Here is a 131,630-nt window from a genome sequence, read left to right on the forward strand (position 1 = left end):
AAGGGCTGGGGTATGAACGTTTGGACAGTATTTATTTTGGGACAATAGAGCACATCAGACATATCGAATTGCATTCTGAATATGAAGAATGTCATTCTGATATCAAATAATTTTGATTTTTTGAAATTCGCAATTTAATACACATTTTATGGCAAATCATTAAAATTGATATTTTTGATATTTAACAGTACTTGAAGTAAACTTTATAAATCTGATGATTTATACTTAAAGTGTATGTAGGTGGGATGAAAAGCCCACGATCAATTGAAAATTTTGACCTTTCGTATTGAAGATATGGATTTTTTTCCCAAAACACCCAAAAAAATAGGTCTTTTTGGGGAAAAAATCCATATCTTCAATATGAAAGGTCAAAATTTTCAATTGACCGTCGGCTTTTCCTCCCTGCTACATACACTTTAAGAATATATCATTAGATTTAAATAATTTACTTCGAGGACTGTTATATATCAAAAATTTGAAAAATATCAAATTTTTATAATTTGTCATAAAATTTGTATTATATTGTGATTTTAAAAAAATGAAAATTATTTGATATCAGAAAGACATGCTTCGTATTCAGAATGCAATTCGATAGGTCTGAGGTGCTCTCATGTCCCACAAAAAATACTGTCGAAACGCAATAAACGCTCATATTTTTGGATCCCTTAAAATGAATATAAAATTTTAGGAAAATGATTTTTGATGTCTAATAGTAGCCTTGAATGTTCTTTAACTATTATAACCAAATATAAATATATTATTTTTTAATTTGAAAAAGAAAGTCATCTTAGTTTATGTAAGAAATAGGTGCTATTATTTGTGTCGACAGCCTGACCCTGCATGCACACGGCATAAAACCGATCCACTATTAATGCTTCCAAATCTGGGTGTTTGATATACCTAGATATGGACGGATGATGTTTGATATACCTAGATATGGACGGATGACATGTTTGAATGCTGAACATGTTTGAGTATATTGAGGGATAGTGTTTATAGACAAAAACATGCTAAAAAGACAAAGCAATGTTTTGTTAAAATGTGGAATAAAATTAAAAGAAAGTTACTGAAAGAGAGAAAGAAATATATTATATTTTTTGATTTGAAAAAGAAAGTCATCTTACTTTATGTAAGAAATAGGTGCTATTATTTGTGTCGACAGCCTGACCATGCACACGGCATAAAACCGATCCACTATTAATGCTTCCAAATCTGGGTGTTTGATATACCTAGATATGGACGGATGATGTTTGATATACCTAGATATGGACGGATGACATGTTTGAATGCTGAACATGTTTGAGTATATGAGGATAGTGTTTATAGACAAAAACATGCTAAAAAGACAAAGCAATGTTTTGTTAAAATGTGGAATAAAATTAAAAGAAAGTTACTGAAAGAGAGAAAGAAATATATTATATTTTTTAATTTGAAAAAGAAAGTCATCTTACTTTATGTAAGAAATAGGTGCTATTATTTGTGTCGACAGCCTGACCATGCACACGGCATAAAACCGATCCACTATTAATGCTTCCAAATCTGGGTGTTTGATATACCTAGATATGGACGGATGATGTTTGATATACCTAGATATGGACGGATGACATGTTTGAATGCTGAACATGTTTGAGTATATTGAGGGATAGTGTTTATAGACAAAAACATGCTAAAAAGACAAAGCAATGTTTTGTTAAAATGTGGAATAAAATTAAAAGAAAGTTACTGAAAGAGAGAAAGAAATATATTATATTTTTTAATTTGAAAAAGAAAGTCATCTTACTTTATGTAAGAAATAGGTGCTATTATTTCTGTCGACAGCCTGACCATGCACACGGCATAAAACCGATCCACTATTAATGCTTCCAAATCTGGGTGTTTGATATACCTAGATATGGACGGATGATGTTTGATATACCTAGATATGGACGGATGACATGTTTGAATTTGAATGCTGAACATGCTTGAGTATAGTGAGGGATAGTGTTTATAGACAAAAACATGCTAAAAAGACAAAGCAATATTTTGTTAAAATGTGGAATAACATTTAAAAAAGTTACTGAAAGAGAGAAAGAAATATATTATATTTTTTTATTTGAAAAGAAAGTCATCTTACTTTATGTAAGAAATAGGTGCTATTATTTGTGTCGACAGCCTGACCATGCACACGGCATAAAACCGATCCACTATTAATGCTTCCAAATCTGGGTGTTTGATATACCTAGATATGGACGGATGATGTTTGATATACCTAGATATGGACGGATGACATGTTTGAATGCTGAACATGTTTGAGTATATTGAGGGATAGTGTTTATAGACAACAACATGCTAAAAAGACAAAGCAATGTTTTGTTAAAATGTGGAATAAAATTAAAAGAAAGTTACTGAAAGAGAGAAAGAAATATATTATATTTTTTAATTTGAAAAAGAAAGTCATCTTACTTTATGTAAGAAATAGGTGCTATTATTTGTGTCGACAGCCTGACCATGCACACGGCATAAAACCGATCCACTATTAATGCTTCCAAATCTGGGTGTTTGATATACCTAGATATGGACGGATGATGTTTGATATAGAGGTTATCCGTGTTCTATAAGCTGCATATCCTATCAACGACTGCTATACCTTGTTTACAACTTTCAAAAGAAGTACCTGCATGTGCAACCATGACTGTTTCAAAATAGCCCGCCAAGAGTCATGCAGGTAACTCCGAGGTCATGAATTGATTTGTTTTGAATAAGGAATACTACGGGAATCGGCGCCTTTTGTTAGAAGTCACACATGCATGAGTGAAGTGGATAACCTCTATACCTAGATATGGACGGATGACATGTTTGAATGCTGAACATGTTTGAGTATATTGAGGGATAGTGTTTATAGACAAAAACATGCTAAAAAGACAAAGCAATGTTTTGTTTATGTTAAAATGTGGAATAAAATTAAAAGAAAGTTACTGAAAGTGAGAAAGAAATATATTATATTTTTTAATTTGAAAAAGAAAGTCATCTTACTTTATTTAAGAAATAGGTGCTATTATTTGTGTCGACAGCCTGACCATGCACACGGCATAAAACCGATCCACTATTAATGCTTCCAAATCTGGGTGTTTGATATACCTAGATATGGACGGATGATGCTCTTTCACCCGAAGACCCTTATTTTTCCATTTGATCTGTCACCCAAAGACCCTTGCCAGTTCAATTTGAACAGCAACTTGGTTTATCACTGATTTTGCTGCTTATTTTGAAAAATGAAGACATTTGAAGCCATTTAGAACTAGAAATTCGATTCATTTCGAGGTTTCTGTGGCGCTGTTTCGGTTCTCACCCAAAGATTCCATTTAAAAAAAGGTTATGTTCTCACCCAATGACCCCGATGATATTTTTTACATTTTGCTCTCACTGGCGAATGCTTAAAACCATGCTCTCACCCAATGACCCCATATTTTTTACATTTTGCTCTCACCAAATGCCCCTTAGTGCGGAAGTGCCTACCCATCCATTTCAAATTGAAGTGAATCCCCAGGATTCTTCCACTCCAATGCATGTTCAGCTGAATTATGACTATAAGTCGATCAGAGTCAATTGTTTCAGCTCACCCTATGACCGTTAAAGATAGTCAAGATCCTAAAATGGGTTCAGTATAGGGTCAGATGCTAAATATTTGGTCTTTTGGAGCAGAGTGTTGTAACAGTAGGGTATTGGGTGCAAAAATATGCATTTTTGGGAGGAATGACAAGGCATTATGGGGTCGGGGATTGCATGAATCTCATAATATTAGAGCATTAATTGCCTTTTTGGAGGAGAACAAGAAAAATATGGTGCTGGTGAATCTTGGGAAGGCACTAGTAAAATATGAGGTCTCATACGGTGGGGTAAACGGGCCAAAAACAAAAAACATAGGCCTACATACAAAAAAAAAAACAAAACAAAAACAGGGGGTTTAGGGTGCGCATGTAAGCCTATTTATTGTGGTACAATAATGGGCTAAAATTATCAATTTGTCATTACAATGACATTCTGAAAAAGAAAGAAACAAATACAGAACAAAGAAAGAGATCCGATCTATTTCTTGTGTCTATTTAAGTGCAAAGAGAACAAATATCTAGCTCATTTGACAAAGATTGTTTGCTCGTCCATCATGTCATTTTGTTTTCTCAAAAGTGCGGCATACCCGCCAGCATACCAACTTCGGTCTGCAAAGGACAGAGGCGCGATCTGATGACGCTTCAGTGTTAACAATGCACTATTTTGTTTGTACATACTTCTCAAATTCAGAAATCAAATATTTGGAGTTATATTATGCAGAAGAATGAAACTTGAAAGAGTGAAAGTCCGAAAATCTACATGCGAATTCCAAAACGACTGCAACGGAAGTCTATGAACAAATTAGGCAACTCGGTATTAAGGACATAGGCACGATCTGACGCCTCAATTCTGGTTAACAATGCATTATTTTGTTTGTATAAACTCCTTTCTTAAATTTCTCAAATTCGGAAATCAAATATTTCATCAAGGGTGGAATGACAAAAGACCGAAAAACCACATGCGAATTCCAAAACGACTGCAACGGAAGTCTATGGAAAAAAATAATTATGATAAAAATGGTCTTTTTTTGTGTCTTTTTTGGGTTTTTTTTGTATGTTATTTTTGCATGTGTATAGGCTTATACAACACGGTGTCATGCTTCACCGATCCTGACCCGTTTTGAGATAGCTCCACGTTCTATCCTCATATCCATCGTCGATTATCAGTGGTCTGGCTGGATTGAGGATATTCGACCAAAATGCAAACTGGTGAAATGGTGATTGTGCTTATCAGTTTGAAATGTCCGAATATGTTTTATTTTGGGATTGCATCACATAATGATGAAGTTGAAAAAAAAAAAAGCTGTTGCAGAAGTGCAAGATGCACTCATCAGCTGGGAATCTCCATGGTTTGGTCTCAACAATAAACAACAACATAATAGGTTAAAATATAACTTGAACAATATTCAACTTTAAAACAAAACTTGTAAAACGAAACACTGACCAGGGATGTATCCATTCTTTAATACATGCATAAAGTTACATTTACTGAAAATTGATGATCCAGCAATATGAAATGCATGTTAAATAAAATAAAATAATTGGCATATGATTAGTGCAACATGAAGCAGAAGAAATCTAGCTAAGTAACAACAACAAAAAGGGCAACTATGACAGTGTTAACAACTTGACCAACGAAAAATTATGAACAAAATTGCTTGTAGTAATCATAAAAACGAGAAGAAGAAGAAAAACATTGCAACATGAACTGCATCATCAGTAAATAATTATGTAAGCTTCCATCCCATGGCATTGGCATTGCCGTACATTGATTGCTTTGCGGGGACACTCAAAATCAAATGTCGATACAGGCCAAATATAATGAACATGTTAACAATACGGTCTCGAATTCAACTCTTCTGTTGATTTTTCATTAAAAACATTTAATTTTATGTCAAATAATAGCCTGTACAAGCATAGATTTAGCGAGAAAATCCACGCAATTTGCGTCGCGCTTGTCGATTCATGATTGTAAACAAAGTCTCAAGTTGACCTCTGCTCGTAAAGTAACCAATCAAATTGCGCGAAACACCTCCAGAATTCCGATCGGTTTCATGGTTGACCTTTACGGACTTCGAGTCAAAATAGGGTGGCTCCCAGTTATATAAGAAAAAAATTCATAAATATCTCTCAATATTTGAGGAATATAACAATATAAGATTTGACAATGTGAATTTCAGGTATGTTCTTGATATAATTCATGTTGAATTTGAGCACAATGTAGATGTCGTCTCGTTGTAAAAATTTGCCAAATTTGCTTGGATTTATATATTCGAAAACTGCTTTAAAAAATTTTTATTTTTCACATTTAGATAGCAGAGGACCAAGAATATATTCTTTTTAAAGCATCTGCGTGAATTATTTCAGAAATTAATTTATTATAAGCGTTTGCGAGAATTTTTTTTCCGACCATGTGCAATCTCATTAATTATGCATAACGTTCGGGGGACAGCGAGTGCATGCATAATTTGCCTGTACACACAAGCCGCGCTGTGCTCGTTGCCGACTGCCTGACAATGCTTCCAACATTCAATGTTTGAAATTAGATGCAATAAATGTTCTTAATGCCTACCGGTATTATTTATACTATAAGCCTCTCCCTAATAATATAATTATTTTCTAATAAATACACGCCGGCAATGATACCAGTATTTATTTTTATGATAGGCCGATATCGTAAACACCAAAGAAAGCTTGGTCAAATCACACGTGCGAAATTTTAAACGACTACAACAGAAGTCTTATTGAACAAAAATTCAAATTAAAGTATCTTAAAGTTGAACTGAAAAATGCTCTGAAAACCATGAAAACTGTGCACCTAATTATTTTGAAATTTAATGTTTAGGCCTACTCGCGAGTCGCGATATGCTTTATTTAATGGGCTATTCCAGAAAATAAGTGCACACCCCCTATAGAGGAGTGAATTTGAAATGAGAGAAAAACTCGGATTTCCAAGCTTATCACTCTACAAAAGTCTGGATTTCCGGTCACAAATAATCAAAGAAAAAACCCGGATTTCCATATTCTTCATTAAAAAGTGAAAATAACCCGGAAATTTTAATGGAAGTTTCGGAATTCCAACTTCATATTGTACAGAAGGGTATAGAGGAGTGGCATTAAATATGAGGAAAAATCCGGATTTTTTAGTGACAAGTGGGTAAAAGTCCGGATTTCCAAGGGGTATAGAGGAGTGACATCAAATAATGTTGAAAAATCCGGATTTCCAAGGGGTATAGAGGAGTGACATCAAATATGTTGAAAAAATCCGGATTTTTTAGTGCAAATGTCAAAAAGTCCGGATTTCCAAGGGGTATAGAGGAATGACATTAAATATGTTGAAAAAGTCCGGATTTTTAATGACAAATGTCAAAATTCGGATTTCAAGGAGTATAATGGATGGCCTTAGATACAATGAAATGTCCTGATTTTTAGCAACAAGTATAGGAAATGTTCAGATTTCCAAGGGTTGTAGAGGAGTGGCATTCAATTTGATCAATAGTCTATTAGAAAAAAAATATTTTGAGGTGATAGACATTAATTATGATAAAAGCAACAAAAATTAAAAAATTAAAAATTTTTGACTGTGAGTGTATGGGGGAACAATTTGAATATAGTATTTGTATTTTTTAGCCACAGCCTACATGGTTGATTTTTTACTGGTTTAAAAGTTTAGGACTTATAATTTCTCTTTTATATTTTTACATATTAAATAAATGTCATTTTTATTTTTAACATGATTGTGAATTTCATATAAGCTGTACAAATGTGTATGTTGTTTATTATTGAAGTTAATGGGCTAAAAGTACTATTGAAAACTTTTTAAATTCCTTTCTTTTCCAAGACATATAAACCAACTGCATGATTTTTGAATCACACTTCTGATAGTAATCTGATATGCGTGTATTAAACTATGCTTTATCACAGACACAGGCAGAGCAGGGTTGTATATCTGATCTTTAACCTTGAGCCAACCACTATTTAACCTCTAGCTCTTTGATACTGTATGTAGCGGGGAAATTTGATTTTTTAAGGTGGAGTATTTGCACTGATATACAAATTGCATGTAGGCTATATTAAGTATACTAGTACATGTACTTTTTATGGCATTGGCATTATGCTTTTGGCATTTTGCATATATATATACTTATTTACAATATGTCATATAATTAAATACACAAATTTGTTTGTAACAATTTCCAAAGGGGTTTATGGAAGTTCCCGAGGGAAGTTCATTGCTTGAAGGATAGGAGTCATAGGACTACTTCCAATTCCAGAATTTGGGATCATATTATCCTGTTTTGCCAACTTGCTAGTAACACAAACTATTATACTGAAAAGTCATATTTAAATAATTTAATGTTTTATTGGTTATAGGTCTATATACCAAAAACATGTTTTATAGGGTGTTTTTGTATGCTGTGACAATCAACCCTATAGTAAATTGTACATATTCAGTAAATACCAGTCTATCATGAATCATGATATCAACATGTGACCAGCACTGACAAAACAAGGATGAAGAAGCATTTTTGACATTTCATAATTTGAATAAAAATGTAAACACAAGACAATAAGCTTTAAAATGATACCAAAATTATATAAATAGCATCAATACTTTTCAAGATGAATAATTTTGTAAATGATACCTTGATATTTTGTCAAATTGCTATTCTGAGTAATGGGCCAATTAGTTTCATAGCATCAATACTTTTCAAGATATGGATAATTTTGTAAATGATACCTTGATATTTTTGCCAAATTGCAATTCTGGGTAATGGGCTAATTAGCTTTCTGCCTGCTATTGAATAGGGATTATCATATTTCAACTGTTATTTATTGATTAAATAAACCTCTTTTTAATAAGTACTTTCAATGATTTGAAAGTCCACTTAGTCCCACAGGTTTATACCATGAAATTAAGAATTCCACAATTTAATTTCTTTATGGGAATGTAATCTTTAAAGGCCTATAACTCAAAAAAACATGTCTGGCGACTTGTTCCGGGTTTTGTTGGAGCTGGTCACATATGCAAAGGAGTGTTCAGAAATGGGGGTTTGAAAATAATATTTTGTAATGAGTCGAAATGGAACGTAATGGAAATGGGTCCAACTATTTACCAATAATGGAAATAGGTCCAAAATGACCCAAAATAATAATATTAATAATAATTATGATGATGATGATGATGATTAAGTTTTGTAACCTTAGGCCAAGTAAAATTGTTCATTTGTGGTAGGTAGGCCCCTCTAATGATCACAAAACCTTCCAAAAGTGTTTCTTATATAAAGCATTTCAACTTCCTAGACATCTTTCAAAAAAGGTTATAACTCAATTTCAAAAACTTTGAAATTGAAGTTACCTCAAAAAAAGGAAGCGTAGGGGATGAGAAACATGTTTTTTTTACTTGGCCTTATACCGGTACTGACTGGTATAAAATGAACATTTTATTTTAAAAGTTGATTAGTTGAATATGAACCGACCACAGAGAAAAGTTCCATTGTCTACCCCGGGCGCTCCGGGGAGAGGGGGCACTCCCACTTTCGAGGTGACTTTTTGCATGCTTTGCGCGCATTTTGGACTATTTTCATATTTTTAGCTTAAAGTTATTTTTCAGGGTCACTGACAGCCAATTTTTTGCACATGTGCATAATGAACCCAATTTTCTTGGTGCCCTTTTTTTCGACAAAAACTTCCATAGACCCCTAGTGTTGTAAGGCACAGGTCACTTTCATATTCGAGTCCCCCCGGCTAAATCCTAGTCAAATTTCAATAGTTTTGCAATTTGAGGAAAATTAGCTAAAACATGCAATTTTGCATGATTTCTTACAATTGCAGTCACAATATTCATGTATTCAAAATTTTGAGTATAGGCTATGAGTTTGTTCATAAATTTAATATTTTATGTTAATTTTGAAAATTGAGAATAAAAGATATAATTTTTATTTAGAAATTGTGCTTTCTGAAAATTAGAATCCATAACCTGAAATTGGTTTTAGTACAAGGCTGGTCTTGATTGTCACGGCCAGGAGTTAGCCAAACCTATATTTCATTTGCCAAAACAGGATAATATTTATTTTATTACAAAAAATTAGTATTGTACTTTTTTCTGGAGCCGGAGTAGTGTGAGCATCGGTATTATTGGGATTTTAGATGCAAAATTTAACATGGACTGCGAAAAGGTCTAGTGTATGACAATTAAAGCCACAAGACGTTCTGAGAATTACTTGGGCAAAAAATGCAAATTTAAATGAATATAAACGGACTTATATAGTATTGGGACTCGCCATAAGTACAGGTACGGGTTTTGGACCATGAGTACGGGTACGGGTCCCAGGCCATGGGTACGGGTATGGGTCCCAGTTCATGAGTACAGATACGGGTCCAAAGTCAAAATAGGGCATGAGTACGGTACGTGCTCGAGCCGTGGTACGCAGTGCACGGGTGCGGGTACAGAAATTGGGACTTGAGTATGGGTACGGCTCCCAATATGGGTACGGGTACGGGCCATGGGTACAGGTGATGTAGCTTTCGAGTGTGGACTCGGACTCAAGTTCACTTTTTGCTGGACTTGGTGGATTCTGCAAAAAGTACTTGGGTTCAAGTCGACCCCAGTCCGATTCCAGTCCAATCAATCCATGTACAATGTGGAAAAATTATTTATCACAAAACATCAATTGGAATTACATTAATTGTCCACAATTTTCCAAGTAAGTGGAATCATTCATGCAGTTGACATGCACATCTACATCCTCCAGATTATCCATTAGCTTAATCATATAATTATTATCATTAATTATGCACATCCAGTTTATTATATCCGTGTTTTATTAATACCGGTATTTAAAACCCCCTATAAATCTCCTATTAATCCCAAATTTCTGTATATGGTAAGGACCTCTGTATTCATTGACTCAGATCACAGACCCTCCTTCTAGGGTCTGTGCTCAGATGCACTAGTCCAAGCCTGGGCACAATGTGATGTGGCTGGCAGAAAATCTCACACCAGTCACATTATAGTTCCACATGTGTGCAGCATACAAGTAGTGGAGTGTATTTGGATGGGGAATATCAAAATGATTAATAAACATAAAAGCTATATAATAATGATATTTTAACATGATAATTTGAAATTCCCCACAAAAGAACAAATCTTTTTGCTGGTTTTTTTCTGTATTAATTGATCAGTCATTGTGTGAATGAGACATGTAGCATACGATACATGAATATGGGTGGCCCGATGGGTGGCAATGTGCACAGGCTGTTACAGTGTAGCAGCATTCCCCGGGCAGCATTCATGATCATTTTGTGGAGCCAGGGCTGGGTTTATCTTTTTCAGGGCCATGGACCAAGCTTAAAGGCCCATATAAAATTAACAGATGTGGAAATAGGAGGATAAACTGACCAGTAGATACAAGTTGTAGTCCTCCCTAGCAGAAATTCTATACAGCAAGAAGTGTATCAAAGTGTATTAAAACTGTATCAAACAGCAATTTAATACAGTTTTGATATACAAAGGGTGTATTGAAAATGTATCAACTGAAAATATAGGGTATCAAAACTGTATCAAATACCACCTAACTGTATCAAAAATGTATCAAAAGTGTATCAAATTTGAACTTAGTTAATTTTGGCCAGGCTTGTGGTGTATCAAAAGTGTATCAAATTGAACTTTGCAGTTTTTCAGTGTATGTAAAGTGTATCAAAGTGAACTTTTTGGTGCTAGATGTATATCAAAAGTGTATCAAATTGGACTTAGTCAAATTCTGGCTGCATACAGTGTATCAAAAGTGTATTAAATTGGACCTTTCCATGTTTTTTAGTGTATGTAAAGTGTATCAAATTGAACTTAGTTAATTTTTGGTGTCTAGAGGTATATCAAAAGTGTATCAAATTGGACTTAGTCAAATTCTGGCTGCATACAGTGTATCAAAAGTGTATTAAATTGGACTTTGCCTGTTTTTTAGTGTATCAAAAGCGTATTAAATTGGACTTAGTTTATTTTGGGTGGCTAGAGGTATATCAAAAGTGTATCAAATTGGGCTTTCATAAACTGACCTTTTGTAGTGTATCAAAACTGTATCAATAACTGATCACATGTCTAGATAATGACTCATCATTTTCAAATTTGCCCATGTGGCATGTATGCAGTTAACACCAGGATTTGCATTTGGAAATGTACTGTATTTTAGAGCAAATTATGGTGTTTTATTTATCATGATGACGATACAAACATGCTTGTAGACTGCACATTAGGTTACAATGTAGTTGTAATCAGGGACTGTGATTAAAGAGGAAATATCTGACTTTGTTCTGATAAGGTAAGCTTACTATATATTATATATAGGGCCTCAATGTATATGTATTAAGCATGAATATAGCACATGCCTGTATAGTAGATGTTATTGGTAGCCTTTTTGTCTCTTTATTGAGGGTAACAACTTCAGTGACAAGCACTGCATTCCAAGCAGGCCTTCTGATGTATGTATGTTCCATTTTGGTTGGGTTTTGCTTCTTTTTTGCAAGACTTTCTCACACATTTATCCTATTGCGTTGTAATTTTGAACGTTGATAGGGAAAGTGCATTGAGCTGCTCCGTGATGGGGGAAAGTGCTAGAGGTCAGCATTAGCAGTAGAGGGCAGTGTTGAATTTGAGCTTGATTAGACTAATTTCAAAATTTGACCTTTGACCCCTTCACTTTGGGGTCATTAATGTTTGCAAATATGTTTAGATCATGTACGGATAATTCTTGTTGAATTTGAGCTTGATTGGACCAATTTTGACTCTGAATTTGAAAAACTGTATCAAAAGTGTATAAAAAACTATCAAAAGTGTATCAAAACTGTATCAAAAGTGTATAAAAAACTGTATCAAAAGTGTATCAAAAAACTATCAAAAGTGTATCAAAAAAACTATCAAAAGTGTATCAAAAACTGTATCAAAAGTGTATCAAAAAACTATATCAAAGGTGTATCAAATGGCATGTATCAAAAATAGGGGCGTCCAGCTGGCCAGCATTAGAATTGGAACGCTGATTTGATACAGTGACATATTTGATACACTTTTGATATAATTATGTATAAAATGTGTATAAAATGAAAGGATAAGAATTTCAATGCTAATTTGATACAGTTTAAATTGGCACACTGATTTGATACAGTGACATATTTGATACACTTTTGATATAATTATGTATGAAATGTGTATGAAATGAAAGGATCAAAATTTCAACGCTAATTTGATACAGTTTAAATTGGAACCCTGATTTGATACAGTTACATATTTCATACACTTTTGATATTATTATGTATGAAATGTGTATGAAATGAAAGGATAAAATTTGAACGTTAATTTGATACAGTTTAAATTGGAACGCTGATTTGATACAGTTACATATTTCATACACTTTTGATATAATTATGTATGAAATGTGTATGAAATGAAAGGATAAAAATTTCAACGCTAATTTGATACAGTTTAAATTGGAACCCTCATTTGATACAGTAACATATTCGATACACTTTTGATATAAATTATGTATGAAATGTGTATGAAATGAAAGGATAAAAATTTGAACGCTAATTTGATACAGTTTAAATTGGAACCCTGATTTGATACAGTTACATATTTCATACACTTTTGATATAATTATGTATGAAATGTGTATGAAATGAAAGGATAAAATTTGAACGCTAATTTGATACAGTTTAAATTGGAACGCTGATTTGATACAGTTACATATTTCATACACTTTTGATATAATTATGTTTGAAATATGTATGAAATATGTATGAAATGAAAGGATAAAAATTTGAACATAAATTTGATACAGTTTAAATTGGAACCCTCATTTGATACAGTAACATATTCGATACACTTTTGATATAAATTATGTATGAAATGTGTATGAAATGAAAGGATAAAAATTTGAACGCAAATTTGATACAGTTTAAATTGGAACCCTCATTTGATACAGTAACATATTCGATACACTTTTGATATAAATGATGTATGAAATTTGTATGAAATGAAAGGATAAAAATTTGAACGCAAATTTGATACAGTTTAAATTGGAACCCTCATTTGATACAGTAACATATTCGATACACTTTTGATATAAATTATGTATGAAATGTGTATGAAATGAAAGGATAAAAATTTGAACGCTAATTTGATACAGTTTAAATTGGAACCCTGATTTGATACAGTAACATATTCGATACACTTTTGATATAAATTATGTATGAAATGTGTATGAAATGAAAGGATAAAAATTTCAACGCTAATTTGATACAGTTTAAATTGGAACCCTGATTTGATACAGTTACATATTTCATACACTTTTGATATAATTATGTATGAAATGAAAGGATAAAATTTGAACGCTAATTTGATACAGTTTAAATTGGAACGCTGATTTGATACAGTTACATATTTCATACACTTTTGATATAATTATGTATGAAATATGTATGAAATGAAAGGATAAAAATTTGAACGCAAATTTGATACAGTTTAAATTGGAACCCTCATTTGATACAGTAACATATTCGATACACTTTTGATATAAATTATGTATGAAATGTGTATGAAATGAAAGGATAAAAATTTGAACATAAATTTGATACAGTTTAAATTGGAACCCTCATTTGATACAGTAACATATTCGATACACTTTTGATATAAATGATGTATGAAATGTGTATGAAATGAAAGGATAAAAATTTGAACATAAATTTGATACAGTTTAAATTGGAACCCTGATTTGATACAGTAACATATTCGATACACTTTTGATATAAATTATGTATGAAATGTGTATGAAATGAAAGGATAAAAATTTCAACGCTAATTTGATACAGTTTAAATTGGAACCCTGATTTGATACAGTTACATATTTCATACACTTTTGATATAATTATGTATGAAATGAAAGGATAAAATTTGAACGCTAATTTGATACAGTTTAAATTGGAACGCTGATTTGATACAGTTACATATTTCATACACTTTTGATATAATTATGTATGAAATATGTATGAAATGAAAGGATAAAATTTGAACGCAAATTTGATACAGTTTAAATTGGAACCCTCATTTGATACAGTAACATATTCGATACACTTTTGATATAAATTATGTATGAAATGTGTATGAAATGAAAGGATAAAAATTTGAACGCAAATTTGATACAGTTTAAATTGGAACCCTCATTTGATACAGTAACATATTCGATACACTTTTGATATAAATGATATATGAAATGTGTATGAAATGAAAGGATAAAAATTTGAACGCAAATTTGATACAGTTTAAATTGGAACCCTGATTTGATACAGTAACATATTCGATACACTTTTGATATAAATTATGTATGAAATGTGTATGAAATGAAAGGATAAAAATTTGAACGCAAATTTGATACAGTTTAAATTGGAACCCTCATTTGATACAGTAACATATTCGATACACTTTTGATATAAATTATGTATGAAATGTGTATGAATGAAAGGATAAAAATTTGAACGCAAATTTGATACAGTTTAAATTGGAACCCTCATTTGATACAGTAACATATTCGATACACTTTTGATATAAATTATGTATGAAATGTGTATGAAATGAAAGGATAAAAATTTGAACGCTAATTTGATACAGTTTAAATTGGAACCCTGATTTGATACAGTTACTTATTTGATACACTTTTGATATAATTATGTATCAAATATGTATGAAATGAAAGGATACATTTCATTTGATACTTTTTGATACATTATCTTGGCATTTGATACACTTTTGATATGTATAAAATGTGTATGCAATGTTAATTTGATACAGTTTTGATACATAAAAGTGTATGAAATGAGGGTTCCAATTCAAAGCCTTTTATTTCATACATTTTTCATACGTATCAAAAGTGGTGTATCAAAAGTGTATCAAATTTCAGCCAGGGGCTACTAATTCATGGCATATTGGATGGCCTAGGGGAAAGTTAGCCCATATTAGCAAGACTATCCTTGCCTTCAAGGTGAAACAAACCTACTCATGTTACCCTCTGGCCATGGGCTGGGCTGGTATCAGATCTTACCCAGGGAAAGATGACATTCCAATATATGCCTTTAAATAAAATTACTAAGGGCACTTGCTAGCTTTCTATCTGGATCCATGTGTTACTCACCACCCAACACTGACACTCCTAGTCAGGACTTATGTCTGGCCTTGGAGGAATCTGCTTGTTTTTCACCCGGGGTTTTTCACCTGCCATGGTGTGAATTCACATACATTTGCACCAAAACTACATGATTTGGATGCATTTCTGTAATATTAAGTTCACAATTACACCCACTTGGCACCACCAAGGGACTAAACTCTGTAATTGTAACTAATTATTATAATGTCAGTTTTACCAATACATATACCGTATTCGCTCCAATAAGCGCCCGTGTCCTAATAAGCGCCCACCCAGGAAATTTCCAATTTGCTATTGGGTACCATCAATGTTGAAGTGACAAATAGACGTCGACACGGTGACATGGCTGGAGGACTACAAGTCCTGTGTAAACTTGCAATACATTTTCTACATCAGAAAAGCTACTAGAACGCCTCAGGACTCTTTTAAAACATAAGTAAATTTGTCTTTATTCAACACCCCTTACGAAAAAATTATGTAAACTAGGTAAAAAATAAGCGCCCACCCAAATGACTTTGTTAAGCGCCACGCTTATTGGAATGAATACGGTAGGTCCTATTGAAATTCAATTACAAAATTTGACCAAGCTGTAGTACATTTCAATACTAGGCCTACATGCAGTAAGTTACACGGCAAATGAAATAAAGTGTCCAGCTTGTCCGAGTCCGAGCCGAGTCCTTTGAGTCCGAGTCTAGACTCGAGTCCAACTCGATCCGGGGTGCCGAGTCCGAGCCAAGTCCGAGTCCAACAAAAATAAGACCGAGTCCGTGGACTCAGTCAGAGTCCATGCCGGGGTTTGGTGTTGGGAGTCATGTAACTTTATGTGACAGGTATCTGTCTACTGGCATTGCTTAGTAGGGGCCTATTTGTATAAAATGATGCTCTAAAAGGGGTCACAGGGTATAACAAAATGAAAAAGGAGTAATTTGGTATAACATCTTGAAAAAATGGATCATTTGGTAGAACATTTCCAAAAAATGGAGAAAAATTCTAGATTTTGCTGAAATAAGAGAATTTGAAAGTTTCTCTTTATATTTTATGGCATTTTGAAAATTATAGAAAGATAGCCAACCTCAAATGCCCGGCTCAAATGGAGCCTATAGTGACAGACTCATAGTAGGGGAGACCGGGCAAGTCCGCCTCGGGCAAGTCCGCCCCCACCCCATGTTTCTGATCTCGTGACTGCTGGAAAAGTACAATGATGATGTAATAAGCTGGCACACGCGTCATAGCTAAGTACCCAAGAAAACCAAGACAGTCCGACACATTTCACCAGAGTAATATTATTATTATCGTCAAAAAACATTTTTGAGTCGAGGAAGTTAGTACATTTTAAAAATTAGTAATATTGCAATAATCTCAAGACCTTACAGAGACGGTTTGGGTTTTAAATTTAGTTGGAAGGTGAACGTCTTGCCAACATATTATGCAATTAAAAGATCAACATATTGTGTTTAGTCATGTTAGTAGGCATAACACAAGGTAAAGAAAAAAAAAAGAATCCGCTTAGGCGGACTCCGGGCGGATTCGCCCCATCGGGCGATATGCAAAATACTGATAATAATACCTTTAAGAATGGTAAAACTACATGCAAGCATATTTTTAAAGTTAAGTGGTATCAGTATTACTCATACCACCGCTTATGCTCTAAAACCATAAATGTCGAAGTTGTAAATAAAGGTTTGTTCATTTTGGTCCCCTACATTTATTAGCTTACATTATACCCCTCCATTAAATTTAGTAGACTCTTTGGAAGAGAGTGAGCGCCTAATATACCCTTTACTAAACGTTTGCATTAAATTTATAATTGTTTTGCAATATTATTTCTTTTATCGGACTTGCCCCAGCACGGGCAAGTCCGCCCTGTCATCATGATTTTTATTTACCCTTCTCCTGCCGTTACTGAAAGCTGAATGTTCTTACAAATGTGGTAGTATTTAGCTATAGTATACAGCTTAAAAATGTAAAAACTATAGCCTTCTAACATGAGAATTGCTCTAGGCGAGATTGAAGAAAATAGGGCAGACACGCCCCGGTCTCCCCTACCTGTCACTTGTAAAGTTGAGTGCCCCCTGCCAAATCCATGTCGAATATTAAGTTATAATGTTATAATTTTATAGCAATTTAAAGATTCCAATAGAGAATTTTGAACCAATTCCATAAATATACATGTACACTGTCACTGTAAACAATAGAGAATTAAGATTAATCAAGCTGCTGCACAGTAATGCTGTGGTCAGACTCTTCTCTGTTCTTTTACAATGAGACAACTAAACCTCCCCACACCTCTTCCCTATACACACCCACTGTCAAACCCCACCCCACGCAAGTGTCACAGTCATTTCCATACCCTAGGTAACTCCGAAGGTAAAAACTACATGTATCACATGTCAACAGTCCGCTGTAGGGGTATTTGTGTGTGTGACCAAAGTATTCTAGTGTGACACACACTATATGTGACGTGTCATGTCAAAAGGAGACACTTTTGGGCATGATTGTAAATGGAGAAATAGCCAAAAATCTGCCCGAGGTGATTTTTTTCACAATTTGGGTTTGTTGTGAATTTGTGATGTTATTAATGTTAAAAATATTGTCTGGTAGTTTCAGACTGGAATATAACTGGTATCTTTTATTTTTCGAGACATTTTTCAAGGTAATTCCTACTCTCAACATTGTCAATAATATTTTTAAAGGCCGATATCTCAATTTCCAATTTTATAATACCATAACTTACGAACTCAATATCTTCGCTTAGGAATATCCAATTTCATTGGGGAAAATGGCGTTGTGGAGCAAAATATCTCTATATTGAAGATATGTAAAACCTTAAAATTGATAACCTGCCCAAAAGTGTCTCCTTTTGACATGAGATGTCACATATGTAAGTGGCCAGGTACTAGAGAAGTGTCACTAGGTTGCATGTGCAGCATACATTGTCATCATCATCATCATCTTCATAATAATATTAATACTTATAGAAATTCACCATTTCAGAAATAATGTTTTGTGTGATATTAATCAATTATTCTAAACATCTTTTTTAAAATTCTTAAATTGGATAAATATCCCAGACAAATGTTCAGTGACTGCCCGTAAGTAGTGAACACAAACACTAGCCCTATGGATGGGGTGTACATGTCTGTGTGCATGTTTTCTCTCTTTCAAGAGTTTAGCTCCATGAAAGAAGTTTTTGATATATTTATACAGTCAAAATGTTTATTAAATTCTGTATAATTATCAATTATTTCATTAAAGATAACAGTATTGATTCTGGGAAGTGACAGATAAATCTAAATAATTTGGTGGATATGTAGGATATTATGACAGATCACAGATTTGACAGCCCCAATTAATTAGGAAAATGGGCAAAAGTGAAGTCAACAATTTTGAATCAAATTTGAGATCTATTTTGACATTTTTAGATAATCATTTCACATTTTACATGGATTTAATTGGACATTTTGTGTCCAAGTTTGAGCCGAGCCGAGTCTGTTTTTGTCCGAGTCCAACAAAAAGTGGACTCGAGTCCGGACTTAGAAGTAGATTTCGCAACTCATTCATTTTACACTATTCAATATGCAAGCTACATTATGTTGAGAAAGGACTGGCATAAGGCAAAAAAAATTGTTGGGTGGCCATCAACTGCCCGACCCTAAATCCTGAAAAATCAGGGTCGGCATTTTTTTTTTTTTGAATGATGATTTTTACAGATTTGTTCAAAAAATCAATGTTTTTCACTTAAAATTAATATTTTATTGAAAGACTAGTCTTCAGTTGATGTCTAACAGGTATCCAGAAGTCAAAATTGACAAATGTCCCTAATTGAAGAAGCATTATTTAATATTTGAGGGAATTAAAAAAAAACTCAACACAACAATTTTTTTTTTGCCTAACTTCACTGTGTACCGGGGCTGTGTTTCACACAGTATCAACAGGTATATTGAGAAGTTGATGCATATTTACAATTTAAGAGACTGAAAATTAATAAATCAGCCGCTTGATAGCTTGATAAATGAAGAAATTAAACTTATTTGATTTTTTATATTCTGTATGATTTGTTTAACGCGGCTGTGTACTCAAGACATTGTTTCTTTCATGAAATTGAGCTTTTTTGAAATGTATTTACTTTGTTATGTTTTTTATAAATACAAGGAAAGAAAATCCATATTTGTTATCTCCAACTGCTCTATTAATGGATTTTATTTCACTATTTCACTTTCTTCCGCAATTTAAAAGGAAAGAAAATCTTTGTTGTACCATCGAGTATACACGCAACAACAACGCATCGCGTTTTGTAGACACGCAATTTGTTAACGCACAGATACGCTACGCATACGCAACGCTTAGCTGCATGCGCCGCGCATCTTTTGGAAGCACCGCGGAAGCACTGATTTCATAAAAACCTAGCGGTCAAATGGCTCCGTTTTAGCTGATAAAATGTGAATTTTTTCAAGTTCTTTCCCCCGATTTAAACATCAAGATATGAATAGATTTCGCCAAAACTTCTCAAAGGGCTGTGGATTTACCCGATGTTCACGTAATGTAAGGTAGAAAACGAGAACTGCCGCATTCTCCTGTGAGCTTCGATCAAAGTGCAAAATATGACCACTTTAAACTTCAACGGCCTTTATTTCAATGTTCATTTTCTCGGTAAAATGACGATTTAGGTACACGATAACTCAATAAATACAGCATCTATAGGTAAGCAATTATGCTCATCATAAAAAGCATGATCGACTTAAGAAACGGTTTTCTCATTTTTTATATTTTGGTCTATTTCCGATTTTAGGCATCATTTTGTGCAAATAGGCGCTTGTGAATTTTAAAAGTTCATTTTGATGCCTTATATGGTCAATATCTCAAAAAATAAGGCCAATATCAAAAACTAAAAAACCGTTTTGGAATGGTGTCTCAAGATTAAGAAAAAATAAAACAAAACTTTTTGGAAAGAATGTTTTTTTGTTATGATGTACCGAACAAAAATTGCCAAAAACTCACTTTTTTGTGATTTTCTTCATAATTGTTGTTTTTACACCAAATTTGTATTTATATTAAGATTCATTGATGTCTTGCCTTTATAAAAATGTATACTTTTATATGTCTTGTGTTAATAATTACAAAGTGATGCCTAAAATCGGAAATAGACCAAAATATAAAAAAATGAGAAAACCGTTTCTTAAGTCGATCATGCTTTTTATGATGAGCATAATTGCTTACCTATAGATGCTGTATTTATAGAGGAGTTCGGATATCCAGACTTTTTCTATCCATCCAAGCTCCGGAAATCCGGACTTTTCAAACATTTTCCCTACATAGTACAGTTTTCTTCATAATTGTTGTTTTTACACCAAATTTGTATTTATATTAAGATTCATTGATGTCTTGCCTTTATAAAAATGTATACTTTTATATGTCTTGTGTTAATAATTACAAAGTTATGGCACTTTTACTACATGCATGTCTGAGAGTACACAGCTGCCTTAAATTACAACCTCTTTACAAAAGAAATTTTGAACTCAATGATTTAAATTCATTAAAAGTAGCATTTCATCCAACCCTAAATTGTCAATCAATTTACAGCCGTTTTAGCCTAATTATATAAAAAAAATTGAATTAATAATTTTGACCCCAAGTTTCCAAACCTGCCAACTTGATGCAAAAAATTGTAACTTTAATCAATATCACATGTGGTTTGTTCAGGGACCTGTGGTATTGAAGTACACATACTAAAGCTGGAGCATCAGAGCTGCTGGGCTGGAGCACAGGGTGGCAGTTTGAACCAAAATCTGTGTACACTGCATGTGAAACAAATAATATTGTATTAAAACAAGTAAAATACCCCGTGGGGGGTTCTACCTGGTTGAAGGTATGTGGGGATATGCCATGATTTTGGGGTCCTTTTCAACGATTTTGGTATTCAGTGGAGACCAATATTTGGGGGAAGTGCCAAATTAGGGTAAATTTGGGTGCTTTTGTGAAAACTTGGAATACTCATAGCCGAGTGGCGAAAAGCAGCAAGAAGTAGGCACAATTTTTCAGCCTGATGTGTCAGCAGGCCCGTGACACAGGGGGGTATACAAAAGTATACAAAAGTCCCAAAATTTCAGAATCTACGAGCAAAAAATAGGTTTTTTACGCTTTTTTGGTCAAAAGGTCCAAATTTGGGGAAGAAAGTCCACTTTTCACAAAATTGCCCCCCTTGTAAAAAAAAAAAAGTCCACTTTTTCAAAATCAGCGCCCCCCAAAAAATCCTGCGTACGGGCGCCTGTGTGTCAGTGACGTAATGCGTTGAAGCAGCTGATCCATGCGTGCATCTATTGCGCGTCTTTAATCACGTGTGTGCGTATGCCAGCACTTTAAGCGTCCACCAGCTACATAAATAAATAAATAAAGCTGTGTAGCTGTGAAGCACATGAAGCTGTGTAATGAAATGCACACTGACATCACTGCTATATCAGGGTCAAAAATGGTTTAGAGAAATGCGTGGCACATCCCTGTTATCAAAATTACACCCCCTCCTCTGCGGGAATGCCTTTTCTTGTTTGGTTGGCGTTAATGTGTGTGTGTGTGGGGGGGGGGTCATATGATTTTCATGTAGCTCAGAGGGGGGGTCATATGGTTTTTATTATCGGAGAAGGGGGGTCATATAGTTTTCGGCAGTGACTTTCTGTCTGCTCCCCCCCTCCCAGTAGAAATAATGAACGGTCCCTAAACTTTGTGAGAAGTTGAATGTTGAAGTGGGATATATCTAGGCAAAATATGTATTATGATTATAAATAAATATTCTGTTATTAATTGATAATATTATTACGATTCAACTATTGTGACAGATAAATCTAAATATAGACCCCTTGGCAAATAAGTGAAGCCAACCAATTTAGGATCAAATGATCAAATGACTCGGCTCCAAGTTAGTCATAATTTTGGGTGGTGGTGGGGGAGGGGAGGTGGTCATCTCCTATTTCATAAAAAAAGGGATATATATTTATGATCTTCTGGCCACTAGAAGATCATGGCCACTATTTTTATAATCTTCCGCTTTGAGACCCACCCCTGCAGATACCAGACATTTGTACGACCTTTCCAATTCACAGACACAAATACCCAGATATCTGTATTATTTTGTACATGTACATTGATTAAAAATTGTCTTCTTGATGGTAGTAAAAATCAGTCACCCACTGACCCCCTCCCCTTTCCGAAGAAAATGACTGCCCCCTTGTGTCCGAGTGTGAGTATAGCCAAGTCTGTTTGTGTCGGAGTCCGAATCCGACAAAAAAAGTCCGAGTCCAGACTCAAAAGATGAAAATCTGGATTTCGGAGCTTGGATGAATAGAAAAAGTCTGGATATCCAAACTCCTCTATAGGTCAAGCGTATGGCTATGTCTGAAAAGTCCGGATTTCCGGAGCAGCTTGTATGCATAGAAAAAGTCTGGATATCCGAACTCCTCTATAGGTCGAGCGTATGGCTATGAGGGGAAAATGTCTGAAAAGTCCGGATTTCGGAGCTTGTATGCATAAAAAAGACTGGATATCCGAACTCCTCTATAGGTCGAAAGCGCGGTACTATGTAGGGAAAATGTTTGAAAAGTCCGGTTTCGGAGCTTGGATGGATAGAAAAGTCTGGATATCCGAACTCCTCTATATGAAAAGTCCGGATATCCGGAGCTTGGATGGATAGAAAAAGTCCGGATATCCGAACTCCTCTATAGGGGGTGTGCGCTTATTTTCTGGAATAGCCCAATACAGACCATTGATGGGGGCCATATCCGGGAGCAACGATCCGTTCGTGCACTTCCTCCTCTAAAATCAATAACCCATTGAATCTGCAATACTCTCATATCGATGATTTAGCCGATTTGAGAGACTCTCAAATCGATGATTTAGCCGATTTGAGAGACTCTCAGATCGATGTTTTAGCGCATCTGAGAGACTCTCAAATCAATGATTTGGCCTATTTGTGTGCTCTCCTCTTTACTCTCAGATCGTGGAATTCTACCTCGTTAGCTACCTGAAATATATTGCAGTTCCCCATGCGGACATGCGAACAAAAACAGCTTTTGCCATAAGCGTAGATCCCGGGGGATGAGGGGCTAAGGCTAAACCCCCTAATATTTTGCCAGGGTTCCATACAACCCCCCCCCCCCATGTTGACGCCTGTACGACCCCTGTTAGGTTTATCTTAATTTAGCTATTTTAGATCCGAGACGAAAATACCTATTTCGTCTCAGTTTTAGATAGCTTTAGATGTCCTTTTCGTAAACATCAAAAAACACTTCTCTGATCTCGCCGCTACTATTCATGGGCATCGTTTGATATCTGCGTAAATTGATCCACTTGAGAAATGTCCCGCTTGGACAGCTTCTAACATGAATAAAATGCACACAATGTCAAGTTTATTACAATGGCCACTAAATAGATTCATCACAATAGCCACTTATCATTAAGCGACGTGTGTGCGATAATATTTTTAATATAATAAAATACTATAGACTTTAAAGTTTATAACACTTTCTTTTAATTACAGCAAATGAAGCAAAACTCACAATAGTCAAAGTAAAACGATAGTAATATTAAAGAAATTTATATATGCATGTGATAATATTTTCTACGCCGCAGGGCCTACACATAAAAAACAAAACAAATAAAACCAAAAACAAACAACAACAACTACAACGACAAAAACCTTTTCGCCGCCGCACACGCGGAACTGTAGGGCATACAACTCGTCTTGCATTCCCTCCCCGGATTCTCTCATGAGGACATGCGAAAAAACATGTTCACCCCACATGCAGGGCTGCACGAAATATATTGCATTTCCGCACGCGGACATTCGAACAAAAACCGTTCATTATGCGGAACTACACCAAAATGTTGCAGTACCCCATGCGGAAATACACCAAAAATATTGCAGTTCCCCATGCGGATAATACACCAAAAATATTGCACATCCCCTAACGGAAATGCACCAAAAATATTGCAGTTCCCCATGCAGAAAAACACCAGAAATATTGCACATCCCCATGCGGATAAACACCAAAAATATTGCACATCCCCTATACGGAAATGCACCAAAAATATTGCAGTTCCCCATGCGGAAAAAACCCAAAATATTGCACATCCCCTAACGGAAATGCACCAAAAATATTGCAGTTCCCCATGCGGGACTGCACATCCCGACCTGCATCACCGCATGCGGTACTGCACATCCCGACCTGCATCACCGCATGCGGGAATGCACGTCGGGATGTGCAGTCCCGCATGCGGAAGTGCGTGACGGAAGGTGCAGTTCCGCATGCGGGACTGTGAGCGGAAGTGTGCAGTACCGCACGCGGTACTGCACAGATAGCAGTCGCTTTCAATACCTGACTCCACACCACTCCACGCCATACATAAATTCTCCCAGTCACATTTCCCCAATATGAAATTTAAAAAAAAATTAAATTTTAATTTTAATTCTTTTAAAGTTTGGCAGAGGCGGGGTTCGAACTCACGGCGCATCACGCCGCTTTGGATATGCTCTATGAGCCTAGCGCCTTAGACCACTCGGCCACTTGTCTTGATGGACTCCATTTGACTCTTATTTGAAGATATAATCGCAACTTCAATATAAGCCTACCACGTGACAAGCAAAAGCAGAAAACGTACCATATTTTGGAATTTTATTTCCCTAAAAACATTAATGTGTATTAATAGCGCTCAATTGTTGTTAATCCGACATTAAACATAATAAATGCGCGTCTATATGGATAATACATTATATCGATTTTGACATGTGCTCGCACGGTGTCAGTACATTTCCATGGTCAGTAAAATACTATAGAGGAACCTATCATTTTTCTTGTATGTCGTTCGATGTTTTTATCAATTACATAAAAAATCCATTTTAGACCCTAAATGTTTCTTCGGGAAATAAAAGATTAGATTACCATAAAAACGAAACAGTAATCTTTTGCCGGGTCTAATGTTATTTATACATAGATTTTTAACGTTTTTCTATCCTTATTCTTGCTCAATTAAAAAATATTTTGGCGTATATAAAATTGAAATAAAATTCTCTGCCTCATAAACGACCTCAAATGTGCCACAATTGGGTATCACGAATCGTTATATATGATGTGCAGTTAATATTCATATTTTCTTTTATACAGAGGATGCTTCAGTTTTGACAGGAAAAATATTTTCTTGAAAACCCTCTCACTCGGTTATTTCAAAACGGTAACCACGCTTCCCTAGAATGTGCAATAATTTAGCATTAAAATTTTTCTTATTCTAACAGCAAACGTTTCTAGAATGAATTATGACGAAATGTGGTGTAACCTGACTCTGTGCAATGAAATACCGCCCTCAATAAATTGATCCTCGATTGATTGACGCATGCGCAATTGTATCCGTAGCAACATCGTCCATTTGCAAGTTGTGAAGACCAATCCAGAGAAAAATATGGTAAGAAAAAGAGCGAAAAAACACGTTGAACGTTATTAATTTTTTGTAAAATTTTGATATATTATTCTGGATAGTATATTCCTCTTAGCAGTATCAAATAATTGCATTCTGTTCATTGGAAGGTGTAAAACTGAGTTCAATGATATCACCGGACGTAAATCGAAATGTATGTACAAAATCATGAAATGTTTACATTCATGACATTTGGAAACATGACAAACAGGGGTAGCGCTAGGTTGATTTTTGGGGTCCCGGACCCACCAAAATAGAGTCCGGACCCCCTGTTTTTAAATTTCCTGAAAGTTCAGGGGTCCCTGCAGACCCCCAGTTTTTCAATCTAGCGCTATTGGCATTGCAGACGCTGCATTTGTGCAACTCGGACTCGCCAAACTCTACTCCGGACCCCCTACTTTTTAATTTTCTGCAAGTTCGGGGGTCCTGACCTTGCGGACACTGGAGTGTTTAGTTCTAGCGCTACCCCTGATGACAAACATTGACATTGAAATTTTCAGGATTTGTATTCTGTATTGCCCTTGGACAGTCCATATGCTACACTATTTTGCAAAGATCTTTCGTACTGGCCGACTGATTTTGTAAAAAAAGACTGACTAGTTCACACACGCTTGCGTCACGGGATGCTACGCAGTCGCAGATTGTTCGGCGAAAGAGGAACGAGGGGCTGTGCAATAATTATGAGCCAAAAGGGGGGGCAAGACATTTTTTGGCAGGGGGGACGCAAGCAATTTTTGGCACACATTCATGGGCGCCTAGTTTTATTTAATTTAAAAATAAATAAAACGCTCTAAAATCTATAAAAAGGCTGAGCCTTGGAAAAACAGCATGGAAATGCTTTAATCCACATCCATTGCCATCACATCCAGACTTATGGACTCTGCCAATTACCGAAGTAGAAGAAGTAGAAGTAATATGTAACTTTTCCTGCTCGCAACATTTGAACATTTGCAATTAGGCATATACCGGTATTAAAGTCATGAAAGTGAGTCACTGAGTCTGTGTAACGGGGGGCAATTTTAGCAGGCCGAGAGGGGGGGGCCAGGCAATTTTTGGTAGGCTGAGCAGTGAGTGGGGGAGCGATTTTGGCAGGCTGTTCAGAAATTGCAAATTTGAGCCCTTGTCCTTCCCAGCATGCATCAGTTTTGCTTATTGTCACTATCGGCAAATTATAATGAGGTGTTGATTCAATTCATGGATGATGGATTTAAGATCGGTGTTGGTGAACTGATCGACAGCCTCATCATGCCAGATGCAGTTCCCACTTTTTCCTACATGTATCAGAATGGAGATTTGGGCATCAGATGAAAAAACTCATGAATATTTTCTCATAATCCTGGTGAAATTGTACTTTTTAGGCATTAAATATGTTCCGTTTCAACCCCAATTGTGGTATACATACAACGCATACAGTTCTGCTGTTGTTTTTACTTAAATTATTAATATCACGACCACTTACGGTACGGTACCTCAAAACTGATAAAGAATTGGATTATTTTAGTACAGACCTCAATACAATTAATTACACAAATCTGACTACCTTCCTTCATCAATCAAGGATTCAATCAAAAGCTGCCCTCGCGAAATAAACCATTATAAAGATGCTTGTAACGTTCCACAAAAGTTGTGTAACTGTTGTGGTCATGACCATCATGGTAGGTAGGTAACACATTTCTTTGTGTTGAATGTCATTCACCAAGTGTTCTGCCAGTCAGCCACTCATGAAGAAGTATGGAGGATTGATTACCATTTTTAACTGGAGCATACATACGGCAGACAATCTGTTGACAGTTTCACTGGCAGATATCATTATTTTCTTTAAATCTTCCCGAGTACCTGGTACCATTTGAATTTTAGGATATATAGAACTGGATCAGCCTTTCATTCTCACACCAGAAGCTGAAGATTATTATTATTTGTTTTTTATTATTATTTTCAGTCTGCAGAAGTAGAAGAAACGTTGAAGAGAATTCAGTCCCACAAGGGAGTTCTTGGAATTATTGTAGTCAACCAAGAAGGTAAGATTTTGTTTGTTTTGTTTGTTGAACACCTTTGTCATATCAATTGTGATTCTTACAGCTTTGCAAGGGAACTGAGCCTAAGTTTGTTTGTTGTTTATTTATAGATCATTAATCAGGTTATAACAATTCAATCAATTGGGGATTATTTAGTAGTATCTGGATTTTTTTGACAAAATCTAAGACAAAGTAATGCATTCTTGGACCCATCCACTTTCTGCTTTTTTCTACTTCCTTATTAGTGCATATGTATGAGTATCATCGCGCTGCGTACAAACAAGCTGTACTTATTTTTTACTCTGGAACCTAGAGAAGATGAGTGTATTTTTGAAGTACAGTCAACAGTACCGGGATATGATCCCTGCTCTTTTCAAATAGCCTGTGACATTCTTTAACGTGCACACTGCGTTAATGTCAGAAATACATGTACACACTACAGGACCTACGGCTTAAAGTGCCCTCTGAAGCACTAAGCAAGTGGAGTGAAGTGCTTTGCTCAAGGACACAAAGAGACAGCCGAACTCAAGCTGACCTACTCAGATTTCGAACCCGCGACCCTGGTACAGGATTCACAGTCCAACGCCTTAACCCCTCGGCCTCGCTCTCCTCAAATGTGTTTTGAGAGCAATCTGTTACACACTCAAATTAGCTGGACTAATCCTTTTAATAATTATGAACCACATAATTCTAGTAATTATAAATTGCTCATTGTACTTGTTACTTGTCTGCAGGTATACCAATTAGGACTACACTAGATAACTCTACCACAGTCCAATATGCTGGGCTAATACACTCAGTAACACAGAAGGCAAGGAGCTGTGTAAGAGACTTGGACCCACAAAATGAACTGACATTCCTAAGACTGAGATCAAAGAAAAATGAAATCATGATTGCACCAGGTGAGTTGTCAAAGAATTATAGAAAAAATAAATATGCAAATAAGCTACTTGAGTAGCATATTTTGTACCGAAAATCTAATCGGGTTGAGAACCTCTGGTCCTGCAGGCTGCTACCCCCTACTATTTATTTATTTATTTATTTATTTAAACTTTCTTTACCCAAGCTATGTCACTGAATACGGATCTCCAGATCAGGGTTGTAGCTAGGCCAATTTCTATGCCAGGTGGCAAATTATTGCGAATCGGAATGCGTGGAGCTCTGGCGCTTACGGCCGGCGGTCCAGGGGCCCGCTTAAGGGGTATCACCCCCTAAAAAAGATTTTTTTTGTTCTTCTTATGATGAAAAAATCATTTATTTTAACAACAACAAAATTTTAATTTTTTTTTGTGTCGGGCAGGGCCACCCGGCGTAGCTACAACCCTGGTCCAGATATTGGGTAAAAAGAATGTTCAATTATTATTATCTCTTTATTCGATTAAAGAATCACTTTGTAATATTCATTATTCTATCTTTGTTTTCTTTTTCTCATTTCAGACAGGGAGTATTTACTGATTGTGATACAGAACCCATCAGAATGAGCTTCTTGTATATTTCCTGTCATGCTTGCAGCTTTGTACAGATAGAACACAACCATCATTTCTTGCAATATTTATGAAATAATAATTATGTGCTATGCGGTGGAATTTTGAGGCACCTTCTGTTGATTAAAAGAACATGCATGAAACAAAACTACAATGTCAAATTTAACTTGTTTTACCATTTTCTTCTTACTGAACCTTACGTTGTGGAAACTTGTAGAAATTTTTACCAGATTATTTGCAATAGGTTATCAATAGTAAGAAATCAATAGAAGGTGCCTCAGTTGTTTGACCAAAGTACCATCCTGAATGGTGATGGTAAGCTTTCTGGATGGAAGTTATCAAGCATGCTGTATATATTTTGTGTCTATATTAAATATCATCTTGTGTGTCAATGAATTTCCTTAATTAAATGATTTATTATTATTTATATTTGGTAGTTGAATTATTTTCAAAGAGGTTAGTCTTGGAGATTCTGGACACCTTAATAATGTTTATGCGTTGCTCAGCTCACGGAGGGGAGATATTTGTGTACCTCTTCATTATTTTGCCATGTGTATAGCCAATTTCAATTTTGTGTGTGCACCTGTTTGAAATATGGGAGTAATTTGGACTCAGATCATCATTCAATTTCTAGCATTTTCTGAAGACGAAAATGCTTCACCATTTTGGTTACCATGAATAACAATCCAATATAAGGTATCAAAATTACCCATTCATTTGCTGTTTTCAGCTACGTTTTGACAATTCAGGCCAAATGCCCCCCACCCACTTTTCTTCCGATTGACACCACTGGGATTTCCAATAGTCTATAGATTTTCTGTGTCCAGACTTTCCCAGTCTAACCTTGAGAATTAGTCAATTCAATTCATTAGTCATTTTTTACATAATCTGACTTATCTATAAACCCACATAAGTAGCACAATTTCTACATTCTATGGTGTCAGGACAAAAGGAGGTAACAGGTGTAACCAACACTGGGTCCTCTCTCATGAACATGAAGCAAGTCACAGTCATTCTATTTAATATCATATCAAGGTTTATACTTTAGGCCTTGTCTTTGGCACAGGGTTCCCACGGTCCTTGAAAGTCCTTGAATTTGAAAACACCTTTTCAAGGCCTTGAAAGTCCTGGACATTTGCACAAGGTCCTTGAAAGTCCTTGAAAATTGGAATTTTACCTAAAGTATAATTTTGACCAAATTTGGGGAGTCTGTCACTTCCATTAATACGCAGCTTTTTGTGTTGTGGTAAGTCCTTGAAAATCATGCTTTGGACCTTGAAAGTCCTTGAAAAGTCTTGAATTTTAAAGGCTTCAAGGTGTGGGAACCCTGTTGGCATAATAAAATTCTGATTACCTGCTGTATGAAAGAAGGGAAAAGTGTTGCTTACTTACATACCTTCATCCAGACACCTTGCAATGGCTCTGATTGTCAGTTCGGAAAGGGAAGCATGTTTTATCAACATTTGCAGCTTTGCAATTTACAGGGTTATACCTATTATCATTAAGTGTAAATATTATTTTATCTTGTATAAATGAAAAGTTTAGAAATTAGGGAATTAAATAAGTGGGAACAAAGACGGGACCTGGCACTGGCAGTTTAAGAAGTTGGTAGCAGTGTCTGTAAAGATATGGAAGTCCTGTACCGTATCTATTGCTAAGTCATACAGCCTACATCATCTGGTTTTCCTTGCACTATTTTAAGATTTTGAAATACATGTAGTAACAATGAATATCCAAATTACTGTAAATGATAGTTTGTAACATATGTTTGTGACTCAATTTAAGGTTTCAGGTTTGTTTTTTTGCAATTCTTTATTCATCATTGTTAAGGTGGTCAGTATTCGCCAGCGAAGTGGTTACATAACTCCTTGGTAACTGGATCACGCACCTTTTGAAATTGGTATTACATGTCATAGAATTTGTGTTGCGATCATTTCGATCGTGGTGCAGAACGCAAAAGCGTGATCCAGTTGACATGGTGATAATCGGATTACATGTAACGCTTCGCTGGCGAATTCTCTATAATCGACATTTATCATCAACTTTGGTTTTACACACAGCAAGGTAGTTTAGCTCCAATGCAAAGCTCATACATCATAAAACCCAATTACTCCAATGTACATTGGATTCCAATGGAATCGCTACATGCTATAATAGTGCTAAATTTCAAGGAGCAAGTAATGTTCTCATTATGTAATTGTTAGTGTTCATGCCACAGTTATCCTACTTTGTGCCTAAGACAATCTTAGAAAGACCTAACAACACCCAGTGACAAGTTGTATAAATCAGAACAGATTATTTGATTCAACTTACAGTGCATTATTGCATAATGTAAATCAGACTTTGATGTGTTAGAAACAGCTGCATCTTTGGAGCAACCATTGCAGAAAAAAAATAAAGTTTGAATCTTAAGAACAACTGAGTAGACAAAAATTGGAAATTGGCTTTCATATTGTTATGAATTATTCATGATCTTTGTGTACAAGAAGCTTTTGTTAGTAATAAAACACATTCTCTAAACTATCTGAATATATTGTGAGCTATTTTGCTTGTGTGTTAGAATAATTCAATTTAAAGCAATCCCCGTAACAACAAATAATATTTGCTACAGTTGCACTTAAAGGGGAACGCTTATCTCCAGATACACAGGAATAAGTTGGGGAAAAGTGTATGGGGACTTATAGACCCTATTGAATACTACGCCACTCGTCCTCATTTAAATAAAATTCTGTCCACCTAAGGTGCCACAGGGCAATTCGCATAAAAATACAATAAAAATGTGATAGGTGTGAATGTTAATGGTTGTGGAATCAAACTAGAGACCTGTACGGCGGTCAAGGGTCCCTTTTCCAGTCAGGCTCTCCAGCAGTTCCTTACGAACAACATTTGCATCATGCTCCAGTTCATTGATCCTCAAACTTTTGTGAATTTTTTAGGTCCAATGCCTATAGTTTGGTCCACTTTTAGTTCACAGAGCTCACAAAAATTTCAAAATATGATATTTTGTAAATAATGGCAACATCTGTTCAGGATAGTATGTAAAATCATTGATTTCAGTGTTGCTTTTCTGTGTCAAGTCAGATCAATAGTTTTCACAAGTACTGTATTGGATAGGCAGGTCTAAACTAAAAATATTCATTGGGGAAGTGAATTACAACACAATATACATGTATACACAGTGGCATGGGGAAGGCAATATTAAGGGGGTGGGGTAGGATATATTTTAGCATCTTCCGCAAAAGACCCCAATTTTATTCATTGTTAGTTTTGCGCTCGAAATGCCCCTATTTTTACATAATCAAGCTATGCCTTGAGCTACATTGAAAGTTATGGCACAGCATGATGTTGGCGGAGCAACTGTGGGTCAACTGCAGCCCTTTTTGTTCCCCTTGAGAATTGATTTGCCCCGAGTCCTTTGAAATATACTGGCTACCTACCACTGAGCTGGGGGTCCCAGCACATGTGAGGTCTCTTTCCGGGAGGGGGCACTCACCGATGCAATGGCCCCATTTTGTAAAGGTCATACCTGATGACCCCCTTTTTAAAGTTCCGGCTACCCAATGACCTCCCTTTTGAATCACCAATATGCCTCAAAATAAATGCAAAAACTTTCTGGGGGGACTCTCAACTTTTGAAGTGACAGTATGTGCCTGTCAATACCCTTTTTGAAGTTGAATATACCTGATGACCCCCTTTTTGTAAAAGTCATACCCGATGACCTCCTTTTATAGGTCCGGCAAGGTACCCAATGACCCTTTTCTTTTTTAAAATTGTATCATCAAAATGCCACAAAATATATTTTATACCAAATGACCCCCTTTTTTCACTATATTATACCCAATGACCCCCTTTTTCATTTTGTTTGTACTAAAAAAAACCTTCGTGTTATCCAGTCAAAGTTAAATGTCCCCTTAGCCTACCTGTCACTTTTTTTAGTTCTAAAGTTGAGTGCCCCACCCTTCCCCCGTCTCTGTACTCCCGGGAAAAAGTTTTGAAAGGGAAATTCCCGAACTAATTTTATGGGAAAATAACTTCTAGAAATACTTTTTTGAATAGCCTAGGTCGCCTAGGCGTAGGGCTCTAGCGCGTGCTTTCATGGTACTTGTGCGTAAGTCAGGACTTTTGTGACTGAGTTTACTTTTAATTGCGCAACAATTTCACGAGAGATGCGGTTGCCGAATTTTGCACTGTAATTATTAGCAGGAATAAAGCCGATCATGTGCCAAGTAACAGATGGCGATGTCGAACAATTGACGAAGAAGCCCGATTTGAGGTGAGTAGTACTGTGTTTCTTTCAAGCATTTTTGTCAAGGTCGTGGATTTTTATGTTAAATTTGATTGAGTAAGCTTAAATTTTTTGTAAGCTTACCTCTTAGACTAAATTTAGAGTCTTGACTTAGTACTTTACTCAGTTTTGATGTAGAAAAACTGTAGTTCACCACGTAAACTTGTATGGCTCAAAATTCGGACCGCTGGACAGATAGTATCAGTTTGTGAATAAGGACATCGTATAAGTTCCTTGTACTAGAAAAACTGTTTGGCATCGTAGTCTAGAATTACATACAACAAACTAAGACAGGGTCAGGGAGAGCTATTGTCCAGAACCCAGGCCAGGGCACAGCGTCATCATCCCTATAATACATGTATCTTTGGGAAAATTACTGTGATCGGACTGTACATCACTACATGGATAGGGCGAATCCCAGGTAAATAGTTCCAATAAAAAATAATTGTAACTCCCGGCTCCAACCAGGAGTTCCAACAGATGCTGTGTATGTGTTTAATGTGCATTCTCATACACACTTAGCCGTTGGTACGAAGAAATCGTTGCTCCATAAATGATTGAAAAGTACACATTTGTATTAATCATTTTTCACCACAAAATATGAAAACACAGCCTCTGACAGGTGAGCAATGTTTGAATATATATATGGAGAGGTCAAACAGGTTGTTTTAAAATTATTGTCAATATTATTATTAATATTTTGTGACATTTATAATCATAATGAAAACAATTACCGTATTGGTCCGAGTATAGTCCCATGTTCGAGTATAATCCCACCCCACATTTTTCGAAAAATTTCAGAAATTGTAAAAAAAAAAAAAAAAAAAAAAAAAAAAATTTTTTAAAGTGTTTTTTTTTATTCGGTTTTGAGTGTCCCTGGACCTAGACCTAGATGCTAGGATCATTCATGGTTGACCTAAAAAAAAAAAAAAAAAAAAAAATTTCAAGATATTTTGTATTTTTAATATGATAATTTGTATTCATGTCATACTCTATTAATGATTTCAAAATGCATTGAATTTGAATGCATTTTGAAATCATTAATAGAGTATGACATGAAAAAAAGTATCAATTTTCATATTAAAAATACAAAATATCTTGAAATTTTTTTTTTTTTTTTTTTTTTAGGTCAACCATGAATGATCCTAGCATCTAGGTCTAGGTCCAGGACACTCCAAACCGAAAAAAAATAAACTTACAAAAAAAAAAAAAAAAAAAAAATTTTTGAAATTGAGTATAATCCCACCCCCAATTGTGAAAAAATGTTCACATAAAAAGCGGGTGGGACTATACTCGGACCATTACGGTAACACTGGAGACACCCGTTGGCACCTGCTACATCTTGAGAACATGTCATCAAACATTCGAAATTTGTAGTTACTACAACTGGTCTGGGGGAATCCACAAATTGAGTTCTTCAACAGCCACTCATGGTGATTTTGTTCGATATAGGCCGAGCGACTCAGGCTAAGGGGCTGTGCAATAATTATGAGCCCTGGGGGAGGGTAAAATTGGGGGGGGCAAGAAATTTTTGGCGACTTTTGGCAAGCCGAGAGGGGGGGCAAGCGATTTTTGGCACACATTCATGGGGTGCCTTTTAAATAAAACGCGCTAAAAAGGCTTAGGAAAACGGTACAGAAACGCTTAAATATATGCAAATTTTCCTGCTCATTAGACATTACCCTCTTTAATTTGATTTGTCAGTTTTTGTTTCAAAGCACAGACTGATCACGATGGGCTATTGCATCAAAAATGTTGTTAAACTTGGACTTCAACAAAAGTTTGGACACGACTCATCAAAATATTCATCATTTCCATACATAATTACATACGGTACATCAAAATCAGACAATAACTTCCATCCAAATGTGGACATTAACAGATTAACATCCGTTGCAAATAATGTCACCGCTGACCGACTGAAAAATGATAGCAACGTACTCTAGCATCGAATGTGTAACTATAGCGTGCAAATTTAAAGAGTTTTCAAATAATCTGTGCACTCCCAAAGACCCCCATATTTTTTTTGCCCATTTTCCCACCAAGACCTCATGTTAATTTTGAAGTTTTCCCCAAAGAATCCTTGACCCCATAATTTTCCTTTTCGCCCCAGTGTTGTTTCTGTATATCGCATATTTCAAACTACAACTATAATATTTACAGTAATTTCTTGGCCAAACTGGAACATGCGCGTTGCGTCCATGTAGCGTACTAAGCGTACGCAATGTAAGGCGCGTGTATGCTTTCTTCTGTACCGCGTTATATTCGCGCCTGTTTAACGCGGAGCCACTAGCGTTAACTTTATAGTGTTCCAGTTTGGCCATGAAATTACTGTAAATATTATAGAATGCACGACTTTGGATACAGTAATTAAATTATAAACCAATCATAAGTGAGTTGGATTCACCTCCGCGTTTACACACACACAGTCGCTGTTGCTCCTCCACCAAATTCTACTTTATTTGATATATCAATTCATGACATGACCTTATATGTTTGTTTGTTTATTTATTTATTTTTGCTTCAGAGGTGGAAGAGATTGCATGAAGTGTGGAGAGAAGGCGGTAGTTGTTGCTCGTATCAATGATCCACTATGCAGGTAAGGCATTGCAAACTGATTAAATTAGTTCATGTGTAAAAATAGAGGATTGTGGGACTGAGGAGCTGAGAGGGTTGCCTACATAGATTGCTTTTCTATACTTGTTTGGACTCAAAATTAAAGGAAGGTGACCTGATATATTTGGAAAATCAAATTCATTAAAACTTATGTATAACTTTAAATGTCATCCCTTTCATCGACTCATGCAAAAAGAACATGTAAATGTTTTTTTGTAAATGTGACTAATTCCTAATGGAATTACCGACATTTATACAGCATGTGAAATTGGTAGTCTACAGTTTTTATTAATGATAATCATCATGATCATGTAATGTATTGATTTCAAGCAAAAAGCCCTATTTTTCTCATAAACATATTGAAATTAGAAGTTCCAACTCAGTGTATTTCCAAAGATATCACCAAAAAACTGTTTAATTGATAACTGACTAATTCGATAGTTTTTTGATGATTTCTTAGGAAATATACCGATTTGGAACGCCACATTTCAATATGTTTCATCTGATACCAAAATCATCATTTTGATGAGGTAAAGTGGGGGGATGAGATCCCGGGGGGGCACATCAAATATTTTTGGTGGGTATGCTCCCCCGGAATTTTGAGGTGGTGGGTCTTTGGGAGCTGATGGCATACCGGTAACAGGGTCTTTCGGAGCTGCGAACCGGCTGTGAACAAGTAAAATGGGGTCTTTGAGCTGCGAAAAGTCAAAATCAAGGGTCTTTCTTGGCTTTTTGGTTGAAAATCGCCTGAAAAAACAAGAAATATGAGGAATGAGCAATTTTGGGTCTTTTAGAGCTGAAATTATCAAAATCAAGGGTCTTTGGAGCTTTATTTTGGTCAAATATAGGGGTCTTTCGAGACTGCGAAACCCAAAAGGGGGTCTTTCGGGGAGCATACCTGTATGGTCATTTGTGTTAAGTGCCCCCCCGGGGATGAGATTGTCAATCAGGTTACCCACCTTTAACACACACCTTTTCTAACAGTTATACGCTGGCGAAGTTACGTAATAATCGGATTAACTACCATAGCAATAGGTGAAAACAATTTTTGAATATACCGCACGGCACTGATACGTTCACACGGTACCAGGGTTTTCTTTAAGCATTTTGCTGAAGGGGTATTTTCAAATTTCTTTGACCCTTTCAATTGTGACTTTTTCCTCTGAAGGAGTCAAAAACATTGCCCAAGGGGTATTTTTAAAATATTATTTTTGAAGACATTTTTAACAATATGTGTGTTTTTGGAGCCATAGGCGTGAATCTGGGAGGAGGTGGGGAATCTCCCAATATTTTGCCATGGGGATTTTATGCGCATTGGACTTTGGGATTATGGATTATTTTGAAGGAGTCAGAAAAGTGCCCGAACGCGTAAATACGCGTGTTTTGTGCGTTAAAGAAAACCCTGCACGGTACCTCTTCATTGAACCATATCATGCCGATTACTTGCACCTGTAAGATTAGTATCTTTGAAAAGACCAGTATTCAATCTATGATTGCAGACATACACAGGTGATGAGTGTAACCTGTTTGTAGAGCAGCGCGATATGTTCAAAATTGTTTTCACCTATTGCTATGGTAATTAATCCGATTAATTACGTAACTTCACCAGCGTATTGCTAATACTATTTCCGCATTTTGAGTAAAGAATAACAAAATTAAAATTGCATGGAAATTGTACAATTTTACAGCACCGCAGTGAGGCGTACTCCTTGTTCTCTTTGTAAATGGTATACTGTTGTTGTTTTTCAGGGAATGCTTTGTGACTTATTTCACTCATAGATTCAGGGCTACCATAGGCAAGTCAAGGCTCATCAGGGATGGAGATAAGGTATGTATGCTTTGTGACTTATTTCACTCATAGATTCAGGGCTACCATAGGCAAGTCAAGGCTCATCAGGGATGGAGATAAGGTATGTATGCTTAGTGACTTATTTCACTCATAGATTCAGGGCTACCATAGGCAAGTCAAGGCTCATCAGGGATGGAGATAAGGTAGGTATGCTTTGTGACTTATTTCACTCATACAGGGCTACCATAGGCAAGTCAAGGCTCATCAGGGATGGAGATAAGGTATGTATGCTTTGTGACTTATTTCACTCATAGATTCAGGGCTACCATAGGCAAGTCAAGGCTCATCAGGGATGGAGATAAGGTATGTATGCTTTGTGACTTATTTCACTCATAGATTCAGGGCTACCATAGGCAAGTCAAGGCTCATCAGGGATGGAGATAAGGTATGTATGCTTTGTGACTTATTTCACTCATAGATTCAGGGCTACCATAGGCAAGTCAAGGCTCATCAGGGATGGAGATAAGGTATGTATGCAAAGGAAAACAAAAATGTATATATAAAAAAAAACCACAATTGCTAAGCATCTTTCTTGGCTTGGTGACTTATTTGCCAACATGATGCTTGTTTTGTGGGAGCAGGTTACATAAATGTTTATTACTATTTCCTATCATATAATTGTAAAATAATGTGATAAACGAAAAGCAGGTGATGTCCAATATTTTCAGTAGTGGATGCCGACGCAACTACGATAACATTGGACCTGCCTGTTCAGGTCAGGGGCGTAACCAGTATTTTGGACCTGCCTGTCGATATTGGACCTGCCTGTCCTCTATCACACAGTAGAGGATAGTAAAACAAAAATTCATATATTGTTTATTCTCATTCTTAGTCAGTAAAATATTATTTCAAGAACTAAACAGTTTTATTTAATATGTTACTGTCATGAAAACTCCCCTCATTCTGATATGAACAAAACTTGTCAGCAAATTCAGTTGTGCGTACTGCAAGGCGTGTTACGCATTACCCTTACAACACGCTACATACGCGCAGCTAGTGCGCACTTCGACAAGCATGTTCTGTGATACAGACACTGAGTGATAGACGACTTGCAGGACCCAATGAAATTCAGCACTTAAAGGCCGCTCCAAATATCTGGAAAACACATTAAATTAGGAGCTGTGTCAACTTTGTTGGTATAGAGGTGAACAATAACTGAACATTGACTTGATTATATTTTAAGCCTACTTAATTAGGTTGCCCTTGGAAGTTTGTCTGGTCAACTGGATTGACCTTTATCCTCTGCCACTGACTAATAATTCTTACTTGTTTTATTTAAGGTTCTTGTTGCTGTGTCTGGAGGACAGAATTCATGTGCTATGCTCAACCTTATTAAAAAGGTATGTAGGAGAGATGAGAGGTATTCTGAAATCAACATGGCTCTTGAATGGCTACAGATTTAGCTTATAAATACACTGTTATTTTACAGGGATGTGAGAGTTCCTCCTCCAGTTGATTACCTCTTTCTTGTTGCCCAAATTTATGTGTTTTCTTTTCTTGTTAGCCCATATTTGGCAATTTTGCCCCAGGTTTACACTATATTTCAACTTTTTTTGGGAGTAATTTTCCATATTTTTGGTCTGTGGCCTCTCACTCAGGAAAAATGCCAGTATTTACATGGGGGTTTTATTGTCGCAAATTTCGCAAGTGGATGTGCAGACTGCGAAAATATAATAATGATTAACACAAAATATAGTTTTTTATATAAAGCTACTTTGCACTTCAAAATCCATGAAATAAACAAGTCACACAATTTCCAAAAATCACAAAATTGCAACAAATTCTGTATGCAAAAATAATAATATATTTTAAGTAGTTTTATTGTTATTGTAAACAAAAATGAGTGCCCACCAAAAATGCCGGCTAATCCAAGGGTACTTAATGCAATAAATATTGTAGACCCTCCCTCGGGTCCATGGATAACGACTGGTACTGTAGATTATATAACATTAAAAATCAACCCAATACATGGACCCTCCCAATCTGTAGGCAATACGCCTTCCAGTTCCCAGTTCTTTGTGGGAATTCACTTTTACCGATCCTGGGTCACACGATCTTTCTATATACCACGTCCATGTTCTCACTGCATTAACGTTTGTGTAAGCGACTAAAATAACAGTATGGTATCCGACCAATCAATGCAGCTTGGCAGCGCAGGGATATTTGAAGAGGCTTCCCTAGATAAATAATGTGCAAACATTTGCAAACCGCACACGGCAATATACGCAATATGGACAATAGGCCAAAGTCCGAGTCGAGTGGTTGCCTTTTATATTGCGCGTATGGGTTTATCAGACGCATGCCAGTTGAGCTCAATACCTCTCAGTTGTTGACAAGTGTCCCATCCCAATCTTGCGTCACATCCCGCGGCATAGCTTTGCGCTACCATATTTGAATTGAAACTGGGGCAGGGCTTTCGTAATTGACATCGGAATCACCGGGCTTCGTTGAACGATTATTTGGAAGGGAGATCTCAAACAGATTGGTTCAGTCGAGGAAACGGCGCTCACTGGACTTTCGCGTTCACTAATAATACGAGTATATTTCTATATTGCTGCATGGTTTGACTGTGTGTGTAATCAGTGGCGTCGATTTGTGGATGAAGAGGAATGGGTTTTTGGTTTTGAGAAAACTAAAGGTGGGGGGGGGGTTACAGGACTTTGGCATTTTTTTCATAGGGCATTATGTAATATTTATTGTTGCATTATCCAGAGATGCAACTGAACCGAGACTGTGGGTCAGTCTATAAATACTGCAGTGCTAATGTGCAGTGCTCAGGATCCTGTACATAATTAGGCATGATTTAGAAGGGTTTAGAAATGCCTAGAAAAGGAGCTGGTATTTGTTAGAGTCTAATGAAGCTTTATAAATAAAACTAGTGTCACTACAAAGTAACAAAACCAGATGTGGGTTAAATGAACATGAATGTTTAGTAATGTAATCAGTAATATTAACCTTCTGTTTTTGTTGTTGTAACAGGGCCTGAGTGTTGCCGCGCAAAAGAAATTACGTTTTGTACCAACCCTGGTCTATATTGATGGTAAGTGTGTTATGATTAAAAATATAGTATTGTGGGGATTGTGTTATTCTTTTCTGATTGGTTTTTACAGATTCTAAGTGTTTGTACAATAATGTGGTGTGCATTGAGTGGTGTGTGTACCGTATTTCTTCGAATAGTCGCCCCCCTCAAATAAATGCCCCCACCACTTTTTTCAACCAAGATGCTTCAAAACTGCCGATATTTCCATGCTATCTTGTGTAGTAAGCTTACCAAGTTGCTCACATGGTCGATAATAGCAGCAATAAAATAATTGCGAAAATCTGCATCGGAAACCTAGAAGTGAACCCAAAGTCAGTGTTTCTAGTTCATAGTTCGTCATTTTAGCTGGACTTTAAAGCTTACCTAATGATTTTAACGGGAATTGTTGTGCTAAAAATAACCGCTAATAAATGCCCCCGTTTGGAAAATGCAACATTCCCGGGGGCGTTTATTCGAGGAAATACAGTATTCTGTTGCCGCTGTGCTGGGTCAAGCTAGTTTATCTCATTTCTGGATGTGTGAAGCTTATTGTATCAAAGGTGATGTAAACATTATTTTGATAAAACATGAAATTAAAAAACAAAAATCTTCTGTGATTTTGTGGTGCATGGATCAACATGACACACTGGATAAGGTATTTGCCTTTGGTGCAAGAGGTCTGTGGTTAAAATTCCAGCAGGACCAAAAACATTTCACTCTCCCCATTGCACAGCTGGTAAGGGGGGGGGCAGATGGACCATGATAAAAGACCTCATTACAGTCCGTTTCAATCAGGGTAATAAGCCTGATTGCTGGCTACACTTGCCTGTCCTGTAAAAAAAAATGCCCCACATGGCAACTCCCTTCACCAGGTCACTTGTGCCTGGCCGAAGTTTTGTCAGCGTTATCCCCTAAATTTCAGCTGTTAATGCCTGCATTTAAACTGACAAGGTATGTTTGTCACTGACTGTTGTGCCATTGACTGCTGTGACCCAGAACAGGACAATCTACAATAAACCTGTGCAGTCAAAGATCAGCTTCCCAAGTTTCTCAAAATAGGACAGTTAGGAGTAAATATTCTTTTTCCAGGAGAAATTCAAGCTAGCTCAATTTTCCATGAAAGTAGACCAATGTGCTCAAACTTGTTCCCTCATAAAACAGAGTCTAGCACTCTTTACATACCTATTGAACTTATTTGACTGCTATGCTAACCTGGGTTATCTTAATGTTAAAATCTGTCATGTTTCTTCATTTTAAATTTACAGAAGGTGTAGTGACTGGTCAAAGCAGAACTGAGAGAACAACCAATCAAAAGACAGTATGCAAATATTTTGATGAATCGGGATTTCCTTGGCATACATCAGCTTTAGAGGAGGTAAATTAAAATTGAATTGACAGATAATATGCAAGTTAAGGGGTGCATGTCGGGTATGTCAATAGGGTGTATGTCATGGATTTATAGTTGGATTTTGCTACAAAAAAAGATATAACTGATAAAAATATGTTATGCAATAACGTTTCACACCATGTTGACAGCTCTATCAATACATAAAATCTAAGTAAAACATTTTTCAACTCGCAGAGTTTTCAGGTCACTGAGAACAAATATGTGCTTTTCACTGATACCAGAATCTCCATTTTGATGAGAAACGGTAGTGATGAGGTTGATGATTGGACCATCCTTAGTAATGGCTGACTTGAATTAAGAACATGTTTTCAAAGAGAGAAGTCAATTTCAATTGCGACATCAAATTTAGATTGTGATAAGGATCAGCATAAATTATTTGTTGATGGGGCGTTTACTCGGTAGTCGACTTCAAAACAAATTGTGATCATGCTTCAAATAACCATTATGAAGTCAACTTCTAATTGCGTGTTCCTATACTGCAAAAGTCAAGTTTGAATCGACAAAAGTTGCTCCGGGTCATCATTAGAAGTCAACTTCTGAAGTCAAGTTCAAAATGTGTTGACCCTGTATACACACAAATGAAGCTTCAGGCTCTGTGTAAATGAGGCCTAACATTTTTCAGAAGTTGCCTCGCAATCTGTATATCTTGATTGGGGAAATAAATTTCCTTTGAAGTTTATTGTGAACTGTTTTTATTCAGTTATTTTATCTATTACAATTAAATTCTTGATGGTTTAACAGGTAGTGGATGGGTCAAACACTTCAAATATTTCACCTGTACGTAGTTGTCATGACGATGGTTGCAAGCAATCCCATGATGCAGTAGCTGACAGATTAGATGGCCTTAGAATTGAGGAGGATGACAAAGTGAAGAGGTTGGAAGAGTTGCTAGCACAGACCAAATCACTGACAGCTAAACAAGACTTAGTGCAGAAGCTCAGGTAAAATTTGAGGAAAAATTAAACAATAACAGGTATCTGATTAGGGTTGACATAAAATATGATTTTATCTTTCCTGTGGCAGTTTTGCTGCTATTGCTATATTGCACACTGGACTGAACCTACAATCAACGAAAAAGGTCCTTGGAACGCTTGGCACACTCTGTCGAAATTCTGTGCAGAATTTCTTATGTTCATGGAAATGACCAATATTGTGTTTGGGAAGAAACATGACATCTACAACAATGATTTACCCTTCCCCTCTCCCCATCAAGCAATGTTGAAACACATTGGGGAACCGCTGAAGACATTGGCATTTCTCAACATTGCACGGGGAGAGGGGTGACAGTTTTCCTCGTTATTTACACGCATAGCGTTCCAAGACTTTTTTTTCGTTGATTGTAGTTCTTTTTACGCAAAATCAGAAAGAGCACCCAAACAACACTGATGGAATTCGGGAAGAGGTTCATTTGGATAGTTCAATGTTCAATTAGTAGCTAAGTTCTATAAAGCATTCCTAATTTTTCCTAATCATGAGTGATGACTTGATCCAGCAACACTGGTGGTGTTTCTAGAAGATGTAGTGATTAGGAAACCAGACAAGAAGGTTTCGAAACATCGAGTCTCCATGAAATGTGAGTACTTTGTACATGGATATGCTTTTATAGAACTTAGCTACTAATTGAAGGAATTCACTGAATACTATAGCTGAAAAGAGATACATACCTTATTTTGTCAAATAAACACCCCCGGGGGCGTTACATTTTCCAAACAGGGGGTTATTTAAGGTCAATTTTAGAACGATAATTCCCGTTAAAATCATTAGGTAAACTTAAAACTCACGCTAAAATGACAAACTATGAGCTAGAAACACTGATTTCTGGTTCAATTCCTGGTTTCCAATCCAGATTTTCGCCAAAAAGTGACGCTATTATGGACCATGTGTTCAACTTGGTAAGCTTACTACACAAGATATAGGAAATATCGGCATTTTGAAACATCTTGGTTGAAAAAAAGTGGTGGGGCGTTTATTTGAGGGGGGGGCAACTATTTGACTGAAATACGGTACTTGATATTATTTCCTTTTCTGTTTGTTCCCCAGGCATAAGCTATTACTACACCTAGCCAAACAGTATGACTGCTGTAAGGTAATGTTAGGCAATACAAGTACCAGTTTATCAGCCTCTATACTAGCCAACATAGCACAGGGAAGAGGCGCAGCAGTGCCACTTGATATGGGATTCTCGGATGATCGTCATGGTGATATCTCATTTGTTAGACCAATGAGGTGAGTAAAAGCAATACCAGGGCGTAGCCAGCTTTCTTGGTCAGGGGGGGGGCAAAATAAAATTTTGGGGGCACAGACGAAAAAAATTGCAATTGTATCATACAATACATAGAGACTGTATGTCTTTGAGCTTCCCGAAAAGGGCCTTATTGGGATGATGTGTGTGCGAAGTGCGAAAAAAATGGTATTTTACACTATTTTCGCCCATTATCCGGCTAAAAAGGGCCTTATTGTTACAATGTGTGCGCGTAGCGCGGAAAAATTTTGCATTTTACACTATTTTGGCCTGAATTTTGCTAGAAAAGGGGCTCCTTGCCCTTTTTCTTTTCCTTTGCCCTCCTGATTTTCTCTTTCATTTTTTGTCAGAGGGGCCCTTTTTCTTTCATTTTTTTGTCGGGGCACTCTGCCCCCGCTAAACGCTTACTGAGCAATACTACGTCCAAAAGCAGTTTGTCTGGAGTGGCCTATAATCCAACGTGCTTTTGGGCAACCGTATTTGGTCCCCCTTTATTTAAATATTAAATTGTCCCATTGTTCTGGATTTTTAATAATTCCATATTTTCATCAACATTTCTTCATTAAAGGGAACTTACCAATAGAGAAGTTGCTTTGTACAATAGACTATGTGATGTAGAGAGCACATTTATACCAAACTTATCTACCATGGCTGGGGAATACTCCAGTATTAGCACACTCACTGAATCCTTTATCAATGGTCTACAGGCAGATTTCCCATCTACAGTTAGTACTGTATTCAGGTAAGTGTGTTATTAGTTTTAGTATCTACCATGGCTGGGGACTACTCCAGTATTAGCACACTCACTGTATCCTTTATCAATGGTCTACAGGCAGATTTCCCATCTACAGTTAGTACTGTGTTCAGGTTAGTGTGTTATTAGTTTTAGTATCTACCATGGCTGGGGACTACTCCAGTATTAGCACACTCACTGAATCCTTTATCAATGGTCTACAGGCAGATTTCCCATCTACAGTTAGTACTGTATTCAGGTAAGTGTGTTATTAGTTTTAGTATCTACCATGGCTGGGGAATACTTCAGTATTAGCACACTCACTGAATCCTTTATCAATGGTCTACAGGCAGATTTCCCATCCACAGTCAGTACTGTATTCAGGTAAGTGTGTTATTAGTTTTAGTATCTACCATGGCTGGGGACTACTCCAGTATTAGCACACTCACTGAATCCTTTATCAATGGTCTACAGGCAGATTTCCCATCCACAGTCAGTACTGTGTTCAGGTAAGTGTGTTATTAGTTTTAGTATCTACCATGGCTGGGGACTACTCCAGTATTAGCACACTCACTGAATCCTTTATCAATGGTCTACAGGCAGATTTCCCATCTACAGTCAGTACTGTGTTCAGGTAAGTGTGTTATTAGTTTTAGTATCTACCATGGCTGGGGACTACTCTAGTATTAACACACTCACTGAATCCTTTATCAATGGTCTACAGGCAGATTTCCCATCCACAGTCAGTACTGTATTCAGGTGAGTGTGTTATTAGTTTTAGTATCTACCATGGCTGGGGACTACTCTAGTATTAACACACTCACTGAATCCTTTATCAATGGTCTACAGGCAGATTTCCCATCCACAGTCAGTACTGTATTCAGGTGAGTGTGTTATTAGTTTTAGTATCTACCATGGCTGGGGAATACTCCAGTATTAGCACACTCACTGAATCCTTTATCAATGGTCTACAGGCATATTTCCCATCTACAGTTAGTACTGTATTCAGGTGAGTGTGTTATTAGTTTTAGTATCTACCATGGCTGGGGACTACTCCAGTATTAGCACACTCACTGAATCCTTTATCAATGGTCTACAGGCAGATTTCCCATCTACAGTCAGTACTGTATTCAGGTGAGTGTGTTATTAGTTTTAGTATCTACCATGGCTGGGGAATACTCCAGTATTAGCACACTCACTGAATCCTTTATCAATGGTCTACAGGCAGATTTCCCATCTACAGTTAGTACTGTATTCAGGTGAGTGTGTTATTAGTTTTAGTATCTACCATGGCTGGGGAATACTTCAGTATTAGCACACTCACTGAATCCTTTATCAATGGTCTACAGGCAGATTTCCCATCCACAGTCAGTACTGTATTCAGGTGAGTGTGTTATTAGTTTTAGTATCTACCATGGCTGGGGAATACTCCAGTATTAGCACACTCACTGAATCCTTTATCAATGGTCTACAGGCAGATTTCCCATCTACAGTCAGTACTGTGTTCAGGTAAGTGTGTTATTAGTTTTAGTATCTACCATGGCTGGGGAATACTCCAGTATTAGCACACTCACTGAATCCTTTATCATTGGTCTACAGGCAGATTTCCCATCCACAGTCAGTACTGTGTTGGGGTGAGTGTGTTATTAGTTTTAGTATCTACCATGGCTGGGGAATACTCCAGTATTAATACACTCACTGAATCCTTTATCAATGGTCTACAGGCAGATTTCCCATCCACAGTCAGTACTGTATTCAGGTTAGTGTGTTATTAGTTTTAGTATCTACCATGGCTGGGGAATACTCCAGTATTAATACACTCACTGAATCCTTTATCAATGGTCTACAGGCAGATTTCCCATCCACAGTCAGTACTGTATTCAGGTGAGTGTGTTATTAGTTTTAGTATCTACCATGGCTGGGGACTACTCCAGTATTAATACACTCACTGAATCCTTTATCAATGGTCTACAGGCAGATTTCCCATCCACAGTCAGTACTGTATTCAGGTAAGTGTGTTATTAGTTTTAGTATCTACCATGGCTGGGGAATACTCCAGTATTAACACACTCACTGAATCCTTTATCAATGGTCTACAGGCAGATTTCCCATCCACAGTCAGTACTGTATTCAGGTAAGTGTGTTATTAGTTTTAGTATCTACCATGGCTGGGGAATACTCCAATATTAACACACTCACTGAATCCTTTATCAATGGTCTACAGGCAGATTTCCCATCCACAGTCAGTACTGTATTCAGGTGAGTGTGTTATTAGTTTTAGTATCTACCATGGCTGGGGAATACTCCAGTATTAATACACTCACTGAATCCTTTATCAATGGTCTACAGGCAGATTTCCCATCCACAGTCAGTACTGTATTCAGGTGAGTGTGTTATTAGTTTTAGTATCTACCATGCCTGGGGACTACTCCAGTATTAACACACTCACTGAATCCTTTATCAATGGTCTACAGGCAGATTTCCCATCCACAGTCAGTACTGTGTTCAGGTGAGCAGGCTATAAGTTTTAGTACAAAGGTATAACCAAGGATTCCGGAGTAATAATATAATAAACGATAAGCAACTTGTTCAAATGAAGTCAGTCACACATACTCACTGCGCAGTGTGGTATGTCTTGTGTAAGAGATTGACTTGTGTAAGAGGTAATGCATATTTTGTCATTAATTGTGAAAGCCATTCAGATTGCCGGTAAAGTGACTTCAATTTTTGTATCTGTAGGGGATTGATGACAAGTTTCACAGTTCTGGTATAACATACCATGTTTTTGCCTGTTGAAAACTTAGTTTAAATTGGTGGATACGTTTTTATAGCCATTTTTGCAGACTACTTCAGCACATTCCTTAAAATTCCATGATAAGGACAGAAATGGATAGTGGAAATTCAGGACTCCTCTTTGTTCAGCTATGGATGAAAATTTGATGATGTTTTGCTTTGGAACTATTTACATCTAGGCATAGATTGAATGCCTCATGGTGTGAAGCACTGATTATATTGAAGGAGCACCACAAGTGCTTATTTATATAAAATTGGACACAGAATTGTTTTTGTTTGTTTGACCCAAGTACATCCAAATCTTACTCCATGGCTGATGGGGGTATTAATGCACAGCATAGTGTAAAGAAGTCACAATTCTCCTTTATCTATTTTCTGCGATGATGATAGAGAACTTTAAGGTGGTACTACACCCCCTGATAAATTTTGTGACTAATTTTACATTTTTCTCAAAAAATAACTGCACACTGGTAACAAAAGTTATATATATTATATAGGGGCAAGGAATCCAATTACTTCACTGAAATTTCAGTGATTCAAGACAAGTGGTTCATTATACATGTTACGAAATGAGGTACATTCTAGCTGTACCTCTTTTCTTATCCTAAATAACGTGCCGCTTGTCTCGAGTCACTGAAATTCCAGTGTAGTAACTGGATTCCTTGCCCCTATAATATACATAACTTTTGTTACCAGTGTGTTGTTATTTTTTGAGAAAAATGCAAAAATTGTCACAAATTTATCAAGGGTGTAGTACCACTTTAAATTAACTCATATTTTAGTAGGTGTCAGAAATCATGTAGAATAGGCACATAATTAGCATAAAATTCACCATGTGATTTGTGGATATTTGTCTGTGATTTGTGGATATTTTTCAAGTATAGTTTAATATTAACATGTACATGTTTTACCATATTCTTTGTACAGGACTGGGGAGAAGTTGACAGTAGCCAGTGATTCAGGGAGTACTACTCAAGAGAAATGTGCAATGTGTGCTGTAAGTTGAAATGTTCAATTTATTTTATTATGAATACTCAGGAAGCAGGCACTATACAGGAATTATTACCTTTTTTTCAGCAGATGGATATAATGTTCAAGCTAAAGACTTCACACAAAAAGTATTAATGCAGCTGTTACAGATATGTCTATAGCTTTAGAACTAACTATTAATGGTACGTTTTTTTTCTTGAAAAATACTGCTGCGTTGTTAATATTGATATAAAATTGGATCGATTAAGCCCATATTTATTGGTCGAGCTATGAGTTTTAAAATATTGGACGAGACGTAGTAGAGTCCAGTAGCGAGACCAATAAATATTGGATGTAAAGCATCAAATTTGATCATTATTATGTTTTGGATATAATATTTTCACACACTGGGATTCATCAAAACATAGCCCAATATTTATTGATCTCGCTATGAGTTTAAAAATATTGGACTCTACTACGTCTCATCCAATACGTCTCATCCAATATTTTTAAACTCCTAGCTCGACCAATAAATATGGGCTCAATCCAATTTTATATCAAAATTGGGCTGTTTTGTTAGTTTATTAGAGGTCAAGTTGTAAATTGCCCCGATTTGACTGAAAACTAAGTATGAAAATTATTATACTTAGTTCTATGGGTTAAATTTGTTCATCCTATTAAGGGATCTGGAATGAGCGTTTTGACAGTATTTTTTGTGGGACATGAGAGCACATCAGACATATCATCAGACGAAGAATGTCTTTATGATATCAAATTATTTTCATTTTTGAAATTCGCAATTTAATACACATTTTATGGCAAATCATTAAAAATTGATATTTTTGATATTTAACAGTACTTGAAGTAAATTTTATAAATCTAATGACATATTCTTAAAAGTGTATGTAGCTGGGAGGAAAAGCCGACAATCAATTGAAAATTTTGACCTTTCATATTGAAGATATGGATTTTTTTCCCAAAAAGACCTATAGTGTTTTGGGAAAAAATCCATATCTTTAATACGAAAGGTCAAAATTTTCAATTGATCGGCGGCTTTTCATCCCACCTACATACACTTTAAGTACATATCATCAGGTTTATAAATTTTACTTCGAGTACTGTTAAATATAAAAAATATCAATTTTTAATGATTTGCCATAAAATGTGTATTACATTGCGAATTTCAAAAAATCAAAATTATTTGATATCAGAAGTGCATTCTTCAAGTTCGTATTCAGAATGCAATTTGATAGGTCTGATGTGCTCTAATGTCCCACAATAAATACTGGCCAAACGCTCATACCCCACCCCTTAACCCAGAGAACTAAGTATAATAATTTTCATACTTATGTGACTTCGTGTATTTGTTATAAATATGCAGTTCTGATGCCTTCCGCTAGGAATGTCACGAACACCATTCGAACCTAATACCTATAGATTTATTATCTTCTGCTCTTCTCCATTGTGCCTCTATAGCTCAGTTGGTTAGAGCGTCGTGCTAGTAATACGAAGGTCGCCGGTTCGAATCCGGTCGGATGCACTGGTGATTTTTTTTTCAACATTTATGTGCACTGGTCTACTTTGGGGAAAGATTAAATTTGTTCAGATTATGATGCAGATGGAATAAACAAATTTATGAAGAATGAATCCTATGCTTAAATTGAGAGAGACTCATGGATTTATAATTACATTTAATATCAGCAGAAAGACTGTTCCAAATTTTGGCAGCACATGAATTAAAAGTCCTTTTCCCTGCATTTATATTCCATGACACTTCATTGAAGATTTATAAACATGATTTAGTGTCTGCTAGTTAGCACTGTGACATTTGATCAATATGCTTTCTAGGGAATAGATTGAGAATGAACTGGATTAGTTTATTCTAACTTCTAAGTGACTTGTAATTTGTGTTTTGATTTGGAAGAAATTCCTGTAATCGATCTATTAGAAGTACAGCAATAGTTGAAATGATGCTGAAGCAGAGCTGAACTTTTTTTTGCAAATAGTTTGGATGAGATAGCTAGCATGCCTAGTGTACCTATATATTCACATGTTAGACAGCCAACAACTTTGTGGACAATGCAGTTGGAACATAATAGTAATGATATTGAAAACTTGGCCTTACATGCATAATTGTCCACCAAGAAAGATGCTCATGGCGTAGCAACAAAACGATCCAAGTCATTTAATTTTAAGAAGTTTGAAGACATTCAGTCACAAATTTCATAAATACACGATTCAAGTTTATATAACACAGAGTTTGCTTCAGTTTGCTTTAAATATAAATTTCGAGTCATCAGCATAGAAATGGTAAATATGATTGTATTTACAGATGTTTCCAAGTGAACTAGTATAAATAGAAGAACAAAACTGGTCCGAGGACGCTTCCTGTAGCAGGCTGAACATGAGGTTAACTGGTACAGATATGTCATAAATTTGTACACTTTGTGTTCTGTATGTTAAATACTTGTTCAACATAAAACATTTCAAAACACAGTATCATCAAATCCAAGATATTAAAGATGATTTATTAATACGCAGAGCCACAGTGTCAAATACAGCAGATAAAAAAGGATGACCGAGAGAATGCCATTTTGGACTCTAATCCACCCTATGTATTGCTGTTCTTATTGTGGGAAAGTTTCCCTGTTATCATCCACAGTGATTTCAATTAGGCTTTGGTTTTCTACTGTCTTGATAGAGATGTTGTCCACCAAATAATGTGCTCACAAATCTGAGAATCGATGGTGTTGGTATGGAACTATATACATGTAGGAAGAGTACTTTTACTGGTCCAATCTAGCATGAACTCTGTCTGTACTGGTAGAGAAGAAGTGATTTCTATTTATCACAACCAAAAGATCAGGCAAAAACCCAATAGTGCCCAAGGCAGCACTAAATTAAAGGGTGGCATATAATTACACCAAACAAGATCATAAAAGGAACAAACAGCTGACTAGCCCAACCAGAATCGTGGTTGAGATTGGGGGTATCATAACTACTAAGGGCACAGAAGATGATGTTGCTTTTAATATTGCAACAAATGTAGGAAATGCATTTGGCACAATCCGGTCTCTGTTATCTGCATCCTGATATCCATCATCATTTAGTACTATTTGGATGAAGTGTAGACATAATGGGCGATCCCTTCTAGTAAACTCAGCAAAGAATTCAAACATTTTTGTGGCTGTTTCTGTTGAACTCAGGTCATGAGGTATATTTGGAAATGCTATTGTTTTGAACTGTTGCTTCTCAGCCAGTCGAAGAGCATCAGCAATTGTCGCTCGAAATTTGATTTGATTCTCATTCACCAGTAGGTGCAGAATGTGCTGTGGATGTAGCAAGTTCCCTGCCCCAGTTAACACAACTCCTTTTGCTACATTCCTCCCTCCTTGAGCTTTAGCATTTTGGTATTCCGCTTCTACACCATCTCCAGCTGCCTGCAATAATCTCAATGAATCACCCTCTGCAATGTCTGTGTCTGATGACCTGAAGACAACAGCAACATCAGTATTTTGTTTAGTAATATCACCTTCCAGAATCTGAATGTGCACATGTTGACTTGATCCTTCCTGTATTGGTATATATGCATCAAAACTTTTGGTTCGCCTTGAGTTTGTGATGTCTGTGCTGACGGTTGCCATTTTGTTTTTATGCCACTGCCTTATTATCATGTTGGGATTTCCCACTTATTATTTATAACTCCATGGTTCGACCTTTGAACAATAATTTATTATTCAAGGTTAGTTATGCCTGTAAATTTTGCACATGTAATTTTTCATGCTTTTCTGATTTTGAACTGCTTGCATTTTTGAGACTACAAATAGTCCTATGCATAGAAGAACAGAGTTACATGGTTTTATTTTCATGGTAGCTGTGTTGAGAGCCAAGAGTGTCAAACTTCTACTCATGGTAAAAATTAATGTTCCACGAAAATGTCCACTTTCAACAGTACAGTCACAGATATTGGAACACAATACATAGCTACACATTGTTGTTCAGTGACCATGCTTACTTATTATGTAGACATTATTGATAATTTCTTTTCATACTAGACAAGGCACTGTATGTCATTATTTGTGCAAACAATTTTCCCACAAATTTAATTTTGTGGGAAAGTGCTTGCACAGGTTCAGTGCTATATTTATGGAATATTGCCGTTTCTAATATAATTCCAGTATTACATGTATGTTTATATTTCCATCTGTTGTAGTGTTGATTTTTATAATTCACAAAAATTAAGCCACCACAAAAAATATCAGCTTCTCTACAGCAAATGTACAGACATTTGTAGAGTTACATCTGTGGAGTTAGTGAATAATGGTTGGAGTTATTTGTGGAGTTCAGTGAATGAGTTATCTGAGATTTAGACTCAAAATTGAACTTAATTATTCCAGCTTAAAAAGACAGAAAACTTTCCTAACAGTTATTAATAGTATTTCATCATATTTGGTTAAGATTAAAAATAGCAAAAATTAAATTTGATGGAAATCATACATTATGGCTTTCCTAACAGTTATTAATAGTATTTCATCATTTTTGGTTAAGATTAAAAATAACAAAAATTAAATTTGATGGAAATCATACATTATGGCTTTAATGAAGCAATCAAATGGTACAGCAATCATGCAAGTAAACAAGTAGCAAGCAAATAGTCTTCCTAATAATTTTTCATACTATTAATACAGGCCCAGCTTGACACTGTTGCCACAGCCTCGTCAGCTCTCAGTGCAACTCTAATGTCCATGAAGCTAACAGAAGTCACAGGGAACCTACCAAATTCATCAGGGTCAGCTACACCAGTGGGTTCAGGGTGTGCTAGCCGCTCCAATACATCAACGGAGTGCTGTGGACAAGGTGATGGCAGCTGTAGGAGCAGTAGCAGCAAGAAAGATTTGTAAGCCAATAAATCTAGATTTTCTTTCTTAATTTAAAATTGACCCGTTATAATTAAAGGTACCTTAGTACCATAATGATGTCTGTTAGGGCCGGCCAAACACCATCAGAAATTGTGTGATGATACACCATCAGAAATTGTATGTGAAAGATAGAGAAATGGATAATTGGCTTGTGGTCCATAATATTGTTAAGAATTGCATGTGATTTTTATCTTGCCTACACTTTAATTTGTACACCTGTTTGGTTACAGTTTGAAAAGATGACATTTTGTCCCAGAAATATTATTGATAAGAACAGTCTTCAAATCCAGTCATTTTCAAACATGTATGTTAGTATGCAGTAGCTCGTTTATAATATAAGCCCCAGCTTGTGCAGTTTTGAAGGGTTCATGGTGGTTATGGGCAGTGAGCATGCTGAAGAGGCATTGTGTGCTCATGGGTCGTGGGTGCAGCATGGGGCAAAAAAGATAGGGTCCACTGCAGGAGGGGAACTGGGAATTGCTGTGGTCCATGGCATGGTTGCTAGTGGTCAGTTATGTGTTACCTGCCTGCTGAAGGGGAAGCTCCCAGCCTGTAAGGTTTTGAAGGGCTTATTGCAGTTAGGATTAGTGCACTTATTACAAGACCATTATATTGAAAGATTGTATCTTCTTTGCTTATTTGTTTATACCAGGCTTACAAGAGAGCAGATAGAGAGCTGCCTATGCTATGGCTGTCGACTGACTGTCAAAGATGTGGTAAGTTGCACTCTCTAGTGTAGTTAATGCCAGAGTAAACTGTCTGACAAACATGCTTCACATGAATTTGAGAATGTTCAATTGGTAGGACATCCAGGACCATTATCCCCTTTGCACGAGCATAGCAACCATCTCGATGAGGGGGAACTGCCCATACCCACAAGGCTTTTTTACCCTTGTGTGATGTCAGACTGACCAAGAGAATGAATGAGACAACTCATATGTTGTCATCTACTGTTAACTATACATTTCATAAACAATTCACTGATAGCCTACCCTCTGGTGTTCAACTTCTTTTATTAAATCAAGGAATCACTTCTTTCTTTAGAAAAAAATTGTATTATCTTATTTGTCTCTTAACAAAACTTTGACATTGTTCTTTGAAATTGAGCTTATTCATGAACAACACTAAAATTTGCTTCATTGTTATTCTTGATGTGATTTGGAAATGATGATGCACTTGCTAAGGTAAAATAGCATATTTGTATACATTTCTGTACAAAACCACATGAATCAGATTGACTTTTAACAGTATCATGTATTGATCAATCAGTTATCGACAATGAGGTTGTTTATCAACCTTGGTCATTACTCCAGTAATGAGTCTGTAGTGAACATATTACATCCCCCTTATTTTAAGGATGTTTTCTTTCAACATAGTTTAAAGAAAATATTAACACTTCTTTCTGTTAACTGTTATCCGAATGTTCATTGTTCATGGATAATTATGCAAACATTTGCTGCATTCACTGAGGTCTCAAAAGTCTATTGGCATATTGTAATCTTTGCCACAAAATCAATATGCTTTGAATATAAAAGTTTAGGACATGTCTTTTTTAGTCCATAAAAGTTAAATCAGGTAACTTTGCTAAAAGTCGTTTTTGTAAAGTCTCTAAATGTTAACAACATTTGCCATGTACTTCATGGCTTAACTTTTTAAACTGACTTGCATGTTTTGCAACTTGAAATCAATAAATTGTGATTATTTGATCACTTAAACTGCAGTCTCTGTCTGTTTGTTTCTAAGAGTTCAAGTTCTTGTTGATTTACTGATTTTGGTTAGTTCAAAATTTACTAAAGTGTCTCTTGCATTAACTTTATTGCATGAGTAAATTAAATTACTAACTCAATGAGTTGTTATCGAGAGATTTTCAAGAAAATCATGACATTTCAGTGTCTTTTCACTGATTTAAATATGCTCAGTTTCAATTCAGTGTACTTTCACTGATTTAACAATGTTCCAAATACATTAAATGTCCAAATTTGGCACAAAAATGTAAAGTCAAAATTTGGCTTGATTGTTTCACAGAAATCTTTGAAATACAAATGTGGGCTTTATCAATTTTGGATGCCCTTTTGGAGTAATTATTTCACATAATCAGCCAAATAGGATGGGGATTTTATTTGTCTCCCCGATTTGGTGGTTTTGGTAGTTAGAGTCTGTTCAGTTGCTGGCCCTGTTGTGCTGCTGGCTTTCTTCAGAACTGGCTTGCTGATCTTGTCTTGTGTCTTGGTCTCTGGTGCTTGTTGATGCTGATTCTGTGTCGTTGCTTGTTGCTTGTTGTCTGTCTCTACCTGTTGCTTGTTGCCTGTCGTTGCTTGTTGCCTGTAGCCTGTAGTTGACTGTTGCATGTTGCTTGCCGTTGCCACGCTGTCTTTGTTAGGTGCTGGTGGTTGTTCTGATGTTTTCTTCAGATGTACTCGGTTGCGCCTGTAGATTGCGTGTGGCGTTTCTACCATGTAGGATCTTTCATCCAGTCTTCTGGATACAATGGCTTTAGTCCATGTTTTCTGACCTTGCATGAGGGGTTTCATTCTGACTACGTCACCCTCGTCCAGAGGCTTGAGATCTTTAGCGGACTTGTTGAACTGGGCTACTTGCTTGTCAGTGCGGCGTTGCATATTTACCGCTTCATCAACGATCTTTGGTTTCAAGAGTTCTGCTGATGTGGGAGAAGCGTTCTGGTGCGACGATTCATTAGTCTTTGTGCGGGGCTAGATTTTAGTCCTTGTGTGGGGGTATTGCGATGGTCAAGTACCGCAATGTATGGGTCGGTACCGCTTTGTTGGTTTTGGTTAATATGCGTTTAGCGGTCTTCACTCACGGACTCCGCCTTTCCATTGGCCTGACTGTTGCGGGGCTACTACAAAGATGCTCAAAGTCCCAGGCTTTGGCGAATGCTGCAAACGCGTCCGAAGTATATTGCGGACCGTTGTCGCTAATGACCTCGCGCCGGGCTGCCATATCTTGCAAAGTGGTTCTTGAGTTTCTTGATGACAGTTGCACTGGATGTGTCTGGAAGAAGATCAATTTCCCAGAAGTTACTGAGATAGTCAACAGTCACAAGGAAATCTTTCTTGTTCCATGAGAAGAGATCTGTTCCAACGCGTTCCCAAGGTCTTGATGGGAGTTCATGGGGCATGAGGGTCTCCTTTTGCTGACTGTTCTCATATGTCCTGCAAATGTCACAGGTTGCAATGTAGTGTTTAATTTCACTGGACATGTTGGGCCAAAACAGGGATTCGCGAGCTCTGCGAAGACAACCGTCGGTTCCAAGGTGTGAAGAGTGAATCTTAACTTTCATGTCTTGTCGGAGTTTCTGTGGTATGACGACTTGTCCACCTCTAAATATCAGTCCGTTTTGTACCGCTAACTTTCGTCTCTGTAGCCAAAGTATGGCGTAACTTGCTCGGGTAAGAAGTCTCGCGTTTCTGGCCATCCATTCAGGATCGTCGTTCTGAGGAGTTGCAGGGATTCGTCTTGTTGTGTTTCTTTGCGAATTTGCTCCAGCCGTTAGTCCCGTATTGGCAAGAAGCTGACGATGTTGACTTCTTCAAAGCCATGGCTGTCTTGAGGCGAGTTGTCGATGAATGCTCTTGAGAGAGTGTCTGCTAGGTACATAGTTTTACCTGCTTGATGGACAATGTCATAGTCGTATTTCTGGAGTCTGAGCAGCATACCTTGCAATCTCTTGGGGGCTTTAACCAGCGCTTTCTTCACAATCATCTCTAACGGCTTGTGATCGCTGATTACTTTGGTGTAGCGTCCAAAGGTATACTGATGGAACTTCTCGAAGGAAAATACCACCGCTAACATTTCCTTCTCAATGGTTGCATACCGCGTCTCCGCGTCTATCAGGGCTCTGCTTGCGCACGCGATTGGGCGATCATGTTGGAGTAACACTGATCCTATGCCTTTGTTGCTGGCGTCACACTGTATCACCAATGGCTCACTGGGGTCATAGTACGCTAGTACCGGAGCTGCTGTGATCATCTGCTTGATCTTTGCTAAGGCTTCCTGCTGAGGAAAATCCCAGTGCCATTCTACATCTGGTCTGCTCAATTGTCTCATAGGTTCCAACACGTCTGACAAGCTCGGCATGAAGCGGCTGAGGTAGTTGACAAAGCCGACTAGTCGCTGCACACTCTGTATGTCTGTTGGAGTAGGCATGTTGATGATCGCTGTGACCTTTGCGGGTCAGGTTTGAGTCCTTGACTTGTGACTTGAAATCCTAAAAAGGAATTTCCTTTGCTCTGAAAGATGATTTGTCCTTGTTCAACTTGATGTGCTGCTGTACACATCTCTCTAGTAACTTCTCCAGGTTACTGTCGTGATCTGCAAGTGCGGCTTCTTGGGTTGCTCCATTGCCATAGACTACTATGTCGTCTGCTACGCATAATACACCGCGCAATCCTTCCAGGGCTACATGTAGCGATACTGAAATATCTCTGAAGATGCGCATGTACCGAAAGGGAGCCGTAGCCACTTGTAGCGACCGAAGGGTGTGTTGAAAGTAGTCAACTTGCTTGATTCTTCATCCAGTGTGAGTTGCCAGAACGCTGACGACAAATCTAACTTGGAGAAGATCTTGGCATCGGTTAAGCTAGGCAAGACATCATCTATTGTCGGCAGTTGATAGTGCGCCCTCTTCAATGCTTTGTTTAAGGGTCTAGGGTCTATGCAAATTCTCAAGTCTCCATTCTTTTTCTCAGCCACAACCAGCTGACTCACCCACTGGGTTGGACCTTCTACTGGTTCAATCACTTCCATGTCAACCAGGCGATCCAGCTCGGCTTTAACTTTTGGCTTTATTGCATGGGGTAGGCGTCGTGGGGGTAGAATTGTCGGTTCTACATCAGGGTTGCATTCAAAATGGACTTCACCTGGTATTTGTCCAAGCTCTTTATTGAAGACATCCGCATATTTATCCTCAGGCTGCTTGAGCTTAGGATCTTGTTTCACATGTACTGCTGCTACGCGATTAAAGTTTTCATCATTTACTGTGATCAAGTTCATCGCTTGACATGCTTTGCTACCAAGTAGTGGGGTCAAATCTTCTTTGACGACTTTAAACTCTACTGAGTACTTTTTGTTGTTCTTTGGGTTGCGTATCTTGAGTCGACATGCTGCGTGCGACATCAAAGTTGCTTTATTCCACATCTGCAGCTTAGTGGCTTTCTTAACTAATTTCTTGGGGTCAACGTGCTTCTCGGAGATCAAGTTCACTTTCGCTCCGCAGTCAACTTGAAAAGTTATGCGTTTTTCATCCTCGACTAACATTTCAGCGAAGATATCGTCACTCTTGACCGTGTTTACCGTTACCGTGTCCTCCGGTTGCACATCTACAGCGCCAATGTACTCTGTACTGGTGTCGGTATCGCTGTCATAGTCACCTGTGGGGCGTCTTCCATGACGTTGTGCACTGAACGCTTTTTCTTACACACTATCGCGAAGTGGTCCTTACCACCGCAGGCTCTGCATGTTTTCTTATATGCGGGGCATTCTAGTTTATTTCTTGTGTGCTGTCGGCCGCAGAACTTGCAGTCTAACTTCTGGTTCTGCATGCTTTGTTTCTTGGCCTGCTTGTGTTTGTCCCTATTACCACTACTAGGCTTTGCCAACCTTTGCTTTACTCCGTGAACACTCGCTCCGTGCTCCCCCGGTGTCGTAGTGTATGCTTTCATCTCGGTTTCTGCTGCCTCTGCACTTTTACAGAGATCTATACATGCATTTAAAGTTAGTTCTCGTTTTTGTAACAGTAGCTTTCTTGTGTTGTTGTTGTTGATGCCTACCACTATTCTGTCTCTCAACAGTGTGTCGCTCAAGCAGGTACAGAAATTGCATGTTTTTGCTAGTGTTCTTAATGTTGTCAAGTAAGCCTCAAATGTTTCACCTTGTTCCTGGTTTCGCTTATTAAATACATATCTTTCATATGTCTCGTTGATTTCACCTATTGCGTGCGTGTTGAACTTGGCAATTATTAAGTCTACAGTTTGATTCTCACCTTCAGCAAACTCAAAAGCATTGTAGATTTCAAATGCATCGGGGCCAATTGTGTGTAAAAACAATGCCACTTGATACTGGCGCTTATGTTGCTAACTGTGTTATGACGGCGTAATTTTTCCATCTCAGCCGCCAGGTTTTCCAGTTCTCTAGCGCTCCTTTTTGACTTGCAAATGTTCTGGGGCCTTAATTCCACCAACTGGTCGTGCATGGGCGCTGCATGCTGTTGCTGTTGACCCGCTGGGCGTCACCGGCATTTCCATCTTCTGGGCGGGCATCGTGACTATTTTCACTCTTACACTTTCTGAAACCTTCCTGCTACTGTCCGCTACAATTTGAAACAGTTTTTGGGCGTTTGGTTTCCTAAAAGCGTAAAAATGTCAAATCCACCGCTGTTCACCATGTACAAAACCACATGAATCAGATTGACTTTTAACAGTATCATGTATTGATCAATCAGTTATCGACAATGAGGTTGTTTATCAACCTTGGTCATTACTCCAGTAATGAGTCTGTAGTGAACATATTACAATTTCAACCTTATCTTGCAGCTGGATGTAACTTTACTACCATCTTATATACTGGATCAAGTAGGAAAGCAGACGAGAAGGTAAGATTTGATTTCAATTTAGTGAATATAAAACTTGTGTCATTGTTAATATGCCACCAACCATTTTTACAGATACATACCATATTGACAGCCTTGCCCTCATCTAAATAGAGCTTCTGGTATGAGAAGAAAGCTCATAATAACTTTTCTCATTACCCCAGTAACATTTAACCTCAGAATTGTATCATTTAGATGGTGTGAACAAAAATGTGGTGAATTGTGGTAACCACAACCGGAAGTATGCACTATCCTATGGGGCATTGTTATACACGCTTTTGCTTGTCATTTAAAACCGCTGGAGCAATACAACTCAAAATTTGAAAACAGATTATTTTAACGGAAGACCTTGATGTAAGAATATGAAAAATGTCTGACCATCCACCTTTAAGGGGTGCACCATTTGATTTCCAATGGGGCATGGAAGGGTGTTTTTTTTTAGGGGGGGATCCTCCCACTAGTTAGATGAAAGAAAATGTCCCACTGATGAGTAATAATTTCCGCACCCAACTGTGTATAAAGGTATATTCCAAATTAGGTGGCTAAAAACAAATTCCGCCTGACCCAATCTTCCATGGCAAAAAAAATTATGTGTGGGGGAATATTTTGATATGGAATTGACGGGTCTCATCATGTCCCAGTATTAATTAAGCACTGGAAAGATGGTGTGTGAAACCTATTGTTTATAGGGTGCATTCTGATTTGACTAACATATTGTTATCATTTCTGTATCCTTCTTTGTCTATTTACAGAGCACAGATGAGAGATGAGATACAAGATTTTCTTCTGGAAGATTCATGATGCAGGATTTAGCATTACAAAATAATAATGCACAATGTAGTGATGGTCCAAATGATTCATAATTGTAAAACTATTAATATCTTGCACCCCCAGATTCATTATTACAAAAAGTTTAGTATCATGAAAATTAAAGAGAATAATGAGCTCTTATATAAAGGTAGGAAACTGGTCAACAACACTTCACTTTTTTGAACCGAATATTTTAGAGAAACCATTCTCCGTCATCAGCTGCGTAATGCTGTTGGTAGACTGACTGGTGATTCCCCAGTGTTTCTAGATGTCGACAATGTCCTTTGTGTTGGCGTTTCTAGAAGAGAATTATATAGTCTAGAGAGTACTCGGACCCGTCCCTATTTAGGGTGGCTGGTCTTTTGTTTGCTTGTCAACATCTAGAAACACTGGAGAATCATCAGTCAGTCTACCAACAGCATTACACCGCTGATGACAGAGTTTTTTCTGAAATATTCGGTTCAAAAAGTGAGTGATCTACCTTTGATTCAAGTTTATTCCCAACACGTATAAATCTCTTCATTCGTGAGCTCTTATATGGTTATGAATATTCCAAGTTAACCAGTAGTAGAAAATGGACAAAAATATGAATCAAATTCTGGACTCAGTATATAGGGCCGGTGTCGGCACCGTTTTTTGATGTCGACATATTTCATATCTTGACGTCGACAGAGTGTCGACATACATTTGGGTTCCGAAAAAATATCAGGACTTTTTTTTTTCATGATTTTAGGAATATTTTAAAAAATTTAACCTAAAAATATCTAGAGACACCGGCGGCAATTTCAGCAAATTTCCAAGATCATAGCGAGCATGTAGCAATGAAGTGTACAATTTACACCGAAAAACAAGGCATAATACTGCCAAAAGTATGCCCCCTGAAGGCAAATAACATGAAAAATTGGCGAAATAGTAGGTAAAAGATAAGATTTGGCATTGCATTTTGTTGAAAATACATTGGAAATGGCCAATATTTTGAGTGAAAATGAGCTTGCCTGACGAAGTTTTACTGGGCCATTGCCTTAGCACTATGTCGCCATGGACGAAGTTCTGTCGATATGTTGACATAATTCACTTTGTCGACAGGATTCCGACAGAGGACCTGTCGACACCGGCCTTATCAGTATATCAGACTCTCCTTTTGAAAATTGTCACTGCACAATTTCAAAATGAATCGGATGCAGAACAGACTTGTTTGTAGTTTGTTTTTCATTTTCCATGTATTATAATTTCAATTATGAATATTTTTTTTAGGGTTGAGAACCAGAGGCCTTTAGCTCACAATGGTTTTCATACTGATTCTCAACCTTTGATTTGTACGTTTCCAATTTGATTTGTACGTTTCCACATCAATTTTCAAAATTGAGTTAAAATAAAATCATGAAAACTACAGGGCATATTAGTATGAAACAACTTGTTAATATTGGGCTATTCCAGTTGAAATCCATATACCCTCTATGGAAGTCATGACCTTTATCTTCCACATACGGAGTGCGATTCAAATGGGGTTACCTGAATGGCAACTCCATTTGAAATCTGCACCAGTGTATGAGATTATTAAGATCATGTCTTCCATAGGGGGTGTATGGATTTCAACTGGAATAGCCCAATCTGTGTTCCCAATCCGAACTGATTTAGATTGTGTACTATTTGATGACAAATTAAACCAATTCAAACAAAAGACATAATAACCAATAAGTATGTTGTACTTGTCCGTCATTTATTGAGTGTATAAATTATAACATTATCAATCACCTACTGAGTTGTACAAATTACCCAGCAAATATAACATTGTTTTTATAACATTTCATAAAATTAGTCACGTGTTGAGTTATATAAAGATCATAAAAGCTTTGTAAAACATGTTGCATCAAAAACACGACCAAAACATTGTTCAAATAAAAGTTGCAAACAAATGAACGGTTTTGTTTCATAACCTTTATATAACCCAGCATTTACACATTTTCTGATAACCTTTGTGCACCTATTTGAAAATGTTATGAAAACATCTGTTTGCTCGGTATTATAGGTAACAAAAAAGCAGATAAGAATCTGTCAATCAAAGACTGGAAATGTTCCGTTTAGTTTATTAATTATACCTCTGTCCTCCTGTCACCTGTGGTAGCTCTTTGGACACAAGATTATACTGCATTCAGGGTTGTCACTACACTGATCAGTGCCAGTATAGTAACCAACACTTGGGCTGACCAATGGTCATTTAAGGGCCTTGCCTACCGTCACTAAAACAGTACTCTTTGGCCTTCAAAACAGCTGGAAAATGATCCATGGGAGGATTTCGGATAAATAAACATTTTAGCCGGCACTAAAATCACTATGGTGACAATCCTGTTTACACATTTGATAAATCAGTAGAAAAACTGCCACAGTAGAATCATCTTGATTGACTTAACTGGCATACACAAAAAAGTGTGGGTGAAAAAGAAATTACAAACCTTATGATTATATTTTGCAGGGTATTTTTCCCCCAATCTCTTCTCTGACTGGCATAATTTAACTTTTGGGGGCTACATTTGGGATTTCGTGGGCTAAATACCCATATTTCCTATTTATTTTGAGCAACAAGCCTTAAAATAGTTTCCTTTCTGGGGCTACTTTCTATTCAAAATTGTCGTGGCAATTTCATTTTCAAGGGGTATTTTGGGATTTTCTGGGGGAAATCACCCTCATCTATTTTGAGGCCTGATAGCTACTGTGACCTTCAGTTCTTAATTGTTTAACTACCCTATGTTTGTAACTGCTATAACTTGACTTTTTAAATGTTACAATTTGATAGCATGCATAAAATTACAGGTCTTTTAATATGATGCAAAAATCTGATAATTTACTTACTCAATCAGGTCACACATTTGGTCCACTTATCATAAGATCCACACGATGAGCAGAATTAATGAAGAATTTGCAATTGAGATAGTCAATCAACAACAAACATGTTAGAATTCCAAAACTATTGGTTAAATTAGAAAACAATGATACCTAAAAGGAACTAAATACAGGTATTACATAATTATACAATTATCTATTCATTTCATATGCCCATCAGTTCACTTGTATGAATGAGAGTTATGAATAATTCATGAGCACATATTGCAATATCCCTCTCACTCACCACATGGAACTAGCAGCCATATGGAGTGAAATATCCACTCATTTGATATGCCCATCAGTTCACTTCAACTGAAATGATGTCTATAAGCTGATCGCAGGACATCCCTCGCAGTCAAGTGGAATTATAACTTTGGCTTACCTTAAATAAGTTCAGTATCGAATTGTGCATTTCAATTTAATCTTGCACACCATGCATACACACACAAAATGCATTGATGTCACTACTGTACCTGAGGTGAACCAAAGTATGTGGGTGTACCTATTGAGCAGATACCAAGTCATATTATGTGAAATTTGCCATGGTTTACACACTTGCATGGCTTCTTACAAAGCCAATGCAAGGAGTGCTTGTATTTGGGCTATTACAGTTGAAATCCATACACCCTATGGAAGACATTGCCTTTATCTCTCACACAGGGAGTGTGAATTTTAAATGGAGTCACCCATTTCTGTGATCCCATTTTAAATCTACACCCCCTGTGTGGGCGATTAAGGTCATGTCTTTCATATAGTTTGTGCATGGATTTCAACTGGGATAGCCCATATATTTACATATTTAATTTTGAGGTTACAATTTACAGACACACTTGATTACATAGATTTTCATTATATACATTAACTTGACACATGGTTTCTAAATATGTTGCTAAATAATATAATGTATTAAAGTTCTATAACTATATAACTTTGACATTTAAACTTCACATCTGTTAGTCTATTTACATATATTTTCATATTTCACAATTTCTACTTGGAATTGCTCCAGTTTGAACATTTTTACAAACATTGGATAACATAAACGGTGAAACTTGGAAATTATAAACATGTAATTTGTTCCATGTCTGCACTGAAATGTTCCTTTCCCCACATTAGTTCATCTCCTCAAGAAACCCCTTCTTTTATACTGTATAAGTGGAAATTTTCTCGTTACAAGATGTTATCACGAAAATCACAATGCGCAAAAATATTTATTTTGTATTTAGGTTAATGAAAGAAAACTTTGAATTGCGAGTTTTAAAAGAAGTGAAACATTTCAAAATTGGCAACATGCAAAATATTTCCCCTTTTACAGTACCGTTACTCAAGAAATCATAAATAGAATCTACATAAATCTGATATTTAATATGTTAATAAAATTTAACAAAATTCTGATACAAACTAGATCTTTATTAATTTCACATCAACTATTTCAACCAAAAAAAACAAAAAAACAAAAAAAAACATTCATACAGTACTGATTAGTATCTGCTCTTGACAATATACTTTGGCGTAAATATATATGACAACAAGCCAGTGGCGGCACTATGGGGGGGGGCAAATGCCCCAAATCAGAACTCTTTTCCCCCTGTTTCCCCAGTAAAAACCCAAAATTACGAACATTTCCACTTTTTGCGGCAATTTTGTGCAAAATTTGTTGATTTTGCCACCCACACGAAACTCACTTTTCCCCTTTACCCCCTGGCCCATTGCCCCCCCCCCCCCCCGAAAAAAATCCTGGCACCACCACTGCAACAAGCTCTTCTATGTACATCTCAGATAGATTTAACTACAATCAAATTTATTTCTACAAGTGCATTAAAACAAATTTAGTGCTCACTAAAATGTTAGTAGTAGGAATGATAGTGAATTATTACAAACTTGCGACATCGTGTTTATTAATTGCAATAAAATAATCGCACCTCTCACACAAAAACTAAATCCCTGACCTAATTAGCGTTAAGTAACACCGACTCTAAAATAATAAGTGCTCCCATCACATACCATACTCCCAACATCACTAGTCACTACATGTTCACAACAATAGATTATATATTTTTTTCTAGTCTACGTCAGTTTGCCGGGCTTAATCCACTGGTATCCCCATCGGCTTCTGTTTTAAGGAAGCATGGAGAGTACCAAGACATAAACACATTACACAATTATGGAAACTTTGTCACATCATTTTTAATTGTACGGTTAAGTACAATTGGTACTCTACATCTAATACTACCTTGGGCTATTCTATCTGAAATCCATACACCCCCTATGGAAGATACAACCTTAGTGTCCCATACATGGGGTGTAGATTTCAAATGGATTCACCCATACTACATTACTCTACTTGGAATACCTATCACTTAATGTATTTGTAAGTCATGTGCCTGAACCAAGGAAATTTATTGGGTGATTTTGTCTCTGGAAAAACAGCCATATTGCATTTTCACACATGGCGACTAATATAATTTTGCTCTGGCACAGATGCAGCGGCAATTGTAATCAGCATCTTCCACTGCATTTTGCGCCACAGAGAACAAACTTTATAAAGCTGGTCATTTGAGTGAAAAAAAGCACAGAACCTACCCCCCCCCCAAGAGCACTAAAAACATGACATTTGTCGCAGTGGAAATGTGATGAGCTACATACTGGCCATAGGTGCCACCTGTTTAACCTAATGTTAGTGTGTAAGTTAACCACTGCACCATTTGAATAGGTCAGTGATTCAACGCATGAGGAAAAGGCACATCACTTACCGGTACTTATCTAAGCAATAAGCTTTATACTACTACTGGTATCAAAAACTGAATGGACAAATGAGCTATCAGTCACTAAGATATAACATCTGACGGATCATAGTATCATAGTTTTATTAGTTCATAAATGCCTGTGCACTCCTAGAATATTTTTTTGTGGCTGTACAGCTGAATTTGACCATTCAATTTCTGAATAAAGTCTATACTACACATTACCTCTACTTGGTGGGAATGATTTAGCATTTTGATAACTTGGTTATCTTTTACATTAAGCTAATCTGCAAACGTTATCACAATCTCTGTGCATGGGCTTTATGCTTATTACATAGAACTGATATCACAAAGACTAGCAAATCCACCACAAGGTTATAATGATTTGGTGAGTTATAGAAAGCTTAAGGTGGTACTACACCCCCTGATAAATTCTGTGACTAATTTTGCATTTTTCTCAAAAAAATAACTACACACTGGTAACAAAAGTTAGGTATATTCTAGCGGTACCTCTTTTCTTATAAATAACGTACAGTTTGTCTTGAGTCATTAAAATTCCAGTGTAGTAACTGGATTCCCTGCCCCTATAATACACATGTATAATTTTTGTTACCAGTGTGTTATTTTTTGAGAAAAATGCAAAAATAGTCACAAATTTATCATGGGGTGTAGTACCACCTTAAGCACTTGCAATTATGTTTGCCGTCTTTCTGATACTAGCCTTATGTAATGATAGTTGAATAAAGCCCAAGTCAGATTTGTAATAACCTTGATAGTTGACAAACATATTGTCTATAAAGTCATCTAAACAATTTTAGAGTTAATAATAACAATAACACCATCTTTTTCTAACTACATCTTTAAAACTAACTACTAAGTGCCTATCACCATCTCTTTTACCCATCACCTTAAAAAAGCAAGCATTACTAGAATGAAACAACTTATTCCTACATTGCACTGTAAGTTTCACTGATAATCTGTACTCTTCATTCACTTGGTAAAAATAATTCAATGACATTTCAAAAGTTAGAACCAAATAAAGTGAATTGAAATCAAAGATGCAGGAAAATAAATCTCTATGAGTCTTACAAATTTGAGATGACATACCATGCTTTAAAACGAATCATGCAATAAAATTACTATCAGTTAAAATAGGTAAATTTGGTAATTCTTGGCCAAGATTGAACACTCGGCACACTCGTAGCTCTGGGGGTTCCAGAAGATTGCATGCAAGCACCTTACACTGCGTACACACTTTGTATGCTACATGGACACAACAGGTAGGTACATTTGAGTTTGGCCAAGAATGACCTAATTTAACTATAAGCTTGTTGAGTTTTTATTCACCAGTTGTTCCTCAACACCAAAATACTACATGACTGTATTTTACTGGTAAAAACGTTTTGTCCACTTTCAGTTCTTTTATTTCACTTAACTAAAAGAATGAAAACTTAAAATGGGAAACCTGCAATGATTCAGATCAGCAATATGCTGACTTAAAACAAAAAATAAATAATCACTTAATTTACCAGTTGGTCAGTACTTTAAACATATATTTTCATTTTAGTTCTATACATAATTACAATCATACATCAATCAATCAATTAAGTATACATAATTCAGGTTACTAGAAATCAATGTTGCATGTTACAAGATAGTGGATTCACTAGGGACATACATTGGGGTACCACATAAGGTTGGTATATACCGGTAATATAATACAAGTGTACATATCGTGATATTAATCTTAACATCTTATTTACAAAATATATTTGGTATTTATTTTATATTATGCCAAAACGAAATGCCCCTGTGTTCAGAACTTACTTCATTACTTTAGAGGTATATTGTTCTTTTCTTTATAATATTTAATACTGTTCTTTCTTTCTGTACTCCAATCAAGCAATATGTAAGTGGTTCAAGAAGTTTGAGGAAACAGTGTGATATGCATAGCCCCATTACCTTCTGCAGTGTGATATTGCTATTTCAAGTTTCAACATGAATGTTACTTCTGAAAACAGGTGCATTTCTTTTATACTCGGTCCAATATGAAGTATGAAGTGATCACATAGGGCTTATAACATGGACATCTTTGCTCAAAGTTGCAATCATTATCATACCAGCTTATGATGTATGATAGATCATGTGCCAATTTCAAGCTGTCAGTCACGTTAGTATTACACTAAAGGCTGTATCAAAATTAGGCTATTCCAACTGAAATCCATGATACACCACCTATGGAAGACCTGACCTTAATCTTCCACACACAGAGTGTGAATTTCAATCGGGGTTACTTGAATGGATGACTCCCATCTCAAATCTACACCCCCTGTTGTGTGGTAGATTAAGGTCATGTCTTCCATAGGGGTACTCAGCCGTACACGACTCATTAAGAATTCCTGCTGTTTGTGCATAAAGGTAAAGCAGTCAAATATGATCGTGTACATGCATGTTACTCTCAACGCAAAATATAGGACTCTGTACAATTATGATACAGCCTATGGTGTTTAGGTTCTGTGTAGCATCATACTACCCAGTCCTACCCACCCTCAAATGGACACTAACGCAAACCAGCAGCTTACAGAGATGGCACTCATAAAACCTGAAACTGGTAAAAAAAGCCTGTAAAAGCATGTGAATACAGGCCAAAAAGCACCATAACAGGCTGAAAATAAATAAAAACATGGGAATTTGGACTCACAAAAAACCTGAATTCAGGCTAAAACCAGAAAAGTGGCATCTGTGAGCTGATTCAATAAAGCTTGATTAATTTGCAGTCACTGCATAGAAATGACCTCATCATGTAAGCCATGGCATGGCTAGATATCTTACAGGTGCCTGGGCCAATTACATTTCCAACTTGCAAAAATGACCTGCTACAATAATACCAGTCAAAGTAATTAAGTTACATGAGTTGGTTTATTTTGATCAGCTCATACGTGCAAGTGCAAGATAACCAGTATTGGCATACTTCACACCTTCATTCGGACAGAGTATATTATATTTCAGCTGCATTTTGTTTGATTACACCTTACAATATTGGTATGTAGTTATCTATCTTGCCCCGTTGTCTCTGCGCTACACATTCTGCTATCCATACTATATTCCTGCATTCTTGTTCCTTCAGCTTCACATAGGAGTAGAAGACGCCATAGTGGAATTGTTGCATGAATCCATTCACATTCAGCTTTACCTGTGTGGGGTGAAAATATTGCTTGGGTTAAGAAGGTTATCTTTGAAATAGTAACAATCAAGACCAATACCAATATGACAAGGGCACCTGGGCAATTACATGATAAAAGAATTCTTTGCAACAGACAGAATAAATATTCAAGGAAAGACCTAATGGTTACAGGTGCCCAAGTTGCCTTCTGGGGAGGTGTACTCCTAACCATAATTATGGGGATGTGCCGCAAACATGGGTCTCAATTTGGACCATTTTTATACCAATGACCCCTTTTTCTGGACCAATTTTGGTATATGGATGGGTCATTTTTTCACAATTTTCCAATTGTTTTCCAAAAATTAGCCAAATTTTGCCTACCTGTAGTAAAATTTTCATAATTAGTCCAAATTTTGGGAAAGTTCCAAAAACTTTGGTATTTTGCATTAAATTTGGCCAAAGATGTTGACTTTTGGTATAGCGATGGGTCCAAATTTCATGAAAAATATATGGCTAGGCCCACTTTCAAATTCTCAGCAGCACACCCCTATCCCCCCCCCAAAAAAAAACACACACCTAATTTATGAAGCTTGAGGTCATCATTTCAAACTGACTTTCAAGTGACTTTTCAAAGACCTCCATCAGGATATAACGCTTTTTGTCAAATACAGTCAGTGATCATGTCAGAGGGAATTTCATTGTGCATAGCTTAAAATTGCCTGTGCACACAAAACTATCAAACAGAGTTACATATTTTAAAGACGCAACATGTGAAACAGCCACCTCGACATCCCTGACTGGACTAGTGTGTTCCCATTTATAGTGCCAGCTATGCCCTTTTGCCCATACTATTGACCATCTCAGATTAGTCAAGATGTTGACATACATACCTCATGTTCAAAGAATTTATCTTCCAATGTTTTATCACCAGGGTTGGTTCCAGCTCCTTCAAACAGCTGTTTGTATTCCTGTTATCAAAAAACAAACAAAATGATAACATTCAAGAGAGGTAAAGAATGAGCACACCAGGTAAATTGCAGTTTCCTTGGTTCACATGTAGTGCACAGGGGGGTGATCAAACTTTAGTACTTAACTTTGCAGTATGAATGCACTGTATGTAGGAACCTAGATAGGATTTGACAAAAAGTCCATCATTTTCACCAAAACTGTCTGTCCAAAATTTGTTCACAGTCCTTATTCAAGCAGTATTTTTAGAGTTTAGCATATGTCACAGCCATTAATTTTGTCTGTCCCAGGAGCAAACTGCCTATCTAAAATGACAGGTGGACAGGTAACACCCTGATTGTATGCATTCCAGTTGAAAATTCCATGCACCAGATATGATCATCATCTCCCACGCAGGGAGTAAGCATTTCAAATGGGGTTGCCTGAATGCGTGATTCCATTTGAAATCCTACAAGATTAAGGTCATGACTTCCATAGAGGTGTATGAATTTCAAATTAAGTAGCCCAATGTTGACACTAAATAAATGTACAAAGTAAATTATAAAATAAAATAAAAAGTATTTTTTTAGTCCTGTTTTGTAAATTTGTATGGTTAAGACTTGTCACTTCTGCCTCTCTAAAACTAACCTTACTTGATACTAAAGAATCCTGACACTGTAAATATGGACATTTTCGTGGTACATTCATTTTTGTGCACAACACAGCTACCACAAAAAATAAAAACACACAAATATGTTCTTTTACTGTCTAGGTCTGTGTAAGGACACTCAAAATCGCAAAATTAAAAACAAGCAATGTAGTTCAAATTCGGCAAAGCACAAAAAATTAAACACACGAAAATGACCACTTTACAGTATCATGGCCTGGATCTTAATCTATCCTCTTACAGCATAGTTATCAGCTACATTTCTGACTTGGTCGTAATCATCGCAAGTAGCCAGGGCAGCCAGACCATCAGGGTTGAGTTGACCACAGCGTGGATACAGCTTGAATCGGTCTTCTTTGGTCAGTTCTGTCCCGAATGAGTTGATGGTGATAATGAATGCTCGTCTGTCTGCTTCAAACTGTATTGATGGGAAGGAGTTAAACATTGGTCAAATATGTATTGCCTAGATCTATTATATTTTGTTTACAAATTAAGCGTACAGCTATCTGTCCATCACATATTATTTTCCACAAGGTCCTATGCACAGTTGCATACATGTGACGTTGCACACATATACGCAATGGTTAACACATAACTTGCAACAGATTATACTGTATTAGAATCCTACAGATCCTAGACTAACTTGTTAACATTGATTTACTTTTATCAACACTAACATGCAAATTCAAAAGTAAATTCATTGCATTGCCATCAGCTAGTATTGTGCAGGCTATTGAGTGACCAGTTACCTTTTGTTGTGTCACCTACTTCATCCTCAGCTTCAACTCAAATACATTGAGTACCCACACCATAAGGTATATTGCTGATAGCAATCATGAGGCAAACATGATGCATGCTAAGAATGAAAAGGGCTCAAAAGTTATCGATTTCATCACTATGACATCAATTTTGCCTATCAATTACTATCAGCAACCTGGTATAAACCCTTTGCATGGATCTCCTCTCTTGCTACCAAAACATATAAATCAGACCAATGCGCAAAATTGCATATTAGCGTTTCCTCAGCAGGGTTACACAAAGTGGCATATAATTCCTAAGTAAAATGTATTGTATGCACAAATTAAGACATGTTTATGTGTAAACATGAGCCAAGCAAGAAGAAGATAGCAATTCACTTGTAAATATAGCCCATTTATGGAATCAATGTCATACGGCTTCAGAATGTTGTATCAAATTGTAGAAAAGTAGGGTCCTTCTAATCATTAGGTATAAGTGAGCTCTATAATTGATACTGAATGATTACAACATATACATTGGCTAGCCTAGTTCAGCACTTGCATTGGGTTAACTGTGACAGCTTACCCCTAAAATTTTGCACATGACATCTGCAGTTGAGCCGCCAACCTCCTCACAGAGTTTGTAGAATGCTTCAAGGTAGGCCTTGTACAGGGTATTTCGAATGATTTCTATGTTCATCTCATCCAAATCTTGTTCTGAGATGCACTCTTGGAAGAATGGAGCTGGGGAAAAGGAAGATAAATATGTGCAATGTTCAGAATTTTCAAATTATGTTTCTTAAAAAAACATTTTAGATACAATATTTAATATTGATTACATACAAAATAAATATACTAATTTAACCACTGATTTGCAAGAACAGGGTGATGACGCACAGCTATTTTGTATTGAAATAGGCAGAAGAGGCCTCATCACAAGTTCCAATAAATGTATTTAGAGCTCTGTTTTCCTTATTTGTCTCAAAAACAAACAAACAAACAAACAAACAAAAAACACAAAAAACAATGAATCAATGATAATGGTCTTTAACAAATTTTCCAAATCTCTCAGTCAACATACAAGCCTTTGTTCATACTCAATTTTTGACTCAAAATATGACCAAGATGGGTCGATTTAAAATGTCAGTTTTCTTTCAAGTACAATTGTTTTGTGGGCAGGTCTCCTGACAACTTTTCTATGTCAATGTATGTTTTTGAAAATAATAGTTTTTGATTTTTGACATTTTGATACGAGTCTGGTCACCATACCTACTTAACCCTCTTGTCTGACCTTACTTTTTTCTTTTCAATGTATTTTATGTGTATTATGAATAAATTTGAAATGATGAAACTAAAGATTAACATATGATATACGGTACTTCAAAGTTGACCAAAAATGCAAATTCTAAAACTACATGTATGAATTAGGCAGACAGTCTATAGATCAAACACAATTTGTGTGTAGCTTACAAGTCATATGGTACTGCCATCAATTACAGAAAAACCTTTTCACATTCTTCTAGAGAAATAATTACCCAATCCTCTGCATATTGATCCGATACTGGGTTTGAAGGGAAATATGGCAAAAATATTTTCCTGATCTAGTTATTACAAATAGTACAAGTTTAGAGGGGAATAGGGCAAACTATTTTCCTGAGGTACTGTGCTACTGGCCTATCACCCAAAACCCAACGGGTGAGGGGTGATATAAATGAAGACCGAATTTAAAAGACCAGTTTGCTTATAACGTCCTGTCAACCAGACCAAAAAAGCTGTACTGCGCAGGTCAGCAATCAATTACGTCACATCTTTGCCTGACGTCAGACGCAAACTATAATATTTACAGTAATTTCTAGGCCAAACTGGAACATGCGCATTGTGTCCATGTAGCATACTAAGCGTGTACGCAATGCAAGGAGTGTGTATGCTTTCTTCTGTACCACGCTATATTCGTGTGTTTATCGCAGAGCCACTAGCGTTTATAGTGTTCCAGTTTGGCCAAGAATTACTGTAAATATTATTGTCTTTTTAATTTGGTCTTCAATTCTAGGTGCATACATAGCTAGTACCAAGTGAAAACAGTTGTCCTATTTCCACAATATCAACCATGTAGTATTTATTTTATTACTAGGAATGAGATAGGGAAATAGCCAAAACTAATATGTGCAAACAGTCCTTGTCAAACCTATAAATTAGCTCATGAGCTCATGAATAATTGAATATTTATGAGGTGTTATCTTACCTAGAGGTGTATCAACAATGATAGCATTATAGAGATCTGCTGGTGTAGTGGCTACATTGACAGCTTCCATCTGCTCAAAGCTTCCCAATGGATGACACTTTGGAATCAGCTCAGAAATGGAGCGCTGATGCAGGGTTCCAGTGATCAGTAAGATGATGTTATCTATCATATAACTGTAACTGTTGAAACAAACAAAATTATACATGGACATTAACTATTGATACCAAGAAGATCATGTCATCATCATTATCATCAGTCGTCCATGGACGGAATGGAGGAAGTATCAGAAGTATGCTGGGCCCAAAGTCTTCTGTCTTTCATCAGTTGTTGAATCTCTGATGGTTGTTGGCCAATATCACTCTTGATGGTGTCGGGGTATAATTGAAGTGGCCTTCTGCCTCTTATTGGTTTCCCATCAGGAGGGATCCAGAAAATCAGTTGGGAGACGGGTTGGTCAATTGTGCAAATCAGCAAAACATGAAAAAGCGACGTTGTTCTGAGCAGTGATGACACAGGGGGATATCGCCGAGTTGGTCTTCCATTTCCTTAGTAATCAAGTAAATATTTATAAAGGCCAAAATGTAAATATTTATACAGGCCAATTTAAACAATGTTCATGCCAGTAAATTATTATTAATAGGAAATGTAGTCTTGATTCATACTATAGGCTGCTGATATTTATTTATTTTTCCACTTCGCATAACAAATTATGTGATAAATGTTCCTCAACTTTGCAAGTCAAGGCCCATTTACTAGTATTAATATCCCAAGTATGACTCAGCTTTACAAACCAGTATGAAGAACTGCATTCCAGCACTTCACTGCATTTTGTGTGGATCCATGGTAAAATTTGAACTGTTCAATTTGAAAAAAGAAATAGAAAATCTGTCTACGAATTCTAGACATTTTTATTAATTCATTTGTTCATTCAAGACCGGGTCTTGTTTCATACAAAGATTGCTACCACTGGGATTGAGTTTTAAGCACGCGAGTGCGATCGCACACCATCACACACCTTAAATCACCTGTCCGAGTACGATTTAAAGCACACCTCAATTCTTAAACTTCTTACCAAGTGCTATTTAATAGCACACCTGACAGCCCGCCATAACAGTTCCAGATGTAACACGCCTGTTATTTTCAAAAGTCAACCCCTGCTATAACTCAACAACTTTTTTCTTGAACTTTTAACAACACAATATTTGTATATCATTTTCATCAGAATATGAATCAGTCATAGATGACACAGTGTCCATTACTTACGTGATAATAAATCTAAAAACTTTGAGAGTGGTTCTACAGATTGATTTCTCATGTGCTGGAATTCTACAACCAATTTCTCCTTGAGTTTATCATCGATGACAGACACTGTAAGAGGTGATGGTTCATTCTGAAGGAAGTTGCCATAGTCTGTGCTCTGCAAATGCAGTTTTAAATCTGAAAACAAACAATAGGAGGAAATTAATGTGCATCTTTCAAGAAATTTGAACTGGTAACACTATTTTTTTCTCTCATCACCCCAGCCAAGGTCAACCATGCACTGAATAGCATTTGGCTGGAGTAGGTCGACCTAATCATAATTAAATTAAAGTAAATTAAAGTAAAACCAGATTAACCTGAAGTTGTCATATTTTGATTCCAAATCCATGGAATTTGTGATGTTTGGAGTCACTAGAAATCCTTAAGGCCAAATAAAAAATAAAACATGTTTCTCATCCCCTCCCCCTTGCCTTTTTTTAATTCATGCAGTTATAACTTTTGAAGAAAGATGTCTAGGAAGTAGGAAATTGAGTTTCTACATAGCCTAATAAATATACAAAAATACAGTGGTCCCAGATACAGTCATCCGAAGATATGGTTAGTGAACACCACATACTTCCTTGGCAAATGTTCAAAGGTAGAGACTTGTTTGCAGTGTTGTAGTCGAGACCAGCCTATCCAAGACCAAGACCTAGTCTCAGGCAGTCCGAGACCAAGACGGTCGGAGACCGGCTGGTCCGAGACCGAGACCGGCAGGTCCGAGACCAAGCTTGAAAGTATTAATATATAATTTATAATCAATGCAGAACATTTAGGGGGGTCAGGGAATGAGCATAAATTATTTTGTTAGGTTTTCTTAAGACTTTTTTGTGCACAATTCAATATCAGACTATTTTAGCCGTAAATGAAGGGGGTGTTTTGCTCATGATTTGATGGGTCATTATGTACATAAAATTATATGCAATTTTACCCTATTTGGGCCCAAAACAGTGTTTTTTGTGATATAATTTAAGGAAGATACACAGGGCAAATCCTGCTTTATTTTTTCTTCAAAATATTTAGGGGGTGTCCCCATCCCCGCTTCTGATGCCTAGATGTTAACTCCTCTCAGTGACTGGTACATGATGGGCCATATTCAATACTAGCTTTTCAATCAAGATACCAAAATTCAATTTCTTCACAAAACTTTGTTCCCAAAACAAGAGAAATGGGCAATTCAAATGATCTGTTAAAATACACTCAGAGCTCTATGACATGCACTTAATTTGAAAAAAAAAATGATCCCGAGGGTAAAAATAAATGTCTTTTTTTATTTAAAGAGATATTATAAATTCACTTAAAAATTATTCATATACATAGATCACATTTCGGGCTGATAAACAAGAACAAGAACACATTGCACAGAAGGTTCCCTCATGCTCTTCATTGCTTGGTAATTAACAAGTTAGGCACATGGAATTAAATGATTAGTTTCCTGTCACCTGCCCACATCACCTTTTTCAATTTGACCAAAACTTTCATTATTTTCATAAAAAAGTCAATTATCTAAAAATTGAGATGGAAATAACCAAATTTGAAACTCTCAAAATGTCTGACATCCCCTGCTGATCATAATTAGCAGTTTTTCTTAGTTGTAGGTAGGGGTAGAGTGAATAATGAAATCATGACATCACTGAAAAAAATGTGATGGGAAACTAAAAACATTTCATTTCATCAGGCTTGGTTCTCAACAACTTGCGAACAATTACTCGAACCTTTGAAAGTTGTCAGGGGCGGATTTAGAGGGGGGTGCACCCGACGCGTGCCCCCTCTGTATTTTTGCAGAGCGGCGCCTGACTTTGGGCGCCGAACCGCGGCGGCTGTGGCTCGGCACCCCCTCTAAAAAGGCTCTATTGAAAATTCCTGGATCCGCCTTTGACAAGCGGCTAGGGGACGCAGGGGTAACCTTGTCAATCAATGGTTATTCTATTGTCCACCAAAGTTAAGCTTGACATCACCAATACGCTTATATCCATGATCAATCCAATCGATAGGCAATTATCCCAAGAGGACCACTGTGCGAAATTGACCAATTTTAACGTGTGCGCATAAATCTGCATGGAATAAATATTACAATTTGAAATGAAATAAAAATGTATAATAATAATGGTTAATTAAAGGTCATGAAAACATTTTAAAACGTTTTGTATGGAAACACACTACACAAATATTTTTAAATGTTTTCAAAATGTTATTGAAAAATATTTTCTGCCAACATTTTTTGCCAAATATTTTGTCACCGCTTAAATAATGATATGTTTGAGAATATTTGCAGTAAGTTATCAAAAAATGTTTTTGAATGTTACTAATAAGTTTTATTCCCTTTATATATCCTAATCGTAATCATAAAGAATAAATTAAGTCATGACAACTTGTTTTTGAGTGCTGAATCCAGGTACCTGGCTGAATCACCTCGTAAAGTATTAAAGCGCGCCGCCGTAGCTTAATTCCATGATCTTGATCTTATTTTATCGATATACATCGATCACTTATCGGATCAAGTATTGGACACAATAGATGAAGTATTTGATTGACAAGCAGTGCGGCAAATGATGCATTTTGGGGTGTATACCCCGAACGGGGTGTACACCCCGTTTGGGGTGTACCTGGGGCGTATAGTGTTTTTTGCGCATGCGCGATGTGTATAAACTTAGTAAAACATACAAAATTACGGTATAATTACACATTAAATCCAACTTCAAGGGTTCATAACTTTTTTTCCTCACGGGAAACCTCTTTTTAGCCACGGATGACCTATGGGTAAAATTTTGTAAGGAATCCAATGAGCAAGGTTTAAATTTTCCCGCGAAAGTAATATTTTTCCGGTAGCTGGTTTGTCATACCCTATGTACCCTAGAACCCAAATGGAACTTTCAATTGGAAAAGGTAAGCTACCAAAGAGCATTAGAAACATTAAAGGCTTATTCAGTGAGAACAGCGAAAGTATGTGTAATAATTGCCTTAAGTGAAGGAAAAATTATTAAAATTGTCCTTGCGTATTTTATATATTCTTTTTGCTCATGTGCGGTGTGTAAAGAATTAGTAAAATTTACAAAATTATGGTATAATTACACCTTAAATCCAACTTCATGGCTTCATAACTTTTTAAGTGTACAAAATAAAAAACTGTGTAATAATTGCCTAAAAATGAAGGATAAGTCATTAAAATTGTCCTTGGTAATACTGGATAATTTGTAATTCACTCCACTTCAAAAGTTGCACGCATTTCCTTTCGACATTTGAAAACCCGCACACAAATTTCTATATTTCTTTTATAGAGAATAAACAACTTTAAAGTAATCTTTATAGAGAATAAACATCTTTAAAGTAAAGGTTGAAAATAATAACAAACAATGTTTCCTCTACTTAAACAAGTCCAAGGGCAATAACACTTTGGGTGCTCCATGTTTAGTGTCAATGAGGTTAAGAAAATGGCAGTTGTTCCAAATCTACCTTACATAAAGTGTGCTAACAAATTTTAGACTTCTCGTCGACCCGTCGTGGACAAATATTAAAATTGGATATCGCTGAAAAGTGTGTGATAAAAACAGAACGTTAAATGCTAATTCCTTCATTTTTTGACAACAGTTCACTAATGGATATATCATTAATTATAAAACGCTTTAAAACCTAAAAAGTTCAACTTGGTTCTAAAACGAAAATCGATTCTTTTCTCTATGGCACTTTTGTTTGTACTCACCCGGTATAGCTATAGTACGTAGAAAAATTATTACTGATTCATGTAAAATGTCTATTTTTGTCTTTAAATAATACACTCGGCTTTACTTTTGGCTGAATAACTTTGGCGTAGATTTCTTTTTGGCAGGGGGACTTCTTGAAGCACAGTGAATCCAGCACCTTAAGTTGGTGACAGAATAAGTTGATAGCACTTAATGCGTATACAAAGCTCGCACAAATTGTTGCCATATTGACTATTTTTAGTAAAGCTAAAATGATGTAAGAACAAATTCGAGCTATTAAAGCGCGCAAAAAAGTTGACACTTTTTGGGCAAAACTGCATATCCAAATATGAGGTTAGTTATTTTGGTCAGACACCCCATACAAATTATGTCGGGGGATTTATCCCCATCCCCTAGGATTACGCCTATATTTATGACACTATAAAATCTGACTTTTGATGATTTATGGTCCTCTGGATGAGCAAATCACTGCAATAGGCCTAAAAGTTAAACGAAATTTCTAGACTGGCATGACTATAATTTGGCAAAACATCGATTTTCGCCTGAAAATTGTACAAAATGTAATTTCACCGTATATATATTTGGCTATATTTGAAAGCAAAATAAACCTGGTAAGCTTGATAGCTACGTTGAGGTAAGAGAGGAATGTCACGCTTCGTCATTTTTTCACCCCCCCCCCCCAGAAAAGCTAAGAAACAAAGGAAAACTAGGGAGAGAAAAGAGAGGAAATGTGGTGAGGAGAGAATATAAGAGAAGGGAAAAGGGAGCAAAAAAGAGAAGAGAAAAGAGAAAAAGTTAAATTATTGCAAGATAATTGAGCAGGCCCATCGTGCCTTGAAAAAAACCCTATATAGGGCCTAATACTAGCTTTCTTTACGACTGGGTGCTATGGATAAATAAAGTGGTTGTTTCGGCTTCTGTTTAGGACACCCGTCCCGGTACCGTACAATTTAACGCAACGACAGTGTCAAAATGGTGTACCAAATAGCTTCAATAAGGGGATTTCACAATATTTCAAGGGGGGACTCCCCTCGCGACATCATCCTTTCATAGAGTGTAATCCTAAATAAAACCTAACGGTAACTTGTTTTCGCCGGGAGGAGTTTCGCTGAAAGTTCTCCCTAAATAAGACAAAGTGCACAAAAGTAAAAAAAGTCAATTTTTGTTGTATTTTATATCAAAAATTCCAAAAAGTAAGATACGTAGGCATGTAATCAGAAAATTTGATAGGCCTATACTCTTCTGGAGAATATGATATCCCTAACGGGACTATATGCTATAATAAATTTGATCGCTTTGTGTCGATATAGTCTTTTATCAACATTAAGGTTACGCTAAATTTCTATGGTTCTCGTCCTAATTTGGGCTGTACGTAGCCACCTAAACCAATTTTTTTCTCCAGAAAATAAACATCGTAGACCTAAAAATCAACGGTCATCTCGGAGCTAACATTCTAAGCATTATTATTAATTATGATTTATTAATCTAGCTCATACACAAATGTACTTTGTCAGTGTTTCAATTTTGTTCACGTCACGTGAGCATGAAGATTTTTGTGACAGAGGCCATAATTTAGTGATGCATGCCCGATTTTGCTTTTTTAATTTGGCTACAGATAATAAACAGTTCAATAAAATAATGGCACTATTCAGCCTGTATAAAGCTTTTATTGATTTTATTTTATAAGCTTAAGCATTGACAAAATTTGCATGGAATCTGGTACCACTTGTGGTCATTTTTTGTAACAATAATATTGTTTTTGTGTATGATATTATCGCCAGAATTCTTAGCTACATTATTTCTATGATACCTTACCATAACATATGTGGTATGCTAGTGTTACTAGGATTCACCAAAAATGAAATATCTGGGCGTTTAAGGCACACTCCACTGTCATTTTGTGACGGTTTTCAATTAGCGAGTTACGGCCACTCCATAAAATACACGCCGAAAAAATCGCTCTTTCATCAACATCTTTCATTCTGTTGATGTCAAAATGGACATGACGATTAATGAATAGCGTTACATGCTAATCAGTAACTTACTTCTTACCAATTTGGTCCAAAGATGTCAAAATTTCAAATTATTTATCCTCCGGACACTTGATTTGAATTCAGCATTTCAGCGTGTTTGATTTCTGAAGAGGTCACAAGGTCACTCACGCTTGTGTGCCCTGTGACAACTCGTATCTAGTACCAACTCGGCCTTATTTCAATTTGACCCGCTATCGGCGCTATGTCAAACAACTGTGTCCAATTTTCTTTGCCATTTTCTTCCTCTCCCGCACTCTCCTTCAGTCCCTCTTGCTTTCCCTCTCTATTTCTCTCTCTCTCTCTTTCTCTCAGAAAATATATAATTAATCCATAGGGCCTACAATATGAAATCTAATAGGGCTAAATAGTATACGTAAATAAAAAATAAATAGGCCTAAAACCAATCTTTAAAAAAAAATATTAAGGGGCTGGCATTTTCTTCTTGGGGGTCCCAAATATACGGGGGGGGTTCAGAATTTTGGAAAGAAAAATAGGGGGTCATAAAATTTTTAATGACCAAATGTAGAGAATCTGAGTCACAAGATGATTACAGATAGTGTGTTTATTTAATTTAAAAGGACCGATTTCAATGCAATTTTAGCCTGTTAAGGGGTAAGGTGTATCGGTGATGGCCGGGAAGAAGGGGGCAATTTTATTGGCGCTGACTTTTGTAAATTTGGAACCCCCTTCCAAAGAAAACTTCCCAGCCCCCTAAATACATGAAAGTAATGCATGAGAAAAAAACACATGAAAACTAGGCCTAATAGGCCTATACCTAATGGGTTGTGAAATAGGCCTAATATGGAGAAAAATTTTAATGGCCTTTGCAAAAATCCCCCATGCATGGCAAAAAAAACATGCAATTTTTAGTAGGCCGAGAGGGCAGTGGCGGAGTCAGGAATAGCGCGACCATCGGGAGGGTGTCTGAGGGGGATGTGAGCCTCAAAACGGGGGGTACCAGTGCAGGGCCTCAAATTGCAAAACCTGTGTCTTGATGACCTACTATCAAAATGATTTTGCTGGAACAAATTCGCATTTAATGGAGCAAAAAGTTTTAATGATATTAAAATGGACCTAAATACTGGGCGCTTATATAGGCCTACTGGCTTGTCAATCCCAGTCCAACAATTAAGGGGTGAGACCCTCAACTTTTTGGATTGTTACAAAATTCAGAGATGCACAGACAGACCCCAAAAATCCTGAACTTGCAAATCGTAGCGGCGTGGCGAGTGGAGCTGTCGCCAGCACGGCCGGGGGTTCGGGCCCGCTCAAGGGCCCTGGTGGGGTAAGCCAGATGGTTTCTGCACATTTCGCACCACAGGAAAGGACATTTCAGAGGCTATTAAAAAAGAACATTTCAAGGCTCCTGGCTTGTTCTACACTTTTAATAACAAGTGCTTACTTCTTCCAGAAAACATGCTTTAAAGTTACGAGTTTCCTATACTTTTATGCACAAGAGACACTCTTAAAAAATTGTTTTTGGTTTTATTACATGACCAATATGGCTGATGTTGAAGCAGAAAAATAAGGCAATAATTAAACATTTTTGTGCTTGGTATCCACTGCTTCCCCACCCCACCACACCTACCGGCACCCCATCCTGGGCTTTCACGTTCATTAAACATTTTAGCAGCTTTCGCACCCCAAAAGAGACCATTTTTGACATAAAACCGGAGTGTTTTAGACTTTTTGAAAAGTTTTTTTGACCTAATATAATATTAAACATGGCCTACATGACTGAAATTGATAGTATAGGCCTATAATGCTAATATAAAACAATGATTGTCCCCCCAATCGGGATGTGGGAGGGGCCCACATGGGGTACTTATGCATGAAGAATACATGGTATGATATATAAGAGTAATTTGTAAAATTCGGTATGTTAAACATACAGCGTGTCGCTACAAATTGGGATTTGAATAGTAGGCCTATATCCCAAGGGAAATACATACACACACTCACTCACCCCCACCCAACTTACCCCACCCCGACGGCCACACAAAGCGTCACATCAAACCTTTGACCCAAGTTTGCTTCCATTTAGACTTAAACATGACTTGATCTTAGAGTATACATGGTATACATAGGCCTATACGGCATCAGTCCATGCAGCAGCATCTCAAACGTCATCGTTCATTAATACACATTGCATACTTCTTACTAGGGTAATATTCATTGAGGAAAAAGAGATGGGTTTTTGAACGCAAAACCCGACAGCAATCAGTGGCATGCTGGTCCGATAATGGACTAAAATTCATCAATTTTTGGCATGAAAATGTGTTCTCAATAATATAAAACTTTGATTTGGCCACGATGCAAAAAAAAAAAAAATGAGTACCATTATCTAGCCGAGTCATCCAGTCAGGGTTCTAAGGAATTTTCATTTTAAAATTCGAGATTTTCTCAGATCCGGAAATTTGATATATATAATGCGCAATATAAAAACAATAATTCATCATTATTTGACCCCTCCTCCTCTTGGGTATGTGGGAGGAGGCCCACACCTGGGGGGGGTGTAATAATGTACATGCAGAATACACTGTATGATAAGAGTAATTTGTTGGGAAAATGACACCAAAATTGCTCCCCCACCCGCCAAAAAATCGCTTGCCCCCCCCCTCTCGCCCGCCAAAAATCGTTGCCCCCCCATTGCACATGCCAAATTTTTGGGATGTCAATTTACCAACTTTAAATGGTCTTTATACATGTTATGGCGCAGAGCGTGAAGGAAAATTTGCATTAAGCTTTTCCGTCAGACGGTTTTCCTAAGCATTTTTAGAGTGTTTTATGTGCCAAAATTCACTTGCCCTCCTCTCGGCCTGCCAAAATTGCTTCCCATCCCCTTTCGCTCGCCAAAATTTCTTATCCCCACCCCTAATTTTACCCTCCCCAGGGCTCATAATTATTGCACAGCCTTTAGATGTCCCCATTTTCTCTGCTAAAACAAACAAAATAAACATGAAACACCCACCCCAACGAACTAACTAAACAGAGCGCTACAAACAAATACATCTTGAAACGCATAAGCCCGTCGGCCGTTAAGTGCTATATAAAACATGAATGTGATAGGCCTACCAAACGATTCTGTCAATCAAACTCCAGCACAGCCCGTTATTGGCCAGGATTTTAGTGTGAGGAATAGGGCGAAAAGACAAATTTTTATCCCAATTTGTAAATTTCTTATCTCATTTTTAGTCATTTTAAGGCCCGGTTTTAAGGACTCTTTGCTGTTCCCATGTATTCCTTAAAATTATCTGTGGGGGATGATCCCCCACCGACTCCCCCTGGGTGTCCCCACTCCCACCCAACCAATCACAGGCCTCAAAAATATTGACCGGGCCGGTCGGGTTTTTTCTGGCTGCATTACAATAGGGCAGTGTCTTTTAGGCGAATGCGTCTTGGGTCGAGCTTGCAACTGATGATCAGTATAATTGCATGAGGCTGACATCTTTATAGTATGTTTTATAGAGATAATTGTGTTATGCATGACAGGTGACAAGCTATTGCCTGTCAATCAAATTTGTTACCAAGCATCGGTAAACAAATTTAACAATAGGAGCTGACTGAAGGTGACAAAATAAGCTAAAATGGTCATTTTACACTTTTTTAAATTTTTTTTATTTCACATGATTGGTATGCATGTTTTCTTACGTGTAAGATGATAATATGTTTTTTGAGTTGACAAAGCCATAACAGATTTTGTTTAACCTTAAGATGACTTCATATGAAAATGATTACACATTGATTGTTAGGAACTGTTGCATAGCTTTAATTTGACGCCAAAAACTCATCAATAGCTTACCAAATAGTGATGAAATGATCAAAATACTGAATTTGAGGATTTTCCTTTTAAAATTGAGGTTTTTGGTAAAAAAGTGAAATTTTTACACCATGGCCAGCGCTTTGGCAAGTAAGAAATAGATTTTTGAATTCTGCGGAAAATTCTGAATAAGATAGACACTGTCAGAATTTTGGAACAAGACTGGTGATTAAATTGATGCCAGCTGATTGGCTAGTTTTTTATGCTCGAGCGCTCGTGCACACGCCTGCTTGTCAAATCACTGCAAGTTCCAGGGCCCATGCAAGCGCCCGGTAACTTGTTCGAAAATTTCTAACTTTCGTATGAACAACCGATAGCTTGTGATACGAAAGTTAGAACGTGGAAGTATACGTGCTCATGTAACGTACCTTGTTTGGCACATGTACACGGTTGCCATCCAGGGCCCAATATCATGCATATGAATAAAAACTTCTTCATCAAGTTAATTATTGTCTCAAAAATATGAGGATATTGTTATTGAAATATTAGTGACACATGTGCTATATTCCTTCATCAATTCACCTTGATGATACTCACGAAAAACGTCATTTTGTGTCAATTTTTCTCGAGTGATCGCCAGACATCACACAGTCCCCATTGTAAATAGGTGATCGACACGTGTAGTGCTGGGCTCACATGTTCAAGAACCGGAAGGGTATCACCATCAGTTTGCAATGACAAGTCAACCTTTGCAAATCGGGAGATGGATTGATTTGCCCAGCACTGGATTTTCTCAAATCTTAAATCATCGACGCAGTTGGCAGTTGTCAAAACAACTATGATCAAGCAAGGTTGCCGAATTAAACGGACTCATTATATGGTCGGAATTTATACTTCAGCGCCTGTGTTTCCGGTTAAAAGTAAGCATACACTTCAGCTAAGATACATAAATGTTAGCCAAGCTAAATTGAAGCCAAATTGGACAATCTAAACAATTGTTTTCATGCGTTTTAAAACTGAAGACGCTACGCCGACTGGCCGTGGTATACCAGCAATCTCTATCTTCTATCCACACATTAACCATCGTGTCGTCGTGGATAGTAGATAGATTTCTCGATCAACCGGTAACGAGCATAGCGCGTATACACCCCGTTCGGGGTGTACACCCCGTTTTGGCATACATGCCCTTTTTGAAGATTTGCCGCACTGACAAGGTTACCTAGTTCGCAAGGCAAACTTAAAAAAACCGGGCAAAACAGACGTGTCATTTATCGGTATGACATTTTCGTTATTGATGCTGCCCTATTTTAAGTTTGCACAGAAGAGGCAGCTCAGTTTGAGTGCATCGATTTTCAGTAAAGTACACATATACTCACTCTAAATTGTTCATCAAACTAATCCTGTGTTCCTTATGAAAAGAATCATATGCTGCATTGCATGTACAATCACCAAAAAAAGATGAAAAATGCATCTAAAAACTTCAGTACATGCAACCCACGGCACTAAAATTGGAAGTCATATTTTATGTGTCAAACTCTAATTACACAGGGCGAATTACTCCAAAGGCTTGATTCATAGACTAGTGCACATCGTTTATTAGTTGATTGCGTACGGCCATGGGTGGCCGTACACGATTTTCATTTCGTCATGATTGCTTTTGCAGCGACTGGGAAAACAGCCTAAACATCGCTTTTGGCACAGAGCTGACATGTACCACGCGACGTGACATCTGATCATGTGATATTTCATATTTACGGCATTTAAAGTTGAAGTTACATTGGATTGTGTGCTCCGGAAAACTTATTTTTTTCTGGATTCATAATGGAGTATTAATTACAATTTCAGCCATGCACGTTTAGGTAAGAAGTACAACAACCCGTGTAATTAATATTATGACAAACATGCAGATATTTAAGCTTCTGGAGCCTTGTACTGTTTATGAATTGCTCTAATTGAAATTACGTTGCACTCGCTTTCTGCATACACATCAGCCCATACCGTACCAGCAGAGCTAAGTACGGTATGGGTTCCTCGTACTAAAGGTTACCCCTGCGTCCCCTAGCCGCTTGTCGCCTTTGTAGTTACTAAAACTGATCATTGATAGTCTATAATAAACATGAATAAACATACATGTCACAACAACCTGCTTGACACCTTATAGAAGTGAATAGGCAATAAAGAACCTGACCAAAACATGCAAATGGCAAATCACTGCACTGTCATGAATGACTGTAATCATAATGTAAACACAGTTAACAAAGCAAACCGGACTCTGGGTTTCCTGAGGAGAAACTTGTGGTTTTGTCCAGGGGAAGTGAAGTCTACTGCATATCTAACGTTAGTGCCCAGTCTTAGAGTATGCTGCGGGTGCATGGGACCCATACAGGGCGGGACTCATAAAGAAGATTGAAAGTGTGCAGAGAAAAGCTGCAAGATTTTGCACAGGGGATTACCAAAGAGAAAGTAGTGTCACTCAAATGCTGGAAGATCTCGGATGGGACACTCTAGCTGTCAGAAGGAGAGAAATCGTTTAGCTATGTTTTACAAAATCCAAAATGAGTTGGTAGGAATCAACAAAGAAGCCTATATTCAAACTTCTTCTGCTGCGGGTTTGAGAAGAAACCACCACCTACATGTTGAAATTCCATTCATCAAGAAGGACGTCTATAAAAACTCATTTTTCCCAAGAACTGGAAGGGCATGGAATTCCCTCACTCAAACCACTATATCAGCCCCATCTTTAGACATATTCAAGAAAAACCTCTAGCTTGCAGGTCACCAAATAGTTAGCGATTTGCGGTTTTCGCCCTGCTGACTACAACTTCAGAAGGTTCAGAAGGTTAATGCATGAATGTTCTGCAGGAAAATGAATGCATGAACATTGAATAGAAGCCGTCGTCTTACCTTCCAATATTTCGCACTGAACGAGGTTTAAGTAGTCATTCTGTTTCAAAATTCCGCCCTTGAAGCCTCTAACAAGACCTTCTAGGTACCCATCGTTCATATTAAAATATATTTCTGACATCGAACTCATTTTTACAGGTAGTTTTTCACCGGACAGCTTCCAGTGATCACTCAGAAGACAAGAAAATGGCGACAGGTCATGTGATAGCCAAAGCTCTCTAGAACCAACATCACCATTTGTCAGAAATTGCCCACGCCTCTTAAAACGACCAATGATATCACCTTTAGTAAGCACGTTATATGCTAATTAGTAGGACCATCCGATGATGTCAGAATTTTTTTATAATTTGCATACAACGGTAAACTGTTATTTTTTCGCGAAATCACCATGTTTATGATGAAATATCTACTCAGATCTTTTTAAATCAGTCTAATCGTCCTTATTATGTTTTTCAGTTTTGCAGTTACTGACTTGTTCATGAAAAGGAAGATGTTCCTCACTGCTTCCATACCCGGTGGGTTCAGTTTGTATTTAAAGGTAGGACGTATGACCGTTCCAGGATTTGAAAATGACCCCTATTTCACGGGGAATCAAGGACATTTGCAGCAATTTTACCCCTATTTTGCACAGAAATCAAGGAAAATTTGCCCCAAATACCTCCCTATTTTTATCATTTTGAGGACGCATTTTCTTTTCACCCCCTTATCACGAGGAATCAAGGACATTTTTTCGAAATAAATACCCCTATTTTTACCATTTAAGGACGCTTTTGAATTTTTACCCCTATTTCACGGGGAAATGAGGACAATAAGGAAAACTGTAGCGGTAAAACACGGACGAAAGTCCTAGAAATATACCCTATTTTTCATTTCAAGGACAATTTTGCTCCAAAACACCCCTAATTTGGACAATCGCGAACAATTTTGTCCTCGAAAATTCCGCGGACATTTCTTGAAAAGTACCCCTAATTGGAACCATCATGCGTACACATTGTCAGTGAAGACTGAACCCACCGGGCTTCCATATTCAATTATGTATGCAAATGAGTTGGTATATAAATGCCAGTCGCATGGCAAAATCGGTCTCTTCATTCCTTAGCACTCGTAGGGGAAAGACGTGCACGCAGCGACTTTAAAATTCAGCTATCAAGTAGCCAATCACAAAGGAATTAACAATGGCTTCTCCTCCAGGTCCCAAAGATAATAAGCCCGCATACAAAGTCGGTGAGTTGAATTTGTTTCATAACCTAAAATGATGATTTTGCGAGCTTTGGAGGTGAGCTGATGTCCGGGAGCTGATGATTTTGCACTGGGGTTGCTGCAAGAACGGCAATCGTGCTCAATCGCCGTGTAACAGCCGGCGAGAGTTGCATTGTTTCTATTTTTATTTTTTTTCCTAAGACTATTTGTCTCTTAATTATACTTTTTCGCCAATAGGATAATTTTTTTTATTTGTGTTAACATGAATACAGCAGCTGGTTATTGGCTGAGGAAGTACCGTGGAATTTTTAAGTGAAAAATGAGATCCGTAATTTAGGAAAATTTATCTAAGATCAATCGCTGTGATTCAACAGTGGTGTTTGTATACAACAATCAGCTGATTGCAGCTGCTGGACACGTGCGCGTACAGTGATTGCTTGCACATGTCATGTGCCATTGGTGCATGAGCTTGCAAGTTTTGCAAGAGCAGTAGTATGTAGAAATATTATATAGGCCTAGGCAATGCAGCTCAGGCATGAGAATTTTCAGTTTAAAAACTGAATTCAGTTTTTTTTATAGTCAAAATTTCCGCAACTTTATTTAATTTCAGCCTGTTTTTGGTACTTTTTGCCCAATTTCACGCGCATTTTCAGTTTTTTCAGTTTTTTTTAGGAAAGTGCAGTCTCATGCCTGGCAGCTTTATTTTTACCATTTTGGCTTTTGCAAGCCTAGTTTGAAACATTTTTGTGTGACCCTTAAGGGTATCCGTAGGGAGAACACTTTGTTTTACGGCCAGGTCTGGCCAGGTGCATGTTTGTTCGCAGTCTACAGGTGTAACTAGGTTGTTGTATATTCTATAATTTTCCTGGTGTGTTAACTGTGATTACATCTAGACACCAGTTTATTTTTTATTTGAGCGGGACCCTAATTTAATGAGAAAAAATCGCCCGAAAAGAGAGGCCCGGCAAAAGCCGATTTGCAGACAATTTTGTAGCTACAGACAGCTCAGTATTCCATATAACAACTACGGAAACCAATCAGTGCCAGAAGTGTTGATTTATATTTCATCCACTTAGGTTTGGCTTAACCCACTAAAAGGTAAAACTTTAAGGCTGATCATTTTAATTATAAATGTAGTGTGTGTGTAAAAGTATATTTCTCAAAATGGAGGAGAGCGCCTATGACTATTGTCCGTTCTGTCTACATGGTCTATGATAATTATTTTCTTACGAAATATATTCACTTAACACAGACCACGGTTGCCAAACAAATGAGGGCAAACCGCTGGGTCAAATCATTGAAAAATCGCCCAATATTTTTTTTTTTATCAACCGTTGGTTTCTATGAGATAAAAAACTACCAGAAGTCGCGTAAGCCAATGTTGAGAAGTCATGCAATATTTTTCTTAACCATCAATTGGTGTCTATAGGACAGGAAATTGTCGCGAGGAAAATCTTCAAAACTCATCCTATTGACCTAGGCCTATTACATCGCGGGTTTGGCAACCCTGCAATATATACAGTTATATAACATCGCACCGCATTGTGAGGTGAACGAACTGAATGTTGACATTGTATTCAGGATTTAAAACAAGAACTGTCTTTAACCAGACAATGCGGTTGGTATCAAACATAGCGTGTGATATCATGATATCAACTTCAAAATCTAAAAACAAAAGTAAAGAAATAATTTAGGGCGAAATAAATAAACAGCGTACAGCAGGTGCTATCTTGTCAATAATGATAAGAGGAACATGAAAAAACCAGCAGAGAGCATGCACCCCAGTAAAGAGTTAAATAAAGCAAGGAAAAATCATAATGTGCAGAAGGCCTACTTTTAGGATGATATTCACAGAAACAAAAATAAAGAACTAAAGATCTAAAACAAAAGTAAAGAAAATGAGGGCGAAATAAATAAACAGCGTACAGCATGTGATGATAATTATACACTTCACCAAAAATTAAAAAAAATACTTAACACGCGACATAAATAAACAGCCATCTATCAAGAATGACAAGAGGAACATGAAAAAAAACCACCTAATATATGAGAGCATGCACCCCAATAAAGAATTGCTTTAAAATAAAACAATGAAAAATCATGACATGTGAAATGTATGTTGATACACTTATAAATAATACTCAAGGGTGAAATAAAAACACCTTATCTACCGATATTTCCACAGTTAAACATACTCAGTGATCACTTGTACTAAAACAAAAATAAAGAAATACTTCACAAATGATAAGAGGAACACATAAAAAATAAATAAGCGAGCATGTCCCAAAAAAAATTAGTAAAAGATAAAATAATGATAAAGCGTACAAGAAGGGGCAAAATATTTGTCATAAAAACTTATTAAATGCTCATTTGCTCTAAGATATTTAATGTTTGCAATTTACTCCTAGTTTATCATTTATTTATTATTTATCTAGGCTTATATATCTTTTATTTATTTATCTATTAATTTATCTATTTATCAATTTATTTCAATATCATTATTATTAAGTGCCTATTTATAATGATATTTAAATCTATCAACATTATGCTTACGTCATCCAGGAGTTATTATCCCACTTGAAATCGCCATATAAACACAAATTAATAAAGAAATACCCAATGGGTGAAATAAAAAGCATGATCTATCTTTTCAAGAATGAAAAGAGGATATAAAAATATAACAGAGCATGTCCTATAAACATGATAAAGAATTATTTAAAATCGTACAAATGTGAAACATGTAATATGACATATACTTAAGGGATCTGGAATGAGCGTTTTGAGCGTTTAGGACAGTATTTTTGTGGGAAATGAGAGCACATCAGACATATCGAATTGCATTCTGAATACGAAGAATGTCTTTCTCATATCAAATAATTTTCATTTTTTGAAATTCACGATATAATGCAAATTTTATGACAAATTATTAAAATTTGATATTTTTCAAATTTTTGATATATAACAGTCCTCGAAGTAAATTTTATAAATCTAATGACATATTCTTAAAGTGTATGTAGCTGGGAGGAAAAGCCGACGATCAATTGAAAATTTTGACCTTTCATATTGACGATATGGATTTTATTTCCCAAAAGACCTATTTTGGGGGAATCCATATCTTCAATACTGAAAGCTCAAAATTTTCAATTGATCGTCGGCCTTTCCTCCCAGCTACATATACTTAAAGAATGTATCATTAAATTTATAAAATTTACTTCGAGGACTGTTATATATCAAAAATATCAATTTTTAATGATTTGTCATAAAATGTGTATTACATTGCGAATTTCAAAAAATCAAAATTATTTGATATCAGGACATTCTTAGTATTCAGAATGCAATTCGATATGTCTAATGTCCCACAATAAATACTGTCCAAACGTTCATACCCCAGCCCTTAACATAAAACAAAATAAAACGGTCATGATAATATGACATTAAGGGCGAACACCACTAATGAAGCGTCTTGGTTGAAATGCACGTGAAAATTAATGTCTTTCTTTGCTCAATTTGAGGCCTTTTTGGCTCTCATAGTTGCCTGATGTACTCCGTTACATTTTATTAAGAAACAAGGTAGTATAGTTTCTCTCCATTGATTTTGCAATAGCGTCTCCAGGAGGGGGGCTCAGAGGGGCTTTCAGATTTATGCGGTGGGGGGGCTTAATGGCTAAAATCGCCAAAAACCGCCTGATTTTACATATCCCTCTAGCGTTGGTTGTCAGTAGATTGCAGTCACTCCTCATCAAGTGTTGACAAAGACAACAGTGGTTGTTGAAACGTACACAGTAAGTGCATTTTCTTGGATCAGATACTACGAACTCTGGTTTACTAGTTTACTCTGCCGGTCCTGATGAATTTGTTCAATCAATAGCGATATCTGGGCGACCAATCACAATCCAGATTCATTTAAAGCTGCATTACATCATGACCAATTTTAGTTAGGCCAGAAATTGGCCTAACTCTCCATAGAATCCCGTGTTAAAAAGTTATCCATAATCCAAAGTCAGTAGTCCACTTGGGAAGCTAACAAACAGAGGGCGTCGGTGACTGAAAAGATTAGATGTGAAAATCTATCAATTGTGCACAAATAATAATCAGAGTTTTAAGCTTAAATGCAATAGCCAGAAGCACAATTGGCAAGTGGAGTACGGAGAAGTCTAGCTACACCCTGGAAGGGAAAAAAACAGTATTTGAAACAAGGAAATGTGCAATATGACTTAATGTAATACATTAGAAAAGGCTTAAAAGGCAACTATTAGGCCCTGATTCATATTTAATCATCATTTAGGCCTGTAAATTAGATTGTCTGTGTAAATTTAGCAGGATCCGACTTTTTATGACGACTTTCAAAATGTGTTACATTTCAGAAACACCAAGCTGTTTGTGAGGTGGCGTTAGCTGTATGGGTTATAGGTTGAACTTTTTACAATATTTCTGGAAAAAAATCCTGAAATCCATATATTAATTTTTACAATGGATGTCGTCATCTGACCGTCTGCTTGCAGAAAGGGAAGTTTTGAAGAACTGAGTTGTTTTCCGGCCCCTGTCTGTACAGAAAGTCAGTGAGGGTTATTTACTGGTGTGCACCCTAAAAGGCCCTTGTCATAACCAATGGTGGCGGCATGATTTTTCCCGTGCATGAGGGTTTAGGGAAAATTAAATTATTATGTCTAAACTTGAGGTTGCATGTGTAAAACATGGTCTTTTTTTAACGCATGTTTGGGGTATTGAAATGATATTTTTTTGGCTTGCACAATCATGGTAAAGATCCATGTCATACATAAGAGATTATAGGACATACAATACTTGGTAGGCCTAATGATAATGCGTAAACTTTGTACCTGTTAGGGAACTGAAATCAGACTGAAAACACAAACGTCATTCGAGGCTCTGTCTCACCAGTTGCATTTACAAGGCCCTTGTTATAACCAGTGGTGGCGGATGATTTTTTTTGGGGGAAGGGTCACACAAGGTTCTGAACAGAAACGTCACATACGGACCAACCCACACTACCGAGAACCGCGAATGCCGAGAACCGCGAAAGCCGAGAACCGCTCTAGTTTTTTCTGGAGAGCTGTCCAGAATTCAGAAGAAATCCAACAAAATGGATATTCTCAGGATAGAGGGGTCTCTATTTCCATATTTGTTGACCCACATTTTTTTCCAGAAGGATAAGGTCATATAAAATTAATGTATTTTTTTTAATGTAATAAGGCCTGTGAGATCTGATTTTTAGTGGAATTATGATTTTTTTTTTCATTTTTCTGACAGGTTTCAATTTCCGCTTTTTTTGGCATTTTACGTGGACCACAATACAACGACTGAGAAATTGGATTAACGATGCTTGATTAGTAGTACGAGGAACCCATACCGTACTTAGCTCTGCTAGTACGGTATGGGATGATCTGTATACAAAAAGCTAGTGCAACGTCATTGCATGATTTCAATTAGAGTTCGCACTTAAAAATACAAGGCTCCTGTGGCTTAAATAGTTGCATGTTTGTCATAATATTAATTACGCAGCTTCTTGTACTTCTTGCCTATACAACTATGCTTGAAATTGTAATTAATACTTTATTATTTATCCAGAATAAATAAAAATTCATTAGCACATGATCCAAATCGGCGCACCCAAATTGAAATGGCACATCAGTGCAAACTTAAATAGGGCAGCACCAATACGAAAATGTCATACCGATAAATGATGTGTCTGTTTTGCCCGGTTTTTAAAGTTTGCGTTGCGAACTACTTGATTAGCTTGAAAGGTTGTGAAACAGTCAAATCTAAAAATAGGCTAATTATCCCAGAAATAGTTGAGGGAGGGGACACACCAAAACATTAATTTTTTTTTGGCCTAAATCAAGAATCTTTATTTTGACCAAAAATCTCTATTTTGACCAAAAATCTCGATTTTGACCAAAAATCTCTATTTTGACCAAAAATCTCTATTTTGACCAAAAATCTCAATTTTGACCAAAAATCTCAATTTTGACCAAAAATCTCAATTTTGAGTCAAAATCACATTTTGACTCAAAATCACATTTTGACCCCAAATCACATTTTGACCCTAAATTACATTTTGGACCAAAAAAAATCACATTTTGACCAAAAAAAATCTATTTTGACCAAAAATCTCAATTTTGACCCAAAATCACATTTTGACCCTAAATTTTTGACAAAAAATCTATTTTGACCAAAAATCTCAATTTTGACCAAAAATCACATTTTGACCTTAAATTACATTTTTGACCCCAAAACAAAATTACATTTTGACCAAACATCAACATTTTTGACCAAAAATCATTTTCAGAAAGTTACTTTCAGCTGCATTATTGCTTGCTCTGCATTGGTTGTTCCACTGATTTATAGGGATTTTATGAAAATCTACTGCCTGGGTGAAACATGCTCTGAGGGGGGAGAACTGATATTTCAGCACTATATACCCAAGTAAAATTCTCCCAGTTGATCAGATTCCGAGAGAAAGTGTATCTAGTTGAAAAAAAGTTACATGCACTGACAGAAAACTGCATGCACCAGTGCATGCGTGCACCTGACTAAATCGAACACTGACAGGGGTAGGTTGGGTTTTTTTTTGCTTTATTTTCCCAACATCATATTTTTAAATTATACCGTATTTCGTCAAATAGTCGCCCCCCCCCCCCCTCAAATAAACGCCCCCCACCACTTTTTTCAACCAAGATGTTTCAAAAATTTCCGATATTTCCATGCTATCTTGTGTAGTAAGCTTACCAAGTTGCTCACATGGTCAATAATAGCAGCAATAAATGGCGAAAATCTGCATCCGAAACCCGGAAGTGAACCAAAAGTCAGTGTCAAAAGGTCATAGTTCGTCATTTTAGCGTGACTTTTAAGCTTACCTAATGATTTTAACAGGAATTGTCGTGCTAAAAATGACCTAATAAACGCCCCCCCCCCCCCTTGGGAAAATGTAATGCCCCCGAGGGAGTTTACTTGACGAAATACGGTATATTAAACTGTAAGGAAATTGGATTGCGTTAACAAAAAAATTGATTACGGTACCATAATTTTATCTACATTGGTTGTTTTAAATGTGCCTTTCTTTGCTTATCTTTTGTTCTACAGCTGACATAAGTCAGGCAGATTTCGGACGTCGCGAAATCGGTCTTGCCGAGAATGAAATGCCCGGCCTTATGCAAATGAGGAAGATGCACGGTGCAGAGAAACCCCTGAAGGGTGCAAGGATTGCTGGATGCCTGCACATGACCATCCAAACAGCTGTACTCATTGAAACCCTGAGAGAACTAGGTGCTGAGGTATGTATCTGGCTTGTGGCGGAGCTTCCGTAGGGGCTGGTTGTGCAGAATGGCGGGCCCTTCTTTTCTCCCACAAAATACTAAATTTGTAACAAATAAGGGCCTCCCGCACCAAATTTTGAGAAATTCCGGACAATATATGCATGGACAGTTGGACACAGTATTTATTTTAGCCTTAGGGTAACCCGACCTATGCAAAATTACTAACAGGTGAATATTGATTTTTAGATACCATTTTTGATGGATGTTCATTGTTCATGTTGGAGAAGAGGATATATAAATGCCTTGATTGCTGGATGCCAGCTGCCAGCATCATCAAATGATTTTATGCCGTTTAATTTATTCTACTCAAGGTCACATGGTCCAGCTGCAACATCTTCTCAACCCAAGATCACGCTGCAGCAGCAATGGCCAAGGCAGGCGTCCCTGTCTATGCATGGAAAGGCGAAACAGACGAGGAGTACGTCTGGTGCATAGAACAGACCTTGATCTTCCCCGATGGCGAACCACTTAACATGATCCTTGATGATGGTGGTGATCTCACCAATCTTGTACACACCAAATACCCAGATCTCTTACCAGGTAAGCATCAATGCTGGGCAGGGTTTCAATTTGTCATCTGCTGGAATCAAAATGTGTTTCCTGTGGATTCATCTGTTGAGACTGAAGTCAATTATATACCTTTCAACTTTTAAAAAGTTTGTCAGAAAATAGTCTAATTTTACCTCGGAAAGAAAGAACAGTTTTCCAACCCCAAAGTGTTACAATTAAACAAGGCAACAAATAAACACAAATCCCAACCGGCACACAACCCAACTTGAAAAAAAAAAAGCAAAAATAAAACTACTGATTTTCAAAGAATAGGGTAGCTTTAGTTTTGTCATCAATGGTATGCAGGGACTGCCTTTTGAGGAGAGCGAGAGCAATTGCTCTCTACTGCTCTCCTTAAATCTGATATGGCCATGCGTTTTAAGTTGGGCCGGTAATGTGTTACATGTTTTTGCGAGATGAAAATTGCATGTTTTTTCGTTTAGATATGAATATCTTTCACATATTATACCCAACATATATAAAAGTATACATTTTCTGGCTGCAAATGAACCAAGGAATCCAAAAATGCACTTTAAAATGACACAGGGTGTAACACTAAGGAGTTATGAAACTGAAAATACCAAATATTTTTGGGAAAAATGTAAAATTTGACAAATTAAAAAAAGTTAGCTTCACCCCACATATTTAAAAGTTCCATATTTGAATTCCTCTCAGTCAGAGCTTTAAATACATATATAACATCATAGGGCTCAATACAATTATAATGATTTTGCGCCAGCCTCTTTCAAGGCATATTTTCCCATTGACTTCAATGTGTAACCAGAACGGAAAATAAAATATGCAAAATTGCTTCTCAAAGCAAATTAAAATACCTGGAATATGATTGTATGGTGTTATAGTATGCAGTTTAAAGTGAATTGTAAAAATGTGAAAAAAAAATGGACCTCTTGCATCATATGACCCCTGAGGTCACTTTTATTAAATTTGCTCCTCCTGATCCTCCTCCTCCTGATCCTCCTCCACCCCGCATATTATGCTAATTAGATGCAAATTATTCAAATGTTAATAACTTTTTAAAACTTTTTTAAGGTTTACTGTATTGGTCTCATCACAAGCTTTAATTTGACACCAAATTTAACTACATAGGATGCATATTAACTGAGAAAATTAAAAAGATGAACCCTAAAATGTCGCGCGCATGTAACATCTCCACCTATTTACTGGCCCAACTCAAAACGCATGGCCATATACATGTATGAGAGTGATTTTTAGCTCTCCTTAGTTGACCATTCTTTCCTTGCATTCTATTGTAAATGATCTATATAGCTCTCCTTGAAGGCTTCAAAAGAGCTATTTTATGGTCTCCTGCAAATTCCAAAAGGCAGTCCCTGGGTATTTAGTTTTTCTAATCATGCTCAACTTTCTCAGGATAGGTGTTAGCTTGAAATGTTTGCATTTGAATCCAACTGGTGATCGCACATTTGTACGCTAATAACACTATCACACTTGATATACATTTTGTACTCATCCTGTAGAAAGACCTTGATTTTCATGCAGTTGTAGCTTGACCAGTTGAAAAGCTGGATTGTGAAACTTTACACGAAAGGCAAACAATTGATAAGATAGCAAGAGATACCAGTATGATACAAGAACAATAACCCGTTAACAGTGGGTTTCATAACATTGGATAACGTTAGCAAGCATGTTTAAGATTTAAGGTGGTACTACATCCCCTGATCAATTTTGTGACTAATTTTGCATTCTCAAAAAATAACTACACTGGTAACAAAAGTTATGTATATGATAGGGCAAGGAATCCAATTACTTCACTGAAATTTCAGTGATTCAAGACAAGTGGTTCATTATACATGTATATGTTAAGAAATGAGGTACATTCTAGCGGTACCTCTTTACTGAATATCATATATAATGTATCGCTTGTCTTGAGTCACCAAAATTCCAGTGTAGTAACTGTATTCCTTGCCCCTATAATATACATAATTTTTGTTACCAGTGTGTTACTATTTTTTGAGAAAAATGCAAAAATAGTCGCAATTTTATCAAGGGGTGTAGTACCTCCTTAATGATAATGTATTTGTAGAAATTACACATAATTATTTCCCTATTCTACTCCCATTGGTTTGTACACTTTGGTGAAAATTAAAGGCCTTTCATTTCAGTAATTTTCACAAAATAAACAATGTGCAGAAATAAACATTTTACAAACTTGCCTCAGCTGATTTTGTGCATTTCCATCCTTTCCTGCTATGCATAATATTCACATGGCAGCTATTTGGTGACCTGTATTTCATTTTGTGTATTACACAGGTATCAAGGGTCTCTCAGAAGAAACCACAACTGGTGTACATAACTTGTACAAAATGCTCAAAGACAACAAGCTGAAGGTTACTGCAATCAATGTCAATGATTCAGTCACCAAGGTAAGTGTATACACCCAATTAAGGGGAAGAATTCATATATCGACTGCCATGTGTAGATGAGTACAAAATACTGTGTTAATTGACAAATGTTAACTTGGCAGCTACACTTGTTCACTTCGGCACTGAGCAGTCGATATATTGATCTAACTTAATTTAATGCCTTCAAAAGAACCAACTCCCCATTCCAGAAAAATACAGCACTCATTTTCTGGGAAATGTCCCGTTTTGCATAAAGCAAAATCCTCATCCTTTACTTTGTTCAAACTGGCAATAAAAGTCAATATTTAGAAATGAGGGCCAAAAACATCATGCATTTATTGTGTGTTTTTTGTATGCTGTGACAATCAAACCCTTGGACTAATTTCAATTTTTGGAAAACACATTTTATAAACAATTATCAAATTAAAATAAAATTGTTAATTTATGAGTGACCTCATAGCCTAATTTTGAATGCTTATAAAGACTTGTACGAAGTCTTTAGATATTGTTACTGCAATTGTAAGAAATCATGCAAAATTGTAAACGATTTTAAGACACAACAAAATAAACCGATTTGTTTGCAATCCTGGGACTGTTTTAACCCAACTTCTACATCACATGGTTATCATGTTACCACGTGAGCCTTCGTCTTATTCATGAGTATATTATTATTATTGCATTCATTAATCATTACCTCTCCTATTTTAATTGTGTAATTGCAGAGTAAATTCGACAACTTGTATGGTGTCAGAGAATCACTGGTCGATGGTATCAAGCGTGCAACAGACATTATGCTGGCAGGCAAAGTATGTTGCGTTGCAGGCTATGGTGATGTCGGCAAAGGCAGTGCTCAATCACTGAGAGCTTTCGGTGCTCGCATCCTCATCACTGAAATCGATCCTATCCTCGCACTCCAAGCTGCTATGGAAGGTAGGTGTAATATAATATTGGATTGGTTTTCATTCTCTTACTACAAGAGTATTGAACTAATCAGAATTTAATGTTTTCTACAAAGGCTAAGATAACAAATTGTTATACTGCCGTAACCTGACACTAGCAGCTCCAAAATTTCCCATATTGAATGCTCTTGGAAAATTGACTGAAAATGGAACAAAATTGTCTGTTTTCTACTTCTACCTCTGAGCTACTACTCATCAAAGCCTGTTTCAGCATCTGGATGAGGAATAGCCCGATATATACATCATTAAATTAAATTTGGTAAGATCTTGGATCGGTAGAAATAAATAATAAAAAAATGTATCTGTATGCCTAAAAACAAATTAGTCATAGGTACACAGATAACCCCATTTACAGCAAAATGATTATAAGATTCACAAGTTAAAAATCTATTAAGGGTACTACACCCCTGCCCAATTTTAATGCCTATTTTTGCATTTTTCTCAAAAATTATAGCGCATTAGGGACAATTAAGATATGTTTATTATAGGGGCAAGGACTACAACTACTGCACTGGAAATTTTATTTCAGCACAGACAACAGTTGTGGAGTTAGTCAAAAATGAGGGAAAACCAATATTTGATCAATAAATCAATAACTACTTGCTTTGAGTTGCTCAATTTTCAGTACAGTAGTTGTAGTCCTTGCCCCTATAATATACATATCTTACTTGACAGCAATGTGCTATAATTTTTGAGAAAAATGCAAAAATAGGCCACAAATTGGCCATGGGTGTAGAAAGATTTAAAATGCATCAGTTTTGTACAAATTTTTTATTTATTTCTACAGATTCAAGATCTTGCCAAATTTTAGTTTCCTTTGTCAAAAATGAAAACATTGCGCTTGTGAATGCATATCCCCTATGATCTATTCCCAGAAAAATATTTTATTGATACGTTACAGAACCCTTAGCGAGCACCCCTGGAATTTCGGTGGCATTGATTTGCTTACTTATTTCAAGGCCTGTTCCAAAAGTTCGCAATAGTTTAAACAAGAGTTGAAAAAGTAACGGTCTTGATTAAAAGTTTGTTTCACATACAAAAAATGATTTTTAAATTTATTTCTTCATTCTGATTACAACAGGTTATGAAATTGTCACCATGGAGGAGGCAGCTAGCAAGGCCAACATCTTCGTCACAGCAACAGGATGTGATGACGTCATTACCGCTGAACACTTTAAGCTTATGAAGAACGATGCCATTGTGTGCAATATCGGTCATTTTGACACAGAGATTGACCTCAAATGGCTTGACGAGAACTGCAAAAAGGTCACCATCAAACCCCAGGTAAAGAAGATAAAAAAAATCACAATTCCCAAGATTCACATGAAGAGGATCAAAAGCCTTCCGAATTATGTACTTTACAGGGTTTTTTTTCATTGGGCCACTTAACATCCCTACAAATGGTGCACCCCTTATAAAAATGCTTATAAATTAGTTTGTTGATACCAATGCAGTTTGGTGTGAGTAAAGTGGTTTTTTTAAACTCCCATCCCCTGGAAATCAAATGGTGCACCCTTATAAAAATGCTTATGAATTAGTTTGTTGATACCAATGCAGTTTGATCATACCACAGTAACCACATTAACATTTTTGTACTCCCGTGATTTTTCATTGTTTAGGTGGACCGTTACCTGCTCCCCAGTGGTAACCACATCATCCTGTTGGCCGAGGGTCGTCTAGTGAACTTGGGCTGTGCCATGGGCCATCCTAGCTTTGTTATGTCCAATTCCTTCACAAATCAAGTCCTTGCACAAATTGAATTGTGGAAACATACTGAGAAGTACCCACTCGGAGTCTACATGCTACCAAAGAAGGTAAGATATAGTTCATTTCAGTTTAGGTTGGCGAAGTTCAGTTTACTTCAAAGGGATATAGTCAGTCATTTTGCCAGCAAAATTTGACAAAAATGAAAACCAACATTTGTACACCAGAAGTTTCACAAGTTCAGAAGGGGCTGCCTTATGAAAGGAGCAAGAGTTACTGGGTTGACAATTTTTCTCTCTTTGGAGATTTCTAATTATTTTAATTTAAAATGATTTGTTGTTTAATGGTTTGTGGAATGATATGGGGCTGTAGTGGTCAGCGACAACCTGTAAAGTGTGCCAAGGCTTGTGGATCAACGTCTAGGCGTTGTGCCTGTTCGTAGCGCACTATAAATCACTGCGCTTTTTTTTTTAAAGAGGAAGCCCCGCTAGAGCAGTTCTTCTGGGGTGAACCAAACCTGCCTAGTTATCAAATGAATCTGTGACGAGGTTATCTCTGAATTTGATAAGTGCTAATTGATGTTTAATGTTATTACATTAATTAACACATTAATAATCAAATTCAGAAATATCCTTGTCACTAATTAATTTGATAACCAGGTAGATTTGGTTCACCCCAGAAGAACTGCTCTAGCAGGACTTCCTCTTTAAAAATAAGTTTTTTAATTCTATTCTCAGCTGCCTGTTTGAAACATTTTTTTATACTTTTCTCAATTAAAACATTTCACTTAATCCAACAAAATATTTAACTCATTCAACCTTGCTTTTTATTTCCTTCAGCTTGATGAGGCAGTGGCTGCAGCTCATCTTGACCACGTAGGTGCAAAACTCACCACTCTCACCAAAGCTCAAGCAGACTACATCGGTGTACCAGCAGAGGGACCATACAAGCCAGAATTCTACCGATACTAAGACATCTCCTCATCCTCCTTGCCTCCCGCTGGGATAAACATTTCATCACCCAACAGAATAAATACAAATGTTTAAATGTTGAGTTATATAAAAGGGTATAAAATATTTTTATAACATTCAAAAACATTTGTGAAAATTTGCTGCAAAAAAACAAGTGCTGACAAAATGATTTGCAAAATATTTTACCAAAATATTTTACAATAACGTTTTGACAACATTTTTAGAATATTGTAGTATTTTTTTCATATAAAACATTTCAAAAACATTTTAAAAACATTTTAATGACCTTTATGTAACTCAACATTTAAATGTCATCAAAACAAAAACATGTTTATATAAACATTTTTAAAAACATTGTTGTGTGTGCTGGGTAGATTCTCTAGCTAGAGAACTTTTCAAGAATAACACATCAAATGAGAAGGCCATTATGTACACATCAAATGACAAAGGCCATTATGTATGTATTCCAAGAAGATATTATCAAGACTCTGATAATAAGAATTGAATAAATACATCTACTGTATGTTTTAATAGTGTGGTGAGTCTGCAGTCTTGTGACCATTATTAGACAACTTAAATACTAGTCTCAGGCTGAAATAATTACTAGCCATACAACTAAGGGATGCACCATTGGATTTCTGGGGGGTAGTAAAAACACTCAATACAAGAGTGCATGAAAAAATTACCTGGTTAGTGTGAAAAAGAAAACTACTTCACCTACCCCCCCCCCCCCCTGATCAAAAATGGCGTGTCCCCAAAACCCAATTGCCTTACGATCCAAAAATACATGTACTATTTTGTAATAATATACATTGTGCTTGCAGCTGTAAAAACATACAGGGTTAGACAATTTCTTTTCAAATGTTTGAATCTGTTCAGTGGGATGTATGACGGCAATTTTTATTTTATGTTTGGGTATTATATACCCATAATGCCATTTGGTCATGTTTTACCCACAGTGCAACTTGCATAATTTTGTCAACTGTCTTAATCGTTGAATACCTGTAATACTACTGCATTGTGCAACCAGAAATTTTGATTTCCCCTTGATACAAATGTTAACTTATAGGCACATTCCACATTGACAAAATTTAATGACGTCATATACATGCAGATCGTTGGCATAATTTTCAAATCATATCACTGTTATGAAATTCTATGGTTTATAGTTTTTATCTTTGGTTCACTATTTATATTAACTTTTTAAAGTTGCTATAAACTTATTTTAAAACAATCTAAAATGCATCATGGATTTTTTCCAGCATCTTGCTTTGGGAACTAAAAATATATTGCATTGTCGCAATATGTCCAAGGAAAAAAGTATAATAAAATACGAAATGGCATATAATGGTCTTTTGTGTTGTATATAGTTTTGTCTTCCATAAGTGTAAATCCCAGGGGATGTGGACAGGAACACAATGTCTAATATGTTGAATTTTTGACACCTGTACAATACATTGGTATCGGGGTACTTTTTGAGGCTTATGAGGTTCGGTTCAAATGCAGCATCAACTTTCTGAATCTTCTCCAGAGGCTGAAAAAATTTTGACCCGATTATTCAGTAACCGTGCACAAATCCGCACAAGGTGAGCAAGTTCACTGAGTTGCAAATTAAGAGGCGTATACTTTGGAACTTTCCTCAATGAAAGCATCGAAAGGACACGTTTAAAAACGCTTCCTGTTTTTGTAATCGCCGAGAAATAAATCTGATTTTCTTGCTTGAAATTCAAAATGTCTTAAAAGATGTTTGCGAATTCAATAAAGACCCACTAACCGATAAATAGGGATAGCCAACTAGATTACCCCGCAGGGCTACAAAGAACCACTAACCGAGAAATAATGGATATATCCAACAAGCTTAAACTACAAATTAATCCCCGATAGAGGGCAGGGCTTGAAGAATGAGGGAAATTATATACAGGCATGAGAATTTTCTTGCTTTTGCGGGATTTCCTGCTTTTTTGTGGTCCAAATTTCCGCACTTTATTCAGCCCGTCTTTGGCCTTTTTAGCCTCATTTCACGCCCTTCTTCATGCTTTTTCAAACTTTTCAGGTTTTTTCATGGATGATCATTCTCGTCCTAAATATATATTTTATGGTGTCGAGGTCACTGGGCTTTTCTTGCCCTGCGGGCCCTTTTATATTGGATCTCACTTGGAGTGTTTAGTCGTCGTATGGGAGTCTGCGGCCTTGATGTTTTTTATGGATACTGTGGCCAGTATCAACTAAAAAACATCAAGGTCGACAGGCTCGAGGCCGGAGACTCCCATACGACGACTAGACACTCCAGTTCCAATATAAAAGGCCCCGCAGGGCAAGAAAGCCCGGTGACCTTGACAAAAATAGAAATGTGAGGACATCAAAATTAGCCCTACTAGTATAGGGCCTTTTGACTGTGGTGATCCAAAACCATATCATAAAACCTGGCTATGTCCAGAGAGCTGCTGCCAGTGACTGCTAATTCCCCAGAACTTCTCGGGGACAGCGGTTAGTGGGTTGTGAGCTGTCACTGGGGTTTTAGCAGTTCTCAGCATATAGCATGGTGTATATAATGTGTAATAAAAAAAATGGCCCTGTGGTAGGGTAATCAAAATTGTCCTCGCATTTTTTTACTGTCCTCGCATTGTACATGTAGTATAGAATAATGTCCTCGCTTATATTAATTACAAATACATAAACGGCTTTTATCATTGTTTATATTGGGCAATTTAAAAAAGAATGATCATTGCATGTCCCTTAGCCTACGATCAGAAAACATAGATATATTTAATATCTATGAGCAAAATCATCTAATTCAATATATTGATTTATGGTTGGAGACATGGTTGTTTTGTGCAGTTTTGACCAAAAAAAACAACTTTCAAAAAGTCGTGGCTGAAAAGAACGAAAAATGCACCCGATACAGACAACAGTACACATTGACCAATAGGTACTATATACAAATAGTAACCATTGGCCAATGTGCAAAATTATATGTTCCATATACTGCCGTGTATGCAGTACCCATTTCCCAATCTTACTAACATATGCGGCAGTTTATGAGAAAAAGTGATAGTGCCCTCTGTTGTTATTAATCGTATTTAATACGTATTTACAACGTTGTGAATAAATATTTGACACCATAGAATATAAAAACTAGTAATTTGATAACTTAAAATAAGATCAAAACAAGCAGGGTTGCCAAACCCGCGATTTAGTAGCCCAATTGGGCGACTTTTGAAACAAGGCCGAAGGCCGGAGACCGCTCCCCACAAGGCCGCAGGTCCGAAGGACCGAGGCCGGCAGCTCCCATCTTCAACGAAACGCCGTAAGTGAGTTTGTTTTTATAGGGCTATATTTACCCCATAATTTCCCTCATTCTTCAGGCCCTGCCCTCTATCGGGTGTTAATTTAAAGTTTAAGCTTGATTGCTATTGTTTCTTTGTAAGCCTGCGGCGCGACCTTGAACAATATTGTCCTTGAGATAACCCTCATTCTTCAGGCCCTGCCCTCTATCGGGTGTTAATTTAAAGTTTAAGCTTGATTGCTATTGTTTCTTTGTAAGCCTGCGGCGCAACCTTGAACAATATTGTCCTTGAGATAACCCTCATTCTTCAGGCCCTGCCCTCTATCGGGTGTTAATTTAAAGTTTAAGCCTTGATTGCTATTGTTTCTTTGTAAGCCTGCGGCGCAACCTTGAACAATATTGTCCTTGAGATAACTTGTAAACTGTCATCATTCTTTTATCTACGTGTAACACGGGTGATAGAATGCAGTTTAAAATACCGGTACCTCCAAGCCGCATCATTTCACATTTTAGGTGAGATGTAACCGACGGGGACCCAGCTATGGCTGCCATTGAGGTGTCGGAATGCGTGAAATTGGATTCGTCTATATTTGAGTATCGTCACTTTCTATCTTACTACTATTAGGTATGTCACAGTGGCTGCACAATAATTCTGCCACACTGTGCATGCAAGCATAACAGTGAATTAAAAAGCGCGCCCTTGAAAGTTGACCAATTTTAGAAAACATCTATGTCAAAAAATGAATTTCCTCATATGCTTCATTTATCCAAATTGTTTGAATTTTTAATATATGGTGTGTGAAGACTTTCCGAGGCTACCATCGGGTCCGCAAAAATTAAATATTGTTTTGTTTAAGAGCTACTGCCTGTTTTTATGGATTTTTGAAGATCGCTCATAAATCAGTAAATATAGGCCTATTGAAATAAAGGGACCTACCCCCATTTAGCTGAAATATTAATCTTTCTTAGCATGTAAATTATTTCCGTCGACAACGAATGAAACACTTGCCTTGCCTTGAGTAAAACTAATTAAAAACAAAACATTATCAAAAACATTTTTAGGGAGTAATTTTCCAAACCACAATAGCTCTAAGCCATTGTTTGTGTCCAAGGCCATACTATTTTTGTATACGCGATACAGTAGAATGGCTGTTCCTTTTACCATTTGTCTTCCCATGTTAATCCAGATAACAAAATGTTAATTTAAAGTCTCATTGCAAATGAATTTTTATTTTACTTTTCGGATTTAGCTTTGAGCAATGGTGACACATACCATGTTTACTTTGTATTTTTTGTATTATATTTAAGTAATTAACTGCAGTTTCTTTATTCAACATCATAACAGGTTCATACTTGACAAATTTATGGTGAATGAATAGACTTTCATTAAATATTGAAAAAACCCAAAATTACTCATGCCTAATTTACATAATAATTTCATGAATACATAATTAGCTGTAATTAGCTAATTTGCATAATTAATTACTTTTTGTGTATTTTTGTTATCAATTGAAATAACTTCGTATACATATGTGTGCAAAAAAACCGCACCCTGATATCATGTACGGTTTTTTATTGGCATCAATTTTGCATATTAATTAGCTGAACTTCGTCATTTTTTCACCTTTAATTTGTCTGCAGATTGGCTGAAATAGCTAAAATAGTATATTTGGTTAATTTATTATAATTATTCAATGATAGATTTTTAAATTTTTGTTTTCTTTAACGAAGTACGGAAAGATAGGCATTTAACCTGGGATACTTAAATTAACGCTGCTTTTTCAAGCAAGGGTCCAAATAAACCTTCAAAATCTCGAAATGTGCCAATTTTGTCATTATAGCCATTTGTGGCAGGTTTTAATTCCATTTATGAGCATCTTAAAATTGACACTGCATCACAATGCATTGACCGATTTCAATTCCGTTTTTTGATTTTTGATACTTTAATAAAGCTCATTCATGTAGAAACATTAAATATCGTGTTTCTGCTGCGCTTATTTTTGGAGTGATATGCCTACTACTATTCTACTAGCATTTAGAGATTTTATATACGGTAAGCCAAAAAATTAAGGTACCAGTTATGTTCACCCCTTGTATATCCTAAACAAAGACCGATATGTCATGCATAATTGGAACCAGCAGCCAATACTGCATCTTTTAGCTCGAATTTAAGACCTCATTTGTTGCAATTGTTCAAGAAATAAAGATATGACGATCCAAAAACCAAAGGAAGATGCCAAATTAAAAATTGCAGTTTGCTTCATTGCGTGCCCTATTGATTTGCACACAATGCGTTCACGAATAAGACAACCAGCGCCGTGCTTCCATTGATTAGCACGTTAAACTAACGTCATGCTTTCATTGATTAGAACACTAAAGTGCAACTTTTGATTTCGTTTCTTTATTAGGTTTTAGACCACCGTTTCTTTAATTCTCAACCAATTTCAACAAATGAGGTCTTAAATCAGAGCTAAAGAGTATAGGTATTAAAAAAAAAAGCGCAGTGATTTATAGTGCGCTACGCACAGGCACAACGCCTAGACGTTGATCCACAAGCCTCAGCACACTTTACTTATTAGCTGCTTGTTTTAATTTTGACAGATTTTTCTTTATTTAGGATATACAGGGGTAAACACAACTGGTACCTTAATTTTTTGGCTTACTGTATTAAAATATACAATAATTCATATATTTAGAAGAACGCGGGTTAGGAAAGTCTTTTGGTGACATCAGATATTTAATGTTTTTTGGGTTATCTACTCAAGATAAATATTTCGCGGCGGGCCTATAGCATATAGAAATTTGATAAGTCCAATTAAATTTTGTTTAGGCCCTAGACAAATTCGTTGATGCCCAAAAGTTGAAATGTCCGAAAACTTTTAATGAAAATCTACAAAATTTGACAAATAGGCGTATATAGTAAAGGCCTAATTTTAGCATTGCGAAAAATCGACTAGGCATATATTTCCGTAAAAGTTGAATAAAAAGGCGATTTAATTGGTGAAAAATATAAATTCTTTATAAAAAAAAAGTCTCCGTTACTTGAAATAATTGTTTGGGCCTCTACTCCTTGTAATGTCAGGACTGCTGCTCCATGATATATTATAGCGCCATCTAGTACCTAAATGCATGCAACTTGGCGAGGGCGCTGGTACCACTTGCCTCCATACAGTGAGCCAGACCTGCCGCGCCTCCAGTATTATTACCAATCCCCACGATATTTCCCCGGCCGGCCCCCTACTCAACACAAAAGTTCACAACCATGAGAGTTACCAAATCTTTGAAAGGCCCCCTTTGCAATGATTTTTCATCAAATTTACCCCCATCGAGTTTTTCATGCAAAATCGAGGACAAAATTTGGCCCAAAACAACCCCTTTTTTGTGGTTTTCAATGACTAGACTTCAAACACCCCTTTTCAATAATTAGAATTACAAACACCCCTTACAATTACACTAAATATTGACATAAAAGTTCTGCATTTTCTCAAGTATCCCTTTTATCCAAATTTCGCGGACAGTGCAAATTAAATACCCCTATTTTGCTGATTTCACTGTCAAATTTCACGGACAGTGCAAATTAAATACTCCCTATTTTGCCAATTTCGCGGTCCTTGCTACTGGTAAAAAAATTACCCCTTTTCTGCGCAATTTGGTAACTCTCATGGTTGTCAACTTTTGTGTTGAGTTGGGGGGGGGGGCGGGACGATTTCTTTGTTAATGTATCCGAATCTAGCATCACAAATTCACAAATTAGGTAAAGATTATTTTGATTACCTTAAATATCCAATATCTAGCAGAATATAATATGAAGCCAGTTGTTGAAATGGAAATTATTAAAATTATTGATAAATTTAATCAAAATAAAAGTGCTGGTCATGCATGTCGGTCATGATAATAATGTATTGGAAATTTTATTATAAAAAGAGTTGCAAAGGAAATTGTCCAACCGCTTTCCTCAATCTTTAATCTCCATATTTCAACTGGTGTTGTGCCACAACAATTAAAAATAGCAAAGGTATAATACCAATCTATAAAAAAAAAAGAAGATTCGGAAGTATTTTCTAATTATCGCCCAATTTCGGTTTTACCTTGTTTTTTGAAGATACTTGGGAGACTTCAGACTAGGGTTTAACAGATATATTACGTATAAAATACTAAATGATGACCAGTTTGGTTTTCGAAACAACTATTCTACATGGCCATAACACAACTAGTTAATAAAATTATGCCGTTGAATAAAATGAAACCACAATCGGAATATGTTTAGACCTTTCCAAGGCCTTTGACACTATTGACCACTCAAAGATATTATTTGCGGTGTACCTCAAGGTTCTATACTGGGTCCATTAAAACGTTTAAATGTCGGGTTATATAAAGGGTATAAAACGTTTTCAAAATATTTTTTGATAACCTACTGCACAAACTTTAACATAATGCTATTTAAGTGTTGACAAAATATTTAGCACAAAATGTTTGCAAAAAAAAATTTAGGGGAAAGTGGGGTCTCAGGACTGTGGGGAATCCCGGACACATCGATTGCAGCTAAACGGAGAAGGGTGGCACTACGGTATTATACTACCTTAGGGTATTAGCTACCTCAAGGTGTACCTCACGTGTACTACTACCAGCGATTTGGGTCTCGTCTTTCTTTGTAAAAATTACGAAAAAACAGTGCAGAGATTGTAATTTTTGACTTTTTATCTGAAAAGTGATTTATTAGCTGGGTGACAGTTAATGCGACAAAGGACACAGATGAAGTATGGATGAAAATTATGTTTGATACTTGATGATTAGCTGGATGTATGATTTTGGTATCTTAAAAATGGATTAGTAGAACAAGCACTGAAAAATTAAATCGGGACCGTGAGGGGTAATCCCGGGCACACATGCGTCTCTATATACAAATGGGGTAATGCCGGACACTTGTTATTTCGAAAATATAGACAACAACAGCCCCCATAGTTGCATGCTTGAGGTAACAGAAGTACCTAATACATTCTATATAGGGTATTATCATCCTACTCCACTTTTCCTCTTAGCAACAATCATGTGTCCAGGATTACCCCGTGTCCGGCATTACCCCATCATTATTTACCATTTTGTTTTTTAATTATAACTTATTAACTATAGATGTTGAGTTATTAAAAACTGGTTGCTAGTTAGAACATTACTCCTACTTTGCATTGATATGATTTTCACTGATGAACTTTATTTAATCTTGTACCTATGTAGCCTTAACGAAAGGTGCCCGGGATTACCCCACTCTCCCCTACATTTTGAAAATAATTAAAAAATAATATTGTTGTAGTGTGTTTTCATACAAAACGTTTAAAAACGTTTTCATGACCTTTATATAACCCGACATTTTATTATGTTATTAAAACGTTTTTACCTGAACCCAAACCCAACGTTTTTAAAACGTTTTTGTGTTTGCGGAGGATGCGAGCAAAACAAATATTACATGGTTTTGAGTACATCACATATGACATCAAAAAATTCAAACAGATCTAGTTTAAACCTTTGGATGAGACAGTTCTTGAAAGGGTAATTATACAAAATTCCTTGGTGTAATTATTGATGGATGCTTGACATGGAAATACCATATAAACTGCATAGCAAAAACCATCTCACGTAATATTGAAGTTATGAACAAACTCAAATAAATTCTAGTTAAATAATTGAGATTCTGGTAACAGATCCAAGAAAATGTAGTACTCATTCGATATATTTCAGTTCCAATCAGGAACCGTGTTCACTCTGCAATGACTGTAAATAGTGTTTCTAGATGTCAGCAGACCCAAGTGGCTGTGATGACGTCGCCACTTTTGTTGGTTGCCGTTGTGAGATGATCTGGTCATAGATTCTGTTCAATTTGTATACCCCCTCGTCCTCGTCAACAATAAAATTCTATGTCCCTGATCGTATTCTGTAAGCTTCTGTATTCTCTTTATTCATAGACTCTTGTTTTAGCTTATTTAAATTATGGATCTCCTGATTGGGGGGATACATGTAAAACGTACTTAGATAAAACTGTGAAATTACAGTAATGGGCTATAAGCCTATGAGGACAATAGCAAATAGTCGCTATAGAATTACGTAACCTTACACAGAATGTTATATGACTGGTTCAATTCCCATCCATGTATGCTGCCAGTTCGAGGCTCTCCCCGCACATAGTGCATAATGGCGGAACCGTGCAAGTGGCGAATACTGCTCCCTTATTTACCAAATTTGCCGACACCTACAAGCTTGAATTGGGGGTATTTATGCACAAGTACAGTAGGGCTAATAATGAATTACCGGACATATTTGATGACTTCTTTACACTACGTTCCCATATTCATGATTACCAAACGAGAAACGATAGTAAATTCAACTTGATGAAGAACAATAAAACATTTACTGACCATGCTATTCGTACTGCTGGTCCAATATCAACGCCCTTTATGTCGTGTGGATATCAGGGAGTTTTTCAATACGCCTTATTTACCATGTTTACTTTTGAGATCAGGTAGATCATCAAAGTCCCTTTATCTACTGCACTCTAAGAAATAAAGGTTCTAAATATAGGGCAGTGATTAACTACTGGTTATTATCAGTAGATATGGGGCATCGGACGAACTACCTGATATTAACGGTAAACATATATAAATAAGGAGTATTGACAAACTCCTTGGTATCAGCACATGATAAAGGGCGTTGATGAACTACCTGACATCATCAGTAGATAAGGGCGTTGATGAACTACCTGATATAAACAGTAAACATGGTAAATAAGAGGTATTGACTCCCTGCATCCGATATCCGCACGACACAAAGAGCGTTGATGAACTACCTGATATCAGCAGTTGATAAGGGACAGTGATGAACTACCCGATGTCAGCAGTAGATAAGGGGCATTGATGATCTACCTGATATCAGCAGTAGATAAGGGACATTAATGAACTACCTGATATCAACGGTAAAGATGGCAAATAAGAACTACCTGATATCAACGGTAAAGATGGCAAATAAGAACTACCTGATATCAACGGTAAAGATGGCAAATAAGAGGTATTGACAAAATCTCTGATACCAGCATGATATATGGGGCGTTGGTGAACTACCTGATATCAGCAGTTGATAAGGGACAATGATGAACTACCCGATGTCAGCAGTAGATAAGGGGCATTGATGAACTATTTGATATCAACAGTAAACATAGTAAATAAGGGGTATTGCCAAACTCCCTGATATCCATATGACACAAAGAGCGTTGATGAACTACCCGATATCAGCAATAGATAACGGGCATTGATAACAGTAGATAACGGGCATTGATGAACTACCCGGTATCAGCAGTAGATATGGGGCGTTGATGAACTACCTGATATCAACGGTAAAGATGGCAAATAAGAGGTATTGACAAACTCTCTGATATCAGCATGATATATGGGGCGTTGATGAACCACCTGATATCAGCAGTAGATAAGGGACTTTGATGAACTACTTGATCTCAAAAGTAAATATCGTAAACTCCCTGATATCAGTACGACATATTATTGGGCGTTGATGAACTACCTGATATCAGCACACTCTAAGAAATAAAGGTTCTAAAACGGTTGTCCTCTCAGGAGAACCCTTAGAGGTTCCCTAACGAACCAAAAGTGGTTCCAAACCCTTCGAAAATGGCTCCAAAAATGTGATACAGAACCGTTTTCGGTTCTTTAGAGAACCTTTAAGGGTTCGCCAAAATTAAAGAACCTTCAAGAGGGAGGGTTCTCCTGAGAGGACAAAATAGGTTCTATATACTGCTGATATCAGGTAGTTCTTCAATTGCCATCTATTGATGATATCAGGTAGTTCATCAATGCCCTATATCTACTGCTGATATCAGGTACACTCTCAGAAAAAAAGGTTCAACTTAGAACCTTTTTTTTTGTCCTGTATGCAGAACCCTAAGCAGTAATAAGGTTCTAAAAAGAACCTTAAAAAGTTCTATAAAGAACCTTAAAGATTTAAATAGGCCTGTGGACATTCTAATTCATTCATTCAGGGACTCATCACAAAGTTAAGAAAAGTAAAACCCAGTGTTAACCCTTTTTGGTACTAAAAAACATTTTCTTGGATAAAAAACACCTGTTTTTCTGTTCTACTAAGAACCTTTTGAGGGTTCTTTCTTTAAGATTCCTTAAAGGTTCTTCAAGCTTAAGGTTCTGCAAAGAACTGTTTCTTGGCTACAGAACGTTTTTTGGTTCTACAAAGAACCCAATTGAAACTGATGATATCAGGTAGTTCATCAATGTCCTATATCTACTGCTGATATCAGGTAGTTCATCAACACCCTTTAGGCCTATAGTTTGTCAATACTCCATCAGGTAATTCATTAATGTCCCTTATCTACTGCTGATATCGTGTAGTTCATCAACGCCCTTTATTTCGTGTGGATATCAGAGAGTTTGTCTATAGGCCTACCAATTACCATGTTAACCGTTAATATCAGGTTGTTCAAAGCTACTGCTGATATCGGGTAGTTCATCAACGCCCTTTATGTCGTGCTGATATGGGGAGTTTGTCAATACATCTTATTTACCATGTTTACCGTTGATATCAGGTACCTCCTCCACAGCGAGTCTGTTGAAGTGCCTTACTCAAGGGCACAATACGATGGCGTCGTCGGGTCTCGAACCCGTAACCTTCCAATTATGAGTCGGCCTCAGCGCATTTTAGGCCATACAGGCTGTCGCTGACCCATATCATTCTACAAACCATTAAACAACAACACAGGGACTAAGAAGCGCACACCCTAGACATTCCACAATTGACCTTCGCAGCCAGGATCAGCTCCCCGAGTTTCGTACGGGTTACAACGAGATCGTCAAGTAGCAGTAAATTAGGCCTATAATAATATGTCAATAAGGCCTATATTTGATTTTATACCAACTCCAAAATTATAGTTGATTTTACGAACAACACAATATTTTTTTGAAGCGCCTCTGCCTTTTATTTCTTGGCAAGTTTCTGTGAGACGGAATCAGAAATCTGGGACAATGGTTGAGGTCCAATGCCCCCGGGGGCACTCAGCTGAAATTTTGGTAGGGGTGTGCGACGCGGAGCCTCGAACTTTGGGAACTAAGAACTGAAATAATATTTGCGCCAAAGAGATTGAGGCGCATGATCCAAATGTGGGTCTTAAGGAACTGCCGGAGAGCCCGAAAAGGGGACCCTTGACCGCCGCACATACAGTACCCATACCTCCTTTACACGTAGTGCCCCAATGCCCTTTTTAAACCTTTTCATTCCCATCGCTCCAACGCGAGCATTTCGTTTTTGACGGCTTATTTGGCGCATTTGATTTTTTTTGTCACTTACAAAGAAAAAACAACAACATAAACACCCGGCAAAATAGCAAATATAAAATATAAAACACTACTGGAGTAAACATTTACACATTGCACAACAAACGAGCATAGTGAAAAACTACTGCAGATGCTATTAATGAAGAAATATGATTTTTTTTGTGTGTGTGTCGGAGAGACCCAATGTAAATTTCCATTCCAATTTGCAGCGAAAAAGGAAAGGATATTTTTTATCCATTTCAAGACATGGATTAAAAAAACAACTCAAAAAACTGCATTTCGCATTTGACTTTTTAGATCTGCTACAGGAAACAAACATGGTTTTTTTGGCCTAATGGGTCACGAACTTTCCTAACATCCTTATGTCTAGACGCATACACGCCGATATGCAACACCTGCTCTGTCCAATTAATTATGCATGAATCCCAAATCAACCAATCACGTAAGCCTGATCGCCGGATTACAGCGGACATCACATACCGATTTTCACGACATGACAAAAGCGCCCGATTCAAAAGAATTTGTCGCCGTCTGCTTACAGTGCTGCGTGCATGGGTGATTTGCTTGTAATTTCCATGTAAACTAATCAATCAGCTGTGATCGAACTGTTTTAACCTGATCAACCTGATCTGATCTGATCTGATTTGATCACGATAGTGACAATTGATATTGATAACCATGACAATGATGACATCTATAATTGCTAGTCAATTTATTAAGATCGAGAACGGTTCAAGAACAGGTTTTGATGAGAGAAAAAGGAATTCTGTCTCGGAATCGTCTGATTGTCCTGCATGTGCCAATGACGATTTTTATGGACTAAGGTAAGAATTGACGAAGATCATAAACGAAATGTCATCGTCGACGATTATTTCAGTGTAGATTTAGATTGCACAAAATGGTTATTTAATCGTAATAATTTATTTTTCTCTCGATGATTCTGAAGGGGAATTGAAAGGGTCGTATGAGTTTTTAAATAATTTTTTAAGTATTTTGGATCCAATACATTGCAAATTAGCGACTAACATCTTACTCGAGAAACACACTGAACGAATTTGCTCACGGAATTGCGTTAAAGAATATTTCGAACAACCAACATCATTGGACCTACTTTCGTATAAGGATCTATCATAATTATTATTGCTGTAGGCCTATTTGTAATAAACAAAACATCGGCAAAATATTCGATCAAATTTTGTAGGCCTAATCTAATTGACTTCGGTCGATCCTTGCTAATCTAGTAAAAGTGTTTTGTAGGCCCGGGTGTGTAGGGCTAAATATTAATTTTTCAATGAGTAAAAAAGGACTTTCTTCTGCCATAACTTTCAATAGTGCTTTTTTTTATACCGGAAAGAAAGCAAATTTATATACCTCTGAGTCGAAAAGTCCAACATGACTAAGGCCTAAATGGATAATCGTAAAGAACAAGAAAATCCTGTAACAACGAATCAACAGTGATCAAGTACCGAGTGGTTTCTTGTATGGTCCATTTCAGGAGATTTCCGACTGCAGGCTTCGTTTCCTTCATTATCTGACTATAATATTATGCTAGGCCTGAAATGAAGCACGATAAATGTAAAAGATAGTAAAATGTAAACCTGTGTTTTAGCTAGAGTATCTCGAGCTTTGCTGGCTAATGCTTTCAATGTTCACTGACGAGTAAAAAAAAGAAATAATTTTATCAGGACTGTAACATGATGTTTTGTGCAATTGAAGACCTGAGCGCAAGAAGATCGTAAGTCCACTTGGCCCCTCAACATGTATACACTAAAGTTACGTATAGTTTCTTAGGGTTTTATAATGTTTAATACATGTTCCAGGGTGAAAACATCATGAAAGGTTGTGAAAGATTTGTTTTGGCCCATGAACATGTATTAAACATCAAACTAACAGAAACTATACGTAACTTTAGTGTATACATGTTCAGGGGCCAAGTGGACTTACGGTCTTCTTGCGCTCAGGCAGGGAATTTACTATGATTTTGGGAATTGCCTGTCACACTTGATCGCACACAAGGTCGAAGGCAATTGGTCGGACCTCATCTGCTCAGAACATATTGACCCAGGTCAGCATACCGCCATATCCTTCCCTACATGCTTAGTAGCCAAGTCCGTAGAAGAGTGGATCCAAACACTATGTACACAAATATACATTTGGCCACATTTTATTATACGATTAATACGAATTTATTAAACATGGTAACAAATATTCTCTAGCAATTTGGTTATAGATGGAACTGGTAGGCATATTATAAATTCGGGATATTAAATATCTTCCTGACCAGCCAGATCTGCGCATGGTCAAAGACGAGTATCAGACCGACGCAAACTGGCTTAGTCTCCACATCAGCCAGTTTGGTTCCGCCCCTCCACTGGGAGCGTAACCTGTGTAGGAGACTCGGTCGGACCTGGTCGGACCTCATCTCTCCCCATCGATTGTGTCCTATAATCCCCGACATTGCCCTTATGAAGTCACATCGCCCTGGCTCAGGTCTTCAATTTAATAATAGATTCAAAGCCTAAGAGGAGTAATACTGACGGATTTCCCTTTCTTTAGGCCTAAGAAAAATAACCACTCGTTTGATGGCTGGGCCTATGTAGGCCTATAATTGGGATCTATTTTTTGTTGTTTGTTGGTAAAGCACATTTGCACAGGAAAAATAATTGATTTCATTGATCAAATGCATAGGCCTACTGAAAGACTTTTTTTATCACATGAAAATTTTAATTAGGCCTATTCCTATATAATACTAGTTGATCAAAAAAATGGAATGTGAATGCCTTCTCGTACATTTTACCCGGACTGTTACCCTCACATTTTGACCCCCCCCCCTATTAAGTAAGGACTGATTTTTTTTTTATTCTCCTTTTATGACCCAAAATATTTTTGATCCCCCCATATTATAGTAAATCGGGTACCGTAGGCCTATACCACGTAACTTATGAAGCCTAATCTCATTTTACGTAACACCAATTTTCCATGATTAGCTGTAAAAGACCATTTGAATAAGCCTGTGTTTGGACTCGGGACATTCCCCAGTTCGAATGTTTAGTTTGAAACAGGCCTAAATCGATGAAAGCAGTCACGTGTTCTGTGAAGGCCTTGCAGTTATTTTGCACTTGAAAGTCCCGGGTTTTTGGTTCCGATATAGGTCCGATTCATACTTTTATTAGACGTCGAATATTCGACGCGAGATGTATTCGTCAATCTATTCGCTACTTGCACGGTTCCGCCATTATGCACTATGTGCGGGGAGAGCCTCGAACTGGCAGCATACATGAAAGGAAGAATTATGTAACCGTACACAGAACGTTATGACAAGTTCAATTCCCATTCACGTATTCTGCCAGTTCTAGGCCCTCCCCGCACATAGTGCATAATGGCGGAACCGTGCAAGTAGCGAATACAATGATCTATCTGTCTATTTTCATCTACTGAATTTTGTTTACGTAAAATCGATGATATATTTCCACTGGCTATTTCATGTCAAACATAACTGATTTTTTTGTCAACAATCATAATAGAAGATTTAACAAAATTAATTCGCTGGCGAAGTGATGTAGGCTAATAATCGGATTAACTACCATAACAATAGGTGAAACCAATTTTTGAATACATCGCGCTGCACTACAACAGGTTGCACTCATCACCTGTGTATGTCTGCAATCATAGATTGAATACAATACCGCTCTTTTCAAAGATACTAATCTTACAGGTGCGAGTGATCAGCATGATATGGTTCAATGCAGAGGAACCGCGTAAACGTACTAGTGCAGCGCGGGGATATTCAAAAAGTGTTTACATCACTTCGCCAGCGAATTGAAACTTGAAGAACGAATTCGCCGTAGAAGTAGTGATGTAACAGGATTAATTATCATAGCTATAGGTGATTTTTATTTTGAATGTATTGCCCTGGACTATTGTCTGTCCAATTAACTTAGACACCCAGTTTTTGTTACTTATTTGAAAAAATATCCACTTTCAAAGAAAGTCATGAAAGAAAAGTGTTAACATTCGCTGAGACCTAACGGGATTTTTGTGTTTCCAAAACATTGAGTGAGAGTTTACCAGAAATTCTATTGAAATTGGAAGGTTTTTCTCAACACTTTAAAAATAATCCGGTAGAAGTTGGGTACCACTATTTTAGAAGGTCTCATTATACAGATTTGTAGGTATTGTGATTTTGGATAGTGAATGGATGAATAGTAAATTAATTATACTCCTCACCAAAAACATTTTATAAAAATAAAAAATATAATTCAGTTCATAAAATGCAGACAGTGTTTCTAATTTGCATATTTATTCTTAGTAGCCTATATTAACTCATTGATCCCAGCTGTCCCTCAACCAATTACAACAATTCGGCGCGGTATTTGAATCTTGTTCTGTGCATGCTTTTGGCTTGGCCCAATTCCAAGAAAATACAAATTGTATGCACTATGAATGTTCTTATGTTATTGGTGAGGAGTATAATTCACAATGCACTCTAGACACATAGAGCGTGTTTATAGTGAGACAATCTTTCCGTTATTTAGCTAAACTACCGCGTAGTCTAGATTTGCAATGGTTAGTAAAACATAAACAAATATAGACTGCGTGGCAGTCCAGCTAAATACCGCATAATCTGGCTCACTATAAACACGCTCTATAGTAACTTGCCCTATCATTTGTTATAATGCACCAACTGACATCTTTTGAGTTATAGAGGTTGTGCATGAAATTATTGATTGGCTCCAAACAAAGGATTTGAACCGGTATCCTTCACCGAAACCATGGCACAGTGCAGTCCATTCAATCAAATATTGTCATCAACCTATTTGATCGTAGTGTATTTGTTATGCGTGTGAGACGACCTCTCGCGGTAGATTGCAAACATGCTTTTGTTGAATGCATTTGAGCATAATTAGTAAAAGGAAAAAAGAAAAAAGGGTGGGATCACTGATCAATATGCATGATTACAATGTTCAAACACCCCTTACTGTAAATAGATTATCCCATCAAAAGTTTCAAGTCCTTAGGAATATTCGGCTGGACCCAGATATCTTGCTGTAAATCGGTCAAAATTGAATAAAAGTAGACAAGGAAGAATATTTTTTCATCGCTTTACTAATAATTTCTGTTAGGTCTGACCGTGTTTAGCAACTTTTCTTTCATGACTTTTTGCCAAAGTAAAAACTTTTCGAAATATATCCTAAAAACCGGGTGTCTAAGTTATTTGGACAGACAATAGACGTAGGCCTACACTTGTAACTCTACATCGCATATCGTCAGCCTGCTACGCTTTTTGCCCAAGTCATTTTTTGTATTTTTGATAACAAATTACAAAATATGGTTCAAGCATGCATTTAAACATATTTATTCACCAATCTTTGCACAAGAACAAATGATAGTGATAATTTATAGGGTGATTACATAACTGATGCGTACTTGAACAACATTTTGCGGGACATTTTGTTATTTGTTCTCACAATGACAAAAAAATGACTTAGGCAATTAGCGTAGCAGGCTGACGATATACACCGTAGAAACCATACCATAGAAATGGATGAATACAATTTTTGAATGTACCGCGCTGTATCACCTGTGTATGCCTGCAATCATAGATTGAATACTATACTGCTTTTTCAATGATACTAATCTGACAGGTGCGAGTAATTAGCATTTCTTTTACATCTATGATTCAATGCATGGGTATCGCGTGAACGTTGTCATGGTTGTAGTGCGGAGCAATATAGTCAGAATTGTATTCATCCATTGCTATGGTAGTTAATCCGATTAACTACGTCACTTCTACGGTGTATTGGTTATCAAAGAAATAGGCATAAAGACCTGGATCGGTTCAAATCCTTTGTTTGGAGTCAATCGATAAAAGCAAGCAGGGCCTCAAACGCGCTCTACGCAGACATGACTTGGTGATGAGTGCAGCCTACTAAGTTATAGTGCAGGGCAATACATTCAGAAATTGTTTTCATCTATTGCTATGGTAATTAATCCTGTTACATCACTACTTCTACGGCGAATGTGGCCTACAAATATTCGACATAAAGAAGAGAGCGGGATCCACAGCAACACGATCTCTCGGGATCAAGGAAATTATATTATAACAACTGGAAATAGTGACACGTAGACGCATAGCCGCAAACGTAACCAGCCCAGCTGAAACATGAATATTAATAAACCAGAAAATGAACGGCAAGAATTTCCGCACCTCGAAGTTCACATTTCAATGTGCGAACTGTAGGGCCTAGTTAGGATAACCAAAACGAATAGTAAGCAAGTCTACTAAATGATCTCAAAAGGTACAAGTCGTCTGAAAAATAAATATGGTCATCAGTAGAAATATTTTCCTAATAAAAGTGCAAGTTATGTTCGTCAAGTTTCAACAACTGACAAGCTATAATTATTATAGCTTCATTAAATGACGGTATTTAGGATTTTAATTAATTTGGGCCAAATATAATGAGGAATCCAAAAGTATGGTAATTAGATGGATCAACGAATCGGAATATGATCCTGGTATCCACAATTATGTAAATGAGTGGGAAGAAGGTTACAGGAGTGCGCATGCGGATCATTCATCCTGCCCTGGATGAATGAGTCGTTTTATCACTGTGTAGAGTCATTTTATCACTTTACTGTGCATGCAGATGCTGCAAATTTGTAATAAACCATGATAGTAAGAAGAAACCCCTCCCGAATCCATGGGATACTCTCGCGTAGTTCAAGGAAATAATGAAATTTAATGCACTTAACAGTAGGCCTAAGTTGTTTATATTAAAAGGCACATGCTTTTTATTTTATTCATTGTTACATATTTTCATGGGATTCGTTTATATTCTGGTTAAATAGCTTTGAATGCAGGGGCTGTTGCTATAGTTTTGAATCCTTTATTTTGCCACTGCCACTCAGTCGTTTAAATATTTAAGTTATCAAGGAACGTTCACACTCAATTATATGGTATCATTTGTACGCAGCAGTTCCTCATCCAGTGGTACAGAACATAAAGAAAATAACTTACAGTGGAATACCTGTAGGAGACGTAAATCTTCTCGACCCCAGAGGAGCGCCACAAGGAACGATCCACTATTTCGTGGAGTGACATTCTCGGTTGAGACCAGAATATCTGGTGGTAATAAAGATGTACGGAAGACAGGACCGAAGATTATGACTCAGCTCCACATTACCTCGTTTTTTAGGTAAGTTTCCTTGATGCTTATGACTCACCTCTACATTAACTCGTTTTTAAGGTAATTTCTTTGAAGTCTATCAGAAGTCATGCGTGTTGCGCCATACATTCCATGTGGTGATACATTCGTCACATCATTTGTCCAAGATGTTGATGGACACCCCCTTCCACGATGGCCTTCCACGGCTCCTTGAAGAATCAGCTTCTCAACTCCACCATCCTTTATGTAGCGCAATGTCCTCTCAAAGATGGACTTTCTGATATGATGTGCCAATCTTATTCAGGACCCAGATGTTTGTCTTCGTGTCTTTCCAAGATACTCCCAGCAACCTCCTATAGCACCACATCTCAAATGGACGGAATTCTAATCGCCCAGTGAGCAGTCAGCTGAATCTGTTGTAGGTGCATATATTTGCAGAACAGAAATATTGACGGGATTTCCTTTCAGTCTTAAAGTTATCACCCTCTTCATTGACTGGGTGTATCCTATCACAGACTTGGTAATTGTTTTCTAAACAATGAAACCAATTGCTTTTCGTTTCTTTCCACTTTCAATTCCCGAGTATATAGATGACCATATTGCCGCCACCATCAGTTGAGAATCCTTATTGTCCGACAGTCTGAGCAACCACAGTTATGATACTCCCAATATCTGCCATAAGGACTTGCCTTTCACCAATGCAAAAATGTTCAAAAGTATAGTGTAACTTAACACTTTATAAAATTACATCTTTTCGTTTTTTACAAAGCTTTTGATAATATAATACTTTTTTTTAAATTCCAGTGTACGAAAGAAAGATCGTTGCCAAGGTGGCTTTTGGCACCGTAAAAAGCACCACTCTGTAAACTTTGATTCTAGTTCTGGTGGATCCGACCAGGATGTGCCTGCCGGTGGCTCTCCGACATTTGGGCATCGGTTTCCTGAATACATCCCTGGACTAGGTCAGTATTAGTCATTAAAGACCCATTCAGTGATCACAGCGCAAGTGTAAAAAACAAAATTGTTTATAAATTGCTTAAAAGCGAAGGATAAGTCATTCAAATTGTCATTTGGTATTTTTGAAATGACAAATTTGGCAAAAAACAAAGAAAACAGCAGTACTGACGAAGTTGAAGCCCCATTCAAATACACGTAGCTAATTTAGATACTGTCAGTATCTAAATTACAGATTCGTGTAAAATGTCTTATTTTGTTTTAAATACATGGCTTTCGGCTGAACCACTCGCAGGCTATGTTAGCACATCTATGACAATCACAAAGGTACCAAAATCTAAATTTTGATGATTTTTACGATCGTCCAGATGAGCAAATCACTGAATGGGCCTTTAAGAGGGTACCATAATCAGGACTATAGGATCGTCTCCTAGACTTAACCCCAATTCATAATATAACGTTAACGAAATCATGGCGAATAGAATAGAATAGTACTGTATAAATCAAAATTAATGAACTTTTCACTAGTAACAAAATCAGTAACCATAGTAACTTCACCCTGTTTCGCTACTCGCGCTCGGCGAATCGCCTGAAGCGCTTCACGTATTAGAATAGGACGGTTTATAATGAACTGTTATTCTTCTCTACCGAAACGATATTAAGAGTAGTGGCGTCTTTCAAGTGGGTTCGTTCATGTTTTCACAGGAAATTATTAATAAGGTTCTAAAATTGGAACACATTATCAGTCGAATTGATGAGCGATTGTTAACGAGTACTATTTTACTTCTCAACTTCATTTTGTTTCTAATTGTTTACACACTGTATTTAAAACATCAGCTTTTTAATATAAAAGCTAATATTTTGGACAACATTTTCTATAATGTCTGAAGGTAAGATGTGTGCATCGTGTGGAACCAAGCGGACCCCACTCTGGCGTGATGCTGAAGACGGAACCCCATTATGCAACGCATGTGGCATTCGGTAAGATGTTTTTACCCGACTGTTTAGGGTGCTTTGAGTATCATGTTTACATGTATATTTATTATCTTTGTTGACGTGTATAACCTCATTGTGCTATTCCATTTCAAAATCCACACTACCCCTGTGGAAGATTTTGGAAATATCTTCCACAGGGGGAGTATAGATTTTAAATGTGATTAGCATATTGGCCAGCTCTATTTGAAACTCACACTCCCTCTGTGGAAGATTCCAGTTGAATCTTTCTCAGAGGGTGTATGAAAATGAAATGGAGCTGCCTAATGTGCTCATTCCATTTCTCCATTTGAATTTCATACTCCCCGGCACACCGTCATCATCCCTATATCTTCGTGTTAAAAATTGCCGTGATAGTACGATGAATCCTCACGTTTTTCAACAACTACGCATAATGATTTTGTTCGAGATAGGCCGTGCGACTCAGGCTACGCATACAATTTGAGATTTTGAGAGCCTGCCACACTGTTTCTATTCTATGTTTTACGATTTTCGCATGATCAATATATGGCTGGCCGTAACCGCCACAACGTGGAGCTGCTACGCGTAGCTTACTTTTCGCTTCTCGGAGCTAAATTGACCAATCATGTTAGATCTTTTCATTACGCGGAGCCAGTGGATGCATCCTCGTTCCAGAGAGAGAAAACTCTTGCCAAAATTAATGTTTACTATGGGGATTTTGAATGAATCGATTGTAAATAAACCACGACCAGTTGTACAAGATCAATACCATTGTTTGATTAGTGTATAGTCAATGTTACCTTGCATGCATGTGTCATGTGTGTGGCGTGTTTGTTTGTTTGTTTGTCTACTGTGTCAGGCCAGGATCACTGACACCCACGGTACTGATACTCTCATACTATCACGGTGATCATATTGTTGAATGTTGTTGACTTTAAAATAATCATGATGCAGTCATGTCTACAGTAGAATTCACCACGACCTTTGAAGGACTTAAACCCTATTAAAAGCTATTAAACCAAGATAACACTCAATGAAAACAGCTCAACTATGTTACATCAGATCTTCTCTGGTTAAATACACACTGCACTTGTGTCTGTTTTACCTGTGCAATGAGCAATGAGCTGGTATTATAGTTTCAGTTGGGTGAACGATTATAAAGCGAACGCAAGGTAACAATACTGTGGGCTTTTGTTTACGAAATGAGACAATAGTCTGCTTATTGTTAACCAGCGTTCTTGAAAATGAGAAGCTTAATGACTTAACACGGTTTAGAAATAATTTCTCCATATTTTTTGGTGTTATCTGTCGTTTACATATCCTTCCTAAAACACTAAAGTACCAATATTTCCAAACACCTAAATTAGCTAAAATTTAGGACATGTTACAAAACTATATTTTCTAGAATTTCAGAGAATACTTTAAATATTGGCCGGTTATTTTTTACACAGTGACGTCAACTAGGCAATGGCCTATACTTCTAACATACACTATTTGTAGAGGTCACGCGTCAATGGTGAGCGCACTGAGTATTGTGTATAGGAAAACGGACAGTAACTACAGTATGTATGGCCTACTACTAGTATATAAAGTAAATCCGAACTGGTTTACAGTTTGCTGAAGGTCGAATTCCGCAGGGACACCGCGCAAGTTATACAAATTAGCTCCCGGCGATACACTGCAGATCGCAGAACTGTGTGCATAGTTTACCACCACTCTGCCTAGCTATATAGTTATGTACAATACTGTATGAGTTTCTTATGAGTGCATGTCCATCTTAATAATAAGTCAGTTCGTACTTTTCATAAACTACTTTTTGAATCATAACTTTCGTGACCGAGGATATCTTGCAACTACGTGACGTCGTCTGGCAAATTCTTAATGAATAAATTCGCTTCGCGTAATGAGTAAGTCGTACTTAATTAGTCAGTTTTACCTCCGAGTAATGAAAAACTCTAACATGATCATGATTGGTCAATTTGGCTCCACGGAGCAAAAAGTCAGCTACGCGTAGCAGCTCCACGTTGTGGCGGTTGCGGCCTACCATATCAGTATCCCATATGATATTTCTATTGCAAGAAAAATTTATTTGTTGTCAGGTTTTATCTTAAATACACTAACTGGAAATTAAATAAACTAATTAGTGTGGACCGGTATTTTGTTGTGGATATGTTTAACTGCAATTTGCGGGTAAAAAATTTGAAATCCTGAGTAAAAATTGTTATCATATTCAACTCTTTGAGAAAAAATTTATATAAAAGAATGCATGTAAAATCCAGCTGCAATACAATGTACATTATTGACACACTATCACTCTCTTTATCTACGTCAATAATAGAATATCGATTTCAATCGAATTGAATGCGTTGCTCAGTATTGAGTTTGTAGTTGACTACTAAGCGACCTAAGCGATCGATTGCTAGCCAATCAGATAGAACTCCTTTTCTTGCGTTCGGTGAAATACCAGTCGCCCGTCGCTCACCAACGGAGTATTAAATTTATATTTATCGTATAGGAAGTCGACACTGTGCCCGGTGGAAGATATTTCCAAAATCTTCCACAGGGGAGTACCAATTTTAAATGTAATTAGCATATTGGCCAACTCTATTTGAAACTCACACTTCCTCTGTGGAAGATTCCAGTTGAATCTTTCTCATCAGAGGATGTATGAAAATTAAATGGAGCTGCCTAATGTGCTCATTCCATTTGAAGTCCCCCTGTGGAAGATATTTCCAAAATCTTTGTAGTGTGTATTTTGATTGGAATAGCCCATTGTCCAAAAACTGACACAATCTGTTAAATGTTGGCATTAATGTCACATGACCGCAATTTCTCTGTTGAAGGTACAAGAAGTATCGTGTCCGATGTGTTCACTGTTGGCATATTCCAAAGAAAGACGGTAAGTCTTATCCGAACTGCGCACGTTGTGGAGATGCCTTGAGGATGACTCTGCCAAGGAGAGTCCAATTCTTTTGAGAAGCTTTCTATAGCAGGTACAATTGATACTGAGAAGCCTCCTAGCATACGATTAATACTGCACTATACCACGACAAAAGGGCGTAACTGGCATTATTGCCGAAATCTATTTCCGTATGATGTTAGGCTATCAGGAAATCGTGATCCTGACTTCAACGAGAAGTCAGGAGGCTCGTGGTTAGAAGATCATAAACGCTTTCTCTTCCGTATTATATAGCACAAACTTTGTTCACTATCTTGAAAAAAATCAACAAGTCGGTTGTGTAATGCCTATTATACCCTTTTGTCGTGGTTGGAGAATACGCAAATTGCAGAATTACGCTTGGGCACTACGGAGCATATTAGTCGCGACCGGGACCAATCTAAAAAAACACCGTTGCGTTAGCTCACTATATAAGACGGCATTTATTCGTATGCAAATGAAAATTATGGAAGAAATGAAGAAATCTCATTTACCGAAAGATTATTCTTTGAACTGAATATAAATGAATGATTACGAACTTTAATGTTTCAATTATAATATAGAATTCAAACGGTGATGGTTCAGTATGGTTGTGTAATGTGAATTGTATGGTACTGTGAATGTGTGTGTGGTGGTGGAGGAAATACGAAAATACTAAACAGATAGTGCGAAAATATATTCGTGTCATAACCTAATTCGTAATGAATAGTTGAATACCACATAGTGGCGAATAGCATAGAATATAATACCGTCCGTATCCTTATGTATTAATATTCTGACTAAAGAGGGCGCAGTTACCAATATTTTACAGTGGTGTTTTTCCCTTGGACACATCCGATCCACGGGTATATACGGTTATTAATATTGGACGCTTTATAGTCATCGCGTATTCGTCTGTATGCAGGGTTCACGACGATAAAAAGGCATTCGTCGGTTAACAATCTTGTTTTTAATGTTGGGATTATATCAGTACTAATACTGACCTGTTTTTGTTTTTGTTTGGTTTTTATGTTAACCTCGCAGTTCTTCGTAGGTTTTGTACTATATTATAACAAATTTGACATTTATCTTTTTTCAGTCTTGTTATTTTAAAAACCAACGAGGATTATTATTCAGAATTTTAAAGACATTGGGTTTTATGTTAATATTTTACTGCCTTTTTCTGAGATTAATATCTTGAATACGTCGTATGCGGGGTTCACGACGATAAAAAGGCATTCGTCGGCCGAATAGTTAACAATTTTGTTTGATGAAAATAAGTTGGGAATATATCAGTACTAAAATACTGACCTGTTATGTTTTTATTTTATTTTATTTTTTTTATTGTTTTGATGTTAACCTTGTAGTTCTTCGATTTACACTATACAAACAAATTTGACATTTAGGCCTACCTTTTTTCAATAATAGTTATTTTGGAAAATTTTAATAACAAAAAGGATTATTATTCTTATTCAGAATTTTAATGAAAATGGGTTTTGTCTTAATATTTTACTGCCTTTTACTGAGCTAAGGTGGCATATATGACAATCTCCAAGTGTTACTATTATATTAATAGTAAATAGATTCGGGACTGGACTGTTAAATCATTGGTTTTGCATTCTATCAAAATCGTCATGGTACCGAAATGGACGCTTACATCTTTTCATGAATCATACATTAATCCAACTTTTGTTGTGTTTCAGCTGATCTTGACCTTGTTAACTAAAATGCCATTTTTAATATCACGAGTTCAATCATTTCATCATCATTCATTCATTCATTCATTCATATTTTATTTTCATCATGTTGTGTGTTTTATTTATTTTAATTAAAGCTTTTTATTTGCAATGTATGCATAATAATTTCAACGCTATCTGTGTTGGACAGATTTGGGTATTTAACTTGGACACAATTTCGATAATTATGACATAATATAATATTCGCAAATTACCAAGTCATGGGGTCAGTAAGAAGTTCAATATTTTGTGTAACAAACGAAGTTAATAGTTTGAGCATATAATTGTCTATTATTTTATTTTGTTTATTTATTTAGTAATTAGTCCGAACGGTCACATCAGTTAACTTAAGGTATTATTAACAGTATTATAAATGGATTTAAAATGAACAAATGTATGCATAGGTTATAATATTATAATAGTATGTATATAAAGAAATTTGTTATATATCTTGAAGCTTTTGAACAAATTTGCCACAAACTGGAGATTTCAAACATTTGGTATATCTAAAGTATAACTATTTAATTGATATTTTACACATGGGTACCATATATAATACTATAAGAGTAACTTAACAATGTCAACAATTTTGATATTCGTTATTTATTACGCTTCTCCTTTAGACATTGAACGAAATGAACGACAGTCTTTTTAAAATAACAGTATTATATTTATATTTGTGTTTATTATTTGGTACAAAAAGAGATAAACGGTGCCAGAGTTTTATAATTTATAATAAGAATATATAAGGTGCTATGAGATATTATATTATATTATTTTTATTTATTTGTTATTATATTAACAGGTAACAGAACGTACCTGAAATGTCAGTGTTAAATGTGATTGGTGAAATTGTCATTACAATTAAATGTAACTTGTTATCAATTGTTTGTGTACGGATAATTATTTATTATTTTCTGACGTTATTGACAAAATGATTGCTGTTTGAGATATGATCTTCCAAAGATAGCATTGAACTGTTCCACATATTCCAGTTGGTTGAAATCCATACACCCCCTATGGAAAACATGACCTGATATACTCCCACACAGAGGATGTAGATTTCAAATGGAGTCATTCACTCAGGTAACCCCCATTTGAAATTCATTCTCCCTGTGTGG

General features: G+C 36.7%; 5 protein-coding genes and 1 non-coding gene across 6 annotated transcripts; 5 read left to right on the forward strand and 1 right to left on the reverse strand.

Moving 5' to 3' along the window:
* The first annotated feature begins 26,137 nt into the window (after positions 1–26,137).
* LOC140135444 (dynein light chain roadblock-type 2-like) lies at positions 26,138–30,627 on the forward strand. Its single transcript, XM_072156940.1, has 4 exons — positions 26,138–26,221; positions 28,173–28,251; positions 28,983–29,150; positions 29,686–30,627. Exons 1-4 carry the CDS (start codon positions 26,153–26,155, stop codon positions 29,727–29,729), a joined length of 360 nt encoding a protein of 119 aa, XP_072013041.1. The 5' UTR covers positions 26,138–26,152; the 3' UTR covers positions 29,730–30,627.
* A 3,269-nt stretch (positions 30,628–33,896) lies between these two features.
* Positions 33,897–63,670, forward strand: LOC140136459 (uncharacterized). The gene is made up of 18 exons (XM_072158182.1): positions 33,897–34,005; positions 36,545–36,616; positions 38,383–38,461; positions 39,763–39,822; positions 41,462–41,522; positions 42,767–42,876; positions 43,651–43,850; positions 44,950–45,135; positions 45,720–45,893; positions 46,363–46,518; positions 47,238–47,393; positions 47,738–47,893; positions 48,238–48,393; positions 49,605–49,674; positions 54,335–54,543; positions 55,218–55,281; positions 61,117–61,175; positions 61,925–63,670. The coding sequence occupies exons 1-18, from the start codon at positions 33,950–33,952 to the stop codon at positions 61,971–61,973; spliced, it is 2,073 nt and encodes a 690-aa protein (XP_072014283.1). The 5' UTR covers positions 33,897–33,949; the 3' UTR covers positions 61,974–63,670.
* Trnat-agu (transfer RNA threonine (anticodon AGU)) lies at positions 51,113–51,186 on the forward strand. Its single transcript has one exon. It is a non-coding gene; the product is annotated as a tRNA-Thr (tRNA).
* A 5,481-nt stretch (positions 63,671–69,151) lies between the features above and the next one.
* LOC140135445 (V-type proton ATPase subunit d-like) lies at positions 69,152–89,271 on the reverse strand. Its single transcript, XM_072156941.1, has 7 exons — positions 89,061–89,271; positions 76,623–76,800; positions 75,364–75,536; positions 73,708–73,865; positions 72,626–72,802; positions 71,663–71,740; positions 69,152–70,802 (listed from the first exon to the last, which is right to left on the reverse strand). The coding sequence occupies exons 1-7, from the start codon at positions 89,188–89,190 to the stop codon at positions 70,641–70,643; spliced, it is 1,056 nt and encodes a 351-aa protein (XP_072013042.1). The 5' UTR covers positions 89,191–89,271; the 3' UTR covers positions 69,152–70,640.
* An 856-nt stretch (positions 89,272–90,127) lies between these two features.
* On the forward strand, positions 90,128–105,613 carry LOC140135446 (adenosylhomocysteinase A-like). Its single transcript, XM_072156942.1, has 8 exons — positions 90,128–90,284; positions 97,362–97,552; positions 97,906–98,134; positions 100,433–100,545; positions 101,247–101,454; positions 102,565–102,767; positions 103,103–103,297; positions 104,027–105,613. The coding sequence occupies exons 1-8, from the start codon at positions 90,236–90,238 to the stop codon at positions 104,156–104,158; spliced, it is 1,320 nt and encodes a 439-aa protein (XP_072013043.1). The 5' UTR covers positions 90,128–90,235; the 3' UTR covers positions 104,159–105,613.
* Positions 105,614–123,736: 18,123 nt separating this feature from the next.
* Positions 123,737–128,832, forward strand: LOC140136482 (uncharacterized). Its single transcript, XM_072158202.1, has 4 exons — positions 123,737–123,978; positions 124,753–124,910; positions 125,793–125,883; positions 128,700–128,832. Exons 1-4 carry the CDS (start codon positions 123,737–123,739, stop codon positions 128,830–128,832), a joined length of 624 nt encoding a protein of 207 aa, XP_072014303.1.
* Positions 128,833–131,630: the final 2,798 nt, after the last annotated feature.

Source organism: Amphiura filiformis, chromosome 16 (genome assembly GCF_039555335.1).
Source record: "Amphiura filiformis chromosome 16, Afil_fr2py, whole genome shotgun sequence".
Taxonomy (NCBI): Eukaryota; Metazoa; Echinodermata; class Ophiuroidea; order Amphilepidida; family Amphiuridae; genus Amphiura; species Amphiura filiformis.

What these genes read in the sequence shown, in the direction of transcription:
- LOC140135444 (XM_072156940.1), top strand. Translation starts at nt 26,153, where the DNA reads ATGCGCAATTGTATCCGTAGCAACATCGTCCATTTGCAAGTTGTGAAG. An exon ending in CCAATCCAGAGAAAAATATG is followed by an intron (nt 26,222 to 28,172) that starts GTAAGAAAAAGA and finishes TATTATTTTCAG; the next exon opens with TCTGCAGAAGTAGAAGAAAC. An exon ending in TATTGTAGTCAACCAAGAAG is followed by an intron (nt 28,252 to 28,982) that starts GTAAGATTTTGT and finishes ACTTGTCTGCAG; the next exon opens with GTATACCAATTAGGACTACA.
- LOC140136482 (XM_072158202.1), top strand. Translation starts at nt 123,737, where the DNA reads ATGGTATCATTTGTACGCAGCAGTTCCTCATCCAGTGGTACAGAACAT. An exon ending in CACATTACCTCGTTTTTTAG is followed by an intron (nt 123,979 to 124,752) that starts GTAAGTTTCCTT and finishes TTTAAATTCCAG; the next exon opens with TGTACGAAAGAAAGATCGTT. An exon ending in TGCAACGCATGTGGCATTCG is followed by an intron (nt 125,884 to 128,699) that starts GTAAGATGTTTT and finishes TCTCTGTTGAAG; the next exon opens with GTACAAGAAGTATCGTGTCC.
- LOC140135445 (XM_072156941.1), bottom strand. Translation starts at nt 89,190, where the DNA reads ATGAGTTCGATGTCAGAAATATATTTTAATATGAACGATGGGTACCTA. An exon ending in CATTGTTGATACACCTCTAG is followed by an intron (nt 73,866 to 75,363) that starts GTAAGATAACAC and finishes CCTTTTCCCCAG; the next exon opens with CTCCATTCTTCCAAGAGTGC. An exon ending in TCATGTGCAAAATTTTAGGG is followed by an intron (nt 72,803 to 73,707) that starts GTAAGCTGTCAC and finishes CCATCAATACAG; the next exon opens with TTTGAAGCAGACAGACGAGC.
- LOC140136459 (XM_072158182.1), top strand. Translation starts at nt 33,950, where the DNA reads ATGTGCCAAGTAACAGATGGCGATGTCGAACAATTGACGAAGAAGCCC. An exon ending in ACGAAGAAGCCCGATTTGAG is followed by an intron (nt 34,006 to 36,544) that starts GTGAGTAGTACT and finishes TTTTTGCTTCAG; the next exon opens with AGGTGGAAGAGATTGCATGA. An exon ending in ACAGTCAGTACTGTGTTCAG is followed by an intron (nt 47,394 to 47,737) that starts GTAAGTGTGTTA and finishes GTCTACAGGCAG; the next exon opens with ATTTCCCATCCACAGTCAGT.
- LOC140135446 (XM_072156942.1), top strand. Translation starts at nt 90,236, where the DNA reads ATGGCTTCTCCTCCAGGTCCCAAAGATAATAAGCCCGCATACAAAGTC. An exon ending in ATACCCAGATCTCTTACCAG is followed by an intron (nt 98,135 to 100,432) that starts GTAAGCATCAAT and finishes TGTATTACACAG; the next exon opens with GTATCAAGGGTCTCTCAGAA. An exon ending in TCTACATGCTACCAAAGAAG is followed by an intron (nt 103,298 to 104,026) that starts GTAAGATATAGT and finishes TATTTCCTTCAG; the next exon opens with CTTGATGAGGCAGTGGCTGC.